The sequence below is a fragment of the Protomyctophum parallelum genome (genome assembly GCF_964188405.1).
Source record: "Protomyctophum parallelum genome assembly, chromosome: 19".
Taxonomy (NCBI): domain Eukaryota; kingdom Metazoa; phylum Chordata; class Actinopteri; order Myctophiformes; family Myctophidae; genus Protomyctophum; species Protomyctophum parallelum.
Window position 1 is genome coordinate 26,679,038 of NC_139717.1, and position 144,179 is coordinate 26,823,216.

The 144,179-nt window shown below is 43.5% G+C and overlaps 4 protein-coding genes across 9 annotated transcripts; all 4 read left to right on the plus strand.

The window, feature by feature from the left end:
* Positions 1-8,321: 8,321 nt before the first annotated feature.
* On the plus strand, positions 8,322-21,722 carry snw1 (SNW domain containing 1). Of its 3 annotated transcripts, none has more exons than XM_083790199.1 (14): positions 8,322-8,363; positions 8,801-8,954; positions 9,895-10,056; positions 10,770-10,865; positions 11,323-11,429; positions 13,130-13,234; positions 14,241-14,310; positions 14,834-14,899; positions 15,195-15,311; positions 15,568-15,709; positions 15,942-16,047; positions 16,784-16,901; positions 19,836-20,002; positions 20,848-21,722. In XM_083790199.1, exons 1-14 carry the CDS (start codon positions 8,350-8,352, stop codon positions 21,038-21,040), a joined length of 1,617 nt encoding a protein of 538 aa, XP_083646325.1. In that variant the 5' UTR covers positions 8,322-8,349; the 3' UTR covers positions 21,041-21,722. The 3 variants fall into 3 exon arrangements, with proteins under 3 accessions (XP_083646325.1, XP_083646326.1, XP_083646327.1); XM_083790200.1 differs by having other exon boundaries at positions 19,836-19,996; positions 20,845-21,722; XM_083790201.1 differs by having other exon boundaries at positions 15,945-16,047.
* A 16,312-nt stretch (positions 21,723-38,034) lies between these two features.
* On the plus strand, positions 38,035-68,149 carry sptlc2b (serine palmitoyltransferase, long chain base subunit 2b). Of its 3 annotated transcripts, none has more exons than XM_083790834.1 (12): positions 38,035-38,272; positions 44,989-45,183; positions 45,845-45,999; positions 47,970-48,118; positions 49,451-49,575; positions 52,345-52,438; positions 53,117-53,222; positions 54,190-54,409; positions 57,534-57,660; positions 61,640-61,775; positions 63,001-63,130; positions 64,992-68,149. In XM_083790834.1, exons 1-12 carry the CDS (start codon positions 38,126-38,128, stop codon positions 65,106-65,108), a joined length of 1,701 nt encoding a protein of 566 aa, XP_083646960.1. In that variant the 5' UTR covers positions 38,035-38,125; the 3' UTR covers positions 65,109-68,149. The 3 variants fall into 3 exon arrangements, with proteins under 3 accessions (XP_083646960.1, XP_083646961.1, XP_083646962.1); XM_083790835.1 differs by having other exon boundaries at positions 44,995-45,183; XM_083790836.1 differs by lacking the exon at positions 38,035-38,272 and adding an exon at positions 38,288-38,371 and having other exon boundaries at positions 44,995-45,183.
* A 379-nt stretch (positions 68,150-68,528) lies between these two features.
* ism2b (isthmin 2b) lies at positions 68,529-86,844 on the plus strand. The gene is made up of 6 exons (XM_083790407.1): positions 68,529-69,233; positions 75,627-75,872; positions 78,226-78,562; positions 81,861-81,998; positions 82,263-82,334; positions 82,754-86,844. The coding sequence occupies exons 1-6, from the start codon at positions 69,105-69,107 to the stop codon at positions 83,269-83,271; spliced, it is 1,440 nt and encodes a 479-aa protein (XP_083646533.1). The 5' UTR covers positions 68,529-69,104; the 3' UTR covers positions 83,272-86,844.
* An 11,852-nt stretch (positions 86,845-98,696) lies between these two features.
* Positions 98,697-113,053, plus strand: LOC310876207 (cholesterol 24-hydroxylase-like). Of its 2 annotated transcripts, none has more exons than XM_083789662.1 (15): positions 98,697-98,934; positions 99,019-99,096; positions 100,517-100,598; positions 100,816-100,889; positions 102,182-102,268; positions 102,950-103,088; positions 103,616-103,729; positions 103,838-104,000; positions 105,608-105,670; positions 107,459-107,531; positions 109,224-109,308; positions 109,627-109,737; positions 110,081-110,169; positions 110,601-110,667; positions 111,948-113,053. In XM_083789662.1, the coding sequence occupies exons 1-15, from the start codon at positions 98,786-98,788 to the stop codon at positions 112,089-112,091; spliced, it is 1,518 nt and encodes a 505-aa protein (XP_083645788.1). In that variant the 5' UTR covers positions 98,697-98,785; the 3' UTR covers positions 112,092-113,053. The 2 variants fall into 2 exon arrangements, with proteins under 2 accessions (XP_083645788.1, XP_083645789.1); XM_083789663.1 differs by having other exon boundaries at positions 110,102-110,169.
* The last annotated feature ends 31,126 nt before the right edge of the window (positions 113,054-144,179 follow it).

Below are 144,179 nucleotides of genomic sequence, written 5' to 3' on the forward strand. Positions count from 1 at the left end.
TTATGGTCATCAGTGTGGGACATAGAATGAAGCCAGTAGCCTATGTTCACAGTGCTTTAGCCTCCCTTTCTTTATGATGTCGAGCCATATTGCTCATTAAATGTAGTTTTTCATTTTGCATTTTTGGTTTATTTATCCCTGCATTAACTATACTAAAGTGATTGTGAGAACACACATTCCACAAAAAACAAACAGACCATCCCACTGGCAGTGTTGACAGGTTTTGGAAGAGAAACAAGCAACCATGTCTATGAAAACAAGCCCAAAAGAAGCCTGACTAGGCTTAGTAGGCTATTTTATAAAACAAGGCCAAAGTCGCTTATAATTAAGCGGACATGGCAACGTCTCCTCTCTCTTTTTAAGACAGAGGGAGTGTGGCTGGCTCGCTGCGGAGCTGAGCAGCTCTGCGGAGATTTTAATACAGAGACAACGTAAATGACAGTTATGACACAAGCACTGTATATCACACAAAACCGGACAATTATGTGTCCGGCCAGAGGTTGAGTTGGGAGGAGGACAGGTGGTTCTAAAACCGGACTGTCCGGCGTGAAACCGGACGTCTGGCCACTCTTTCTGCCAACTTTTGCCATTTTTGCGAGATGCAAGCAGCAGCATTAAAACTTGAAGCGACCACGGGGCTGCACTGCAGAATGTAAACACGGGTCGTAAAGCGTTGTGACATGCTGCCTTACGGTGCTGAAAAGTGCCGTAAAAACGGCTCGGGAAATAAGGAAAAGAACCGAATTCATTTAAAAGGTTTATATTCTAAATGTCCGTAAGGCATATAAATATTGATAAAAAAACGATAACGAATGCCATTTTGTCTATCATTTCAGTTCGTTTTAGTTAGTTTTGTGAACACACAATACAGTTTTAGTTTAGTTATCGTTTTTTAATTTATTTTAGTTTCAGTTTAGTTTCAGTTAACTAAAATGTTTTTTTAATTCTAGTTTTCGTTTTTTCGTTAGTTATAGTTAACTATAATAACCTTGGCGCGTGCGTGCATGCGTGTGTGCGTGTGTCCTAAGGTGTCTCGGTTGCATTGGGTCCCTCAAAACTGATGTGTGCTCCAAATGTATCAACCTTGGCATCACTTTTGAATCAGACCATGCAACTCGACACGGCCATCAATTCGGTGACCTGTTACTGTATACGTGTTTTCCACCTCAGGAACATTACTAAGCTCCGGTCGATTGTCTCATACCTCGAGTTAGAAATGATTATTCAGGCTTTTGTCTCCTCACGGCTGGTCTACAACAATTCACTTTTCTCCTGCCTCAGTAAAGCATCCATGCTGTTAACAAGGTCCAGCAGGTGTCACATCACTCCAGCCCTGGCCTCCTTGTACTGGCTTCCATTTCAGGGTCTAGTTCAAGGTCCTGGTGCTCACATACAGGAGGAATACCAGACGACTCGCCCCTTTACCAACTCTCCCCCACGAAATGTGTTAATGTAGATCACAGTTAATTTAGTATTTCCCTCCCTCTCTGAAATTTGAAATGATCTTGTAAACAGATTTATTTGATTGTATAGTCGACCTCTATACTCTGTAAAATTAAGAGAGAACAACATGAGACAGAGACAGTGACAAATGTAAAGCACTTTGTAAGCCCTCTCTGTAAGAGTGCTATATCAAATGTTTATCATGTCATATCATGCTGATAGAAACAAACCTTTTGTAATATCGTATGAATTATATTGAGTTAGTTAGTTAATTAATTACCTTAATTAAATTAGTTGATTCATTTACCATTGTAATACACTGTCATTGACAACAAAAACATTCACTGCCCCGAGACGGGTGTTCCCAAACACAGACCACCACATCAAAGGATCTGTAACTTACATGTAATGGAAGAGTGTGCTGCTTAAAGCAGTGTATCGTTACAGTTGAATTAAAAGGGCACACACACACACACACACACACACACACACACACACACACACACACACACACACACACACACCCCCCCCCCCCCCCCCCCAGTGGTCTGTGCTTGATCCACTCTTTTTTTCCCTCTACACCAAGGCCCTAATTTATCAACGCGGTTGATAAATAAGGGCCCAAATCTCTAGCCAAAGGTTTGCCTATTTCTGTGAAATGCTATAGCCTCTATGACATGCCATCCATGCCCAGAATAAGCTGCTTGTTTGGGTAAGTGTAAGTGACAATTGATTGATGCTGCTGGAATCTGACTTTTTTTTTTTAGTAACACCTGACAGCGGGTCGGGAATTGCAGCCTCAACGGGGCACAAGCCAGTGTCATACTTGTGCCGGTCCCAAGCCCGGGTAAATGCAGAGGGTTGTGTCAGGAAGGGCATCCGACGTAAAACCTAAGCCAAATCAAATATGCGAATTAACTCAATAGGAAGACCAAAGAGAAGATTTATGGATGTATAGTAAAAGAGGACATGAAGTTAGTTGGTGTGAGAGACGAGGAGGCAGAGGACAGGGTGAGATGGAGGCAGATGATTCACTGTGGCGATCCCTAAAAGAAGAGACCTGACAGTGGTCAGGTATTCCAGAGGTTATGTGCCATTTCCTCTACTCTCTAGCTTCTCCAAGTTTGGACAGAGGTTTGACTTTTAGCCACTGGCAATGTAGCCTGAAAGTACCCAAGCTTTTAAAAGGCATAAAGGGGCGGATTCATTCAAACAAGTGCTGGAATCTGACGCCGGCTCCCTATTGGTTCTCCAACCTATGTTCCTACTGGCAATGCAGCCTCCATGTCAGCTTGCATCTGGACCTTGTGCCGGGGCCCCTGTGTGGTCCACACACCTAGCCTTGTGCCGGGGCCCCTGTGTAGTCCACACACCTAGCCTTGTGCCGGGGCCCCTGTGTGGTCCACACACCTAGCCTTGTGCCGGGGCCCCTGTGTAGTCCACACACCTAGCCTTGTGCCGGGGCCCCTGTGTGGTCCACACACCTAGCCTTGTGCCGGGGCCCCTGTGTGGTACACACACCTAGCCACTCTGTTCCTGTGTAGTCCACTCATGAACAGCTTGGATGGGCGGCGTCCTGCCATTAGTCTCGCTCTCTTCCCTTGTGGCACTGGCTGTGACAACAGAGTCCGGATCAGAATCTGGTTAATTTGCCATTAACATTTATTAGACAATTGCCTTGGCGATGTTAGTACAGCATTACATACACGGTACACCAACAAGCCCTTCCACATGGTGTGTTAGACTCAGAAAGTATACTATTTACTGTACAGCTACACAGGCAACAGTGTACTACTTCCAGACTGGAGAAGTGCCAAGTGTTTGAAAAGCAGTGAGGGAACTGGAAAATACTATTACTGAAACGTGATGTCTCTCTGCCGTGACATGAGCAGACCTGATTGAATGGGAAACACATCCAAGTGTACCAAACTGAAACTCTGTGTGAGCAGCCAGTGGCCGACATGTTGTATGTTCAGTGTGAATTCAGTGTGCGCCTTAGTCTGATTATGTGCCAAGTAGTTGTCACTCAGGCTTCCATTAATAGGCTACAACCTTCCTTTTGCCAGATTGAATGTTGCATCTCAGAAAACAGAATACATAATCCCAAGTCAACGGGCATGCCATCTATCCGTGTCTTAACAACACAACTGAATATCATAACACATTGGTGTAATCCGGAGATCTCAAAACACCTCAAGGTAAACATGTATTCCCTTTATTGATTTTGGATTTTGTGTGAGATCATTAATGACCGACTCCTCCTGACATCCAAAAACATAATCTACCAATGCCTGATTTATACTCTGTCATGCAACGGTGTCGTTTGTTCACAACGTTTCGCAGCGACACTGTTAGAGTATATAAACTAAGCATAAGCCCGCCAAGAACCCGCCCGGAGGACGTGTCCCAGCTGTGCACTAAAGATGCCCACTCTATCAGCGCTCACTCAGCAGACAGCACCGGGAATGGGATAGGCCTCCTCAATGCCAAACGCGAGGAGAGGAGCACCCTGATGATTGGCTCTATTAAAAGCTTTCAGGTCCCGTGCCACAGGCTGGTTGATTGATCTCTTCTGACGTGTCCTTTTACCCTCTGTCACATTAATAAAATAACGTGTCTCCTGAGAGACTGACAGGCTGAGAGAGAGAGAGAGAGAGAGAGAGAGAGAGAGAGAGAGAGAGAGAGAGAGAGAGAGGGATGGAGGGAGGGAGGGATATGGGGGAGAATTAAAAAGAGAAAGTGAGACCGAGAGAAAATAGCGGAGACAGAGAGAGACAGAGAGAGAGAGACAGGGAGAGACAGGGAGAATTAATAAAATGGGGGGAGAATTAAAAAGAGAAAGTGAGACCGAGAGCAAATAGCGGAGACAGAGAGAGAGAGAGAGAGAGAGAGAGAGAGAGAGAGAGAGAGAGAGAGAGTTGGATGAGAGAGAAAAAGGGGGGAGATTGAGGGACTGTGCAAGAGCAAAAAGATAGAAGCATAAAGAAAGAGACATGAAAGAGACATATGAAGACAGAGACAGCTTGAGTACCAGTCACTAATGGCAGTGACTGGACACTTTTATTGCTCGTTGTTCCAGCAAGATGGCCTTAGTCGTTACATTCATCATATCAGCAAGGCCCATTACACTGACACGATTCTGTTGATCCTGGACAAAATCCCCCTTTTACAAGCCTTTATCTATTTCCAACTGGTATATTGCACTCTGCTCTGGAGTCTCAAGTGAAGCGCCTCACGTCATAATGGTAACTGAGATTGGCACTGCTAGAGGCATCCCTTCTGGCTATTTTACAGTGGGTAATGTCAGCTGTACTTTCGGTTTACACAGCCTCTTTGCAAAGTAGTAGAAGAGGCTCCCTGCGGAGACATGCGACAAATCATGCAGTGATAAGGCTGAACAGGGAAAAAAAGGAAAAAAAGCTAGACAAATCCAGGCTACTTTTGCACTGCAGAAGCAACCTAGACTGCAGAAGCAACCTTGGCCATGCAGAAAGTATTAGGAACAACAAATTGCTTGTTAGAATAGAAATTCCAAGAAAAAAAGAAAATACAATGGACTGCAGTAGCAAGCGCCTCTGTCTTTTCAGCAGTGTCCTTGTTGTGTAAGTTAATATGCTGAGAAATACTGAGAGGACTTCATTGTGGAAATGGCACATCAGTTGACCTCTGCCATTATAGCCTTAAACTAAAGATAGTGAGAGAGCAGAGATTTCACACCCGGCTGACAGAAACACTGAAAAAGCAAGGTGCCATAATTGTGATGTAACTACAGCAGACATCTTCTATGGCGGGAGGCCGGGAGCATGTCTATGTTCCCTCAGCCCTATATTCCCCACATGCTTTAGGCGCTACATTTTGCTGCTGGGGCCAAAACCTCGGCATCCACATGCTGACACACAGTGTACCACCATGTTGACGACGGAATGTGCAACATGTCGACTCCATGTGGAAAGTAATCAAGTGCAATTCTGAAATCGATTCTAACTGATTCCCAGCCTACCAGTAAGACGCCTGGGGGGGGGGGCGAGAAGCGACCTCGCCCTAAAACGATGTCCAGAGACCTGGGAACGAGACCTGGGCCCCCATATATGGGGCTTTCCCCATGTATGGGGTTTTTGATTGATACACTGAGTGACTGACGGGAAATGCATGGTTCCATAGTTAACTGTGACCTTTGCGGCAACCACAGTGGCTATCATTGAGACTGTCATTCTGACATTCCCATATATGGGAATATATTGACTCATTTGACTGATCACAGTCAAGGATCTCCATATATGGCATAACAGGGATTGCTAGTCTCTGACGGAGGCGCCTCTGGCGTTCCCTGGCCAGATGACGGCGCCGCTGGTGTCGGGACAAACAAAGTTTCATAGTTAACCGCCATGGCCCTAAAGGGCGAGGTTGCATGCACTGGCCATATATGGAGAGTATCTTGAGTGTGTACAGGGTGTGATGAGGTCAGATGAAGATATGCCAGGAGCACAGGGCTGTGGGCAAGGCCTTGCAGCGAATGCACAAGAGACTGGAATGCGAGAACCATCACGCTTGATGGTAATTGCTACATCTGATTCCATATTGTTGAACTGAAACAACCAATCATATCTGCAACCTGTGTGTGTGTGTCTGTGTGTGTGTGTAAGATGATACCCATATATGGAGACGCCTGGATCATCACCTAGAATCTAGGTGATGGTCCAGGCGTCTCCATATATGGGTAACATCTTACTTATGGAGATCTGGGTCCTAGATCTCCATATATGGGCTGTTCAATACCTTTACAATCTGACCTCACTGATTCCATATGGATATATCTGACATGGTGTGACATCATAATAATGACTCACTGGCCAAAATCTCTACATCTGACCTCACAGTTCCATATATAGATATAGCTGAGAGCTGTCATGACATCACCAGCTCACCAGGATGTTCAATGCTCAAACAAAATAGAATCACAAAGAAATTCATGCTTCAAGTTACACAACTTGAAGCACAACTTTGAGAAAATCACAAGATAAGGACCTTTTCCATTGTGCATTTTTGCCATGGCAGAAAAGCGGAAAAACAGCACTGAGCCCCAGTGCCCCGGCACTATGTCGTACTGCTGGGGCAGATCGGCGTGTGCACGCATCCGCCTGGGTGACGTCAGACTGCTGGGCAGGTGAGTGATGGGGAGAGTGACGTGGAGTGTGACGGGGTGAGAGTGACGTGTGAAAGTGTCAAAAACGCAAGGTTTAATAGTTATCTGTGACCTCCGGTCGCAATCAATATGCAGGACGTCACCAAGGCTGCTTCTGTCAGCGCACGGCACCCATCTTGTCCGAGCACTGCATGGCTAAAAGAACATATGCGCTTCGCTAACCCCCTCTCAGGAGAAGAAAATGTACATGGCACAAAAAAGGAAATAGCAAATTCACTCATATTCTATTATTGAAGTGATCAAGAGCCACATACACAGTCACATACTAGTCCCTGTTACAAGTAACTCTCATACCTTCAACAGCAAATACCTTCAACACAACATACAAACTGTAGCTTCACATCAGCATTCAACTTCAGAGCCAGAAACAGTTACTGAACCGAACATGTTTCTTTGCCACCCAGTCATTGGGTCCCAAAAATGACAGAAAATAGTACACCAGCTTGAATCACAGAGCAGCATGCAACACAAGCAGCAGCAGCAAAGAAGCAAAAAAAAGTTCCTACCTTGAGCCGTCTTCTACTTGACTGTCAAACTTTGGAACCCATCGTGAGTTCATGATGAGCCCTCCAGCGGAGTCTCCAGTCATCTCCGTCCTCTGGATCTTGTCTTTCCTCCCAGTATCAATAGCACCGACCAGCCTCATTCTCCTGGCTGCCATCTTCTCGCTCAGCCTTAGATGTTTAGTACTGCATTCTGGTGTAGTGCACTGGTCAGGGATTTAGGGCAGACTCTAGGGTCCAGCATTCACAGCATGTCACTCACAGGAGAACGGACTCACCCTGGCTCGGCCGCTCGTGTACCTGTGGAGCAGGTTGAGAGAGACACCATAACCCATAAGCTTTGAGTAGAAGTAAATAAGTAAGTAGTATTGATTGATTGCTTGAGTTTGCAGTTTGCAGAATTACAGTACATTTCAAGCACAAACTCAATACAAAGACTGTTAACTGTGAGTGGACGACCCAATTAAGCATTACACTTGTTTACAAGAGGGTCCACCTTGCTCAATTCATCAAAACATTTACAGACGTACTCGTACAAATAGACACTTCTATATTGTCAAAGAACAGAACAGGAATTCATCATAAAGGAGGTAAAAATGGAAAATAAACATAATTATACAGTGAGGGGGAAAAGGGGTGGGGGTAAGGTGCAAAGAAAGAAAGTGAGGTGATGGGCCTACCCCAAACAAATTGTATCAGTATATTTATTCTATAAATGTATAGGACTCGTGCACACACAGCACTTCAAGCACCTTTATGTTTGTTAATTTCACCTTCTCTCACACACACATACACACGACCACAGTCACACCCCTTGTCTAACTCACCTGCAGAATAATAACAAATCAAGCAAGCCGTTTGTTATGATGGATAAAGAAGAAATAACATTCTCTTTCAAACTGTCACACACTTGTGAGTTGTGACTGAGCAGTTTTCTCTTCCTAACAACCAAGACTACTCCACTCAACTTCTTCCATGAGGTGTAAAGTTACATTATAAGTTGTTTATTTATTTCACTCTTGTCCTTGACATGAAACAAATTTGAGAACCAAGTTCCATCTTCTATTCTCCTCCGAAAGCCTGGTGGTGACGCGGGGTTAAAATTCTATTCTGTTCCATTCTATGCTGTTGTAACTTGTGTGTGCTCTGTCACAGCCTGCAGTGCGCATGTGCAGTTCTTTGCTAGGGAAGAAAGGAAAAATGTCGCTTACGAGGTGAGTAGTGTGGCGAGGCCCGTGCTGTGGTGCCATTTATTTACCTTTGACCACGTCGATTCCGTCAAAATCATATGTCCTAACTCACGAAAATAGCCTTTTCGTGATAGCCAATGACATAACTTGCGTTTCACAAGGACACTCGTGCGATGTTTAGCTAAGCTAACGCTAACCGGCGGCGCTAACGTGCTAACTAGTTAGCATAGGCTAACTTGCCATAAAGTACAGTTGTTGTGAAAGGTTGGGGTTTTTATATACATGCTTATTTCCCAGGGACATATTTTGATTAACTGTTGGCTAGTTGCTGACTTATGTGTGTTAAAACGGTCACATTGAACGATATTAAGCTTGTGATTGAACGTTTCAGTGGCTAAAGTCGGCTAACTTTAGGCCTTAATACCAAATTCTCTAGTCTAATGTTTGCGTGTCCACTACAGCTTCTTACCGGCTCCGACCCAGCTGTCACAGGACCAGTTGGAGGCAGAGGAGAGACTTCGGGCCCAGAAGTCCTATTCCAATGCCCTGGTTTCATCCCGCAAAGAACCCCCACCATACTTGCACAGGAAGGGTTGGATACCTCGCGCACTCGAGGTAAACTCTGTTTATTCACGAGACTTTACTGGCCAAATGTATGTTATTAATCCGTGGAGACAATGTTGGTGAACATGATTAAAAACATTTAATCTCACCGTGTCCCGTGATGGCTTGGAATATAAGTTTTCTTTGCACAACATTCCACAGGTGGACGAAGAAACCCTTTCAACTACAACACAACTTTACTTACAAAGTGCAAGATCAGAGAAAATGGCATACAACCTAGTCAACGAATCTAGCATCTATCTAAAAAGCATTCTGTCCAATTAAAATGTTTCTGTGACTGAATAACATCAGCAGTAACGGAATCACTGACTGTGAATGTTAATTCTGAATGTAGAATGCAGTTTAAATTCATTCTACATTCAGTTGAATACCCCCCAAGGTCCCCACAATAAGTGGGAGATTTTCTGCATTACCTACTTAATACTTTGTTTTATTGTATTTATTTGTCCAATTTTATTATTAACACAATCCGTGCTTTCCTTGATCTCTCGTGGATAGTTATTAAGGTCATCTGGGCCATCCATGAGAAACACGAGATTTGATTGAAAATGATTTAAAAATATAAATTTACCTTTTTTCCATAGGTCTCATTGACAAATGTAGAAACGGCATACATGATTGATAATCCGCGGTACACGTGCACGGGGTTATTAGTCTTATTTATGCTGCTCTGTGGGCCATCGTCCGTCCCTTCTCTATGCTTGCACTACAAAAACAACACTACATCACTTCCGTTGCGGGCGGACGTAACCCGTCTTCTATGCTTATTTTGTTGGCACTGGTGCCACGCTCTGCCCTATTGTATTGTTTTAACCTATTCTGTGAAGCAGCATATTGCATGCACTTCATGTATGAAATGTGCTATATAAATACACTGATTTTTTTTAAACCCCCCCCCCCCCCCCCCCCCATCTCTCTGTTGTTCATATAGGACTTTGGCGATGGAGGAGCCTTCCCAGAGATCCACGTGGCCCAGTTCCCCCAGGAGATGGGCAGGAAGAAAAAGACGTCGAATGCCCTGGCGGTGCAGGTGGATGCAGAGGGAAAAATCAAATATGATGCCATCGCTAGACAAGGACAGGGCAAAGAAAAGGTATGTTGACGAAACGGTGCTGGTACAGATGTTGCTAGTACATGTTTGAATATTGGTTACAATACTCCACAACATAAATGTAGACCATCCATATGCATTTATCCATACACTCATCAATAAGTTGTCTAACGGATGCGTTAACTAGCCCTGTCACAATTACTTGAGGTCATCATAATTTCCATATTTTCCAAAAATATATAAAAAGTAGACCAAAAAGCTCCATTTTGATCTTGGCTATTTCTACTATTGATGAAACGTTTTTAAGTTATTTGTCATATCTGCCCAGCCTCTTGTTTACAACGCCTAAAAGCCAAACAGAATTGTAATTTGTATTCATAATATTCCAATGTAGAACGATGTACACAATTAAGGCTGTTTTTCCAAAAAAGGCACTCATGCTTAAATTGTATCAACTCTGTTAATTCTAAAGTTACAAAAGTTTTCATAGCGTAATGTCACTGTCTTTTTTTTCTCTCGTTTGCTCAATCTGTGTCATCTCACACACACACACACACACACAAGATGACGCAGAGAGTGAGAGAGACGTGTGAGCAGTGTGATAAAAATGTACCTCCAAGCCGGTTAGCTGTGAACTAAAACTACCGATGGAGGTTCTGCACAAAAATGACCCACAAATCATACTCCCTTGAACAGGCATTGTAAAATGGAAAGTCACTTTAATTTTGTGTTGTGAATTCTGTTTCTCTCTGCAGGTGATCTTCAGCAAGTACACAGACCTGCTTCCCAAGGAAGTCCTAAACGATGAAGCCCCAGAGCTGCAGAGGCCTGACGAGGACTCTGTTAAAGATGTGAGTTTAGATTTTTGTCTCTGTTTTGAACTTTGGATAGGCGTTAATAACAAAATCTTTAAAATGAAGGCACTGGCCTAGGCTACATTGGCTCAAGTATCCTTTTCAAGTATTCATTTTGACCCGAGATCAGATTCTAAAAATGTCTTCTACATCCTGACAGTTTTCTGAAAAAGCTATGTTTCTATGTCAGTGATTCCTCGATTTTTCAAAAATAGCAGACCTACAAGCTTGTAGCGCGCCGCTAGATCTGTAGAACTTCTGCTATTTTTCAATAGCTAAAGCATAACATAATGCTAACACCAAAAGGGGTTCCCGCTCAAAATGGGTTAATCATTCTAATGCTACTATCCAGCTATGTTTTAATGCCAGATTAGAGTATAATTAATTTCTATGTTTTTGAACCCGATATGTTTTTGCCTGGAATTTAAAGATTTGTCCTCTCTTGGTTATTTAGCTGACAGAGAAGACACGCCTTGCCCTGGAAAAGCAGGTGTCTCAGAAGATTGCTGCGGCCATGCCAGTGAGGGCCGCAGACAAACAGGCTCCTGCACAATACATCAGGTAGATATGTCTGCTCCCAATCAAATGGCAACTTTATGGCCATCTTTATTATAGTTTGGGGACGATAGTATTCGTACTGTCAGTGGTTATCAAGCAATGACGGTTCTGAACTCTTCCTCTTAACCCATTTACACCCGAGTTAAAAATATTCACTTTGAAAGAATATATATTCAAAGATTTGCGACACATTTTTACGATTAAAAAAATATATAGCAGACCTACAAGCTCGTAGCGCGCCACTCGGTGGCGCGCTACGAGCTTGTACCTAGACGTACCTAGATGGCGGTTATAAAACGTACATCTTTAACAAAGCCATAAGCTGACTTTCCTTTGAGGAATAAGACGCTGTTTCTCTTTCACCTAAATGCACACACAGTTGTGTGTTTATTAATAAGCCAATCATGTTCCAGTTAGTGTTGTTTTTGGCAGCAAATTTCTATTTTAGTTTAGTCATAGTCTTTGGACTGAAACTTCATTTAGTTTTAGTCACATTTTAGTCACCTGGAATGTCTTAGTGTTAGTCTAGTTTTAGTCGACTAAATGCCATAAGATTTTAGTAGACTAAATCTACAGTTGATTTAGTCGACTAAAATGTATTTTGTAATGAGTGTTTTTACACTTGCTGAAAATAGCCGATCTACAAGCTCACAACGCGTTGCAACAACGCGACGCGAGCTTGTAGATCAGCTATTTTCAGCATGCAACCAAGTGTACAATGACTTATACTAGATCTCTTGTCCACTAGTCTCTTCCTAACATTTTAGTCTAGTTTTTATTTGTCGACTAAATTGTCAGTATATTTAGTCTTAGTTTTAGTCATCGTAGCTTAGTTTTCATTTAGTTTCCATTTGTTTTTGTCAGTGAAAATAGGTAGTCGACGAACTTTTTTCGTCTTAGTCTTAGTCGACGAAAACAACAGTGTTCCAGTGCACTGTGTATGTTGTCAGCAGTTCTATCCTTTACCTGAATATGGCAAGCAACCTACTTTATTATGAATGGAAAATCTTTTTCTCTGAGAAAGAGAGGGAAACTAGAAAAAGTGCCCTTCTGGGCACAGGTCTCCACCAGGTTATCCACAGATCCGTGCAGTTAGAGGTAAAAACACTTTTCGGCCAGTTATAGCGCCACCTTGAGGCTGAGTTGAAATTGTTCATGTGGCATTTCGTCCTCGGCCTAGTGGGAATGTGCGTGCACAATTTCACGGAAATCACGCGATGTGTTCATGATTTGCAGCATTTTGTTTGAAACTGAGCACTCCTGTGAACTTTGGAAGCCAATCTTAACCAATCAGGATGGAGTCTGAGAAATCTGAAAGACCCGTTTCGTTGAATGGCTCTAGAGAGACTGTGTACTAATTTGCGTGATGTTTGGACAAAATCTGTAGGTGTACTGTGAAAAAACTTGTTTTGCACAAAGCGGCCTCCTGGTGGCGCTATAACAGGCCGTTCTGGAAAGTTCATCGTTGGCATCCAGGGAGTGTGTGTGCAAAATTTGGCATCGACCGGGTTAACGGTGGCCGAGATTAGCTGTTCACGGACACACGGACGGACGAAGTGCAAAACATACTCTCCCCACATGCCTTCGGCCTGGTGGAGACAAAAAACAAAACGGCAGCAAACATCTAAATGAGTAATGAACACTGAATAGTTGAGTTGAGTTTACAGTTATGTTCTCTTAATGTATTTTCTTCCCTTCCTCAGATACACTCCATCCCAGCAAGGAGTGGCATTTAACTCTGGGGCCAAGCAGAGAGTCATTCGCATGGTGGAGATGCAGAAGGACCCTATGGAGCCTCCACGCTTCAAGTTCGTAAATATATCCCAGTCGCGCAATATCTAAACATAACCTTGACACGCGATGAGCAATGAATGGGGCCATTATGAACATATTCATATTTAATCATTTCAGAACAGTGAAGAATTGTATACTTCTTTACACAGCCCATGCAATATTATATTGTCATTGACAAGAATGACGTATTCAAAAAGTGTCGCTCAACAGTCAACACTACTTTCAACAATGTTTATGAAGTATCCAATAATTTCAAATATTGTTAATCGAAAATCATGTTTTTTATAATTTAAACAATGAATCATTGTCAAGTCCTACATAATTATTCCATAATTGACTAAATCAATTAGTCTGATTAACCAATAAAGCTGTATTTTATACTTTGCCATACAACAGTGTCGTACAAAATAGCTATAGGGTTACAACACATCGCAATCTTGTAGATTTGGGGCTTTATGCATGTGAAATTTTTAATCTAAAAGAATGCCACCTTCACACACAACACATTACCCTTCCTTTGGAGTAGAGGTGGAAAAAACATCAATATCCATGGTACTTTGCAGTTTTGCGTTAAGAAGTTCTCCCCAGGGTCCTCCTCAGGATATTGTGACTAGAGCTGGGATGCTTTGATCTTTGAATAATTACCAGATCTTTGAATAACACACATTGAATAATACTTGTATTATGTATATATTAAATATGCCAGCTACATGACACTGCTGCTTTTATAGCTTTTGTTGTGTGCCGTTTTCCTGCTTGGAATTGTAATCAACCAAGCTAATTGAAATAACAATATTTCATATGTGACAAACACCTCTTTGTTACAGTGAGATTGATTGTGACGAGGCACAATCTCACACTTTGCTATCAAATTCACCATCTTGTAACATTGTTTCGAAAGGCAATTTATAAATAAAATGTACTTACATGGGTACTGAGGGTGTGTCATCCCTTCCTCTGTCTTTCTCTACTGTCTTAACCACATAATTAAATTTGTGTGTGTGTGTGCGTGCGTTGCAGAATCAACAAGAAAATTCCCCGTGGACCACCATCCCCCCCTGCCCCCGTCATGCACTCACCAAGCAGAAAGGTACAGAAACTTTCTTTAAACGTTATATCTCCTTTTTTAATTTACCCATCATTCATATTCAAACATGAAGAGAACCTGAGAATATTACAAGAGGTTTAGTTACCTAACGCATTTGATTGATAGAATATATAAAGTCTGCATTAATAATGAAGGTTCTGGCCTGCATCAACCATAAAACGGAACATTCTGCACCTCTAACAACTGTCCTATCTCAAAATGCCTAAAAAGAATAATATTGTGTGTGTGTGTGTGTGTGTGTGTGTGTGTGTGTGTGTGTGTGTGTGTGTGTGTGTGTGTGTGTGTGTGTGTGTGTGTGTGTGTGTGTGTGTGTGTGTGTGTGTGTGTGTGTGTGTGTGTGTGTGTGTGTGTGTGTGTGTGTGTGTGTGTGTGTGTGTGTGTGTGTGTGTGTGTGTGTGTGTGTGTGTGTGTGTGTGTGTGTGTGTGTGTGTGTGTGTGTGTGTGTGTGTGTTGCCTGCATCCGCCAGTAGCCAGTGAAGTCTGACTTCTCCATCTGTTTTTTCAGATGACGGTCAAAGAACAGCAGGAGTGGAAGATTCCCCCTTGTATCTCCAACTGGAAGAATGCTAAGGTACAGAGACACTGCAGCCTGACTCCCCGCCCTCCTGGGGCAAGGGAGGGAATCAATCACTGCACACTGTCTAGTTGTAAAGGGCAACGCTCATCGACTTTCAGTACTATAACTAAACTTTTGTTTGTGTGTGTGTGTGTGTGTTTTAGGGGCACGTGTTGATTTTTAATAGTGTCACAAATGTGGGGGGGGGGGAGGGTTCTGCTCAATTTGCCAAAAGCGACTTTATTTTGATTAATGAATTGATGTGCTGCTTTCCTCACCGTCTTATTTAAATGTTTAAACTTCCTTGCAGGGTTACACCATCCCTCTTGACAAACGGTTGGCCGCAGATGGCCGGGGTCTTCAAACAGTTCACATTAATGAGAACTTTGCCAAGCTGGCCGAGGCATTGTACATCGCCGACAGAAAGGTATGACCCCTGTGGATTTCTTAACATTGTGTCTTAAATCTCTTAATAGTGATTTTCGTGCTTTCGTGACATTTTACTTTCAAAATGATCTTAAAATTCAGCAATGATTATGAATCACTACATTCCTGTCAAACTGCTGGCTGTAATTGATAGAAGTTGTATACAATAACTGTATAACAGAAATAGAATTTCTAGTTGAAAGTGGCTAGTGAAGTCTACCTCTGACTCTTGTGTCTTTGTTGTGTTGTTTGCGTAGGCCAGAGAAGCAGTGGAGATGCGTGCCCAGGTTGAGAAGAAGATGGCACAGAAAGAGAAGGAAAAGAAGGAGGAGAAACTGAGGGAGCTGGCTCAGATGGCCCGAGACCGCAGGGCGGGCATCAAAGGTCATGGGGACAAAGGTCAGTCCAAATCTATTTCTTTCCTTTTTTTTTCTTTTTCAAATTTGGGCCTTGCAGAGCTAGCAACACTTTCTCTCTCGCCTCATTCTCTCTCCATCTTCCCAACGCTTTCTCCACCGACCTTCCTCCGTCACGCACTCTTTATCTCTCCCTCCCTCTCCGTGTGCATTGCTCACCCGTTACATAATGTTCTCCTACCCCGCCTTCACTCCGCTTGTCGTCGTCCTCTCAGCAGGTGGAGAGGAGGGTGAGGCCAGGGAGCGCGACGAGATCCGCCATGACAGAAGGAAAGAGCGGCAGCATGACAGGAACATCGCCAAAGCCGCCCCCGATAAGAGGTAACGGACACGCATTTCAAACACCCCGCATATGAAACACAGACGGACCCGTCGCTGCTGAATCATTCATGGCCGCCAGCAGTAATGCCAAACAAACGCAGCTGGACCCGGAACACCACTCAGCCGTGAGGCCCTTGTCTAAAATGATCCCCGGATCGTGTGTGTATGAGTGTGCAAGTTTGTCTAGTTGATGCAATGTGGACTCCACGCCTCCACGGGAGGGAGGGGGCACCAAAACGCTCATCACAATCAGAGTTTTATCTGTTGTAGGAAGGAGACCTCATTACCTCATGGCCTCCCACTTAACCTTGGAATATCAGCTTGTTCAAGGACGATTAGTTAGGATTTTAATCACTTTGTGAGACCACAGGGTGTAAATTTGCACAGCTTTGGAAAAATGCAGAAATTACTCTGTGAACCATTTGCTAAAATCAGCTGGCAGTTATTTTTCCATTCTCGTGTGCGCTACAGGATTCCCCATAGTCGTTTTCTTTGTCTCCACACGTAACTCTTTTCATCTTGATAATGATCCTGGTTCATACTGCCGAACACAATCCCTTTTATCTAGAACTGCAGGCATGTTCTCTGTGTGTGTGTGTGTGTGTGTGTGTGTGTGTGTGTGTGTGTGTGTGTGTGTGTGTGTGTGGTGTACACAAACAGGTACTGTAGATGTTTGTGCACGCAGTCACTCGCACGCGCATGTTTCACATTTGTGTTCTCATTTGTCCTTTCCCAGGTCAAGGCTGCAGAGGGACCAGGACAGGGACATCAGTGAGCAGATTGCCCTTGGAATGCCCAACCCACGGACATCCAGTGAGGCCCAGTACGACCAGAGACTGTTCAACCAGAGCAAGGTCAGAACACGCATGCAGTCACACATGCACTGGTACCACAGTGCAATTCAAACTGCAGTTAAAATGCTAACCAAGTAGTGCACATATGAGCTACGGGTTATGAGATGTTTTTAGTTGTACCCTCAATGTTGGAGTAGCAGGTTTGTGACTAGATAGCCAGTTCGAATCCCTGGACCATCTGAAAATTGAACGAGACGATGATCAACTAGCAATCTCCTTTTAGTGTCTTACCCCCTCAGGCCGGGAACCCATATTTGGGTTCTGTACAGTATTAAAAAAATAATAATTATTATGCTGCTATATAAATATTTAAAGTTTTTCAGAAAACTTAGGTCAGGCTTTAGAAGGCGTTTTTAGAATCGGCCTTAAAGGACAACTTTAGTTTTTTTCAACCAAGGTTCATGTTTTAGGTTGTTATTAGAGAAACTAAAAGATGAGTGTTCATTTTCTTTCATTTGCTGCTTTCTTTCGTTTTAATTTCTTGGGGTTTATTAGGACTATAGTAAATAATAAAATAATAAATCGCCATAATATTTTGTAAAAAAATACATATTTAGCCCCATGCTCGAATGCCCCCGCCCCCCTGTCAAAAACGGCTAAAATCCCCAAAACGAAAGAAAGCAGCAAATTAAAGAAAATTAACACTCACCTTTTAGTTTCTCTAATAACAACCTAAAACATGAACCTTGGTTGAAAAAAACTAAAGTTGTCCTTTAAGCCCCGTTCAGACCAAAAAAAGCTAAAAAAAAACTCATTTCCACGCAGTTTTTTTTTTAGAAAGTGGGCGTGTACAAGGTACCTGTCACTCAAGCTGCCTGGACTGGCTTTGAGAAGGAAGAACACACAGGCAGTTTTTTAGCAGATGCGCATTTGAAAGTCTAAAATGTAAAATAGCGACTGTATAGGAGAAATAATTATATATTTAGTTACATCATAACCTATTTATCGATGAATAAATAATATAATCTTGGTAAACTTGTTTGTAAATAACCGAACGGACCGGATCTCAATCCTCTCCAGTCTTCAGTGCTCATCTCCCCCCACTCAGCTCTCCTCTCCCCCTCTCGAGCGAAACCCTCCGGGCATTTTTTTAAATGGCCGCTCTGTATGTAATGTTGATTTAGCAAGAGCATACCGTAGAAATACAATTGTATATATCCAGCACGTTAGCAATTAAAACAGCTTGTGTTTACGTGCGGTTTCCGGACATTCAGACTGATTCAATCCCCGGAGAAGGGAGCCCCTATCTTGGCGCTGTCTGTCTGTCACTGACCCTCCTCGGCTGGCTATATGTGAGGGTCCGGGGGGGTGGTGGAGGAGCGGTCTGCTCCTCCACCACCCCCCCCGGACCCTCACCGTTTACACTACAGCATCAGCACATTTATGATGTGAAACATTGTGCCAACTAGTAGGCTAGGCATACTTTAATTACTTAATAAATAATCAATATCACCGGAACGGAGTCCAGTGTGTGTGTGTGTGTGTGTGTGTGGGGGGGGGGGGGGGTGCATGAGTGAGAGAGAGATATCGTTTACTTAACATTAATAGTTAATAGGGCCAGTATATACGGTATATGGCATATATATATATATATATATATACGTGCCATTCTATCGCTCTCACACACACACGTGTCCCCGTGTCGGGCGCTCAATATCACACACACACGGGGATTGTGTTCTATCTATCTATAAATATAGGCTATCTACTGTCTTTCAACTTTTGCTATGAGGTTCATCGATAGGCCTACATGAACGCAATAAACCAATTGAAATGATTCCCTCAAATAAATCTTATCTATATGGTATATGCCATTGGTTTATCGATTCAGAACGCAGCAAACCAATCTCAAAACACGGGCAACATATTGCATAAATAAAGGTATGATTCACGGTGCCCATGTTTCAACAATCAACATAGCCACCGACAGACACACACACACACATGACGACCGGCACATGAGCGCAGCGCGCTGAGAGCGGCCGCCTCTCAGCTCATGTGTCCCCCGAGAAGAGGGGAGAAGCAGCCCGGGCTGCTTCTCCCCTCTTCTCGGGGAAAACTCCGACACAACAACCGTTTGGAACTATATTGTTAGTTGTTTGTCTACGTATCTATCTATATCTGCTAATTTATCAACCGTGTGTGTGCACTGTTTAGTCCACAATCAGCATCAGCGACGGATAGCGTTCTGGACTGGTCAGTAGTCCGCATCAATAGCTTCGATGAGAACCGGGGGTGGGGTGAATGCAGGATCACTTCTACCCAGAAACCGTGACAATCCACTGGGAACACGGAACACAACCTGTTTTCACCGCTTCGACAACTTGTTTCTCATATAAACTTTCATTTCTATCGATAAATAAGCTATGGTCTTGCCAAATATCCATTCATATTTCATATACAGCCCATATTTAAAAAGTTTATTTTTTAATTCGGAGAATCAGCCCGCACAGCTTTCGGAGAGGCAAATGGTTTTGTGAAATGATCTCAACTCCGCCTCCTCAAACCACGCTGTGCTCTGATTGGCTACACGCAGCTTTTAAAAGCTTTAGGTTTTAAAAGCTGCTTGAAAGTTAAGTTTTGGGGAGAAAAGAAAACGCAAAAAAAAAAAAGCTGTTCATTCCCAGCTTCAAAACGCAAAAGCTGCTCTGCATAGAGATAACATGGGACCACGAAGCTAAAGCAGAAGCTAGCTTCTTTGGTGTGAATGAAGCTTTAGGCCTAAATGGGTTAAAATGCCCTTGAGCACAAAAAACGTTGGGAATTGGACTACGGATTTCTTTTTGCCCTTGAGCAGGACCTAACTGCCCCAGTAGTGGAGGACTGTGATGTGACTGTTGGAGCTGTGAAGTAGGGCGTTGCAGTGAAAGAGTAGCGCTCGGTCGACTTTCCCTGGATGAATAAAATCTAATAACTTGACACTTTCCTCTCCAGGGCATGGACAGTGGTTTTGCTGGCGGCGAGGATGAGACGTACAACGTGTATGACCAGCCATTCCGTGGCGGCAGAGACATGGCCCAGAACATCTACCGGCCCAGCAGGAATGTGGACAAAGATGCGTACGCAGATGACTTCGACACACTCATGCACAACAACACAAGGTATCATAATCATGGACTTTTCATTTATCAGGAATGTGAGTGTTGTTTCTTTGGATCGGTGCGACCGTATCCAAGTTGCTCTAAACCTTCTTGTTCATGTTGGCTGTTGTTACTGAAGCGGAAAAAATATAACTTATTTTTTAGGTCTTGGTTTCGTTTCTAGACAACCAGGCAAGAGTGCACACAATGATGGCTCAGCACGAGCTCTGGTCCTCCAGGGCGATGGAGCCACACTCTACTGACCGAGCATAGCTTGCCCCTTATGTTTAGCTGTCAAGTTTGACATTGCGGGGCTGCATGCAGTCTGCGTGGCCACATGCCCACACATGAACATCACTTCGTACTATTCTCGGAGGTGTTAACTCGTCCGTTCCAGGGAATACGTTAACCTTTTGAATCTTTGGTGGATTATACAAAACTATTCCCAAACGTATACATGTCAAGGACCCCCAGAAGCAAGCATTTGAGTTAAAGATGTTGGCTTTAAAAAATTGATTTACTCAACGATGATTTGCACGATCTTTCCAAATGAACAGAGCTGCAAACTCATAGCTAGGCTATGATGCGCTATGTATGAGCTTGTATATCTGCTATATATGAATAGCCAAAGTATAAGATAAGCGTGCGCATTGCGCAACCCTCCACAGTTTCAGTAGTTCTTCTAACATAATTTCCCTATTCAAATATTATGAAGGAGCCGCACTCCTACATTAACCAAGTTGTGTGTGTACCATGTTGTCACTTGGATGTATCATTGCGTCCAAGAATCGACATTGACAGACATTGACAAAATCCAGATGATGACATGTCATCACAGTGTTTTTCCTCTTTTCTTGTCCCCCCAGGTTTGTTCCTGACAGGGAGTTCTCAGGAGCTGACCCCAGCCAGCGACGGGAGGGGCCTGTGGCCTTTGAGGAGGATCCCTTCGGGCTGGATAAGTTCTTGGAAGAGGCTAAGCAGCACGGAGGCTCCAAGAGGCCCTCCACCAGCGGCCGCTCCAAGGACGATTACCATGACAAGAAGCGCAGGAAGGAGTGATGTAGGAATGGCAGGCGACGAGGTCCAAGAGAGTGGATGTACGTCTTGTTGGCGCACAGTGAGAGGGGTGTTGTCGTCGTGTGGGAGTCTCTTTTTAGCAATATGTTTGTATATACAGCATGCATGCATAGCCCTTTTTTTCTTCTTTTTTTTCTGTTTAGAGAAAAGTTTCATGTTTTTGTTTCACCCTTTTCTGCTTTTTTTTTCCTGCTCCATTTTGTTCAAAATGTGGACTTGCGATACAAAGATGAGTGGAGATAAAATGAAATGAGAGATATGTGTGAAAGAGTAATCTGCTTCCATCTGAAAGACCACCTTATTATGTTTTTGTTTTTCTGTACAATTTAACCGTAATGCTGTTTCAGATGTGGGTAGTGCTATTTGGCCCTATACCCTGGAAATGTAGAGATGTTTTTTAATATCAAAGGAAATTAGGAGAGATCGTGTTTTTGCCCCCTTCACAATGTCCTGTTGCTAATGAGCCAACAGTGTTTATTTATTGTGTATGCAAGCAATGTTGATCTCTGTATAGCAACACATTCTGTAACTTTCCCATTTGATCGTGACCAGGTTTGTTCAGGATACAACCATAATTTTGCAGTTGGTATAAGACGCCAACCAGCTCTATATTTCTTGTACAGTACTATCAAAAGAAATAAATTTCATATAGTGTGAGAAGGAATTAACTGTTTGTATTTCCTGCGTCAAGCGTTGATGATTCATCCAAGGGATCATGTTGGATTTTGAGTTAAATGTAAATTTTCCGCAATCTAATTTGGCCCACTAGTAGCCACTACATGAGTGCTGCTTTAAGTTTGAGAACTCATCAATGATCAGTCCATTAGTTCTGTAATTTGTTATATTTTGCGGAAGAGTATTTTTTCACCCCCATTTTAGTCATTCCATCCTGAGTAATGTGTGCCATTTATATAGATGATTAAATACCTAAAGTGTATTCAGAGAAGCCATCAATTTATTACCAAGCCTAGAATACTGACATCTCCAGGAGAAACGCACTGAGATATATGTGATGATTAGAACCAAACTGGTGGCAGTAATTACAATTAATCATGATGTATGCATTCTGACAAAGTGACAATGTTAGTTTCCTGATCTCCAAAACTAATCAACATGGCATTACACAGTCCAGCAGACTTGCACATCTGTGACTGTGCATAATGCCATCTCTCACTCGTGCCCAAAGAAAGTGGGTCCATATGTCCCCATGATTTGTTTGAACATTGTTTCTTATGGCTCTCCATGTTGAGCAAAATCATACTTTGTGTTGCTCACCAAAAATAAAAAATAAAGTGTAGTAAATGGTTCTCAACCTATGGGTCGGGATCCCAAGGTGGTGTCCCCAGATGACTCAATTTAAGGACTTTTAATACTTTGTCAGACATATTTTATTGCTGGAGTATACCTATGTTGAATTCAGAGTTTTTAGTTGGCAAAGGCTTTGAACACAACCCTCTAAAATAAAAACCGGTACCTGTGTTGGCCTCTATCGACATACTGGTGCAACTGACAGGTCTGAAATGGATGACACCAAAATGATAATATAAGAATGGGAGCGCTGAGAGGATACTTGAGTCTTGCTACAAAGCAAACAAAGGTTTGCCTATCTTGCTACCGTATGTTCTATTTGCCCAAATTAACCCTTCTGTAATCTAAAACTATTCAAACTATGTATCTACTAGGCCAGATTTAAATTGAGGTTGAAATTACTGCAGTATTTTTATAATTTAAAAAAGTGTCAGCTGATTGTACATTAGAATCCTTTTTATTTAATCCATGAATACTTTTTGATATATGTTTTTATAATTATTACCTTCAATTAAATATTCATTCATAGATAAGTCAATCATGCTACTAGGGCTGAGTTTTTTGTTGTGTGCAATAGATCATTTAAAAAGTGAGAATCACTTGGACTAGATTCAGAATTTTCTGAATCTAGATAACCAATATATTGAATTGCCTGATGGTGCAATTAAATTCAACTTACAGATAAAGTCGGTTGGCCTTTGGAATTCTAAGTTCCAATTTTATTACCTTAGAGCAGCGGTCCCTTTTTCTTTGGCCGTGCAACCCGTTACCTCCTCCTCCTGTCTCGTTTTTGGCGTTTTTTTTAATATGATTATGGCAAATAATCACGGAATGTCACTGCACTGAAACATGCAGCTGCTGTATACATCTATTTACAACAGTGTTTACCAGATTTAGCCTTTTCATGTCACGCACCACAAGGGGTGCACACAGTGCATGCACCAGTTTGGGAACCCCTGCCTTAGACTTTAGAGCACACCTCTCAACATTCTTGATGGCACTAATGTTTTCCAATTTTCCATAAAAGGAAACATTGATTTTTAAGTCCAAATCTTTATAAATAGTATAACAAAAATGTTAATTTCACAAAGTCATTTATTTACAATAAGTCTACAATTGTATATAAACAGTATAACAAATAACTAAATAAATGCAAAAATAATTTCACACAACAATATTAACAATAAATGTACTTAAATATTTACAAAATATCAACATAATTATGTACAAACTCGCACTGGGGCAGAGCAGGCAGGGCATCAAGGCCAATGTCTGAGAGAGAGAAAGTGCCGCGTCTCATTGCAAATGCCAGAGTTGCACTCGCTGCTTCTGAGAGGGTCTTGTGTTTTAGGGTGGAGGAAATACGATTCTGAGTCTGATTCTCTCGAAATACCCGTTCTTCCTCCGGACTCTCTCATGGGTCTCTTTCAAACTCTTGTACCTGGAAAAAAAAGAAAATGGTAAATGGGTTAGTGTCTTAAGAGCATACGATTTGAAATCTTATATTGTTAAAGGGATTGTGACATTAAAAAAAAGGTTTTGGAATTGTTCTTGTTTTTTTTAGGTTTTCTAATCTCAATTGCACCCAAAAAACATGAACTTTTAACATTCAGTAGATTTTCTGTGATCTGGGGTTTTCTGGCTCAAACAGGTGCTCTGATTTGCCGGCAGTAAGTGACATCACTTACTGCAAATCCCATATATGTCAATGGGATTTGCCAGCAGATGTCACTGTTTCACTGTGTTGCCTGTTTTCATTGTAGCTCAAAAGGCCCAAAAAACCCCAAAGAAAACTTCAGACCACAGAAAATCCACTGAATGTTCAAAGTTCAGGTTTTTTGGGTATAATTGAGGTCATAAAACCTAAAATAAAAAATAAAAATAAATGAAAATTAATGTCATAAAACCTTTAAGAAGCTGTTATCCTTTTATTTTTTACATACATATACATATATATTCATGCCAATGTAAATAACATATTAACGAAACACTCGTTCCTGAACTTTAGTGGCAAATGTGACTTACCGCACCACAGACTTCTTGGACACCTGATCCTTCTTCAGGATGGAGGTGGTGGTGCAGCCAGGGACTCTCTCAAGAGAGCCATATCCCTCATCTTCCTGGTTGGACGACTTGCAGGGATCCTCAGGCACAGAGGCTTTTACCTCAACCTGGCAGAAGAGAATAGTGTTAACCATTTGGTTACAAAACTTGTTTTTTATCAAAGAGCTCGAGAGACAGGGAAACCCTTACTGATCAAACACTCTAAAGCACTGATTACAGAATATAGAGTGTAAACATCGCTTACACCATCTTTAATAGGCACATTAACAATAGGATGTCATTTCAAAAAAATGGTGAGTTATCTGATAATTCAAAAACTACAACCTTCTTCGTTGTAATAAGAAACTTCACTGAGTTGAACGTAATGCAAAATAACAAACTGGCCACTGCCATTGATTCACATAATAGACTGACTGCAAAAGCCTTAGCATAGTGCAAAGCCCGCTGGGAGTGGGAAGTACCATAGAAGAACACACCAATAGAGTGGCAGAACCGTAAGTACCATAATAGTGCAATGCAAAAACAGAATATTTACATTATCTTCAGTTCCGTTGATTAGAAATTGATAGTCTCCCCATTGATTTACATTGCGTGAAACAGAGATCGCAGTTTTAGCACACAAACAAATGCAAAGTGGATTCTGCGAACATATCATAACAAAACCAGACACTGCATTTTTATATATATTTGATGATCAAATCCAATCAGATACTTTTCCCAATTAAAATTGTAGAATAAATCAATGCCGTGTTGCATGATCAGAATCCGCTTTGTTTTTGTTAGTATACTAAAAGAGTGACTTTGAGACCCGTTTCATCGTGCAAAGTTAATGGGGAGAATATTTTTGAATTATCTTTATTTTTTATCAACAGGACAACTCAAAGTGTAATTTTGCTTTAATGTGTCAAGCAGGCTCGGCTCCAGGATGAAATCACTGAGGGTGCAGTTGAAAATGGCGAGGGGGCACGAATCGTTTTTAGTAAAACATGTCCATTTAACATTATAGTAAATACATTTATGAGGACATGACATTCATTGTCATTTCCTCATGAAACACTTACCTCAGCATCTTCGTGCTCCACTGTGACTCCGGTAGGACTGGTCAGTGAGTGGACCAGGGGGCTTTGGAGTGGTAGAACGGCGCCTTTCAACTTCAGATCAACCTGGAAATTAAACAGAAAATTGTTATTCATTTTATCGAGATTAACCATATTCATTTAACACACACACACACGCACACACACACACACACACACACACACACCTAAACAGTTACGTTTCATGTCATTTTATGAAGTACCGGTAGTTAAGATATCGTTACCAAAAGTTACACATAAATAATGCTTACAGATTCATTACTATCATTTTACTGTATGGATGTATACTGTAGCCTACATCTTGCAATCGAGTTGAGTTTAATATGCTTACATCCTTGTAAATGCAATGAACAGTGAACAGTGAACTAGTTATTAGTTTGGTGATAGGCTGATAGCCCTGAAACATCACTGTCATACAAGCGTCATGTGAACCATGGCTAGTTCGGTCAGATGATTGATTTTCAAACCTTTTAACAGTTAGATAAAGAACTGCAAAGCTGAAACTGAAATGAAACTGAGCAAACATCCTGCCTGCAGTGCACACAGTAAATGTCATTTTCACACATAGTTGTTAGCCCCATATGTGCCCTCTCCCTACGCTCATTCTGTAGCTCGAATGAGCGTAGTGCTGAGGGAACATAGTTGTATGGCCCATGGCATGACCCATTTGATATTACAATCTCACTGTAAAATCCCCAACTCTGAGGGGACGATCCGACGATGTCGTCCTAAATACAAAAAGCTGTAACCTCCTAGGTTCTGAAAGGGGCCAATGGCAGGAACCAAATTATTGGTTTATTTGGTTACATTTGTACAGTCGTCTCGTCGTCTCCGCGTTACAGACCCGTAATACGTTTAACGGTCCAGACTATTTTCAAATGAAAACTTGCATGTAGGCCTATGGCCTAGTGTAAATGGATTTACAGATTTACTGCCCGGTTTACAGGTTTTCGCGTTTGTTACATGATGGGTCCGGCCGTCCGGGCATCAACCCAAATTCAGATTATAATAACAAAAGAAAGTAGAACTAAAATACAATATAGTGTGTAGACTAGAGGCCGTTATTGGAACGAGAAGTCCACAACTTGCAGAGCTAACGTCTTGCAAAAACGGCAAGACTACAAGCTCCAAAACCGTTCATGTGATAGCACAATCATGTCATCTCTAATTATGTCAATTTCCTCATAAAACTATTACCTGATCAAATGGTTGAACGTCTTGAAGGGAGACTCTGGTCCCTCGGCCTCGACTCCCCTGGATGTCTCCCAGGAGGGGCTGTCTCTCGTCGTCGTCGTCGTGTGGACAAGGACGACGGGGGTTCCTGGAGACACGTTGGCCCATGATATGGTTGGTTGGTCAGTCGATTGGTTAAGTCAGTCAGTTGGTTGGTTAGGTTGGTTAGTTTAGTTAGTTGGTCGGCTGGTTGCTTACGGACCAGTTTGTTGGTTGGTCGGGTCGAATCTGGTCGTTACTAGTCTCGTTACTGGTTCGTGGGTTTCTCTCTCTCTCTCTGGTTCTTCTCTTCTCTCTCTGCAACCAGCAACGAGTCAACGACTACACCTGCTCTGCTGGCGTGGCGTCGACGCTATTTGCTACAGCGTTCAAAGCAATGGCCAATCGGGAGGCCCGTAGGTTGAGTTGAGTTGACCAATAAGAATCAGGGATGCGGCGCGTGTCGCTCGTGGCGCATGCGTGCTGCCGTGTCTCTGAGAAGAAGACGTATCGACTATCGCGATAGTTTGTCCCTTTTTTCTCCACGTACATTACAATACACAGTCTGTCTGTACTAATTTCCATGAAATTGAAAACCACTACTGACCAATCACCACCTAATCAGCACCAGTGTGTGCTATTGCTATGTATTGCGATTGCAATTGCTATCGCTATTGCTATTGGACTGTTGACAACGTCAAAAGAAAAAAGAGGGCGCTGTTTTTCCTTAATATTTTTCACGATGGGTTCTCCGATTGGCACCATGCAGACTAGTGTTCTTGATTTATGCATGTTGCAAGTTGCAAGTAGACCTGGCCAAGGAGGAAGCAGTCAAGTCTCAAGGCAAGCACGTCCTCTGCGTATTTATTTACACTTTTCATGTTGTTAACTTGAAGTTATGGCGTCATACATAACCTATAATCGTAGTGTATAATAATGTAACTTTAATACTTTCACCCTGCCACTCGGTGGTGCTATTGTGCATGCTGGCACACTGTCATGATCTCTCAGGCAGAGCATTAATATTGTGCTTGCTAATTGGTAGCCACTGGCCAGGCTATCATTTATGGCGCCTGAGTAATTTGTTTTCCTAAATACCCATGCCTTAATGTAATTTAGTTTTGTTTGAAGTACATTTGTAATGGATCCAGGATTCCAGATACTTCCAAGCTTTCTCCCCATTTCTTTTGAGCGTATACAGAGACAATATATCTGTGAGTAGGCTAGTAAGGCTACTACAATATTGTCTGAGTGAGTAATGTGTACTGTAGGCATGATAAGTACTGTATTAAGCTAAATATATCTATCCTGATGAGCATTTGAGGTATTTGATTTGGCATATTCTGTGACCTTTGTTCATTGGTGGTTTATCTTTGTTTGTTTCGTCCTTTTTAGTTTCACTAGTAGGCCTATTCATTAGAACCTGGAAGATTATCCCTGAACCTGCAGTGCAGTCTTTGACGATTTTTTAATAAGAGTTTAGCTGCTGGCAGCTACAAGTAGAGGCCAAGACAACGAGTGTTTACTTAATATGCTAAGTGGTAAAGCAAGCAATTAAGCTATAGCTATAACTTAAGCAATGGTTAATTCAAAATTAGTTATTTGTTCATTCATCCATCAAACAGATTATCCAGTCCTGATCCACACAATACATCCAGAGGACCTGCAGAGTCTCACTACCTTTGGTTAAATTGCACTATGTTGTGTATTCACAGCGTTACGGTGTGTTAGTGACCCCACACAGTAAAAAAACTCAAACAAATCAACTAAAAATCTAAATCAACAAACTATAGGCCTACTACAAAAACTGTCAAATAACATAAGAAATAGGCAAAAATTGTGAATATACAATATTTATCTGTGGAACCGAGTAAAACTAAATTCAATGTCTCATCAAGTGCTTATCAGGGTGGGGGTCCCCAGTTCAAATATGATTATTTTGGGCAATGGGGGGTCACTCACTGCCTGAAAAGGTTGAGAACCAGTGCTGTGTTGTGTGTCTACAGTGTCTGTCTGGAGCTATTCTCTTCTACTGCTTTATCTAAACAGAGGCTCCTGGGAAATTTTAGACTTCTGAATCCAAACAAATTACCTCACCCAAAGCCCCCACCCCCCCCCCCCCCCCCTTAAATATACAGGTTGCGGAATGTATCCTTGTGGAGGGGCACAGGCTTTGTTCTCTACTGTGAATGGAGAACAGCCCCAATTTCTCAGTTTCTCAGAGTCACGGCTACTGTTTCCATTCAAATGCATTTTCTCTCCCAGCTGGAGGTCAGACCCAACATGGCTCTTACTGGCATTTTTGGTCGTTATTAGGTCGGAGAAAGAGAGAGGTGTAGCATAGCATGCAAACTCATCGCAGCCCACCCTCTGCACCTGGAGAACTGGGCAAAACGAGATAAACCATGACTCCAAGATAGCAAATTGGCTCTAAAACGATTTAACATTGACCTATATCATGTCTAGAGGAACTGACATGCTGACTCTAGCAGTGCTGTAGGGGGTATCAGTTTGTCCCTCTGATCTGTTGTGGATCAGTCCCAGCAAAGCTTATATTAAATTCACAGCTTCATGACCATAAATTAACTCTGATGTGATTTAACCATGACCTGTGGAGAGAAGTTTATTAAATTGTTGTTCATTTTTATATTTTTATTATGATTCAGACTAGTAGGCCCTAGTAGTGGTGGTGGAAGTGAATTATGTATACTATTATTACAGAATACTACTGTTTTATAGATACATAGGTCAATAGAAGGATAAAGGATGAGGGAGAATGAAAGAGGGGCTTGCACTGTGTATGCATGTGTGGTCCCAGATGTCTACACGCCAAAAATAAAGGTAAATCAATAAAGGGAAATTATCCAAATAGTGTGAGGTGGCAGACAGCAGGGTACATCTGAAATGGCCAATGATAGTGTCAGTGAAGAAATCAATCTTTTGTGTATCAACTAAGTGGAATGTGTGTGTGTGTGTGTGTGTGTGTGTGTGTGTGTGTGTGTGTGTGTGTGTGTGTGTGTGTGTGTGTGTGTGTGTGTGTGTGTGTGTGTGTGCGTGCGTGTGTGTGTGTGTGCGTGCGTGCGTGCGTGCGTGCGTGTGTGCATGGGTGTGTGTTGGACTTAATGGACAAATCCTTTCTCATCATGAATTCCTCAGCAGCATCAGAGACATGGCAGATTGTGTTGTTATGGTTTAGATTAGAAAATCACTGGCGTTTGAAGTCGTCAGGTTGCTGGATCTCATCACATAATGGCATGGGGGCGTTCCCTTGTGCTTGCAATTGCGCTTCGGGACCATTGTTAAAATGTTACGGTGTGTTTAATTTTTGGGGACAGGTTGATAATGGCTCTCCCCTCAGCCCTTGTCTGCCTTTCTGAATGTACACAGAAGAAGATGAATGGGTTTTTTATTCATGGTGATAAAAAGAGAATTGGCTCCTGGCATTGCCTTTGTGAGCCTTTCGACACAAACAGCAAACGTATTGTGTCGGTCCATAATGGAATCTTCAGGTCACAGACGGCGGCCGTGATGGATAGCTTCTTATCTTTTCTCCAGGAGGAAACAAATCCAGAAATGATAAACAACGTTGAGTTGTCGTGGTGCATCTTGCTGCAATATGCACTTCAAGCAGGACAGCTTAGTTTGTGATATGTGCATAGTATATGATACAAGCTGAGCTGCCATATTTCCCAGTCTCTGCCATATCATCATGGTGCACTGATGAATGCAGCCCGTGCCACTATATTGACCTGTCTCATCCTATCTCATTCTGTGAAGATTTGGTGATAGTCTTCTTTATTGAGGGCTGCTGCCCTTACATTGAGTTATAGAAAAACATCTATACTACTTCCTCTCTGTAAACAAACACTGAACAGCTATGCCTATACCAAGTTCCTGAATACCCACCTACAGTGTAGGAACTTAGGAAGGTCCTTCATAGTGTGCTTTATTTTTGTATGGACTTGTTGAAGAGCATATACGTTGATTCAACATGTGTAGACAGACTAGCAAGGCATTCTGGAACCTGTGCACTCATCCAAGTGTCTCCCTTTTCATGACGCATACTCGTTAAAATTAGACACATTTGGATGCGTATAATGTCTTTTTTCTTCTTCTTCTTCTTTTTTTCTTATTCAGAACATACAGAAAACAACAACCTAGTACCCTACTTCTTCTAGTAGTCCTTTGAGTCCTTCATCCCAAAATAGGGGCCCGGGTAGTCACTTCTTCTGTTCCACAGTGTCCTATTATACATTTTAGTATAGTTATGATGGTGACATAAAAACATTGCATGCAGTTATAGCTGATTTTCTACATGAAAGAAATGTAATATTCTGGCAGTTACAGGTTCCCTTCGGAACTACTTGTAATGCATTGTCACTCTCAGTGCTGATATATTGCATACTGCAAATGAAAGTTGTCACGATAGTATTATCCACTAGCAGAATCTAGCTGTGAAAACTGACTTTCCTCTGCCATTCGCTCACTTTTTGTTTGCCATTAATTCTCAGTTTTTGCATATCTAGGACTGAAATTATTCACTCATCATTACGTTGGATAGTGTCTACTGCACCCTGGAAAATGGTCTGTCTATGTCAAGCACTGTCTGTCTCGCTGTTGGTGCACAGCCACGGCCCTTGCGGGAGCCATCCTCTCTCCCTCTGAGGATAATCCATTATATTGGGAAGATTTAGACAGGTGAAACGATATCTAATGGTCGTGTCAGTCAGAAAGCGGCCCTGCCCACTGCCCACTAGCGGCGGGGCAGAGCCCGCCCAGGCATGACTGGAGTCAGTCCTGAGTCTGACAGCTGCAGGATTTTCCATGATGCCGGGGATTGATTGATGCCTCAGCCAATGTGTCTTCATCTGATAAAAGAGCTATGGGCTACACAGTGTGGTTTGAACGATAGCATGTGCAGCTGTTATCGTTTACTGCCTATGTTGGTGTTGGTGACGCAACTGTTGAGGATATATGAAAGCACCATCCGAGGTTAATGGAGAATTGTGTGAAAAGGCAACATATTTTGATTTCACACGCCACTTTCTCCCTGCATGTCAATGTGTACACTTGATGTTTCTACGATTCCTCCTTGCACACATCTACCATACATGCAATTTACCATGTCAGAATGTGAGCTGTGGGCCTGGGCCATGGCTGAGCGGTTCCGGCACCTAGGCCGGTAATCCAGCCTGACGGCATGTCACGGGTTTGAGTCCTGAGCCCGTCAGCCTTTGTCTTCCCCCCCTCACCATCCCCCTTCCTGTCCAAAAATTACTGTACCCTAACAGTAAAAAACATCTTAAAAAAAAGTGAGCTGTGATTGATTGGAACTATCTATCCACTCGTGATGGTCTGAGACATTATAGAGCGGCACAATCAATCTCCCGGAGTGGACCACAGTGGGATGTCATTTGCTGGCAACTCCTTCTACTTTGCACACTAGAGATTCAAGATTCAAGATAACTTTATTGTCTGTCATTGTGTGTTGTGTTCTATATTATGTATCTTAATTTTGTTTAGTTTTTATTCATGATATATCTATGTAAACTATGTTATGCTGGCATAATTGTGTTGATTTTGTGATAGGCTACCTTTGTCATAACTTCACAAATAACAAACAATGCACACGCGGCACGCACGCACATGCGCGCACGCACACACACACACACACACACACACACACACACACACACACACACACACACAGGGCATTGCACCGCCTACCGGGATGAAATCTTGAAGTTGAATATGGATTAAATTGAAGTTCTGGAAATGAGTACTTCCCACACTTGTTCAAATATATAGAAAATGGACAATCTGCTATTTTCACTGTCTTTAAAATGTATAAAATAATTAGTTTAACTTTAAAACAAAACACAAACACAACCCATAACAATGGGTCCCGACCCATTGTTTGGGAAACACTGCATAAACGAGGGTTCAGAGTAACATAACAGAGCGTCGTGCTCATTCCCACTCATTTATCTGGTTGTGTATTATCCTCATTTCATCATTTTGTTATCTACCACATTAGACACTAGTGGAGTAAGACAAACGCCTGCTCGCTCCTCTTTGGCAGCACTGGCTCTGGCTGTCTGGGGGGATGGGGCATGGGAGTTGGGATTGATTGATCCTCCTGATGATTTCATTAGATGACATCAATGACATCAAAGCGGGGAAATGGCAGCAAAGGCCAAAAATGCATCCTCAATGAGTTGGAAAACATCTGTCATTTGAATGTAATGTAATTCAGACTTCATAATTATGGCATGTAAACACGGCAACAACGTTGTTGTTTGTACTGGGATGATGGATTATACTACGTGTGTCTCACTTAACTAGTTGGATAATTATGTTCCTACATAGTGCATACAATTTATGATGCAATAATGATGCACGGAAGCCTTGAGGCCCCCTGGTTTCTCATAGGCTCTGCTACCCCACTTATAGCATCCTCGTACACGAAGAGGAGACGTACAGTATATGAAATAGTCATGGATATAGCATTAAGATCTCTTTCAACTAGAGACCTAGAGAGAACCTTGCATTCATGATAGCAACCCCATCTGTCACATTAATATTAATGCATTTCAATAACACCTCAAAGAACATCAGATCTTAAGTTCAGATGCATCGTTTTTGCATGATATAATGAGAAATATTTCAAAATGTTTTTGTTTTTTTGGTTAGTTTTTTTAATCACTGTATGTTTAATCAGAATATATTGGAATGAGGGAATCATTACTAAAACAGTTTGTTTAATGCACCAGTATCAAAGTGTCAATGAGTCCACTTTCCTCTTAGCCCATATACCTCTGATCCTATTAAAGCTGGATCCTTAGCTACTCTATCGGGTTAGGCATAGCTGGGAAGTTAACTGCCTCTATATTAGCCTACTTTTACAAGAGCTTCTGTTATAACAGAGCCAAGGTTACAACCTTGAGGAGAGGGCAAAAGGCAGGCATCGCATCAGAAATTTACTAGGTAGTTGGATGTTATCACCATTGACTTAATCACAGGTGTTGGACTCCAAGAACACTGGGGCTGCAGACCAATGCCACCAGGCACTGAAATATAGCCAGTGACACCAGCAGAAAGAGGGTAATGAGGTCCCCCTTCTATGGCTCAACAGTGCCATCTACGAGGTTGAAAGGAGAATTTAACCTCCTTGAGGCGTCTTGCTGTAATCTGCACATAGGATGGTGGTTTACTGCAACAAATTGCCCCTCAGGGATTCGGATTAATTAATTCAAGTTTTATTTATTCTCGAAATTACACTGAGTAATCAAACTCATTGTCAGTGTCGTCGAGTAATACAATCACGTAGAAAAACATCACAATACATCAGAAGATCAGGAAAAGAAAAACAAAAGGTATACAGGTGAATTACATAGGTTTACAAATAAAAAGCTAAGACACATTTCAAAATGATCTATGTTAATAAAGACAACCTTGAACCAATAATGAAATCATGTCACACAAGTATGGCATATCTCACATGCACACTGTCCCACAGGCAAACACTCTCTGAAAGCCACTCGTATGAAAATAGCATGTAAATGAATGTAAATGCCAGTGGTACTAGTCTATTTACATTCTTTCTACATTATGAGCACCATGTGCTGACATGTGTGTTCCACTACTAGAGAACCAAACCAAACAGGAAACAGTCAGGAAGTACAACCTGGAGGGCTTTAAAATGTCTTCCACGACAGGACTGGCCTTGACTCTAGGAAACCCCACTATTGTTGTTTCATTTTCTCACTGACATTCCTCCCATCAGAGGTCTTGTTCCTCTCCATGTTGCTGGAATTCGTACACTTATCTATGCACCCTGGCACAGTCCAAGCATAACATACAGACTGTTTCCGCCAGAGGCTAAGAAGGCACACAGAGAAACTCACTGTAAGGCATGGATTGTTGTCACTAGAGATGGGTTTGTTGTGCAGATTTGCAGAACAACACAACCTGCGGATGGAGCTGGAGATAAGGTTCTACTGTTACATGTTATGGGTCATAGACAATGGCCAAGTCAGCATTTGGTTTTTGTTTGTCTGTGTATTTAATTCACTCATTTTCAACTAGGTTAGCAATCTGGGAACCCATTATTTATACAAAGAAAGAATATCATCATCATAACCTTTATTTAAACTCGGAGTACAATTGAGGGGCAGGCCCTCATTTTCAATGTAGCCGAGATACAGAACACAAAATCAACAACATACATTTAATTTAAATACAGCAATATTAAATAAATGAATTGGAAGACAGAAAATACTCAAAACCTAGTAGAAACAAGTAGAATATGAATCTGTCTTCAGAGATTACTATATACTGTAGCTTAGTCACTAACCTATATAGTAATCTCTGAAGACAGATTTATATTACTTTAGTGACAGGTGACATGGTGTCTGTTCCGAAGAACACAAACATAAATAAAATAAAACATCCAAAGGCCCACAACGGGCTGGATTGCCACAAAGGTGCTAGGAGCCAGAGTTGTGTTGACTCAATGCGTCAACACCGCACCTCCTAAATATAATCATTTTATATGACCTAAAGTGGTTAATGTTTGGACTGAGTTGCACCTCCTCCACAAACTGAGATTCACATACTGTACTCTTCGATTTTAACTTAACACAGTGTACTTTGAAATTAAGTTCTCGTCTTAAATTATAACCCCCCTCTCTATCACTGAACATTTTTTGTACATTACCTGGTAAAAGATTTGTCCTTGCTCTAAACATAATTAGTGCAGTCTTGTATTCAACAAGGTCCATTAACTTCATGATATGTGATTGTAAAAATAGTGTATTAGTGTGATCCAGATATCCTGCCTTGTTAACTATTCTTATTGCATTTTTTTGCAGGATGCATAGTGGTTTTAGATTACTTTTATAAGTGTTTCCCCATATAGGTTATAGAAGGAAAAAATAAATAAAACATGGCTGATTATTCGATAAATCGAAAAAGTAATGGATAGTTTCTGCCCCATCCACTTCATCATGCTCTTCTCCAGGGCAGCAACACGTTCGCCACCCCAGCTCACACACAGTCTGTCCAATGTTCCTCCAAGCAAGTAAGGCACTTAACCTCTTTAACCCCTAACTCCTCCCCGGCTGGGAGCATTAACCATATGAACCCTAGCGTCAGACTTCCTGTTCTGGGTGTGAACAGTCTGTGAAAGTAGTAGATCTACAAGATCACAGTCTGATGCTTCGCAATGACGCATTATGAGCTTGTAGATCAGCAGTTTTCAGCGAAGACATCAGGTGTAGACGGGGACGGATCCTGAGTCCACATGCAGGACCCTGGGCCTGAGACTGCCTACCTGTGAGTCAGGACCCCCAGGGGAGTCAACACATGATTTCTGGGGGCCCCCAGATGACAGTGAAGTGTCAATTTAAGGATTTCTAAGACCTATTTAATACACAAAAAAACAACAAAAAACTGATCAAACATTGGCCAAAATTGTAAAATGTTGGCCAAAGAGGCAAACAGTTTGAAATTAGTCAAAGAAAGAAAGTAAAATAGCTCACAACATTTCGTGTTGCGAGGTGTTGTGAGCTTGTAGATCTGCTAATTTCACAATATTTATCTGTAGAACCGAATCAAACAAAATTTAACTGCTACAAGTGCTTATCAGGGTGGGGGGTCCCCAGTTCAAATACCCTATGATTCTTTTGGGAGGTCACTGCCTAAAAGGTTTGGGAACCATTGGGTTCCCAAATCAAGAAATTAGACCTTTGCCCAGGACCTAGACTAGTGAAAGATCTTGTAGATCTTGAAGAGCTTGTATCAGAGCTACAAGCTCACAACGGTTCTCTTCGTTCCGCCTTGTGAGCTTGTAGATCTGATATTTTCACTACTTCATAAACCTTTTAAAAAATATATTTATTTTTTACATTCGTTTTTAATTTTATTTATTTAATTTATTTGAAAAATCTTTTGAAATAATATATGCGGAAAACGGAAAAAAGGAGATATTTACTCGGCATAGAAATTGGTCCGTGACGCGACATTCCAAATCCAACACGGGTTGTGCTCATAACCACGCTTATAACCTTGTGTGCCATTTTTACATCTCTATCAGTGATTCTCAACCATTTTCATTTCAAGGACCCCCGGTTTATCTCATGGGACCCCATTTCGTTCCATTTGTACACTCTCTGAGTTACAGTCTCATATATGGTCCATTTTGTTCCTACCTGGGGACCCCCTGGAACTCCCTCAAGGACCCCTGGGGGTCCCCGGACCCCACTTTGAGAACCACTGGTCTATTGGACCGCCTGACCTTTGGGTCCCTGCAGGGCCTGGGCCCGGATCAGCATGTCCATTCAGGAGGCAGCTATAGGTGTATGGGGGAAAAAGGGTCCAAAAAGCGTCCAGTCACCAAAACGCAAATGTACAGTGGCAAGAATCCCATATTATTATGTAATACTATATTACATAATAATTGCAGTAATAGGCCTATGCAATTATTGCATTATTAAATACATTTACAATTAAACATCAATCATAGTTTATGTCATAGTTTTAGAAGATGTATCTACTTCTCCTTTTCATTAGAATATGTAAAAGAAGAAACAAAGTAAATTAATGTAATCATGTAAAACCCTAAATTGAATAAAATAAGATTAATTGAAATGAAAATACTAGACTTTAGTCTGCCCCAGAGCCTTAGATATAGACATGGCTCTGGTCTGCCCATCGTAAAATATAGATTCTGCCACATGAACAACCATAGAAATCTCAGTGTTGTTGGTAGTATATAGGAATTGTGTGAATGGTGGATCCCTGGTGGGATCCTGCTTGAAAAGGTCTTGACTCTTGATTCATAACGGTGACACTAGTAGTCACTCTCAAAGCATTATTTATTACCATGCAGTACCTGTTTGGAAACCAGGCCCCTACACAGGTGAGAGGCGACGTCACTGGAAACGGGGCACCCAGTTTACGCCCATACAAAGGTTATTATGGGTTATTTAGTTATTTACATTGGGTGGGCTTTTAGGACCTCCCCTGATACGAAATAAATGACGTCAATCAAACACCATCGACTAGTAAAAAACAAGGGTAGCGCGTCCAGATCACATGGCTCGGAGTGGTGCTTGCGCTTTGATTGGCCAGCTGGCTGGTTGTTAGGCAACCGCCGAGCATACCAGCCAATCACAGGTTGAACGTCCCTCCAGGCTATGGGGTGCTCACCAGGGGCGTGGAGTTCCGGCACGCTCGTCGCGTTGCGTAGCGCAGAGTGGGCGTCTCGCTGTGCTTCTCTCCCCACCACAGCATCACCAGCTTCATACATGACTCCGGGATCGCCGAAACTTACCATACCTCAGGCTCAAACCCTAATTTCTCGGGCACCCTTTGGCCGACGAACATGACGGAAAGCTCCGCGAACAAGCTACTCAACGGAGACGCCTGTCACCGGACCCCGAACGGCAAGCTGCCGAGTAAAAATGGCTTCGTGAAGAACCACTGCCTGTTTCAACGGCAGTCGCAGAAGTATCGCCGCCCGAGGGAGAAGGTGAGGCCCCCGGTCCTGCCGAGCACCGCTAGACCCGACCGGGAAGGGAAGGGATGGGCCAACAGAAAGCCAACGGTTCTGATTATAATTCAATAATGTGTGTCGGAAATGAAATGAGGAAATTCAAACGAGAAACGCGCTAATACAAGTTTCCCCGTTGCTTTTCTAACGGAGTCTAACGGGAGTATTTTAGATGAGTTTTTGTTTACATACAGAGCTAAACGAGTGACAACTCTTCCCACTTGAAAGTGTACAGGGACGTTAGTTTACTTTACGATAAATAACTCTTGAGTACATACGTACACACGTACAGAATCTACTCTAACACAACATCTACCTAGCATGGCTATCCTGTACTTAAATTAGTATTTAAATGTATTACACATGGCTATGAGCAAGCGAAGTATTCCATTGCATGCATTTGACGTTTGACGTGTGTGCCATGCTTTCATGTGCTGTCTAAACTTACCTGACTGTGCTTGTGAATATAATGTTCAGTTCCCCTCACTCGCATTGCTCCAGTTCTTATCATACATACTACATGCAGCTTTTCGTTTCACTGCAAACTAACCAACCGCATACAGGTGCATGCTACCTGATCAGGGATGATTGTAGTGGTAAGGTGCTTGTAATCCTACACCTTGTTGTTATTTTGCAAGGTGGGTGGGTGGGGGTGGGTGTTTGTGTAAAGGGGCTGGTCTCTGTTTACAGTGCCACTAGCATGGATAATATCCATGCTCCCTTGTGTAATGTAACCAGAGGAGTTGCTCTGTCTCCTCTCTTGGGAGGGGAGGACAGAAGGTCTACTCCTACGTTTCTCCCTGCAGGGAGAGGAATGTCTTTCGGTTGGGGAGGGTGTGGTTCTTCTCCCCAGCCTGGAATTCATTGCAGCAACATCAGGACTAGGTCTTTCTAGGTTCTGCAAGCATCTTTTGATGTTTTCTGTCAGAGCCCGACAGACATGACATCAGCTTGTGACTGCAACTTGTTCCTGTTCGCAGATGACTCGGCACTGCTAGTCTCGGACAGGAACAAACTGCAGGTTGAAAAGGCCCTCGGCTCTGAACTCGGTAGAATCTGCACCTGGCTCGCTGATAACAAACTATCTTTACACCTGGGAAACACTGAATCCATTCTCTTTGGATCTAATAGTAATCTCAGCAAGGCAAATGGCTTCTTGATTAGAGTGAGTGACAATGTTATCACACGTATAGATGAAATTACCTACCTAGGTTCCATCCTGGAAGCTAATCGTTCCCGTGATAAAATGGCAACCAAACTAAATCAAAAAAGTCAACCAAAGAACAAGATTCCTTTACAGGATCTCCTCACTGGTCAACAAAAACACCTTGAAGACCTTAACAGGAGCCCTCGTACAAGGTTTCTTTAATATGCATGCACCTCCTGGTACCACAGCACCTCAAAGGCCCTTAAAACAAGGCTCCAGACTTCCCAAAACAAACTGGTCAGGCTCCTACTTGGCCTCACCCCCCAAACCCACCTCACCCACCCCTGCCCACTCTGACAGGCTGGAATGGCTTAGTTTTGACGACAGAGTACAGCATCGTGCAATGCGTATGGTCCATGAGATTCAATACACCACCAAGATACCCATGTACCTGTCTAGATACTTCCTTAATGTTAACGAAGTCCACACCCACAACACCAGAGGGAGTGCAACAAACCATGTACAACCCAGTTCGGCACAAACGAGGGACTAAATTATTTTCGCTCCTATGCCACCAAAATGTGGAACGCCCTACCAACAGTCATTAAGACATGCGAATCCCTTGACTCCTTCAAAACCGCTCTCAAAGGGCACCTACGGACGGCTGCAATTCGAAACTGGCCCCCCCACCACCCACCCCTTTTTACCCTCACTGTATGTTTCTTTTCCCTTTTTACCTACCTTATGATGAATTCCTGTTCTGTTCTTTGACTATATAGAAGTGTCTATTTGTACGTCTCTAAATGTTTTGATGAACAAGGTGGACCCTCTTGTAAACAAGTGTAATGCTTAATTGGGTCGTCCACTCACAGTTAACAGTCACAGGGCTGTGCTTGAAATGTACTGTAATTCTGCAAACTGTTAATAAATATTTCAATCAATCAATCAATCAATTTGAAGCGGGAATGCCGGAATTGCCTCAATTCTGATTATTTATTTATTTAATATTTATTGTACTTCCACACTTCCGAAATATGCTCAGAGATTCTGCTCTGATTTCAGAGATCTCTGGTGTTGACATTATAGAGAGCTCAATGATATCAGTTATAAATGGCCAGAGTAGATCATGTTGCCATTCATTATTAATAATTCATCTAATGTATATAAACATTAAGTCAGGTGTCAGACACTTGACTTCACTTCTTGAATGCAGCCCAGTAAGGTCATATGTCGACCCCGCCCGCTCACCTCTGCCCCACCCCCTCCTGGTGCTGCGGCCATATTGGATCCTAAAACACAGGGAGAGAGGTGGGGCCGAGAAAGGCCCTTATTGGTCCTCACTAATGTTCATGATAAAATAGCACAATTTTTTTCCTACTTGGTCTGTCTCATAGGAGGGCTGTGGGCAGTTCAGAAACCCATCCACCAGTGACATCATTGTTGGGTAGATTGTTTTTTAGATGGCTTCTTCGGTGGCTTCCATTTTAGCATTGCAACTTTTCAGGAATAGAAAGCCTGCCGTTTCTATTAGCTTGGATTCCCCATCGATGATGTCACTGGTGGACGGGCTTCTGAACTGCCCACAGCCCTCTCATGAGACGCAGAGTAGGAAATATTATCACATAACATTAGGACCAATTATATGAAGATAGGTTCAAAAGTGGTGTAGTGGTCCTTTAAGTTAGGCCACTCGTTAACTCAAACTTTACATACTGCAATACAAGTTTGAACTTGTAAATGCCTTGGTGTAATATACTGTATACAATGATGTGTCTTCTTGACACCTTCATGTATAGTTATAGCTGTTGCAAGTTGTAACTAATGGGTGCATTTGAATCAGGCACTTTGATTGTTTCCGGTCCTTTAGCGAATACCAAACAACTCGCCCCTTTACTAACTCGGCGGAACAGCGCGGCCTGGTATTCCTTAAGTAAATTATGCTTAAACGGTTAAACCTAAACTTATTCCTAACCTTATCCTCAGTAAAACTATGCCTAAACCTTATTCTCAGTAAAACAAAATAAAGAATACAAGAAACGCCGCACCGAGCGGTCGGTGTAAAAAAGCGGGGGCGAGTTATAATAGGGGCGACCGTACCTGTTACCCCTTTAGCGTTTAGCCCAGGTGCTGTTAGACCAATTAAGTAATTCTTTCCAAGGTGGCCAAAGATAGACCATCATGGCCATCATGACACGTCAGTCTGGCCTGCCTAGGGACTCAGGCACAGGGCTGGAAGACATCATGTCAGTCTGCCCTGCATAGGGAGTCACAGGGCTGGAACTTCTGGAAGACATGTCAGTCTGCCCTGCATAGGGAGGCACAGGGCTGGAAGACATCATGTCAGTCTGCCCTGCCTAGGGAGGCACAGAGATGACACCTAGGTTGTGGGGGTTGATATAACAGCTCATATTACACAGCTCAATTCTGATTGGCCAATCACAGCATTCCAGTGTTCTACACCGCATTTTCTGAAACTATGGTGGTCAACTTGTCAATGTGGTCACTCAGTGATCCCTCAATGTGTTTGCCTAAATAGCAGTACAATAGCCTACTGTAAATAATAGGACTATGGGTTCACACACTTGTTTTATATGTTGTGTAGCAACAGAACAGTGAAAACAAAGGAAGCCAAATGTTTGCTTTAATCTGACCATTCTGTGCTGTTAGGGGTTAAGTGTCTTGCTCGGAGACACTTCCCACTTGTATACTGGCCAGTGTCTCCATTGAGATTATAGTGGTCTAGTAGTTTGTAGCACTCGTATGCGGGTTGTGGAAAGTGCTGTGTTTTAGTATAAGGTAAGCCATGTAGGGGGCAAAATCAATTGCTGGCCTGTTTCTGTCTCTGCAACAGTTTTAGTTCTTTTTTATTTTACTCCATTATAATGAACCTGATTCTCTGAGCGGAACTACACTTATTCCAGGGTGTATGGCCCCTAGCTCAAAAGGCATAAGTTCTGCTTAAAGTTTTACAGTTTGCTGAAATAACAGAGTCAAAAGGAATAATAGAAGCAAAGATTAAGATATTTGTTACATTTCCCAGCCATGATAACACAAGTCAAACAATAACGTCTTGATAAAGACGTGCATGGGAGTAGGGCTGCCACGGTTATGTCATTTTACTTGAGGATTAATTGTCACTCAAATCATTGTGATTAATGATGTCGTTGTGTTTCTGTTGTGGAGCATATATTATATTTCTGTTTGGCTTTTAGGCTTTGTAAACAAGGTGAACACAAAGGGCAAATATTACAAAGAAATAACACATTTAATTACTTTATACTTAAAAATAAACATTTATAGTGGAAATATAATATCTACAAGTTCACTTGTAGATCTGCTATTTCCACTGTTTTTTAAATGTTTTGAAAATATATGGACATTTTTAACATGGAAGTGATTATGACAATTATGCAAAAAGAAAAATTGTGATTCTCTCAAATAATTGCGATTAGGCGTTTATGTAATAATTGTGACAGGCCTACACGGGAGAGGCAATTAGTTGGCAGATTACTTGTTTACTTATATATCGCTTATAGTAGTAGGGAGTGTGCCAGGTGCTAGATTAGGTTTCCATGGATTGAATGGAACACCTTTGGTACCTTCAACAAGTGAGCACGTGACTGATGAGTGAACCACTTGAGTTTCACACCCGTTAAATGTAGTAACACATGTTACTCTGCTCAGCATCGGTGTGGCTGTACTGACATGACATGGGTGAAATGTAGTAACGCATGTTACTGCATCGGTGCATCGGTGTGGTTGTACTGACATGACATGGGTGCACCTCTCTTCTTCACATCCTAGCGGTATAAAGGTAGGGCTGCCAAGATGAGTGAATTAACTCAGTCAGGATGATCAAAGTATGGAATTAATGCATTCAAAATGTAATCATTTGAATCAACTTCTCATGTCAGGTACAGTTCTTCTAGCAAGTGAGTTTATTTGTGACTTGGCTTCATTAATGACTGCAGACAGCGAAACACACACACACACACACACAAACAAATACAAATGTGTTGCTCTCTTTGCCACAGGATATAACGGTTTCTCAGAACGGGAGCCTGCACATGAAAGTGGCTTTGTGCTTCTAATAGACCGTGCCGGTTTAGGTTTGAGTCAGGACCAAAACTTAATGGTGCCTGGTGGGCTACAGTGAGACCAATACATGGAGAGCTTTCAGGATTCTTTGGAAAGAGGGATGTGTGCAGTACACACACACGCGCGCATGCCTCTGAGAGCAGGAGTGTTTCTTGTGATTTGTCACATGTGCTGTGGTTGCTAAGCTGCAGGGTAATGAGTTACGCACATCATTTGATTAGATCTGAGCTTGTAGACCTTTACAACCAGGCTACAGTTAAACTCATATATCCAGCCCATTTATTTCTTCCGTGGATTGTTTAACACAGTTTAGCAGCTGCATAACCCGTTTTCCACGCTATTTAATCCATGTTCTGCCCCTGCGTAATACTCTAAACCTGCTATTTGTTTTATGTGTTTAATTCGCCGTTTTGTAATAATTTTAAAGAAATAGCGGATTTGTCGCATTGCATTGGACTGAGTCCAATGCAACGTGAACGAGGCTGTAGGGTCAATCTTAGCTCGCTTTACTCTTTGACTATGACCCGGATCAAGGAAGTGGCTTTTTTGTCGGCTCAATAACAAATCATTGGAGTGTTTTCAAGCGGATTTTCATGGATCAAAGGCGCAAATTCTTCGGCGTATGCTCCAAAGGTAATTAAACAATATAAAGCTTTCAAAGTGTTAATAAGCAGCACATAATGAGACCGTAATGAATAGCCGCTTCCTGGTCACTTTATTGGCAAGAACAATGCTTTGAATCACTACTACGACTACTACTGTAATTCACAGTCCGATGCTGTTTTGTGATTGGACACGGTTAGATCCTCCACCCTCAGCCGAAATAACGGTACTACAGATAAGTCATTACCTTTTCAAAGGAGAATGAACTGCCTGCAGAAGCGCCCAAGGCTTCTGATTCTGCTACTTGCGCAGAGCATTGTTCTTACCTTTCAGTCACTGAACTGCAAATGCCTGTTGTGAGGGGCCTCTCTGTGTGACTAATTGCAATGGCCTCTATTTGGCCTCAGGCACTGAGGTGGAATGAAAGCAGTGAGACTCTGCCCTGTCGATGACATTGAGCATTTAAATGTTTTAAATGCTTGTAGATCAGTTCACTCTTTTAGGAAAAAATATTGTAAAAAATATATTAGATTTTATTTTTTCATGTTGATTTGTTGAATAACAAGATTATTCAATAGAGGGTATGTTCCTGCATAACTTCCTGGTTTAATGATGATGTCACGCGCATACCCTCTATTAATCAAAAAAAAGTAACTGATAGACTAACACTTTGTTTAATAAATGAAATATGGCCGTTTTGAAACCAACCGTTGTTGGTGTCGGTTTAACCAGGGAAACGGCTTTATTTCCATTCTCCACACCGCCCAACACTGCATTTGTTTTTGTTCATTTCAACAGACTTGTCTCGTAATAACGCACAGTTGTCTTCCTTTTTGTTTTGTCCCAGAAACAGAATGTGGTTCATAACCCCAACCTGTACAAGAAGCCCTTCACAGAGTCATTTGAGGAGACACCTCTGCTGGTGGCTGTGCTCACCTACATGGGTTACTGCATCCTGACCATCTTCGGCTACCTCCGGGACTTCATGCGCCTCTGGAACATCGAGAAGTGCCATGTGGCCCAGGAGCGAGAGGAGCAGAAGGTAGAATCATGCTAAAACAAAACAAGAATGTACTACATTCATGTTTATTTTAAACACTGGGTTAATACAGTTATTTCCTTTTATTATAAAAACTGCAGATTCAAAATAGAATATGCAGTTTGTCTACTGTTGACCAGTCTCCTGTAGCTGCTGAACGTTTGCTTGTCTTTCACACTTGTTTCACACCCATTTGACCTCAGTCAACATTGACATTGAGCCGGGTCCCTGGCCTGTTGTAGCATTGGTGCATGTGAAACTGCCCGACTGGCACAATGCACTATTGCCTGCATTTTAGTCAAGTGATTTCAGTCATGGCAAAGTCAACACAGACGTAATGTTTTGTATGTATTGACCGTATTTGACCATGCTATGACGCTCACTGTGGTGGCCTTGTCAGGAGGAACATGACATCAGATGTTGCCTCACATGTGTGAAAGTCCTGACTGTCTGCACTTCCCCTAATGGTACAAAACCTTGCACAGGAATGCCAAATATTTTGCAACCACCAGTCTTTTGATTGACATGTTGGCATTTCGCTCTTCATCTGTCAATTTATCCATCTCTCTCACTTAAAAAAAAAAGATAAATTAATAATGTATGCTCTGTAAGTCTGTAGTTTCTCTCACACAGGTTTTTTTTCTTCTCTTCCTCTCTTTGGTAGGACTTTGTCCCACTGTATCAGGACTTTGAGAACTTCTACACCAGGAACTTGTACATGAGGATCAGGGATAACTGGAACCGGCCCATCTGTAGTGTCCCTGGGGCGAAGATGGACCTGGTTGAGAGAGTCTCCCATGACTACAACTGGACCTTCCAGTGAGTCCTGTGTGTGTGAGTGTGACTGTGCTTGACTGTGCGTGACTGTGTGTGACTGTGCGGTTGTGTGTGTGTGACTGTGTGTGACTGTGCGTGACTGTGTGACTGTGCGGGTGTGTGTGTGAGATTTGGAAACCCTTAAGGTGTGGTTGAGTAACAGGGCTTCTTCAAGGATGGTTTACAATATACTGTACCTTCCTGTGTGCTATCTTTAGTACAGGAGTGTTGTGCTTGCGGTCATGGCCTTTGTTCTGTTGCTGATAAGAATGAGGAAACGTATGATTTAGTAGAAAGTGGCTGTATCTGTCACATTTGTCAGTGGTGTTGGTGTGTTGGAACGGAAAGCCAATAGGCAATATTCATAAACGCACAAAATACACACACCTATACATGTTTATTGTGACAATAAAATGGATTTGAGTTGAGCACAACCCTAATATACAAGATGTAGAATAATCCCCTAGTCCCTGTAGACCGTATGTAGTCTCTTAAAACACAAGTGTTCACTTGGGTATGATTAATGACTAATTGGTGCAGTATTCATTTAGTTGCCTAAGTTGAAAGATTAGAAGGTGTGTGCGCCCAGAAACTTGAAGAGAGGTTTGGTCATGGCGGGGAGATGAGCAACATACCTAGATAATAAGCAGGATTAAGCAAAACTTATTGGTTTACTGTCTGATTTACCAGACGTGCCCTGTCATACATACGATTGAATGTGGATAAACTAAGCAAGCCGCCTTTCACAGAAACCTGCTAAACTGTGCTCATCAATGGAGCATCCCATTCACAGCAGCATGTTGAACTTGAACACCAGAGAACTGACCGGTTAATGTTAGGCCAACTACAGTTACAAGTGACTAATGACTGGAATAGTAATAGCCTAGTAAGTAATATAATTACTAGGCTACATATAATTAGTTCATAACTTCATACTTCATCTTATAGTCATGTACAGTATGACTGACCAGGTTGTTAAATGTGATGACTGGTAAAGTCTATACAATAGACCTTTTTTTTGTTTTCCCACTGATGAGATCTTTATGAATATGTAAAACCTATGAATGTCATGTCCACTGGCATTTATAGTCTGTGCACATTGACCAGTCTGATTGCCTTCTTAGGAATGTTGTGCTCTTGAATGCTTATTTATATGCTGCCTACTATTGAGTTTTGTCTTCTGGCATAGATTGACTGGAATGACCATGCAATGCATAACTTCTAACTTGCAGAATCTTTTTCTGTGCTAGTCTTTGCCCCAAGAATCTTTTAGGGGGCATAGAATATTAGAAATGCAGTACTGTATGTGTGTTATCGTACAGCACGCTACCAAACAAAGTCAGCATTTAATGCGAAACCGTCTGCCAGACAATTATGACAGCAATACATGAGGCAGGTAACTGGTTTATATTATGGCCGGGGCTCATAGCATCATAGATACTAGTGTGCATCATAGGTGACTGAGATCACAACACAGGCTGGCCATGTGAAGTCCAAGATCAACATTGGAGCCATGATGTTCCTTTTCCTTTCCTTATTATATAACCTTTACAAAAGCAACGTTAAGCAATTTCTGTTGTTTTCTTCCTCAACACATTCCCCTCTGTGCTGTCCACACGTCTTAACTTTGTTGGTGATTATCATCTGTTTCCTTGTTAGAACAATGTGTAGTTTTCTTCCTCGACATCTCCCCCTCTGGGACTTTCCACACGTCTTTACTTTGTTGGAGATATGATCTGTTTCCCCGTTTCAACGATTACATTCACCTGCGTCTTGTTGATTAGATCCTCCTTGGCTTGACTATGGTGGCACAAAGTCAGTATTATAGTGTGATGACGGATGAACACACACGCAGCCATGCACGTACGCACTCACAGACACACAAGCGTTTCTAGTGTTCTTGAGATGCTAAATGTCTCCCTTTTTCCTTCTCTCTCTCTCTCTCTCTCTTTCTCGGCTGCTCTGTGTTTCAGACACACTGGTAAGGTAGTGAAAGATGTGATCAACATGGGATCTTATAACTACCTTGGCTTTGCTGAGAACACTGGGGCCTGTGCTGATGCTGCTGTAGAAGTTACACAAAAGTATGGCGTTGGAGTTGGCAGCACACGCTATGAGATGGGTAAGGAGAAAAACACCTTATACTGTATCCTTTAACATCATCTGAGAAGGGCCCCATGCACTTAACATGTGCACTTATGGATAGTTCACCCATTCACCCATTCCTAAGCCAATAATTGGATGAGTCTCCATTGAGTCTCCGCCAGTCATCAACTTATTAGCTTAGGAATGTGACAAAAACAAAAAAGTCTCCATGCATTCAAGGCTTTTTGAGGTGTGTAATTGATACAAAATAAGTAATTATTTTGGGTGAACAATCCCTTTAATGTTTTACTGTTAAGGTCATTGATAATAGTGCCAGGGCAATTCAAAGGATTGTATTTTATTCTTATAGCCTATGAAAACTCCAAGGCTATATTTTTCAGCCTGATTCAGCATGCTTCTACTACTTATTGTCCATCGGGCCAAATTAATAGCTTATATCCAGAAGTCATAGACCTCCATTGTTGCCCACAAAAGCGTTAAAACAGAAGCTGTGCTGTTGCTTTGGTCAGCATAATTCAGCATCGCAATTAACTTGGGCATTGTCCTCCCAGAAAAACATTATGAATTGACGGTTCAGAATGTAAACGAGGCCATGCTCATTCACGGAGATTGAAAAAGCATTCACTGTTTGATCATACAGTTTTTACGTCGACCCTAACCTTTAAAATGGCACTTTACTTTCGTTAATATGTCTAGAAGGTGTTTCCAGAAGTTGCTAATATTCCTGTGATTAGAGACGTGCTGAAATAATAACTAAAACCATGTCTTTTTAATGTCTCAGATGGGGTGAAATGGCTTCCATTTCTTTAATGTCTCAGACGGGGTGAAATGGCCTCCATTTCTTGACAAATCCAGCATCCTATGTACCACAGTTAGTATTGATATAACAGCCACTGCCTCTGTTTGTCACGCAAACGTTAAAAGTGGCGAGCTGGAGTGTTTTTTTAGTCACCGCAAGATTTTAGAGTAGGAAATATAATGTCATGGTGTAGAGACCACACTATACATTAGCTGTGGAGCTTTCAAGCCTTGTTCGCTTTGAATGCCTTGGGCACTGCAGACTGCTTCTTTGAGCAGCTATTGTTTAGTTCTGTTGGTTTTGTCTATTTATTTTGTGAAAGAGAACAGGAGATTATAACTAGGTACAGTATCTGAATGTAAATAGCAGGCTAGCCTGAAGGAGAATGTGCTGTGACCTCTATTTGCAGAGGTTTGTAAGTAAAACCAAATAAAAAGTTATTCGTAGTTATGACAAACTAACCTTGCAACTGTACTATAAGTCACAGGGACTCACAGCTATGTGGTGAGTCACAATTACTGACAACACGGTTGCTTTTGTTGTCTGCAGGAAACTTGGACATCCACGAGGACTTGGAGCAGCTAGTTGCCAGGTTCCTTGGCGTTGAGTCATCGATGGCCTTTGGCATGGGCTTTGCCACCAATTCCATGAACATTCCTGCACTCACTGGGAAGGTACGCAATTTCCTTTGTCGCCTATTCGCAAAAAATATATTGTTGTTCTTATTATGAGCCAGGCAGGATAGACAGGTGGATGAAGCCCCTGGGGGGGAAACAAATAATTTCTTTCCATGTTCTTTTCAACCCCAGGCTTTATTTTCCTTCATATTTTTGATGCTCGTTCTCTTGATGACGTCAACAAGTTAAGTGTGTTGAAAGACATTCAACAGACTTTGTGAAAATATATTGTTATGGAACCGGCAGGATAGACGGGGTGATGAAGCCATAGAATATGCTACTGACGTCGGAATTGAACCTACTTCATTTGATTTCTGTCTCCCACATCTCCCACACCCTCCACCTAACTGCACATATTCCTTATCACCTTGCATTCCTATTACCAGTTGTATACTTAGGCTCTGTGATCATTACCTGAGGTTATATGACTTTAGATTTCCTAGAAGTAGATTTTCTATGCAAGGTGAAAACAGTTTGGGTTTCCAGTTGCATGTTTTTTGATTGATTGATTATTTTATTAGACAATAGAAAATGCAAACGGTACAGGGTACAGTCAAAGCACATTAGTCCAAAAGGATAGCTAATGTGTAAATGTGCTAATGATAGCTAATGTAAGCAGCCCACAAAGAGTTCAGACTGTTCCACAACACATCAGCTTCCGCCCCCGTTATCAAAACATTCCAAGTTCAGGGGTGGGTCTCTGCAGCCTGTGTGTGTGGTATGCGGCTCATGTTAGCTGTTCTCACCCTTAAGTCTTAACCCCAATGAATCAAGCGCAACACGTCCCACTTCCCCTCTTCTGTGCAGCAGAGGCGTTTTTAGATGGTGTTTTTGATCAGGAAATTACAGAGTTTGCTTGCCAAAAATAACTGATTTAAAAACTAAAGCAATGCATTGTGTAATGTATGTGAAGTATGAATTCACTTTTTCTGGCAGGACCGATTCAGAAAGAGACAAAACTTAACTTTCAACCTGGTGTCCATATTTTGGGTATGTCATTACAATTACAGGTGATTGTAATGTTTACAAAATGTCAGATTTAAATCTCAATGCTGGTGTGTTATGAGCTTATAGATTGGCTCTTTTCACCACGTGCCACTGTCGTACGACAAAGTATGAAATATCCACTTAAACCCTCAATACTTAGTAAACTTGACATTTTCTCCTGTCCTCTTTGTCAAATAGCCAATCTACAAGCTCATAATGTGCCTCAACACAACACGTGAGCTTGTAGATCGGCTATCTTTGGCAATTGTTTCCCCAGAATATGGATGCTGGGGTTCAAGTTGTTAAGTGGTTAAAAACAGACAAGGACAGTGAGAGTGTCAGAAGAATCCAATCACTGGCCTTTCTTAACGGGGATTACATTTTAGTTTTTGCCTGTCCATTCCTTGCCGATTCATATGTTCCCATCATAACATAATTGCATGTTGTGTAACACATTAAATTATTCAATGACCAGAGGAAACCGAGTGACCCGGGGAAAGCTAGAAAAGGTCTACAAAGCGACACACATCCAATACACACAAATAGAGTCTAGCTCTTCCCCAGAGGAAGAGCTAAGATGCAGGAAACGTCCCCTTGGTAGTATTCCGTAAAATTAACTATGCGTCGGCTCTACTTTTCTATTTTAACTTTATTTTAGAAACTCATTTACCTGAAATTAAAAATGAGGAACGCCTTTATTAAATTTAAAAGGCAATTACAATTTCCTTTTTAATTTAATAAGGCGTTCCTAATTTTTTTACTTTGTGTGCCCGGATCCTTCTCTCGTTTGCCTATGTAAAATGAATGGTTGTGTGTGTGTGTGTGTGTGTGTGTGTGTGTGTGTGTGTGTGTGTGTGTGTGTGTGTGTTGTCATTTCATTTCATTCTTCTATGTTAATCCCCTGAGCAACTTAATTTCCATGTGTAAAAGAATAAAGGTTCAGCAATGCTTACAATGAATTTCCGGAATTCCAGATATGCAGTTAGGCTAACTAACTCAATCCTTTACTGTTACTGCTTAATGTGCTTATGGGACAGCTTTGAACTGGATTATTGTTCCACAGTGACTTTATCTCTCAGCTGTGTTTGGGACGGTTATTGTCAGCGATTAGGTATTTCCTGCTATTTTCTCAGCCCTAACTTTCCGTGGCATTTTGAAATGGAACTCATAATAATCAACAGCCCAACATGTGCCCATATAGGCAAAGAGGCATAAGAATCTAAAGCTGTTTTAACACTGGCAAATACAAAGCTACAGTTAGTCTACCATTCATTTTCGGTGGAAGCCAGTGGCATATATACAAATAATATACAAAGCGACGCCCAACGTTTGTAGCTGCTACAACATCTACAAAGATGCAATCTACGTTGAGCTGTCTTCAGCTGCAGCTACACAACAAATAAACATTGTTTAACCATTTGCACTCACCTTTGCTCTCCACACAATTCCTGCTTATAATGGGGGGGTAAACTAATCATTTCTGTCTGCTAGTCCCATGTTCTTTTCAACCTCAGGCTTTGTTTTCCTAATATCTTTTGCCCTCATTGGGCGCACACACACTTGATGACGTCAACAAGTGTGTTGATCCGATCGACACTTCAACAGCAACTCAGCTACTTGTAGTTTTGTAGTCTTTCGTTGCTGCTAGGGTGAACGAACACAGCATTCATCTTTATCGGTACCTGTACACAACAGAACATACCTCAAAGTGCTTTATGATGATTTACAATGCAATAAACCATAGCAAAAATTTTAATCTGTTGGTTTATATGCTTTTAGGGCTGTCTCATCCTGAGTGACGAACTGAATCACGCATCGTTGGTGCTAGGAGCTCGCCTCTCGGGATCTACCATTCGAGTCTTCAAACACAACAGTGAGTGACCTCTAGTAACTAGCACATTACTACAGTACAGCAGTCACATGGGGTGTTTCACTGTACCTCGTGGCATGCACGCAGAATTGGATTAACTAACGCTGGCCTCTTAATTACTCTGCAGCATTTCCGAACGCCCTTACATAGCAAAAAAGAAAAAGCTATATATTTGACAAGGGTGTTTCTGCTGAAAGTTGCCGCACTTAGTACAAACAGGCCTCATGCATCTGTTTTGTTTACTATGCATGTTCACACAGCTGTGGGTGTGGTGTAAGTATTTAACACACCTCCATGCAGGACGGGCCCTCTCTTTCAAACACAAATAAACATGTGCACGAGCGCGTGCACACACACACACACACACTCTTTCTCTCTGGAGCAGCCCTCACAGTCAGCAGCCTAGCAGATCTGAGTGATTGCTGAGAAAATCTCTCTGTGTGCCCCCAAGGGTCATTACCATAAACAATTCACCATCATCAAGTGATCTCATGAATTTTCATATTACAGCACAGAACAAAGTCTAGTCAGCAGCATAGAAGAAAGTCTAGTACTCGACAATAAAAGTTTATTCTGACCAAAAACTCATCTTGTTAATTGACGACAGCCATTTTGCTGTTACATCACGGTATGTTAATGCTCATAAACCCCCAACTCTAACCAAGTTACTGTGGCTTACAGACATGCAGAGTCTGGAGAAGTTTCTGAGAGATGCCATCGCCCACGGCCAGCCAAGAACCCACCGACCCTGGAAGAAAATCCTCATTCTGGTTGAGGGCATATACAGGTAAAGAATTACCCCACTCATATTACTGAACAGTAACCGTTTAGTTAGGCATTGATTTACATTATGCCACATATGTGTACAGTTGCTGTGTGAAGAGAAGAGAAGATTCAACACAGAATGAATAAACATAGAATGGAAATGATTGGGGTTGGGGGACGGAGAATAAAAAAACAGCTACAGCCCTTGCAGTATGAATGATCTAAACGCAAACCATCATGGAGCAATTTACGTCCTTTAAACCAGGGGTTTTCAACTGATTGTGAACCAGGGACCACCAACCTAACTTCTAATCAACCTGGGGACCACTATTGTGTTGGGTGCATGGGGAACTGGGGATATGGGCTAAGATTAGTGCTTTTCTAAGTTAACACTTGCTATGCATCCCATGTGTATACATCCCACTGTTTCTCAACCGTTGACTACTACTGGTAAAATGTCCTAATAATAATGACTCAACCAGACACTTCCCCCTTCTTGAGATTCTAACTCCCTTTTTCTGTTGAATTTCTTGAACTCCATTAAATGACGACATGGATGGACTCATCACAGGTCACTAGTTCACGGTTTCTCAACTAGTGGAAAGAACATTTAAAACAAATTACATTACCTACATTACTAAATGCATGGTCAGGGACCACATGCAATACCTGCACGGACCACCAGTGGTCCACGGACCACCTGTTGAAAACCCATGCTTTAAACGGTACAGCACTTACATGAACAATACACTTCACTGATTTCACTGCAGGTTGCTCACAGCTGTCAACTTTGTGTGTGTTTGTCTTGTCCTTTGTAATGTACTTACTATATAAAGGTGTTCAATCCATTTGATCAATAAGTTCACTGTGAAACGCCCTAACTGATCAATACGGAGAAGAAATGCATCGACGGCTACTGGCACAGCCTTCACTGGATTGTTTATAGCTTTGATGCCATATTCATGTAGTGGTTCTTTCATTCTTGGCAGTATGGAGGGCTCCATTGTGGCTCTGCCAGAAGTGATTGCCCTGAAGAAGCGTTATAAGGCCTATCTGTACCTGGATGAGGCCCACAGCATCGGGGCCCTGGGCCCCCACGGCAGAGGGGTGGTCGACTACTTTGGCCTGGACCCCAAAGACGTGGACATCATGATGGGAACCTTTACGAAGAGCTTCGGTGCTGCGGGAGGATACATTGGAGGAAAGAAGGTAAGAGGCTTTACTCACGCAATACCAATTGTGTTGGAAAGAGCAGAGGGAGGTAGTGCAGTCAGTGCCAGTCACCTTCTAATCCAATCTTTCCTTCTATGTTTTCCTTTCCATGTGTCTCTTCCTACTCCAGACTTTCTATTTGACTGCCTTTTCTTACCCCCCTCCTCCACACAACCATCACTAGTTTTAACCCATTTTGACCTGGGAACGATTCTGCAAATGTCTTTCTAAATCCTGACTGTTTTCTTGAAAAAGCTATGTTTTTCTATGTCAGTCGATCTCACTTTTCACGATTCTTCAAAAATAGCTAAAGCATAACATAATGCTAACACCAAAAGGGGTTCCCATGTAGCATTTCCACAGGATGATGCAGGTTATTATTTATTTTCTCCATATACCGTAATTTCCGGACTATAAGCCGCACCTGAATATAAGCCGCACCAGCCAAATTTAGGGAAAATCCCATATACAAGCCGCACCGGACTATAAGCCGCAGCTACGTTAGCTCAGAGCCTGAGATGGCTCTGCGTTAGCTGTAAAAATCCATAGATTAGCCGCACCGTTGTATAAGCCGCAGGGTTCAAATCATGGGTAAAAAGCCGCGGCTTATAGTCCGGAAATTACGGTAATTGGTTTCTGTGTGGTGGCGTCCGATTTCCTGGCAGCCGTGCTTCCGGAGTATAGTCGGGCCTTCCAACAAACAGAATTGCCAGTGTTTGTGAGCGTATTAACCCATTCTGGTGTTTTAAGCATTATTTAGCTATTGAAAAATAGCAGATCTAGAAGCTTGTAGGTCTGCTATTTTTGAAAAATCGTGAAAATGTGGTGCAAATCTTTGAATATATATTTTCAGAGCGAACATTTTTAACTCATGTCTTTGCTTCTGGGGGTGCCTGGAACGATATATTTTCAGATGGGGGTTGGCGGCCAAATGCATATAATTTTTGGGGTCCTTGACATGCAGTAGTTTGAGAACCACTGACATAGAACTCTATATATATATATATATATATATATATATATATATAAATATGTGTGTTTTTTAGAAAAATCAGTTCTCAGGTCTAAATGGGTTAATGATTTTATTAAAATAATACATTGAATAATAGATTCAATCGATGCGTTCGATTAACTGTTGCACCCCCTATTGTCTAGTCCCCTCCCAGACTAAATGTGGGTCAGGCAAACTAATTTGGAGAAGATGAAACGCAATTAAATAAATTGGTTCCTGTGTTACTTGTGATCGAGGCATGCTGTTCTGTGTCATGTCCAGCGTACAGTAAATCACACCTCTAGCTGTTCCGTGTCATGACCAGCGTACAGTAAATCACAATTTCCCCCAAATAAAAAGGGGAAGCTTTGCTTCCTGTTTTGATGAAACAATATGAACTTCAGGTTTCAGTTTGAGTACAACAGTTATTCAAGCTGCTGCATTTATCGTCCATGTTGGAAGGATTTGAAAAGACATGTGGAAGCACATGTTTACACATGTTTGCATACAGTCTCACCACTGATACTTGCAGGCTTAATGTAAATGAAATGCAATTCAGCTTCTCACTGGTGCTCCTTTTTTGTGAGATGAAACATTTTAGTCAGCAAATGTTTGCCAGGGCATCCTCTGTTTGACTAGATGTAGTTCTTAAAAAAAGTTTTTTTAATTTTATTATTATAGTTTTTTTTTAACCGTGCGTCATTAGTTTGTTTGTTTTCCAAATAAACTAGTCTGATCTGTTCTAGAGCACTCTATCCGGTAGTTTACACACACACACACACACACACACACACACACACACACACACACACACACACACACAAACCGTTTCCATATCTGCAATTTGATCCCAGTCTAATTATTTTTATTTTAACTAATACTCTGGGGCCCCCTGCTGGCTCAGCCAGTAAATGCACTGACTACATATTTCTGAGATCAGTTTTGCATGTCCTGTCTTAGAAGATCCACACTAGTTGTCACATTTAGCCATTGGCTAGTATGTCTCGAGGTATACTTGACATTAATGCCGACCATATTCCAAAGCATAATTGTAGTTTGTTATATTTTCTGAGGAAGCCATTGGATTCCTCAGAAGGTTGATTACATTGTGGTATGAAAATCAACTTGCAGAGACTTGAAACACGATTGTGATCACTAATAGGTAATCAAAGTATCCAACACACTACACCTCATTGTATGTATTTTTTTTTACATTCTGAAAATATTGATTTACAAACAAAATCCAAACATTCTGTGGCACTGTTGAGGTGTATGGAAGCCCAGGTTTGCTTTGATAACAGCCGTTATTTGTATTGTTGAGTCTTATGTCTCACACCTTCCTCTTGACAATACAACCTAGATTCTCTGTGGGGTTCAGGCTGGTCAGTTAAGCACAGTAATGCCAGGGTCGGTACACCAATTACTAGTAGTTTTGGCTCTGTGTGCAGGTGCCAAATCCAGCTGGAAAAAAAATTAGCATCTCCATAAAGCTTGTCAACATACTGATTCTGAAGCACAAAGTGCTCTAGAGCAGGGGTTCTCAACGTTTTCGGCTGGGGACCCCCGGAAATGCTTTGGCCATGTCTCGCGACCCCCCACCCCGCCCCCAATACGAATTTACTGCTACAATAACCTTAATAATAGAGAAAATACATCATAAATAAATACTGAAACCAGCCATTCAGTTGCAATATATATGTTTTCTTTTTATATAATTTGGGGACCCCCCCCCCAATCATTTCAGGTTGAGAACCCCTGCTCTAGAATATCCAGATAAATGATTGTGTTGACTCTGAAGACATCACGTTATAGCTTTTAACCATTCTTTTAAACTTTAGCTGTTGAAAAATAGCAAGCTTGTAGATTCTACAAGCTTGTAGATCTGTTATTTTTTGACAAATTGTAAAAACCTACCTGTGCAAATCTTACATTACATAATTACAAAAAAATACCAAATTTTTGGGGTCCATCCATGGACATGAAACGGTTTGAGCACCACTGACCAAGAAACACAGGTGTTTCAGAAAACCTTCAGAAGACATTTAGTAGAATCTGGTCTTAGGAACCCCTTTTGGTGTCGGGTCAAAATGGGTTAATGAGTTTTTAAATAAGTGTGATTTCTCTTAACAGGAGCTGATTGACTACTTGCGGAGCCACTCCCACAGTTCCATGTACGCCACCTCCATGTCGCCCCCTGTGGCTCAGCAGATTATCACCTCCATGAGGATCATCATGGGAGAGGACGGCAGCACACTGGGTAAGCAGGGTGAATGTTATCACCTCCATGAGGATGGCAGCTCACTGGGTAAGCACTAAGCTTAAGCTGAATGTTGGCATGAAAAATCACTGAACGGATCTAATAGATCAGTGGTTTTCAGACCAACAACTATTTTCAGACCGACAACTATAACGAATATTTTGTTGTCGTTGGATAAGATTTTACCCACATTTCCATGCTGTATTGATGTTGGTACCATTAGATAACAGGCAAACGTTGATCAAAATAAAATAAAAATCTACATTCTGTAATTGTGTAGACTTCTTGTAAATTAAGTAATGCACGAAAATGTAACTCCTGAGAGAATAAAATGAAACCAAATAGATTTGGAACCCCAGCGAGGACCACTTGTTGAAAACCACTGCAATAGATTATTGTTTTATTAGCCAAGTTTTGACAGGTTGTCTTGGTGTACAGGACAGGAGATTAGCTACTGTACACATTCTTCTATCCCCGTGCATGCACCATAAGTGTTTACATTACTCGTATTAGCACTCGTATAATAAGCACAAAGGCAGAAACATAGCCATGGTTTTTCTTTTACATGTTGAATCTTTTAGGGACATGCAGTCAGTACGGGATGTTTGATGTTGCGTTCATCTGAACACAGTCTGCACATGGTCTAGGTTTAGGCACCCTCTGCCCCTCCGGTCATGTGCCATGTATGGTCGCAGTCAGTGTTTGGTGCTGGATTGCAGAGACCTGTTCTTTTACAGGCTTTTCTCCCCATTATGTTCCCTTGGACAGCAGCCAGTCGGCATTGTTGTCCTAGATTTTACCCCTGGTTTCTGGGTCACTTGGAGAGTGTCTGTTCATGTGGGATCACATGGTGCCTGGCACCGCCTAGTATGGTTTTCCATCCGTACCACAAGATGGTGCCATTAACCTGTGATTTGAATGCATGGAATATCAGCTTCCTACAATACCATTGGTTGGCTTTGTTCTGTGACATCATGTATTTCAAATTTAGTTTTTGTAAACGGGTGCCAGCCTCGCTACGTTGCTAGCTTCATACTGATAACATACTGGTTATTTACCTGTGTAATCAATCATTCACAGCTGAGTGATAAGAGCTACTATCAATGAACAACCGGCAGATATGATACGAGGGAGCATGTTTAGGCTCAGTTAATTCATGGGGGACAATTTACAATTTAGGCATTTAGCAGACTCTCTTAATCCAGAGCGATTTACATTAAGCAATAATTCAGGGACAGAGAACTAATGTGATTCATACATCACAGCCTGAAGGACCCTGGAAAAATGCACTGTACTGCATCACATTTTGAGGAGCCTGCTCCAAATTTTTAGCAACTCCAGGCTTAATGGGTTACTTGTAATAATATCACACTACTTCAATCAGGCTCCTTAAATGCACATTCAGCAATGTATCACTCATTGTGTGTGTTTATTCCCTGAATGCAGACCTCTAAAGCAACAGAGAGATTATTTTGAAATGAGTCTTTTCAATATTTAATTATTACATTAATTCTATTTAATTATTGTCCATTACAATTCATCTATCATATGGCACAGTTTAATATGTATTGTCCAGCGCTGGTCTCCCGGCATGCCACATTGCTCATATACTAGTAGCCGGTGGGTGGATTGTTCCCTACCACTGGTTTCAGACAGGCCCAAGAGCTCTTGAAGTGGGGCTGTGTTGACTCTCCCACACTCCCTTTATGTGTGCGCGCCCTCCAGCTGGGTACAAAGAGGCATGGCACTGAGGGCCAACGACCGAACTCTGTTGGGTTCATCTATTTATCTCTGTTGCGCGCACACACACACACCCACTAGGTCACTGAGATTTTGTTGTTCCATGAGGGTGGCTCCCCTTAACTCCCAACAGGCCTCAGAGCTATAGCAGCCCCTAGAATGCTGATATTATAAGATCATATCCCAGTCCCTCCCTCCCCCCACCCCCACACACACTCCTCCAGGCCTGTTCTCTACCACTCAGCAGCAGAATAAACTTCTGAACCGGTGTCAGCGCTTCAGAAACAACCTCCAGGTCCTCTCTGTCCTTCTCCCTACAGTCAGTGTGTGCACATCCATCAGTTCTTTCCAGGCCACTCTCTGAGGACGGGATTGGGGGGGAGGGCATAACGGCTGACCTTGCACTGTATCCTGGCTTGACAGGTTTTCCTAGTGGAAGAGTAACAGTGACAGCGTGATTGGTTACAGCCCAGTCAGTGTTTGAAATACAGCAGCCTTTGAAGTCGCTGACGCGAAGCCGAAGCGACAGACGATCCTTGATCCCCGCGAACGTCGCACCGCAACGTTTTGACTAGCTAAGGAGCGGCCGGTTGGCGGTTCCCAGGCACGGGCCCAACATCAAAATGGCTTTCTTGTCTCACATCTTTGAAGTCTCACATCAGTCAAGTATGTGGACAGGGCATAAGGATACGACATGGCAAGGGCATTCCTCAGCACAGGCCCAATATGAAAGGAATGCCCAACCCAAAGCAGTTGAAAAGCAAGTGTATCAGAACTTGCTGCCCTTCTTTTGTTTCTTTTTTTTAAACAAATCACTCAGTGCTGAGAATCACTTTGGATTCCTGAACAAAAACAAAAAGGGAAAAAAACCATCTGGATGAATATAATTTCGTCGCTGTCAGCCTGAAACCTTTTTAGGAAATGAGAGTTTTTTTTTTTTAAATCAATCGATCCATTGTAGATATCTAGTCACAAGATTCTAATAATACTGCTTTTGCTTTTGCACAACACGGTGCACACACAGTAAAGTATTGATTTATGAAAAAACATATAAAGATGACGTACTATGGAGGAGATACAAGGTTTCTGCCCGACAGCGATGATTTCAGACTTTGTTGTGTCTCAGGGTGCTTTGAAGCCATCATGTTTCTGTTGTGGATTTCAACACGGCCCAGCAGATGTTGGTTGTTGTTGGCACTTTGAGCCAAGCGCTTATTTATTTGGATAAGATGGTATATCCAGATGTATGGCAATGTGAGGTCTTTTTGAGTGTAGCTTTCTGCGCCAATATGCCATTGTGACTGAGCACATGATGTGGATTGAAGCATGTTTAGTTTCACCCCACTCTTGACCTTTTAACTTGCAGTTTGTCTCCAAAGGCAAGCAGCATAGGTCTTTTTCCCCTTTTTTTCTTCCTTTTTTCTTTTTTTACAAGTACGTGTATATCATTGTCAACTGAGTTGTGCACAGCCAACAGCCTGTGTGCTAATTTATACTCCTATACTCTTATATTAAGCCTAAAGATTAATGTATATTCCTTAGCATGATGGTGTCACTTGCCAAAAAACAGAAGAACAGATCTACAAGCTAACAATGAGCTTGTAGATCTGTTCTTTTAGGCCGTCGGCGAGCCCCCGCCGCCCTCGCATTTGCTGTGTTTCTTTATTTCTTTTACAACCGGTTTGCCCACGGGCTAGCCACGGCCCTGTCCTTCCCGTTCGGCACATATTGATATTATATAATCTGAAGTAATTATTTCTCCATTTTGGTATGTATACATGTCAGCTTACTAGCTCCTTGGGCTACTGTCTAAAATCCTTAAATTCCACACATCAGCCGACATTGTAGCTGTCACACTTACTCTGTGCACAAACACTGTCTGCATACACACAATATAAGGACATTTAAAGCTTAAGGTTTCTTGACGCCTTTGCCTACTTGGGCTCTCGTCGCCGAAATCGCCTTTGGATGTATTTTTTTAATATATATTCATTACGCTTCACAACTCTGCTCTGCACACGCTCATAACACTCCGGTGCGATGAAAAAAACTAAAAAAAAAGGGGAAAAAAGTCTGAAGTCTGCTGGCTTATGCTGTCTATGGGAATGTAGTTTTTAGAATCCTAATATCTCAGATTCTTCTTCCAGGCTGCGTTTTTGATCAAAATAGCTTAAAATTTGCTGCGGTTAGAGCAGCCATTTTTCCTCTTCTTAAGCTCTTGTCTTTTTCTCCTGTCCAGGTGCTGATCGCCTCAAACAGCTGGCAGAGAACACCATCTACTTCCGCAGAAAACTCGACGAGGCAGGCTTCATCATCTACGGAAACGAAGACTCCCCTGTTGTACCCATGATGCTCTACATGCCTGCAAAAATAGGGTAGGTGTCTCAGAAGCCTGAATTTGTGTCCATTATGTTATTTTGATTGATGTAGATGTATGCTTTTTACTTGTCCACAGATGCTAAGCATGTTATTTTGTAGTCAAGTCTAACTTTGATTAAGTTAACGTAGCGTGCGTTATTTATCGGGAAGCGACGCCGCCAAAATATGTAGGCTACGTTTATTCAGTTGTATAAACATGTTTGATCCGATCTAGTGGAAAGGCTACTCACATTAGCTTTGGATGGCTATCTGTTTAGCTTTGACCCTGGACTGCGCCATCTTGGTTGAATTTTCGACTGAAAGCGTGCGTGCGTGTGCACATGTGTGCACGCTTTAGACTCCAAATCCCCCTCCCAGGCGGCATTTCTGGTCAAAACAACGCTTATTGCACGGAGCCTGGCACCGGCCTGTACTTCTCAAGCTCCAGGCACAGAATAACAACCTGTCGAGAGTCAACACACACACCATTAAATTTAGGACCATTAAATCAGGGTGCATGGCGATTTGCAGCTTCATGGCCTATTTCAAGGTGGCACGGCGCCATCTTGGAAGTAGCTAGAAGTAGCCAAAACACCCCAGAGGGGATCGACAACAACGGGAGCTATGATTATTTCTAACGCGACAAGCGACGTGACCGCAAAAACATAATCTTTGGTTAGAATTGGAAGCAGATCAAGAGTTATTCACGTTTTAAGATTTTCGATCTCATCCACTAAAATGGAGGGGGACCACTTTGGATGACATCCCACGACCACCAAGATTTTGTGGTCAAATGCGGAAGTAGACGTTCTGAGACGGTTCTTCCGGGTGCATCAGTTTTTGCCCGCTCGGGGTGTTAAGCTGACACAACATCCGGTCGCGTTGTTTTGGATCTACAAAATAAGGGGCGATATCTTGGCATATTGTAATTAATCGCGGCGGGGATTGTGTTAACTTGTTTTCTTGGGACTCTTATTTACTTCACCAATTACCCTGTTTGTTGTACATTGTCACAAGTTGCCTGGATAAGAGCAACCGGTATATGCCCGATATGTGAGCCAACTTCATCTAAGCACTTTTCTCATTATTTTGTTTGTCTGACTTTCATATTAACAGGAGGTAATAACTTAATCCAAGTCATACATGAAGAGAGAGTGATAAGGATGGGTGTGTCGGGGTCGGGGACGAGAATGAAAACATCACTTTAACCGAGTCTTGCCATTCGTCCAATGTGTTTTGCAGAGCGTTTGGGAGGGAAATGTTAAAGAGGAACATCGGCACAGTGGTGGTTGGCTTCCCCGCCACGCCCATCATCGAGTCCAGGGCACGTTTCTGCGTGTCGGCCGCCCACACCAGACAGATGCTCGACACGGTGAGTCACCCGTTTAATCGGTGCGATGGTGTTCACCATCACCTGCCATGTGTATCTGCAGCAGCAATCTTAGGTTCCCCACATTGGTCGCTGTTTGCCTGTCTCTCTGTCTATGTCTCTCTCTCTTTCTCTCTCTCTGTTCGCTATTATAGGTAAAAAGAAAAAACATAGTTCTGTGGATGATGTGAGCTGTACACATTTGTTTGAAGCCACTACTGTAGTTCCACTACTGGAAGGCAACAGCCGTTATTAGGTTTAATAGTCATTTATATTTGACATCTTATAGAGGTTTTGCCAATTTGTTTTATCCACAATAGCAAGTTTCAACAAAAGCGGCAACCATAGAAGAAATAAATGTAATCACCCATGCTGGCACAAACGGGTCTAAAAGTGTATTGATACCTGCCAACCAGCGATGCCCGGGTTACGCTGATTACAAAGTACACTGTTAAAGTGACGGTACACATATTAACCATGCAGTTAACAGTTTCTTTTATATTATTTTATTGGTTCTGGTTAGAAAAGTACTGTATTTGAAGACCCTACTAAAAAATACTCGATTGTGGGCTCAATAAGAACACGGCTCGATAAGCCTGATTAACAATAAAAATTAATAAGCTCCATCCCTACATATAAGTCCAAATATAGGTCCAATTTCCTTACCGACATAATAAATAAATAAACAGTAATAAAGACCGTTATCACCACACTCCGTAGTACCTAGGTACGTGAAATATCTGTCCATTCATGTGTCTGTATTTCACGTATCTCGAGAACTGGCCTTCAAACATGGGAGTGCCGTGTCTGGTGTTGTGTTGGTCAAATAGATGTTTGTCCAGAACCGCCGATCCAACCCATACGCCCGCCTATATATAGACATATATATTGAGATCAGATAAGGCTGGTATTTATGGAAAACTTGAGAAGTCTTAAAATGGAAGACATCTCAGAATCTTGTGGAATATTGTTACGAAACCCACTTTAGCCAGTTAAAAGAATGGATTTGATTACTCTTGACATGACATGAGAGCATGCTTTTGATCCATGGACCATCATGAGTTTGGACTCGCTACTCTACTCTGAGAATGACGTTGTCCTCTCAGCAGTTTGGGGTGGGGGGTGGGTGTGTGTGTGTGTCCTCTTTTATTATAGTAGATCTTGGAACGCTGATAGCTCTGTAAATATTACAGCATGGCTCAGACAGACAGATTTTATTTGGGCCGCTCTGTCTCTCCAAAGACACTTTCATCTCACTGAGGAGTATGTCAACACCATTTTTAATAGTCCATTTAAAGGGCATCAGCTTCACTTTGTTGAATGCTACGAGGAGCCGCTTTTTCCGTCTTTGGAAGCCCACCTCTCTATCTCTCCCCCCCCTGCCCCCCTCCTCTCCCCCCTTCTCAAACCGTGGAATAAAAAAAAAGGTCAGGAGGGAAGGTAAATTGTTTCCAGGTGTTCAGCGGTGTATGCAATGCTGCAGATACAGAGTCTCCGATGGAGAAGGAGTGTAGGAATCTCTGCTCACTTGTGGTTTTTTCTGCAATGACTTCTCTGTGCACCTTTCTCTCCAGAGTTCCTTCTACTCTTTGCTTGTATCGCTCCCGATATGATTAAAGGCTAAGCGCCAGGGATAATGAGGGCTTTTATCGTGAAACCTGCTAAAATAAATTTTCTTTGGCTTTGCGTTCCCCTTGCCTAATTTATCAGGCTTTCTGGCATGCTACCCTTATATTTGTCTTGCTCTCTTCCGTGGGTCAATGTGAAAAGATTCATCTTCTACGCCCTTTAATTTCCATAATGGGACCAATTTGAAGGCCGTCTAGGTTCAGGGTCAGTAATGTCCATCCTGTTCCGTCTGCAGGCATTGGAGGCCATCAGCGAGGTGGGAGAGGTGCTGCAGCTCAAGTATTCCAGACGCCATGACCAGCCCCTGTCCTCCTCGGGGTGGATGTCCGAGGAAAGCCTGCTTCTGGATTAGGCCAGCTCTGTACCTCCCAACCCTCGTCTTTGTCCCCCAACATCCTCATCGCCCAAATTCACTCTGTCCATATCCTGTACCGCCTGGCTCTCCACCCCTTCCCCCCTCAGCGGGTGGCTCACCGGAACATAAGTATTCAGTGGGTCCAACCCGGCTTTGTAAACCTCAGACGCTAACATTTTGTTACCCGTGTGTGTGTGTGGGTGCGCTTGTGCGCACGAGCGATGGCATTCTGATTCCTATCCAACTGTATCCCGAGAAGCCAAAGCGGTCATCGCGGTCATTTTGTGTTAGGAGCTGTTCATTCTTTCCCCTAACTTATTGTGACTGCAGATTTGTGTCAGACCTAACGTCACATCTTGCGTGTGCACAGCACACATTGAATTCTTATTGTATTATTTGTGAAATAATAATGGCAACAACAATGCGGAGTTTCTTTGTAATTCAAACAAACGGTAAGGCGGAACAGTAGACGGGAAGTCTTGATAATGGGTCTTAACTGCTCATGCAGCTGGGGAAGAAAATATAAATGCAAAATGCGTTTTATATTGGTCGTCATTGATGCACACAACAGTAAACATAGTACGTATGTATGTAAATATTATTTATCCCAACGTTTGTGGAGGGTAGCTTCCCAAACCTCAAAGATACGTTATTTCATAGGAGGCAACATAACCATGTGCTCTCCATATGTATTTATCTGATCGCTTTTCTTTTCCATAATCAGTCTTACTTGAACAGCATAGATTATTGGGTTCTTTCCATAACCAAAGGATGAATATATAAATTATATATAGGAATTATATACTTTATGTGTATAGATATATTTTATACTGTTGTCTTAAAAATAATGTAAAGTACCTGTTCAAGATGAAAACCGAAACTTAAACCAGGGAAAGAACCCAGTCGGAGAGCAAGGAGTAGTTTTTACAACTTATTTTCTAGAGATATTTTTCAGCCTTATTTACTGTTTACACCTGCACTCAACAAAACTTGAGCCTGATGTCTTTAACATTTCTATTTGCTAATGAGCTAAATGTGATTGATTTTGCTTTCTTTTTTAAATCTGTGTCTCACTCTCACATAAGTGCTTTGTTGTTGAACCAGCGTTGATGCCAATCGTTAAACCAACATGACGCGCTGCAACCACCCATCTGTATGTATGATGACAATGCATCCGTGCTTATCTGATGTACAGAAAGCTTTATTTATTTAAATAGCTTTTGTTTGTTTGTTTTTGTACTTTCAGCTGTCTGTTTTGTTTTGTGATTTTTATCGGAAAGGCAGCTTCAAATGTGTCCCAGTGTAACTTGTTTTATCTGACTACTACACATCTCAACCACTTGATCCTCGCGTCCCTTTTCTGGGCATGTCATAATAGGCCTTTGGAGCATATTGTATTTTCCTGCGAAGATATTTAGTATAGAGGGAAAATGGAGGGGAACATAGTCCGGTGGTTCAAGGACCATACTGTTGTTATGATGTAGGTTCATCAATAATTAAGAATAATTACCACATTTTATTCAAACGTTAAGGTGCTGAACCCACCTTAATTTCAGCTATAGAGTTTTCAAAGTAATCAACAATTTACCTTTTAAACTCGACAGTGATGTACTTTTGCCCACCCCAAAAAAGAATCTGCAACACAAATGTCAATGGATCTCCAGCATGTGTCAAGTCTCTACAAGTTGAATGTCATAACCTAATGAAGTGAATGGAATCCTTGACATTAAAAAATATTTATGGCATTCTTGGGGAAACGGTCAGCCGCAATAGCTGCAAGTATGTCAATGGGATGAACATGCCAAACCACCTGTTTGGTCTGTTAATACTTAAACCCTTTACAGTACTCAGTCATCCAGATTCCCAAGGGCTCTATAATAGACCCACTGCTGTTTGCGCAATACGGAATAGAAATAACGGATCTACAAGCTTGTAGAGGTGTTGTTTTTTTTGTCAAATGTTAGCCCTGCACTAGGGATGCCGGGGTTCAAGTGGTCAACTTCAGTGCTAGAACTACTGACAGGCATTGTAAATGCACAGATGACGTAGTCACTGAACTTTGCAAAGCTTTGTTTGGACATGCTTAAAATGTCCAAACTTTTTTTGTTTTAAATCCCACGTTCCTGTGAACATCTTAACTAAAGGCATTCCACATTGACATGCTTTCCACTGTTTGTGTTTCAGTTAATGCTAATATGCTATTATGTTTCTTTGTGTACCCGTACCAATATAGAGCGGTTCCTCTACATATGGTATGTATGTACTATGTACATGTAAGGGTTAAACATCCTGTTCATGCACGTATGTTTATGTTATTGATCACTTGTTCATGTGAAAAAATATTTTGTTTATGTGGCCACATCTGCGTTGACCAGTTGCAAAGCTGGTTGTGTGTGTGGCACTGGGACCATACCTGTATAAATATATAAGATGACTAAATGCAACACCCAGATGCTTTTATTGATTTAAGTGCGTTTAGCCTTTTAACAGTATGACAACATTTAAGGGTCACTTTTTACACTACATTCATTGTGTTCATTGCATTGCCTTCTAGTGATGGTCAGTCCCAAAAAAATGGTTATTGATTATTCTGAATTCTGTTTTCTGATGATATTGAAACGTTTTGCCTCATGTCAAAGTTTCTTTTCAAGCTATCTGGGAGACCCTACCGTATGTCAAATGTTTTTTGTTTGTCTGTTTGTTTTTTCAAGACAATGTGATCACTCAGAGGAACATGACAGTTGCTCTCAGGGGGGGTTTCTGAGTTTGAAACGTACGTATTCACTGCAAAATGGAGACAACTCAGATGTTGGACTCCCTTTGTTGAAGTGACATTGTTAAATGTACCACAAACGGACCTGTGAGCTGACTGTTATGACCATGGAAACTTCCTTATCAGTTGTTTTTTTTTGCCCTTGGTGAGTTCAGTGTATTTTGGTGGAAGATAAACCACTTAAAAGGGGGTTGTAAACCATGATGTATGTTGACCATGCTGTTGGAAACTGCTGCAAAGATTAAATCTTTCTTTTTATCAAGTTTTTTGGAATGGGTCTGTTTATTTGCATGTTGCACACCACATAACTCACTGCACAGCAACTCTGCACTAACGAGACTAAATGTTATAATAACCCATGGTCCTGGACAGTGGACACATTTATCGATAACAAGTTGTATGAAAAATGTATATGACTTTCCCTCATTGCGCCTCCATACACTTCGCTGAATCCTGCTCCATATTAACCTGACATTCCTGTACACCCCTACCCCCCCTTTCAGGAAACAAGAACCCCCCCACCCCCCAGTGCTGTGGGCAATTGGGCACTCCCCCTCCTTCATGCAACGGGGGGGACCAACATCTGAAAGCGTGCGTAAAAGTTGACCCAAACCCTGGATGTTGGCCACACACACACAGTCACACACACGCGTGCGCGCACAAATACGCTTTACAGAACCTGTGCTGTTGAACTAACTAATGGATTACATGAACGTCGGAGATAAAAACGACACGGTATACTATTCGCTCCAGATGTCAGTGCATTGGAAAAATCCACCCACCCACCCACGACGAGAAACGACTCGCATTGTGTAAAGTAGTCGAATAAATAAGCGTGAAGCGCCGGTGCGGACGGGGATATCTTTGCGTGGGTATTTGTTTTTGCTGCTACTTAAAGCCGTTTGCAGACTGGCTTTATGGGGCATCTTGACCTCGACCCACCATACGGACAGAGTCAGACAGGGTAGCGTGTTGTGTTGGAGACGTACGGCTGGACACTGGAGCGCAGCTTCATAAAGTGCGACACTGAATTCGAACTGAAGCTGACAACTCTGTCCCGAAGACAACGTCAAAGACAAAATCGATGAAAGCACTGTCTGGAGACTTTCGATTATTGTAAATCAAAATAATTATACGGAGAAAAAAGCAGTTGGAGGCGCAGAGTATAGGAGCATTTACGAATCTTCCTAAAAGGATTTGTTTTTCTGTCAGTGGAGAAGATGCATCAAGTCACAGGGAGATTTCAGATGCTGATGTTTTGGCTAATACTTGTTGTTAGTTTTGTGACGGGTTTTCCCACCAGGCACAAGAATGTTGGCCACAAGCTCCGTAATGGCGTTTCTTTAGAGGTAAGTTGTTTTCCTAATGGATTATATGTGTGTCATACGTGCAAATAATTAAAGTTCCACTGCGTTGATATTAAGTAACAATTAAGTTCCTTAAATGTCCCTATAACTGTGATGCTCTGTGATAACACCTGCACCCGATAGGCTACAATATATTAAGTTAAAATGATGCATGCAGGTTGACAAGTTTATTGGCGACAGCTGGGCTACGTGCATAATTCCCATTCATTGCCCAGTCATGTTTTCAACAGCCTATAGCTATAGGCTGTGATAATAATTAACCCATATTTGCTATGCATAAGCTTTAAATGGCAAAGCTATGCATGCATTGCTTTGCCATTTAAAAAAATATTTAACAGCCGTTGTTTTACTTGTTTTTACACCATAGAATCATCGTTGAACCACATAGGCCACATAAAGTTTAGTTTTATATTAGTCAAGAATAGCTCAAATTATATTACAGTGGAATTTATTCAGGGAAGCATGTATAGGCTATAGCCTACTACACTACAGCATTGTTCTCCTCTGCGAGCTGTATAGTAAGGTATTGAATGAAGAGGGTTTGACATTATAAGACGACCCCCCCATACCGACTCATTTGTGGAAAAAGAACATTTAATGTCAAATTGTCTAGTTCCTGATTATAATACGACCCGTTTTTTTAGGATATTTCCATTGGGGAAAAAAACCTATAGTCTTATATTCAGGCCAATATGGGTAGGCCTACTGTAGTTTCTAGTTTGCATATACATGCATGGACATAATATATGGATATGCAAGAAGTGTGTGTGTGTGTGTGTGTGTGTGTGTGTGTGTGTGTGTGTGTGTGTGTGTGTGTGTGTGTGTGCGCGCGCGTGTGCATGTGATTGTGAAGCGCGGGCTCGTACGTGCTCGTCGGGTCTGAGCTGTTTGCCTTTGAACCTTTTTTTCCTCTCCTGCGTGGCCTCCTGTTAGCAATTGCGTCTCTCTATCCTAGAGCCTGTCTTATTGGTGTAAGATGTCATGTCTGATTGATGTTAGATGTGGAAAAGAGGGGATGGAGAACTAGAACGAGAGAGGGAGAGAAGAATATGGAGGGTGAGAAAAACTGATAAAAGTGTGTCACTGATGACTGTGCACCCTTTCCTGCTTTCCTGTGACCTCCTGGTGGATGGGATGACTGTTCCAAAGGGGTGGATGGATGGATGGATGGAGTAGAAGATGAGAGCCGGGGGTAGAGGAGAGGATGGCAGTTGCCAGGGCGCGCAGTAACGAGAGACTTATGTAACCATAGTAAGGCAAACCCCAGGCAGCTCTCACACTGGGGGAGGGGGGGCTGAGAGCAGGGGGTCAAGGGTCATCCTTCTGATTGTTTACATTGGCCTTATTCTGTGTTAATGTGGAATTTCCTGTTTTCTTTTTTTTCTTTCTTTTTTTTCACTCTCATGTCTTGGAGTGGAGGAGGAGTTTTGTGTCCAAGTGTGAGTGTGCCTTTTTTTTGTCCCCAAATATTGAACCTATGTTTCCTCTGTCAATATCCCAGCCCCCCCCCCCCTCCCCCATACCGCAGCCCCCCCAACACCCATCACCCCAATTCCACCGAGCGCAGGCATTTGTTTTTCCTTTTTTTCCAATTTCCAAAAGCGGCGATCAAAGGGGGCCCATAGTTTATTGTTCTTCTGTAATGGTTTGGAAACGGCCAAGTGCAGAGGCCTTTGATATCCGTGGTCACATAAATCAGGCCTGCCACACCACCGCGCCTTCCCAGCGGCTCCCCCCCCCCCCCCCCCCCTATCCACACTGCGCACCTCCCACCATCACCCCCACCTCCACCCACCCCCACTCCTGTGCCTCGACCTCCTCTCCTGCCTGTCCTGAATGTGTGTCATCGTAAGCAGCGACCGTCACTGGCAGCAGCAGCACCACCAAATTATTCCTAGTATAGGCTATATAGTGGTTCTCAAAATGTGGTCAGGGGACCCCTAGGTGTCCCTGAGAGGTTTGCAGGGTGGTCCCCTGCCAAATGAGGAGTTTATAAGTTTCTGTTTCCTTATCCTTGAGTGTTTAGATAAGGAGCTATATATGTTTGTTATTATTATTATTATTATTATTATTATTTATTCTTTGAGGGGCGCTACTACGCTAGCCCCTATATGGGTTTGTGTGGCAACACAAACATTTGCTGATGATTGGCTGATCACCCCATGGCGATGATTTGATTGGTACATGGATAAAAGTGAGGGCAGTGTGTGTTTCCGGTGTGTTTCCGGCCGTCTGTGAGCAGCTAATCTCCAGCAACCGTTGGACTGATTGGCATAAAACTGTGCCTTAACCTAACCTCCTTAAACCAAAATCTCTCACATCGGCATAGCGCCACCAGGAGACCTATAGTTTTGCAAAACAAATGATTGGATATCACTCTTAGATATTTCGTCCAAACATCAATTCGTAAATCGTAAATAGGAAGATGCAAGGCTATGTTATGTGGGTTGTTCCACCCAACCCACTTTGGATTGGGTGGAAGTGGGTTTGTTTGTGTGAAATCACAAGGTCAGTTTCCAGGCCAGGCCTCAAGTCTCCCGCTGCATCCATACAGTCAGTTTAAAGACCCACCACATGCCATCAGCCCTGCGGGCCTTTGATCCGGGGAAGCCCCTCTGCTCTGCTGTGTGGAGGAGAGGAGGAGGAGGAGGAGATGCAGGGATGAGGGAGAGGAAGAAAGGAGGAGAGTGATATACAGGATCCAGATGTGTAACAGGACAGGATGAGGAGGGTGTGAAAGTATTTGGCCTCCCCTCACTCCGGTGTGCGTTCTATTTGTGTCTGTAAAGATGGGTCCATATAGTAGTGTGCGTGCGTGCGTAACGCCCGGGATTCAAACTCGGGTCTCCCGCGTCCAACATCTTAACCACTAGACCAAAGGGATATCCCTATATGGACTGGGGGAGATATTAGACTTGAGCCCATCAGGCTGAGGCGCTGACCCACTCTGCTACACTCATCCCCCTTTTGACCACGTCCCACGGGCAAACCCGATCCGGGTCACAGCACCAATGTAACGCCCAAGATTCTAACTCAGGTCTCCCGTGTGAAAGTCCAACATCTTAACCACTAGACCAAAGGGATATCCCTATGGACCGGGGGAGATATTAGACTTTTGAGGCCATCAGGCAGAGACTCTGAGCCACTGCCATTCTGCTACGCGTGCATGCGTGCGTGCGTGCGTGCGTGTGTGTGTGTGCGTGCGTGCGGGAAAGAGAGAGAGAGATCATTACTGCTGGTCAGAACTGAGGTGATGACACATGCATACAGCAAACTGAGTTTGTCTTCCCAAACACAAGTATACTCAGTGGCCTATAGTGTGTCCGCCATGAAATTGGGAGGTCAGGGTTCAATCCCCCAGCCGGGTCATCCCAAACACTAGAAAAAAGGGAACCAAATGCCTCCCTGCTTGGCACTCAGTCAACACCAAGTGTTAGATTGAGGTACGTTCCCGAGACATGATACTAGCGTCATGTCCTGGTGAGTACTTCAAGTACGTCATGGATGGTGGGTGTATGTACTGGGTGTTTGTGTGTGTATGGGTGTATGTACTGGGTGTATGGGTGTGTATGGGCGTATAAGCCATCTCACACTAGAGAAACAAGAGATAGGCCCTATGAGTCACATGGCTATGGAACCATTGGTTCCCATGGCTATGGAACCATTGGTTCCCATGGCTATGGAACCATAAGCTCAACGTGCCCATGCAGCCACCCCCCCCCCCCCCTGGTTCCAATCCTTTCAGCTTCAGCTGAAATGGAAGAAGTGTTACTGAAATTGATACTATCAAGTCTGTACAGATATATGTAAAGCTTTTTAGTAGTAATAGGAAAGGCTAATCCTAACCCTTTCACTCTTCAAAAACCATAGTCTTCCATCTGATAATATTTACTGATTTTATTATTTTTCTGAATCATCATTTTGGGCAATGTGAAGAATTGTGATGGTAAATCTTTGGCAACAGGTCAAACTTGCAATCCTTAACCAATTAAGCCTATGGCTTTTTTAGTGTGGTTTCCCTAAGAAGGGCAACCAGACTATAGTAATTAATTGTCTGACTTTATTTAGAGTAACCCTGAAAAGTTTGTTATTTATTATTCCGCCCTGTGATGTCATGTGGTTCAAACTCAATACATCATCATCATCATACATCCTCATCATACTGTACTTAGTGAGCTACTCAAGCCCACACTGTTCCTTCAGGATCAGTGTTTTCTAGTTATTATTTTGAGTGGCGCTCCAATGCGTGGCTTTGTGTGTACAGTATGTACCCCCTGTGACGTCATGTAGCATCTAAGTCGATGGGAAAATGTCAAAATAAATGTATGTCCCCCCCTGACATCATGTGGCATCCAAGTAAACTTGATCATCATGATAAAAAGGTGCCGCTCACTGGGGCGCATACGTTGTTGGTCCGATGTACAGTCCGACATGCATGGCCGGTTAAACACTCACCCGTGGCTCCGACATGCGTGGCCGGTTAAGACTCACGTGTGACTCCGACATGCGTGGACGGTTAAGACTCACCCGTGGCTTCCACGTGCGGTTACGGCTAGGGTTAGATTAGGGTTTGGGGTAGGGTGTCGGACTATTGCGTGTCGGACTCTTAGTACGTCGGACCAAAGATATGCACCCCTGCTGACTTCACACAAGTGTGACTTTTATTATGACAGACTAACTGCACACCAGAACGGATTCATTGGGGCCCCAAGGCCGCAAACCACGCCTCGCGTCGGTGCAACCACACTTGCGATTTCTCCAAATTGAAAATTCAAGTTCATAATTTGAAAACAGCCGAACTATCTGTTACTTTTGAAAACAATTGAGGTTATTTGGAAAACCTTCGCCTATAGAATGATGTGCCCAAAATAGGGACACCAGGGCCAATGTGGTTGTAATATTTGCTAGTTTGCTATTTGCTAGTAGCCAAATTGCAGATTCCTGTGGAGGGGGCTGCCTTGTCTTCCATCTCATTATGTTTGACAGGCCGGTCCTGTAAATAGCCACTACGTTTTCACATGGCTGGAGTTGACCAGCTGAATGACTTTTTTATGGGAAAGTTGCTGTCAGCCTGTGAAGAGTACGTCCTGTTCTAGGGGGCTCCAGCTACAGCTCCTCAAACATTTTGTCTCCTGCCCCGTCACGGCACCTCCAATCTCCACTGTTTTATGCTAAGCTAGTGTGCCTCAACCTTTTTTATTTATTTAAAGAACCCCAAGGTTCATTAGGCCATGGATGGACCCCATTTGATCAAGTTAAGGGGCAGTTTGGTTACAGTATATTATGTAAGGATATAGTAGTACCTGGTGAATGACATTCAATAGCTTATTAGGGGTTGTGGAATGGGGGTTGTTCAACTCGGTGTCTCTCAACAAAAACGAAAATGACAAACTGAGGCACTTTCCTCAGTTGAAAAATAAATATTGTACGACAAAGTATAAATAAGCTTTAGGGCTAGGGTTGATTCATTGGCAGGTCATGCCCCTTGGGGGGCCCATATTTCCCAGATAATATAGACATACTATACAGTGTATATTATGTTTGACCTTATAGCCTCCCTGTTACCATTGCGATGTCCACATTTATCTCAGCAACGTCTCTCATTAATTTGGTTAACTGCACTTTCCACTGGTCCAGGACCAGAGCAGAAAGGAATGGACCTCCTTCTGAGGACCTGAAAGAGAGCCATGGAGGTGTACTGTACACAGCGACATCGGCGACACAGCGGATGGAGACTCACCCAGGCCAGCCCAGGGGTCCCACGCCTCCCAGGCCCTCTCATTAAAGCTAAAAGAGATTCTTCTGGCACAGGACCCTCTTTGTCCAGGGCTGGGATGCCATGGCCAATGTGGGAGGAAAAAAAATAGAAAACTAGAATGCAGGGCCTGGTTGGTCGATTGGTTAGTTGCTTCAGTGGCTTTTTAGAATGCTGACGGTCAATATTTTTCAAGGGGTGCTTCCTGGAAAAATGATAACTTAAACAGTGTCCTCGAGGTGTCCATCAAGGGCCAATTATACCTTATGAACAACAAAGTGTTTTGTCTTTTTGAGTGGTGCAACCACTCCCCTACGGAGCTATGTGAGTGGGTGGCTGGGTGGCTGGGTGTCTGGGTATGAGCACGAAAACAGCATGGTTGTTTTTCACCACGCAACCTAACACACACACAAACACACACGCACGTATTAACTGTATATATGATGCTTGAATGTGGGTGTGCCAGTACAGTACAGTGACAGTACAGTACAGTACAGTAGAGGGACCCCCACACGTCGGTAACTCTGTCATTTCTCTACTGTTCCGGACGCGGAGCGGCTTGCTGAAACGCCGAAAATGTGTATCTTCTTTAATATTTTAATATTTCCTTTTTCAATCAGGCCCATGGCCAGCCATCCCAGAGCAGTGGGGTCCAATACGACCCAGAGACTCTGGAAGAACAGAACCAGGTGCAGAGCCTGCCGGCGGACCACCACCAGAGGAGGTGGTCCCACCCTCAGCATCGCTCCGTGGGGGTCCTTCCTCAGCCAGAGCCAGAAGAGGAGACCAAGCCGTTCATCCTGGACCTGAAAAACTTCCCTGACCTGGCCAACGCTGACCTGGGCTCACAGAATCCCAACATACAGGTCAGTGGGATTTCCTTCTATTTTATGCATGCTATCATGCTGAGAACGTAACAGTGGAATATCTATAAAATGAAACGATTCATATATATATATTCTGCTATGCTTAGCCTACATAAAATGCTATAAGTCTACATAAACTGCTATGTAAGTCTACATAAAATGCTGTCTAAGTTACATAAGTTGAGCCTTTGCATACGCCTGTAGGAGGTTGAGGCTAGGGCAAGTACTGTGGCAAGTGCAATGGGCTGAAGTCTGAAGTGAAGAGGTGTGGTTTGGTTGCGGGCAGCGACCGGGAGCCAATGGAGGGCTCCCAGAGATAGAAATGCCATTCAATGGGGGTCTGTAGCCTAATTCATGTCAAACTGGGGGTCCTTGAAATTAAAATGGTTGAGTACTGCTAGAGCCGTAGAAATGTTCTCTTATGGGGGTCTCTGGCATCTCTATTCAAAAGGGGGTCCACGGGGTAATAAGTGTCAATTCGGGGGTCCTTGACACGAAAGAGTTCGGGAACCATTGTTCTAAATTGTCTTTCTGTTTAACTTCTCACAGGGTAGTTATCCTTCGTCCGCTTTCTGGTCACTGCAGTCAGGATGTGGTTAAGTGGACATAATAATGGCTATGTCTACATCATATGGCTATACAGTTGCCTGCCCTGCTGCTCGCTGTCCCAATCTGACTGATTCTTCTGCAACATGTGCACCAAATTGGCCTCTTTATCCTTTAATAAGACCTGAGGCCGATTCTACAAATGTCTTCTAAACAGATTTCTGAAAAAACTTACAGTATGTTGCCAACTTGCCATATCATGGTTCTCGAACTGTTTCATGTCAATTGGATCCCCAAAGGTATTTGTATTTGGCCGCGGACCCCCATCGAAAAAGATGTTGTTCCAGGGATCCCAGAAACAAAGATTTGAGTTAAAGATGTTTGCTTTAAAAATGTATATATAACGAAAATTACACACACTTTCACGATTTTTCAAAAATAGCATATCTACAAGCTCATAGCGCGCCACAAACTGACACGCTATAAGCTTGTATGTCGAATATTGAAAAGCTAAAGTATAAAATGACACAGATACTTTCTCGGTTTTGTCCACATAATAGCAGTACTTAATCCATAATCCAGTATATATGCAGGCAGGATGTTCCCTCTCTTGACTTCTTGCTGCCTGTTCTTTACATCAATTAAAGCAGGGCCCCTTGCCTCGCCTGTAGCATCTAGCAGTAATACTGAGTCATACTGAGCTAACGAGAGCAGAACAAATTCTCATGTTCTCTGCGGGTTAGATGCATAAGGCAAAGGAACGGGGCATCATTTTGATTGTCTGATTGCTTATTGCTCATACAGTATGTCCTGTTTGGTTAGCGTCAACAAGGCTTCATATCACAGGCCAACATTTAGATAAGACGGTTGATTTGAAATGAGCTTGGAATTCTTTGCTCATTGCATTTCCAGACATATAGATGATCATAATGGACACATACAGCTTATCGCCCATGGTAAACCAAGAAAGTATGCAACTGAGAGCACGCACTAGGTGATGTAATGGTGATGTAAAACAAACGGTGAATGGCATTTAATGTTTGTGTTAGGGACGAGATTACGTACATTTTCCCTTCATTGTCAATGGCGTTTAAAAAAATAACATTTAACTAAAAACACCTGTATATAGGAGGGCCCTCAAAAAATGAAATAAATCAACGTCATTGTAACCTTTGCCGAACAGTAGGGCCTATAAATTGAACATAAAGCAATGTAGTTTTAGTTCGTTTTCATCACTATAATCCAATTATGTCACATGCCTGTACTTCCATGGCTTACACACTTAAACCCTATACTCCTTGACTGCAATCCCCCAGGGGTCTTTTATTCCCCTCAACACCAAATATCTTAGGCTAACATAGTTGATACACAGGCCCATGTGTTATTGTCGCGGAATGTTCGCAGACTATTATGACATTATCTAGCTATGGTGTGGTTAAGAAGAACTTAAATAACATCCAACATTCCACATACCATAGGTAAAACCAACCTGGCACAAAAAAAGTACAGTAGTATGTACTAGGGAGGGATTTGGTTGAAAACACAGCATATGAAAACACAGCCTTATTGTCTCACAGCCTTCTGTGAACCATCAAATGTCACTGTTTTACACCTTGTTTTGGTGCATTTGTGCCTGGATACTGTGTCTCTTCAGTAAGTAAGTAAGTAAGTAAGTAAGTAAGTAAGTAAGTAAGTAAGTAAGTAAGTAAATAAGTAAGTAAGTAAGCAAGCAAGTAAGTAAGCAAGTAAGAACAATGACAAGGCACAATTCACATTAATTCAGTGGGATTCCACTCTCCCCACACAGGTAACCATCGAGGTGGTGGACAACCCACAGATGGAGGTGGAGATGGAGCTGGCCAAGGAGAAAGAGTGGCTACCCTCCTCTCCCTCATCCCCGTCTGCCACGGTGGATTGGCCGGCAGGGAAGAAGCTCTTCTGGCCCCTATTCTGGGGCTACACCGATGTGGACTCCAGTGAAGACAGCACAGGGCGGTCAGGCTCGGAGGACGCTGGAGAGGAAGAGGAGGAGGAGGAAGACTACTCTCTGGACTATGGCAGTGAGGATCCACTCCCCAGCGGCGTGGGAGGAGACTGGGACAGTCACTGGAACGAGGGATGGGACCCAGTGCAGAGTTATTATGGTAAGCTTGCCAAGTGTGATTCATAACGATAACAATAGTAAAACACAAAACAAGGTTACAACGTGTTTTACCACAACAAATATGAAATAAAATTAAACTGAACCAAAACCCTGACTCAGGAACAACCAGACTTTTTTTTAAAGGTCGTGAATGGAAGTCTGCCAAAGTCTGATGTAATTTCACATCATACCCAGTGTGCATTTTACTATTTCTCCCCCATTCTGAATTCCCATAGACTTTTTTCAAATTGCATCAAATAAGAACAGTGTTCCAAAAATAAACAAATGTTCCCGGCCGTTTGGATATGAAGAATCAAGTGATGGTGAGAAAGCACTAATGTTGCCACCGGTCTACCGCTGAATTTGTAAAGTTTTCGTTGTTTCAAATATGAGTGAATGACTGTCATAAACAATACAGATCCATCTCACCGACAATATCACAGAGACAGTTTATTCTCCATAGAGAAATTACTTCAGCAAACCAGGGGATGAGCAAGTGACGTCAGGACGGTAGTCTACAGTACACTTCTCCGAATTTGGCTCGTTCCATTATGTGCGATGGTGCAAACAATGGAGGAGGCTAGGGAGGTGGAGTGAATTTGAACGCTGACAGCTGTACAACTAGCTGTGTCAGCTAAGCATGTAGAATGAACAGTGAATAGTGGACTGCTTAAAAGGGCCGCCTGATTTGCACTGTGGGAATGAGGGCGTGTGTGAGATAGCTTGTAGCGAATGAGAATGAAGTGAGGTTGAACGTGGAGAGACAGGCTGACTTGTGGGAGTATGTATGAATTAACTTGTTTGCGAATGAATGGGAGGTCGGGGGAGAGTGAGCTAGCAATGTTCACCTCCTGCCTTCCGTGCTTAGCTGAACTATTCAATTTGGTAGATTTAGCTTCCTCAGGCTTGGATTGGTAACACAATACAGCAAATTGACTGCATCTGGCCACGTTTAGAAGAATTAAATGTTTTTCATTGATCATGATACAGAAGAAAGGTTTTAAATGGAAAATCTCGGTGTGAAGTTAGGTCATTGATGAATTGTATGAAGGAAGGGACAGGAATGTTTGAGGGTAAGAGAGAGACAGACAGACAGACAGACAGACAGACAGACAGACAGACAGACAGACAGACAGACAGACAGACAGACAGACAGACAGACAGACAGACAGACAGACAGACAGACAGACAGACAGACAGACAGACAGACAGACAGACAGACAGGACAACAGAGTGGCTCGGTAGCATAGGGGCTGTCCTGAGTGAGTCTGCCGATGCCAGGCCAGAGGGGCAATGCGAGCACTCGACCGTCAGCGCATTGTGAGCTTCAGGCACTTTGAAGTAGACAGTGGTCGCGGAGGCCTGCCTTTTGAAGATGGGCCCGTTGCGCTCGCTAATGGCAGCGAGAGGCCGGCTCTGTTCTCTGGGACAAAACAGCCCACTGCTTGTGGACAATTAGAGGGCAGATTGGGAACATAGAATGACAGGGCCCATTCGACTGGCCTTTTATCTATCCCAGGCAACCCCCCTAGCCCAACACCCGTGCCCCGCCAACCCCCCTCCCCCCCAAACCCAGACCCCGGCAGCCCTCGCTGCCCTCCGCGGCTCGGCCCTTTGAGCCAGGGCCTGGCATAATTGATGGCTTTAGCATTTATTTATTTACGTTTCTCCTCTGAGTTCCTCTGGGGGCTGTATGGCAAGTGAATGGATAGACCTTATTGGGTGGCAGTGACAGACAAAGAGAATAGGAAAAGAGAGGAATGAGAGGATAAATGAATGGAATGCTTCCATTCAACGTTTCTTATGCGCAAATACACATACAAACTGGTTGATGGAAACAGAGAGCGAGGAGACAGAGAGCGAGGAGGAGAGAGAGAGATTGAGTGATTGCATTGAGAGAGACAGAGGGTTCTGGGCGTTGTGCTGGTCATGGCTCAAAACCTATGGAGAAGCTGTATATAGTCTTTCAGAGGAGTAGGCCTATTCATCTAAGAGGCTGTTTTTTTAGTGACTCACCTGTAAATTACACACATTCAGCCTGCCCTTTGATTTCGTTGATCCCTTTTTGCATGTTGGACTAATAGCACACAGCTGTGTTGTGTGAAAACCATGCTACTGTAGTTCAAGACTTTCCTAAATCCATGTGAACTATATTAGAACAGACTTGCATAAAGCTCGACTGTATAAGTGAAGTGGATGTGTGGACTAGCCGGCAAAAGGGCAACAATGCCTCTTAAGTGGTCAGATCTAAAGATTCGGTGAGCATAAATCAACGATGCCCCGCATGGGCCTTTCCTGTAATTACGGCTCTCCTGGGACGCTGTTCCCGTGTGGTCGAATGGCGAGCTGGCAGCGCCCACATAGGCTGAAATGAGCCCTCGCTACACCCAAGCTGGTATTTCTGCACCCACCTCGCCTTTAATCGAGAACAACTTGTTTTCAGTATCATTAACACCATGAGGAAACGTGGTGGCGTGGGTGGATCAACTCACCCTCGCACAGTCGTCGTCCCCCCCCCCCCCCCCTCCTCTCTCTAATTTGACAGAATCTTGCTTCAAAACACCATGGCTTTGCATGAGAATGGTTATAACAGGAGAAAATTGGCTGCTATATCGGCTTGGGCAGACTAGAGATGAATGCTTATTCTGGATTAGGGAGTTTCAAGAGTATACTCAAACCCACTACCAGTGTCTGCAAATGATCCTTCAGCAGAAATAAGTTGTTTTACTTCGTTTTTTTCCCACACGCATGCACGTGCACGCGCGCGCACGCACGCAGGCACACGCACACACACGCACATGCACACGCACACGCACACACACACACACACACACACACACACACACACACACACAAATCAGCCTGTTATTTTCCTCTTCCTTAGTAGCTCGTTAAACGCATGTGGTGAACGAGAATCAAATGCCCACGACCGCAAACATATCACTGTGCCCCTTGCCTTTTTCTATCCTAGCCCTTGGGGGCTATTTCTGCTTTATTAGTGACTGTAGTGTAAAGTGATGGTAGACAAGTACAGCGATGTTGATGCTTAATGCGTGTGTGTGTGTGTGTGTGTGTGTCTAAGTGGGACATATGGGCGATGCTGCCAGGACGCTGCAGTGCAGCTAGCGAGAAAGGAATTTCACAATTAGTTTTCTTAATTAGATTAGATTTCCAAGCTCTTTCTGTTTTTCTCTTTTTCTTTATAACAATCTTTAGTCATTACCAGGATTTTACAGTGTAGGACTGTGGGCTGAGTTTGAGGGACGGGCCGTCCTCATGAACTGCCTCTTCTCCCACAGATAAGGAGACAGATGAGTGGACCACCTGGTCTCCCTGCTCGGTCACCTGTGGACACGGCGAGAGGAAGAGGACAAAGTCCTGCGGCTACTCCTGCACTCTGACAGAGGCCTCCAAATGTGACCTGGAACCGTGTCCAGGTGAGATACCATTCACACTTTGCCTGGACTCCGGCCCTGCTCCATACATAGAGATAGGATCATAATTCTCCATAGGTCCATATCTCCATACCTGCAGGTACATAGATTTCCATACCTGTACGTCCATAGATCTGGTTCCCTGTACTGTAGATCTTCATTTAGATCTCTATTGACTTTTGATCTTCATTAATGCAACTCATACAGGAAAAATGAGCAAGCATGTACCCGTTATGTGTGTTAAATATGTGTCTCTCTTCTTTGTAGATGGCAACACTGTGGTGGTGGTGGAACCTTTCCCCTTCGAGAAGGAGAACGGCACAGAACCATTTGGCACAGGTCAGTGCCAAAAGCGAATACCTTACTATTCCTTACCCAGTGATGTGTGCACCCAAACTACTGTATATGCAGACTTTTGGGTTAAGTGCTCGGTAATATGCTTAGCTGTGTTTTTCTGCCGTTTTTCAGAAAAACGCGTCCCGTTTGAAGAGTATAATTATTCTATGTATAAAACTCTTATATAGCATACACATTAAAGTCAGGTTGAACTTATTCCGGTGGTAGAAATACCATAATATTTCTTAAGCTACTTCTGAGCTAACTTGATTGCTAGCACATGTCTCTATGACGCCACTATACACACACAGAACTCTAGGCATCTCTCTATAGACGTATTATCCCAAGAGAAAAACTATATAGTATTTTCTAGCATGATAGACACCTCTAACGCCACTTCGTCTGCCATGCTACCCCTCCAGATGTGGACAGCTGTGAGAAATGGCTGAACTGTAAGAGTGAGTTCCTCCAGAGGTACCTCCACCAGGTCGTATCTGAGCTCCCCGGTTGTCCCTGCTCCTACCCCTCTGAGGCGGCCTACACCGTGGTCAGCGTTTTCGACGAGACCCACGACCGGACCTTCCGGTGGCGCGACGACAGCGGCCCCAAGGCGCGGCTGGACATCTACAAGCCGTCGGCTCGCAGCTGCCTGAGGTCGGCGCTCTCCAGCGACTCGTCCACGCTGGCGGCGCAGCACTGCTGCTACGACGACCGCGGGAGGCTGATCACGCGGGGGAAGGGCGCGGGCACGCCCAACCTCATCAGCAACGAGTTCTCACCCGAGCTGCATTTCAAAGTGGACGTGCTTCCCTGGATCCTGTGCAAGGGGGACTGGAGCCGCTTCCACGCAGTGAGGCCACCCAACAACGGGCTGACGTGCCCGGAGAACCCCCACGAAGACGTGTTCATGAACGAGCTGGAAGAAGCCAGGGAGTACTGAGGGACCGCAGCCAAAACGTACCACTTCAACCCAGCGAGACAGACAGTGGCCCAATCCTAACTTGAGAAGGTAGTGCCTACCTTCGGGAAAGAAAAAGAAACGTCATATCATGTCTACATCTTGCATCCGTTCGTGGACAGCACGTCGGTGTCTCAGACAGAGCCTCTGAGTCAGAGGTCATGGAGGAGATGTGTGGTTGTCTCAAGTTAGGATTCGGCACAGCATCCTGACATCAGACTGAACAAACTGAACTGAATTACATGAATGGAAACTAATGCAGTATTCTCCCAATGCTTTCCAAGCTGTTATACACCCAGCATGACATAGAGCTGTCTATTTTTTTTATTCTGTACACTCCCGTGTGTACGTGTACGCGTGATGTCTATCTGCTGGCTTTGTCATTGGTGATCTGGAGTTTAGTGGGTTAATAATCGCAACATGTGAAAATCATCTTGATCCTGCTTCCATACAGATTAGGAAACACATGATTAAGTGGCTAGTTATACTGATAGAGATAAGAAAGAATGGGCAGAGTCCAACTAATTAAGAATCTTAACTATGCTGCTAATAATAAATGAACATACTTCAGGTTTGAAAGATACTAAGGGTGATGCTTTGAAAATACACGCCTACATTTTATAGGGAGGATACTACCACAGTAAACTACAGTGTTAGTTTATCTCTGAGATTGTAAAAACAACTGAGTTAAGTGAACACTCTAGATTTGACTGTGTTTACAGAAATGGATAATTGAAAAGTTCCCATTTGGTCTCGCATGCAGGCACATTAATGTATTTCAGTTAATGTACAGTATGGGGACTCCATTCCTTTGGGTCATGTTAAAAAGGATCTTCAAGCTAATGTGTCGAGGATGTGGAACGGCGGTAGCTTGAAGATCTGTTTTTGTCAGAAATTCACATTGTTGTACGAGTGTGTATAAATTAAGCATAAGACTACTATCAGATTTCTGTACTGCCAAGAGATATGAATCAGATTATTGGTACCTGCTTCCATCTGGCCTATACTTAGTATCTGCAGTGTAAAATTATAGGCCAAAATGGTCCTAAACTGAGCATTATTGTGTTTCATGGATGTTTCTCTACAACGTTCTCAGGGGGACTGACTGACCATGATGATAAAGACCTGTCCACTTACCTCCGACAGGGGTGTGCCATATTGGACCCTTGTACTAAGTGTGTGTGTGTATTTGGGTAGTGATTGACAGAAGGGTGTGGAACGTGTAAAGCAGATTGAGATGAACAATGAACACCATACAGCAGTCACTGAATTAATGGAATAATGCTTTTGTGCGGTTTTGACAAGCAACTCAACTCTTGATACAATTATTATATATCTGTTGTTTTTTTTATTAAGAAAAAAAGGAGTTGCTGTTGTCAAGACTGAGCTTGAAGTCTATATGAGCATAGGCATGGAGCTAATGGATAGAATCGACCATTCCAGTTCATAATCGTCCTGGTCCCAGGGACCTTTAGTATAGAGCTGATTCTTACCTAACCTACCAGGAAGTTTGCATTCACACCTGGCATTATAGGTGCCTAATTAGCAGTGGTGGGAAAAGTATTCAAATGTTTTACTTAAGTAAAAGTATCAATACTGTAATAGAGAAATACACTTGTCCGGAATACAAAATGTACTTGAGTAAAAGTACAAAAGTATTGTCATCAAAATTATTCAGAATGTCTCATTTCAAGTTTTAAAATGTATAAAGATCTTTTGAAAATAGCAGATCTACAAAGTCACAATGCGGCGATGGATTGTAAGCTTGTAGATCTGCTATTTTCAAATGGCCGAAATGTATATAGGAGCTGAAGTGGTTAATATATGTTTTGTAAATATTCAAAATCTACAAAGTAACTAGTAACTAAAGTTTTCAAATACATGTAGTGTAGTAAAAGTACAATAATGTGCCTCTGAGGTGTAGTGGAGTAGAAGTAAATACTACAATTGTACTTAAGTACAGTACTTAAGTAAATGTACTTGGTTACGTTCCACCACTGCTAGTAATTCGGGACTATTTAGACGTGTTATACCAGGTGAATGCAACATGGTAAGATGGAAAACCACTAGGACTGGTCCCTGTGTCCCAGAGTTGGAAATTATTGCTATAGGTGGTGTTCCAAAAAAGAAATGGCTGATATTGAATGTACATCAAAATGGCATCCCTATTGGAATGTCATCATAGGTGAAGATTTCCAATTTCTTTATTCTCTCTAATTGAAAACTAAGCTGTGATGACTAAAACTAAGACTAAATATATTGACAATTTCGTCAACAAATAAAAACTAGACTAAAATGTTAGGAAGGGACTATTGGATAAGAGATCCAGTAAGTCATTTTATACTTGGGTGCATGCTGAAAATAGCTGATCTGCATGCTCACAACGCGTCGCAGTCACTACGGCGGCATCAAGGCCCGCCAAAATACATTTTAGACGACTAAATTAACTGTAGATTTGGTCGACTAAAACTAGACTAACACAAAAACTAAATGAAAACTATTCAAATCAAGAGACTATGACTAAAACGAAAATCAAAATGTGCTGTCAAAATCAACAGTGGTCTCACGCACACTGTCCCTACATGAAACAATACGGTTTATTCCATCCAGACATTGGCTTACATTCAATGGCAGCCATCTTTGAATACTACTTCAGGATTAGCCCACTCTGTCTGTTCCACAACGTATTAATTTAACTCTGCAATGGGTAAAAAGAAATTGCACTTTCAGAGATAAATTAACACTCCAGATTCTACTGTGTAATCAATGGATGTTGTTTGTGCTGTTTGTTTGTTTGTTTGTTTTTTTACTCCAAACCTCTTTCAGGAATTTCTATTTTGGGATGTATGTATGCAAATGCGCACTTAATAATACATTATGAAATCACCAATCTTAAAAGAAGGCACTTTATTTAAGATATATAGTGTGTATACATACAGTATATATACTGCATATATATAGCCTATACAGTATATACAGTATGTATGTGTATGTATAGTATATACACACACACGCACACACGCACACACACACACACACACACACACACACACACACACACACACACACACACACACACACACACACACACACACAGGTATATATATCAGAAGACATATATTTGAATATGTACTCATGTCATGTTTGCCATTTGTTGATGATATAGTGTCGTGGCGAAAGGACAAGATAAATTGCCAGGAATGCTGCATTGTTCCAGTGCATATTATCAAGTGTTCTGTTACAAAAAGCATGTTCTTTTTTTTTGTGATTTCTGAACCTAGTATTACATATAATATGGTCTTGTACAGTATTTATTTGTCAGTTCTTTGTTTATTTTTTAAAGTTTGCTGAAGCTTTGAAATGACTCTACTCAACATGGTGCACTACTCGGACTGAGAAATGCGGGCGCTCGACGACAAAAGGGAAACCGCTGGCCTCACATTACATCAAAACAGCAAAATCAAGTGTCTGTATTTCACTCTTACGTTGTATTTCAGTGCTCTGTGAATATGATGTTGCAATTATGATGAAGAAATATATAAAGACTATGCATTCATTGCCTTGCTCATTTTTACTGTGTCATTATTTGTGGCTCATACTGCATTTATTATATTCATATGTCACACATCATGTCCACCCCACAGACGAGCTCAACTGATGGATGTCTTTGTTTTGACTCTCCAGAGTCATGATACCCATATTAACCACAACAATCTACACATCAGCAGGTGATCTTACTACCATAGAGAACCTTAGTATTATTTGTCCACCGATCAGGATGAACAATACTTCCAGCAAGGTCTGAATCTACAAGCATGAGTGCACTGACTGCACGACAGAGAGAGGACAGGGGGTTATTTCACATTCCCAGCAAAAGTGTTCTGTCCAGCAACCATATTGAAAACCAAGAATGTAAAACCATCAAAAGCTGTTTTCTGCATGTAACATACTTTATACGCCTTCGCCCACAACCATGACACTGTTGTACAATGAAAGGCTTTATTGTAAGAGTCTAAAGGGCATAAATGGCTTGGTACCTTTGTGATAAGTTGCTTGATAATATTAATCAAAAGACCTTTGTAAAGGCAGTAATCGATTAGGTGTCATGGCACATTTGTTATGACAGTGCATGTATGAACTATGTGCAAATGTTGTTATGGTTTTATTGAACCATCCAATGAATCAACAGTATCAAGCGCTTCCCTCATTTGTTCTGTGTTACTGAGTGCTCTTGGCATAACATCATATTGGGTCTATGTCTGCTGTTCAAAAGCACCATTAACCATATCTATCAGACATGTCAGGAGACTACGCCAACTTTTCTCAAACCATGCGTCATCATTCCAAAAAACGGGTTCCGGGCCAACTCCTGGTGAGTTACATGACCGACACAACTTTGATGAGCATAGATCCCTCAGCAAGATCACTCATCTCGGTCCCAGGTGAAAAAACATAATAATAATTATAACATTTGAAGATACAGAGCTAGCTCGGAGTCATTCATTCATTCATTCATTTTCTTTTTTTAAATCTTGAAAGTGTGAGAACTACTGATGTAGGAGGCATTTATAGAATCGGCATCAGGTCGTCATGGGTTACGGTGTGAAGACTGGCAGTCAGGCCGTGTATGTCCCCAGTGATTCAATCTAGTTTACATCCACCATCCGTGTTGTTGTCTGTCTCTGGCTGCTCTGCTTTTCTAGGCTGTTCTGCACATATAATCGCAGTGATGTCTGAGGGTATACTCTTACAAGAGGATTAAATAACATCAAGATTAAAGGTTCAAGGGTCAGGGTAATGCAAATCCACAGGCTTAGGTAATCCAAATACCCCTCTTAAATACTCTAATTCGTGTAGGTCATGATGACGCCCATTCTGCTCTCAATGACCCCATAGAGAGAAAGGGAAAGAAAACAGACCTATACGTTTCCATTTCTACGAACATTAGGTCAGAATTGGGATGCAGGTGGGACAGAGTTAACTCATCGTTTGTGCATGCATAATTAAAGCTGAGCAGAAACATCCGTCTAACGAACACACGTAGGCATCCATGTGCACGACCACAATGATAAAGCATTCTGTAGTTCTGTAGCGATTCAGAAGTGGACTACATATGAGTGCTGGGTGGAAGGCAGCCAGACACATGTTGACCACATTGCTGCTGCAGCATAACAGATAAATAACCGCAGATGTGTAGCCTGCACCCAAAGGCCTGCACACGACAGAAAGGAGAGGGGAGAGTAAGTGAGAGGGAGGCTGAGAAACAGGAGAGAAGAAAGAACATAAAATAGACAGGAGAGCTTTCAGGGCTGACCTGAATTCTTGAATTGAAGAGTTGTTTGGAAAATAGATTTGAAAACTGGATGGATACATCTGGCAGGGCATGCCACAACATGCCACAGAATGTTTTATTCATCATCATTGCTTATACAAGCCAAAGACACAGATGTAAAATGTGACCCACAAGACATTATACTGTATTTAAAATACATTATTAGGTAAGAAGATACAAAATATGGTACAGGGAAAAATAAATAGTGAACATAAACCTAAACCCTTGTTCTGAAGTGACAGCTATGCATTGTAACAGCAGGTTAGTGAGGCGCTAAGATGTGTGTATGAGTGCAAACATCTGTGTGTGAACTGTTGGGACTAAAGAAGGTTAGCCAATGGAATACAACCACCCTAAAGACTATAGCAGTATCAAATAGTAGAAAACCACTAGACCTACTGGACATGTAAACAGAGCTGCTACCTTTAAACAAATCTTGTATACTATTTAAATAGTCTTGAGAAGAAATGCTGCTATTTGTCCCAAAGTGACTAAAAAAAGATAGCTGGTATTTTTTTCAAAGTACTTTATACCCTGTATAACATGTATAATGATGTAATGTAACATAGCTCTGTTTACAAAATGCTGTACCCCCTCCAACTGTATATTATACTTTCCCCATTTTCAACAGTTTTTTATCATTTTGACACTTCCTTTGGCAATCTAAACGTATGTTTTATCATGCCAATAAAGCTCCACTGAATTGTTTGCGTGCGCGTGTGCGTGCGCTCGCACATGTGTGTGTGCGCGCGCACACACGTGTGCGTGCATTTCTCTGTGTGTGGTGTGATGTGTTCCTGCCTTTAGTTGTAGTGCTGGTGGCCTGGGCTGTGTGCCATCTCTCGTGGTTACAGATCTGTTTACTCTTGCAGGCTCGGCTGGCAGGAACATGAGATTTCCTCTGGGTGTGCTGTGGCTGGTCGACGGGCAAAACAGCATCATGGCTCTCAGCCACTCCCTATACCGTGACCGTGTCCCTGTACCACACACTGTCTGTGACCAGGGCTGGAAAGTAACTAAGTACATTGACTCAAGTGGGCCTACTGTTAAGAACAGTTTCTTCTGTACTTTTCTTTACTGGAGTATTTCCATTTTTTATACTACTCCATTCTACTCCAATACATATAGCAACATTTTTACTTTTTACTCCACTACAATTATTTGAGTTACTTTGCAGATTTAGATTACTACTAGTGTTAGATTACCCATGTCACACTGCCATTCCGATATGTCTGAGTCATAGCGTTGGAGGCTTTGTCAGAGTACCCGTCTGTCTGTGTCCCTTTTGTGCCCATATCTGTTTCTGTCTGTCTACCTGTGTCCCTTTTTTTGCACATAATGGAAATCCCTGACGTCATTATTAAGGTTAGACAACTGCACTCAACTCACCACACATGTGGGCATGCCCCTTTTGTGCCCATATATGGAGCTGACTGATTTCTTTGCGGCTGATGCCATGGCCCATGAGGACACATTGAGGTTAGTAGACAACTCTCCATATTTGGGCGTGGCTGCTTAGGTAACACCTTATATGGTTATGGCTAAGTCCGAGTGAAGTCAGAGGTCTGCCGGCCGGCCCTTTTATTAGTCAATTTATTGTATTAATCAGTACAAAACATGCATTAACCACTTAAGCCGATTTTGAACTTTGGCTATTCAGAAATAGCTGATCTACAAGCTTGCAAGTATGTTTGTTTTGTGGTATATATTGTTACTTCACTTGGGTAGGCTACTACTTGCACCGCTGTCTGTGACTCTATCCTCCACTGTGGATCACATGTGGTGGGTGGAAGTTGGAACATAAGGGCTGTGAGCGCACAGGCACACAATGGGTCAATGTGTTCAGTCAAAAGCCACTCACTGTTATTGTGCTTCTGTCTGTGCACGCACTCAGGTGCACACGCACCTCTAATGTGCTGTACATAAAGAAAGATGTGTGTGCATGCACACACAAAACTCACTTGTGTCGTAAAACACACATGCAACAAGGGTACAGTGGTACACACAAACATAACAAGAGACAAACCCCCATACTTAAACTCTTCTCACTCTCTCTCTCTGTCTGTCTGACACACAACACACAAACACACACACATACACACACACACACACACACACACACACACACACACACACACACACACACACACACACACCGATGGCAGAGGAAACCATGCAAGGCACCAACCTGAACATCAGGAGCAATGAGGAGTCTTGAGCCTTGCTCAAGGACACTTCGTCACTAACTCATGGGGAGCCCAGGATCGAACTGGGAACCTCATGGTTCCCATCCAGCCGGTCTATCTGCCACTGTCTCTGTCTCTAGTTTGAGGTGAAACTCTCTGTCCGCCTGTTATTTGGCTGCTTTCTTTGCAGGTACTGGAGGTGGGCATGGGCATGGCCTACTGGAGGTGGGCATGGGCATGGCATGGGCATGGCAGACGTCAGCAGAATGGCAACATCTCTAGGTTCATCAGCAACAGTGGCAGCTGATGAAGGAACAGTGTTCCTTTAAAATAGCCAAAGCCTCTGGAGCCCCCTTGCTGCATAATATGTTTTTTTTTTTAAGTATAAATAATTAGCGAACAAGAACAACAAGAACAGTGAGCACAATAAAGCCTGGCCATCAATATCCTCAGACAAGTCTGAATATCTGAAATTCCTCAAAGGAATGATATTATAACATCTTTTTTGTTTGTTATTGTTTGCCCTGCATGTTCATTTCTCTGTTGATAATGTAGGCCTAATCAAAAGAGCAGCCAGCAAAAACAATACCTTTGGACATGAGAGGAGCCCTAGTGCAGAGCCGGGTAGCCTACAACTGAGAAGGCAGACAGCCAGCCATAACAACATCAAACAGCCTGCAGCCTGCAGCGCTTACACAGAGCCAAGACCCTGGACCAAAAATATGATATGTCCTGTGTCTTGAAGATAAGAATGCAGACAAGCTTGAAGGTTATATTGGAAGCAATATGTGCAGGTATGAAGCACACACAGAATTGAGTCACAGTCACTGGTTCATTAATCCGAGTTCCCAGAAGTTTAGGCAGGGCTTAGCTCTGGTCCATAGCCATAGACTAAAAGTTCTGTACAATTTTAAGAACTGGTACAGATCGAGGGATCACCTTTGGGATATAATAAATAACTCATCACGTGAACAGTGATGGTTCTCTAAAGTCTAAACGACCGTTTTTAAACATTGGTATACCGTGACTTTGGAAATTGAAGAACTGGTACAGAGCACCCCCTGCTGGTCACCCTGTCCACGTACACCTGTAAAGGGACAGGATAAACTGGTACAGAGCACCCCCTGCTGGTCACCCTGTCCACGTACACCTGTAAAGGGACAGGATAAACTGAGGATAAGATACATTCCGTGGACACTAGAGTAGGCCACCCCTCACCGGCTCCATGTAAAATTGGCTAAAAATGGCTTCCTGGTTTGCTTCTGGGAATCTGGGGTAGGCTATTGGATTTTAATATGGGAATCATCTGACAATGCACAATGAGGTGTGTTTGTAATGAAATCATCATATTCGGATAATATCCTAGAAAAATGACATTCTATGGCAGGCCCCAGCGAGGATCGAACTCGCGACCCCTGGTTTACAAGACCAGTGCTCTAACCACTGAGCTATGGAGCCAATGTTGCGCCATTACGAGATTGAATGGTAATTTATCAGATTATCCGACCAAGGCGATGTCCATTGAGTTATGATTGATTGATTGAAGTATTTATTTATTAACAGTTTGCAGAATTACAGTACATATATATTTCAAGCACAACTCAATACAAAACTGTCAACTGTGAGTGAACGATCCAATAAAGCATTACACTTGTTTACAAGAGGGTCCAGTAGAAAGGAGAATGATCTTCCTCAAAATTCTGAACGCGTAGGCTTGCGGCCCCTGAGCCATTCCCTATATTTATGGCCGGCGGTCAATTTGGGTCAAGTCGCCTTCCGTGTTTATGTCCTTGGTTTATGCGAGATGAACTTATATAACCCTATGCTGTGTGCTGTCTCGCCCCTTTGCCAAAGCGTGGATATCTCGCCCCAAAATAAACATATGTTTATTTTACCTTATTTCTCATAATAGAACATTTAGAATCAATGTTGTTTGTCAAAGGAGAACATTTAGAACCAGTTTGTTGTTGTTGTTGGTCAAATTAAAATTATGCATGGTTACATTTAATGAATGGCTCACCCCCCTCCATTGTTCTGAAAATTCCATTCTGGAAAGGTGTTCCATTCGCTCTTGTGTCGTAAAGCTGACCATCTCTACTTCAGAGTAATTATTGTAGGTTGACAGACATGCAGTTATGCACTTTTGTTTGTGTCTGTTTTTATTTTAGTGGCATTTATCCGGTTTTGTTGTCTTATCAAGTACAGTCATTGGAAGTATATGATCACATTCCTGGACGGTTGGACCCCCGAGAGACAGGTGATTTTAAGTAGGAACATATTTTGCTCGTTTGTTGTGCTCCGTGAGCGGGCCGTGCTCCATGAGGGGGCCGTGCTCCGTGAGGGGGCCGTGCTCCGTGAGCGGGCCGTGCTCCGTGAGGGGGCCGTGCTCCGTGAGGGGGCCGTGCTCCGTGAGGGGGCCGTGCTCCGTGAGGGCGGTGATCCGTGAGGGACCGGAAGTGCGTTTTCCCCCCCGCTTGCACGTGCACAAGCGCACATGCACGCACGCACGCGCAACATCATGCGCGTGCACGACACGCACTTGCTGGTGCGCGCTTAAATGCCGGGTGTATAGTACCAGCTGTGCTTAATCATAAATTACGTGCTCGGTTTGGAAAAGTTTGATGTAGTTTGTTGTAGGTAATAGTTTCATTGAAAGCTTATTAGTTGGTAAGTGTGCATATTTTAAGAAATGCAAATCTAACAATAACTAGAACTGCACTCTGTTGAGTGCATACTTGCTTGTTGCACTATAGTAGGCCATAAATGGCCAACTAGTGCGCAAGCAGCGCGCGCAAGTACTTTCGACCGCTGTAAACTGTTAAATCTCAGTATCTCTGTGAAGGAACGTTTGAAATGTATAATCATTAGGTGTAACTATTTGCTACCTACCTACTTTATGCATATAAACACCTAGTATTATGCCTAGTGGTGTGTATTATTACAAATACACACCACGTACTCTGGTCCCAGCAGATCAGGCACAATTTGCTATTTTATTTTTACTGGTTATGTATATAGTATACGTATGACTAGCTCTAAATGATGACGTAAGACATACGTATACATATACATATACTATATAGAGTATGTAGTTGTAAGTTGATTAGCGGTATACTGTGGTTACTTTGCGCCAAAGACCGTGACAGCCAACCCGCCAATTTTATGTTTATGCAAAAAAACATCAAATCTGTGCCTGGTTTGCTGGGACCAGATTACACAAATGACCATATTTCTGTCATGTCTGCCTTGACAATTTCTTAGTCATCATTGAGAGCTAGTCATACATATACACACCACGTACTCTGGTCCCAGCAGATCAGGCACAATTTGCTATTTTATTTTCACTGATTATGTATATAGTATACGTATGACTAGCTATCAATGATGATGTAAGAAATATGGTCATTTGTGTAATCTGGTCCCAGCAAAACAGGCACAGATTTGATGTTTTTTTTGCATAAACATCAAATGGCGGGTTGGCTGTCACGGCGAAAGAGACTGGGCGAAATTATTACTTGCGCGCTCTACTTGCGCAAGTAATAAAAAGATATGCAATATGCTAGGCCTATATATGGTCGAATATGACATATGATATCAAGGCATTTAAGTAATGTAATAAGTTGTTATAACCCTGTACAAGTGATACTTGTCCAGACCATATACCACAGACCACAGACCACAGACCACTTTGTCCCCCATATGCATTGGGTGACAAAGTTCTTAAGAATGTGTTGTTGCGACTGTAGGCCACTGTTTACTATGAAAACCTGCATTTCCCGTCAGTCAGTCAGTAAGTGTGTCATGTCACGCCTCGTGTCATGCCTCCATATATGGTCACGCCTCATGACATCACGCCTCGTGACACGTCACGTCACCATATATGGCCGTTTCCATATATGATATAAGATCACGACACTGACCTCATCAAATCCTGGATAGCCATACATGGAAAAGACTGGATCATCACCTAGGTCTCCTTATATGGAGCTGAGCCGGCCAGCAACTCTACATCTGACCTCAAACCCTTAGATCTCCATATATGGAGCCGACCTGTTCTGACATTCCATATGTTGATCCTACCCCACCCGTCCTTCCTCTTCGATGTTTCCCTTTTGACTGATACCTGTCCATTCAAACTCTAGACGGGCCCGCCCCAAAGTTATTAGTAGCCCGGGCCCAAAAATGAAGGCCCGGCCCTACCTGGGCCCTCATCAACCCTGTACACCCTGTACACTGTAGACACGCTCAATGGCCAGTACAGAATTAATTCCATATGTTGATCTGACCCCCCCATGCCAAAGCACCAGCGCTCGCCCAGCAGTCTGCCGTCACCCAGGCAGATGTGTGCACGTGACCTAATTTCTCGCCCTCAGGGTCAGGGCGTCTTACTGGTATAGTCATGATCCGTGTACTTTTACCTTTTATTTTGTAGTATCTAGTGTCTCTTGGTTTCCTGTGTTGACCATGTTTACCTGCCTTGTCTAACCCTGTGATTAGTGTAGTGTTCCCCACCTGTGTCCTGTTACTCTCCCAGCCAATCCCTGTGTTGACACCGTGAACCACTCCATACTGGTTAACAAGCTTAAAGCTATTGGTTTTGATAGCACATCAGTGAGCTGGATGCAATCCTACCTGGAGGGAAGAGAACAGATGGTGGAGGTGAACGGAACACTGTCCCCTCCCCTCCCAGTGAGCTGTGGCGTCCCACAAGGAAGCATACTAGGGCCTTTACTGTTCCTAATATATGTTAACGACATGACTTCAGCTTGTGACTGCAACTTGTTCCTGTTCGCAGATGACTCAGCACTGCTGGTCTCGGACAGGAACAAACTGCAGGTTGAAAAGACCCTCAGCTCTGAACTCGGTAGAATCTGCACCTGGCTCGCTGATAACAAACTATCCTTACACCTGGGAAAAACTGAATCCATCCTCTTCGGATCAAATAGTAATCTCAGCAAGGCAGATGGCTTCTTGGTTAGAGTGGGTGACAATATTATCACACGAAAAGATCAAATTACCTACCTAGGTTCCATCCTGGAGGCCAATCTTTCCGGTGATAAGATGGCCACCAACGTAATCAAAAAAGTCAATCAAAGAACAAGATTCCTTTACAGGATCTCCTCACTGGTCAGCAAAAACACCTTGAAGACCTTAACAGGAGCCCTCGTACAAGGTTTCTTTGACTATGCATCCACCTCTTGGTACCACAGCACCTCAAAGGCCCTTAAAACAAGGCTCCAGACCTCCCAAAACAAACTGGTCAGGCTCCTACTTGGCCTCACCCCCCGAACCCACCTCACCCCTGCCCACTTTGACAGGCTGGGATGGCTTAGGGTCGACGACAGAGTACAGCATCTTGCAATGGGTCTGGTCCACAAGATTCGATACACCACCAAGATACCCATGTACCTGTCTAAATACTTCCTTAGTGTAAACGAAGTCCACACCCACAACACCAGAGGGAGTACAACAAACCATGTACAACCCAGATTCGGCACAAACAAGGGACTAAATTCTTTTCGCTCCTATGCCACCAAAATGTGGAACGCCCTACCAACAGTCATTAAGACATGTGAATCCCTTGACTCCTTCAAAACCGCTCTCAAAGGGCACCTACGGATGGCTGCAATTCGAAACTGGCCTCTGTAAAATCTGAATCCCCCCCCACCCCCCCCACCCCATTTTCCCTCACTGTATATTGTATCTTTTCCCTTTTTTGCTTCCCATATGATGAATTTAGCTACATAGAAATGTCTATTTGTATGTCTCTAAATGTTTGTATGTCTTTAAATGTTTTGATGAATTGAACAATGTGGACCCTGTTGTAAACAAGTGTAATGCTTAATTGGGTCGTCCACTCACAGTTGACAGTCTTTGTATTGAGTTTGTGCTTAAAATGTACTGTAAATTCTACAAACTGTTAATAAATATTTCAATCAATCAATCAATGATTTGTCTGTTGTATTTCACCTGTGTCTAGTTAGTCTATGTCTATTTATATGCCCTTGTGTTTTCAGTTCTCCGTTGGTTCGTTATTATTTGTCACTGTGAGTATTCGTTATAGTACCTTGTTCCTTGACTTCTCGTTTGCCCTGTATTTTCAGATCCCCTAGTTTTCCCAGTTTAGTGTTTCCCTTTGTACTCTTTGTTCTGTGTTTTGACTGCCTACTCATCGGGCTTGATATAATAAATATATTCATTTGAACTGAGCTGCCTCTGCCCCTCATCTTGCACTTGAGTCCTCCTACACTGTCTTGACTCGAACCGTGAGTCCGTGACATAGTCTGATTGGCAAGATGGTCTACTGTTATTTATCTTTCTATTCCCACAACAATAAAGGGCGCGTTCGGAAATACCGCACCGGAGCGCACTCGCCTATTAGTTTGCATTGCACATGCAGTGTGCTATTTCCGAACGCGCCTAGCCCTCCAAGCAGAACCCAATGCTACTGAAGTTTCTGACATTTGTTCGACCCAGTGCATTGGGTCCTGTTGCACCACTACCATGCCACCTGGTACGCAGCCATTCTTAAACATAAACAACATGTTTAGCGCCTGTCGGCGCTCTGTGACATTTTTCCGTGTGAGGCTTTCTGAATATGTGAAGTATAAGTACCCATACATCCCGCTGCGAATATCTCCTGTGGCGCGGAAGCTTTAAGTATTTTTAATCTTTGTTTGACCGATTTGGTCACTTTGATTCTTCTCTTCCTTCCTTGTTTATTGACACCTCATTGTACCGCCTATCTGGCTAGCTAGTGGCGCTATAGCTATGACAGAGCAGATCAGAGGCAGGGACGTAGCCGCACAAGCCAACTGCACACCGGGAGGCGGTACAATAAACGGTAAACAAACAAGAAGAAATAAAGCGACCAAATCGGTCAAACAAAGATTAAAAATACTTAACGGCTTCCGCGCCACAGGAGATATTCGCAGCGGGATGTATAGGTACTTAAAGTTCCCGAATTCAGAATAACTCAAGCAAAAAAATGCCGTCACACAACGCAGATTCAATCTTACGCGTTCTTAATACTTCCGCGTTCCGGAATTCCCATACGAAAATATAGTCATGACCAGGGACCCTACATAAAACTCATCAAAATTTCAGAAAAGCTTTATGTAGGGTTCCGAGAGGGGCTAGAACGCGCCCATAGTCTACAGAAATATATGGCATATTTTGGACATCATTGATCATGACTAATGTATTTTTTTTTATGTAATCGTTTGACAGCCCTAATAATATATATATATATATATATATATGTATGTATACGCACACACACACACACACACACACACACACACACACACACACACATATATATATATATATATATATATATATATATATATATATATATATATATATATATATAATATATATTAAAAATATTATATACACACACACACACACACACACACACACACACACAATTGGTATTATTAAAGCACGGCCCGCTCACGGAGCACGTCTCGTCTGCGAGACTGCAGCTGGGTGCTATTGTAAATTTGACTGGACAAGTTTGAGTGTGTTACCACAGTTAGACCACAAGATGGCGCTTGCAATTCGCAGAGGAATCGGAAACGATCGACTCCTCTGCTATTACTTTCACCTTTGCCATACATAACATTTGATAGTTTTATTTGTACGGTTAAATAATATATTGTTGTATACTAATCCAACACGTTGCTCATGTTGTGTGAACTTGTGTCAGGAGATAATCTTTCTGTTCTTTCTTTGACACTATGGGTTTTTAAATCTCAGTTCCTGCTTTTGCGGTTATGCACTTTTGTTTGTCTGTTTATATTTTCGTGGCAGTTAGTCCGGCTTTGTTTTCTTAGCGATCATTTATAACCCTATGCTATGTGAACTCGGCTTCAGAGTTCAGACCACTAGAAAGCAGCGCCTTGCTTCTTGTGTCGTAAAGCTGAACTACTTTATTTAGTGATTTCAGAGTAATTATTGACTGTTGACAGACATGGGTTTTTTCCCTCTCGTTTCGTGCTTTTGCGGTTATGCACTTTTGTTTGTGTTTGTTTTGATTTTAGTGGCACTTATCCGGTTTTGTTGTATGATCAAATACAGTCATTGGAAGTATGATCACATTCCTGGACCCCCAAGAGACAGGTGATTTTAAGTAGGAACATTTTTTGCTCTCACTTCTCGCTGAATAATAATTCTATTCACATGTTTACATTTGTCCCTGAACAGTTTTTTCCTCGGACATGTACCATCAGTAGTGAGGGCGACGACGATAAGGGGAAACCTGCACGAACAATTCTTGGAATGGTGAGAAATCTCTTAACCCTCTAACACCCGCATTCATTTCTACTTTCAAAAAATAGATTTCAACCTTACTACTACTTTGTACTACTAGGACTAAGACTAATAACTAAAAACTAAAAACTAAAAACTAAAAACTAAAAACTAAAAACTAAACTAAAAATATGTTGAAAAAAATAAAAAAAAATAAAGTTTGATGAAAAATGTATAATAATTATATAATAAATTAATAATTTACATTTGGGGGATATCTTTCACAATAATGAATAAAACATGTTCTAGACATTCTAATGATCACAAAAAAACATACATTACAATTATTGTACCTACTTTTATTAGGGTAAAGGTCAAAAGTCTTAGGTTAAAAAATGTTCAAAATCGCACAGAGTCCAGACATTTTTAATTTGTGTGAATTTCAGCCTCTGTGGGGGGTATTTATATGCAAATATCATGACCAATGGCATTGAAATGGCATTGCAATGAACATCACTGATGACGTTTAGGTGAAAAAAGAACAGAAAAAAATAATAATAATTTAGTAATTAATTAAAATAAAATTGTTGCTAAAAAGCAACGCTGGGTCTTAGAGGGTTAATGATGAACATGTCTAGTTTCAGTTGCAAACATAAACATGTAGATACACATCCAATCCAACTTTATTTATAGAGCACATTTAAAAACTACAGAGTTGACCAAAGTGCTTTACATAACATAACAAAAACACAAATAAAAGTGCACAGAATTGCATAAAATGTGGTCACGCCTTCTTGTGCTTGTCAACAAGCTGGCAACCCTGGCTAGCATTGCAGTAGGCCTAATCCAGGCGGGTAGTAATAAAGCACGTAGGCCCTATAACTTTTTCAAAATCTACAAAAATTAAAAAAGGCTTCACCTTCGATAAAACCCTGAGCTGGAAAAGAAAAGCTGATTTTAAAACTGAATTTACCTGTTTATCCATTAAAAAGTCAATTTTTACACCTAGTTTGGTTTTACAGTGGGTTTTGTGGGCCTAAGTATACTTCGGACATAATTATTTGCAGCAAGACTGCATTTAAAAATTATGATCTCCGTTTTGCTCGTTTAAATGAACACGTCCAGTTTTCAGTTGCAATATCACTTTAAACATAAACATGCAGAGGTCACCATACTGTGAGGGGGAGACAATAATACTGAAGACAAATGGATATTTATGACATCAAACATTGATTGATTGATTACTTTATTAGACAGAAATGTACAGTCAAACACTTGGTCTAAAGTCTAAACTCTAAAGGATAGCATAGTAGGTTTGTGTTTAGGACCTCTGGTGTGGATGTGCAGGAATTGCTAAAACAAGGCCCATTAATCACATAATTTCATACTAGATCACCACCAATCCTGGTGGAAAGTAACAAAACTTTGATGACATGCTGCTCTCTACATACAGGACTCAGTGCTATGGACCAGTGTACAGGATCAACATGTTGGGTACTGTCATGCTGGGTGTGAGCTGTCCAGAGGCCACCAAGGTAAACACCTGGGCTTAAAGTATGCACGAGGGACCTGCTGAGTGCTGACACATGAAAAGCAAACATCAATGCTAGTGTACTGTCATGTCTACTTTTACACTCACACTTTTGTTTAATTACAGGGTTAACCCAATTCGTCATAACAAATGTGTCAAAAAAAGAAAAAGAAAAAAAGTTATTCTTTGGATTGGCCCTCTGTTATTGTTCTTTGTTGCAGGAAATCCTCATGTCCACAAAGTATCCCAAAGATAAGATGGTCTACCAGAAGGCGTTCAGTCTGTTTGGGCAGAGGTACTGTAATTCACTAGTCCAGGAACTCTCAAAGGTGCTCCTGTTAGGACATGATATGATATTGTAATTTATTGTAAGTTCACACTGAAATTTGTAGAACAAAACAATATTACATACATAAAGACATGAAGACAAGAGCAATGTTCACCACTCAGCTAACCCCTGGCTACAACTCCTAATTAAGTGTCAAGTCGATTGGTGGACAAATGACCACTTTAGGACAGCCTCGTTAAAGTATTACATAATTACAATATGAAGAGCAGTGTCAAATATAACAACAAATAATTTCCTTATTTCGTCTATATTTTGTCTTTCAACCATATAAAGAAAAACATTTGCCAAATCTTCTTAAAATCGTATCTTTTCATTGCTTCTACCTTGAATCCTAATTTATGCTCCGTCATACGACACTTAAGGTCATTACACACTGGCGAATTAGCGACGTGATGCGAATAAGCGATTTGAAAATGCGAAATATTGCATGTTGCAGTTCGCCTGCGAATCTCTGCAAAATACGACACCAGAGCGAACAAATAAAAGCGAAAACGGTCGCATTTTCGCACATTCGCCACTGATGTGGAAGCTTGCATGGACTTCAATTGGGTTTTTTTAAATGCGAATTATTCGCACGAATATATCGCATCGCTAATTCGCCAGTGTGTAATGACCTTTAGACTTTAGCCTAGTGACCCTAGTCACTAGTGCTATGTACTCTAGATCAGTCCGCAGTAATTCTCAATTATTTATAAACCTTTTCATCCCTGAGTTACATTGTTACTTTATATAATTTTACATTTATGTCATTGCTCTACGTAAATATGTAAATCTTTCTCCCTAAGATACAGTGTGTGTCACGAGGAAAACTTGAGAATATTCAATAGTAGTTTCCAGTATGACAAATTGAAAATAACTCCATACTTGCCTAACCACCACCTGAACATTTAGTGGTTAAACTGAAGTGATATTTATTAATTCCAAATATTATCAAAGTATCCTGAGGCCACGGTGACGGCGCCCACTTTGAGAACCACTGCTGTGGAGTGAGTCAGCTGGGCGAGGTTCATTGTAAATCCTTTCCATTATGCCCTGGCCATGTGGGCAGGAAGGACAACATTGTTTAGATAGCGGAGGTTTACACAGCAATGTCAAAATGATTGAAACATCTAATATAGTTTAGACCTATCTTTTATTTTCCATGGGAAAGTAGCTTAGCTAGGGTGCTCACTGCTACGCACGCACGCATGCATGCACGTGACGCACACACACAAGCCTGACTATTATCTCTCCACAAGGTTCCTTGGCAGTGGATTGCTTACAGCACAGAACCATGAACAATGGTACAAACAGCGACGCATGATGGACCCTGCCTTCAGCAGCCTGTAAGACATCTCTGCAATTAATTCTTTTGTAATAATAATAATAAACATCTCTGCCATTCACTTAGTTCAAGATACCTATGGCAGCTGTTAACAGTACAGGGAACAACTACAAAACATTTAAGGATGACTCCTTAGACAGAGAAAAATAGAGCACCGAAGTCTGACGTCACTTTCAGTAGAGGGCGCCAGTCCCCAGGTTCATGTATTTGTTTAGTTGCATTGAAATCCCCATTGAGGCGATTTTAGATCGCCTCATATAACAACTGTGTTTGAAAAATAAACATGTCACCCCGGCCGCTTCACTCATATGGATATGAAGAATCAACTGACTGAGAGAAAACGCTAATGTTACTGCTGCTGAATTAGTTAGATTTTCGCTAGAAGCAGACTGTATCATATATGAGTGACTGACTGTTGCAAACGATACAGAGACACCTCCCTAACAATAACGCCGAGACAGCTTGTTTATTTTTGGACCACAACGCTTATAGTAGACGATATTAAGATCACCCCATGTTATTCTCCATAGAGAAATTACTTCTGCGAACCAGGGGAATCGTCGGGATGAGCGAGTTACGTCAGGACTTCGGTGCTCTATACAGTGAATTCTTTATTTTTTACATGATCACACATAAAAGTGTGCATTATTATGAAGGCTTCATTGTTGTTTTCTCCTTGTAGATACCTTAGAGGTTTGACAGGCACCTTCAATGACACCTCAGAGAAGTTCATGAATAAACTTGAAGAAGCTGCAGATAGCAAAACAGAAGTCAACATGCTCCACCTACTCAACGGTGTTACACTTGACATTATTACCAGGGTAAGGTGCCCTTAGTTGTCCTGACATATCCTTTTTCACAGCATCTATATTGCAACAGTTTTTATGACAAACATTTAAACAGTACACATCAGATTACCTTCATGGCATAGCCATAGACTATACATTTGTAGACGTATGCAGGTTCATGCTTTTCTTCAGTTTACCAACTTAAAGCACCATTTCTTGATACGCACTCCCAGTGTAAACGGGGAATTGCAACAAGAACCAGACTGTTTCAATTCGTCCGCACTAGCCCCTGAGACACTGCCGCCCAATATTTAACCCTTGAGCAAGGCACCAAACCTCCAACTGCTCCAGTGGAGCTACTCAGTGGCCAACAGTAGGCTATAAGACTTGGTGTACTGGCCTGCTCCCAGGTTTAATGTGTGTTTATGCAGAGCGTGGAAATTGAAATTAAGCTACCTCCCTGGGTAAATACAGTAAAAATATAAAAGACGAAATAGGGTGTGAGAAGATTGACGACGTTTAAATTCCTTTATGTGTGGCCTCTATTGTTTGAAATGAAGGTTGCGTTTGGGGTGGATTTAGAGCTGCTGATAAAAGCTGAGTCACCATTACCCAAATCCATTGAGATCTGCCTGAAGGGGACGGTTTTATCTATCCGAGACATCCTTTTTCAGGTATGCATTCACGGCACATTTACCTGAGATTAATTGAAAAGATTAGATAATCCATGTATCAGTGTAACATATTCATGAGTTTGAGCCCTAAAACTCTGTCCTTTCCAGTACAACCCAAAGAACTGGGCATTTGTCAATGAGGTGAAGCAGGCATGCCAGTTTCTGCGTACCACAGGAGCAAAGTGGATTAACGACAGAAAGGTTGCCGTGCACAGTGGTGAAGATGTGCCCAAGGACATCCTCACACAGATCATTAAAACTGCTGGCAAAGGTTGCACATCTTTAATAATTTACAATAAACATTAAGGCTGGGAAATATATCTGTTACCGGTATATCAATATTGGTAGTAGATTGTGTTTCCAAATGTCATGTCACATTGTGCCACATCGTGAGCTTGTAAATGGGTTATTTTCACTATTATTAATAATTTCTAAAAAATATATATATATTGTCAAAATACAATAGTCACAATATCTACATTGATGTAGGCCTATTTATTTGGACAAATATATAATTATATTATCCTATATTACATTTCCCACAATTGCACACCCACAATTGCTCACATTTTTGTAACCATGTGCACAATCATTTTATTTTGACGCGTGACGCTAGATGTGAGCAGAATGCCAAAGGGTGTGAACCACTAGTTTATTATATTTTGTCCATATCGCCAAGTCCTAGTAACAAGTGTGCAGTTTAAGCTTATTTTGGTATTATTCAATGTTGTCAAATTCATGAAATGAATATAGGTTAAATCTTAGATATACGTATTATATACGTATTAAATTAAGTTTTACTTCAAATGGCAATTCCGTAACTTTTATGTCTTTCATGTTGTGTATTAGTTTGTTGGAATACTCAACTTAGAAGTGACTGGAAGTAGTACAGACGCGCTTGTGCAAAACGTGCTTTAATCACCGTCACAAAAAGACAGGAGCTCCAACACAGATGACAACCAAATCTGTTTGTTACTGGCAACCTTTTATACTCAGTTGAGGCACTTAGTTTCGACTTCACCATGTGAAGATTGACATGGGGTAGATTGACAAATAATACAAATACATAAATACAAGAACTCTCATAAAATATATTAAAACTCCCTGAACTACACCACTAATGATTCTACTACAGCATCACAACCCTCCTCTGCCATTCTGACTTGGACCAGCCCAATTAGACTGTCACTGACATCTCAAGCGTCCAATTATCACTTAGCATTACCAATGTAATGTGCAAAATACAACTGTGCTATTAATAATGTGCAAATAGACAAAGTGCCAATGTGCTGTGCAAATATTGTTCAATTAATAACAGTTTATGTGCAAAAATGGGTAAAAGAGGTCTAAGTTTAGTTTATTCGCACAATAAAAACAGTACAAAAAAGGTAACATCAATAAAAGAGAAGTGTTTGCAGGTGAGAAAAGAAAGCCAGGGAGGGCTTATATGTGGTTCTCACCAAAGATAATATACAAATAGTAATATACAAATAGTAAGACAAAGTAATCAAACATAGGTATGGAAAATAACAAAAACAACAAAAAATACATTATTTACACTTGTGTGTGTGTGTGTGTGTGTGTGTGTGTGTGTGTGTGTGTGTGTGTGTGTGTGTGTGTGTGTGTGTGTGTGAGAGGTCCTCTCTGTTGCACCGCTATAACAGAAAGCATGTCTCAAACATGAAAGGATAAATTGTGCTTTGACCTTCATGCAATCAATACATATTGTCAACCAGTAGTGGTCCTATATCTGAACACAGGATCTGCATTTCTCAATAGAAGAACAGAGAGACCAACTCATAAATTGGTCAAAATAAAAATGTATTCACTAAAAAGGCTATGGATTGCAGCTTTAAATCACTTTATTTTTCATTACAGGGGAAACCACGGAAGAGGATGACGAAGTGATGGTGGACAACTTTATGACTTTCTTCATTGCGGGTGAGTTTGATTGAATTACAGTACATTTCAAGCACAACTCAATACAAAAACGACCAAATAAAGCATTACACTTGTTTACAAGAGGGTCCACCTTGTTCAATTCATCAAAACATTTAGAGACGTATAAATATACACTTCTATTTTGCCAAAGAACAGAACAGGAATTCATCATAATGGAGGTAAAACGGGAAAAGAAACTTATACATTGAGGGAGAAAGGGGTGGATGGGGGGGGGGGGGATTCAGATTTTACGGGGGCTAGTTTCGAATTTCAGCCGTCCGTAGGTGCCCTTTGAAAGAGGTTTTGAAGGAGTCAAGGGATTCACATGTCTTAATTACTGTTGGTAGGGCGTTCCACATTTTGGTGGCATAGGAGCGAAAATAATTTAGTCCCTTGTTTGTGCCGAATCTGGGTTGCACATGGTTTGTTGAACTCTTTCTGGTGTTGTGGGTGTGGACTTCATTGACATGTACATGGGTATCTTGGTGGTGTATTGAATCTTGTGGACCAGACCCATTGCAAGATGCTGTACTCTGTCGTCAACACTAAGCCATTCCAGCTTGTCAAAGTGGACAGGGGTGAGGTGGATTTGGGGGGTGAGGCCAAGTAGGAGCCTGACCAGTTTGTTTTGGGAAGTCCGGAGCCTAGTTTTAAGGGCCTTTGAGGTGCTGTGGTACCAAGACATTTTGTACTAGGGCTCCTTTTAGGGTCTTCAAGGTGTTTTTGTTGACCAGTGAGGAGACCCTGTGTAGGAATCTTGTTCTTTGGTTGACTTTTTTGATTACATTGGTGGCCATTTTATCACCGGAAAGATTTGCCTCCATGATGGAACCTGGGTAGGTAATTTCATATTTTTGTGTGATAATATTGTCACCCACTCTAACCGAGAAGCCATCTGCCTTGCTGAGATTACTATTTGATCCAAAAAGAATGGATTCAGTTTTTCCCAGGTGTAAAGATAGTTTGTTATCAGGTGCAGATTCTACCGAGTTCAGAGCTGAGGGCATTTTCAATCTGCAGTTTGTTCCTGTCCGAGACCAGCAGTGCTGAGTTATCTGCGAACAAGAACAAGTTGCAGTCACAAGCTGATGTCATGTCGTTTACATTATATTAGGAACAGTAAAGGCCCTAGTATGCTCATGCTTCCTTGTGGAATGCCACAGCTCACTGGGAGGGGGGGGGGGGCAGTGTTCCGTTCACCTCCACCATCTGTTCTCTCCCCTCCATGTAGGATTGCATCCAGCTCACTGATGTGCTATCAAAACCAATAGCTTTTAGCTTGTTAACCAGTATGGAGTGGTTCACGGTGTCAAGGTCCAGCATGACCATGCCGCAGTATTTGCCAGCATCCACCTCGTGTTTGATGTGGTCACTCAAATAGAGGAGGCATGTGTCAGTGGAGTGGGATGTTCTGAAGCCGGATTGAAATTCGTACATTAATTGTGGCGAACAGTCGACGCCAGCGTCCTCACTTCCCACATTCATACACCAATGGTGGAAAGCTCACACCAACCAACTCATTGGAGGCAATGTAGGGTTCAGTGTCTTGCCCAAGGACACTTGTGGACATGTGGACAGGAGGAGCCGGGATTTGAACCGCCGAACTGCTCTACCTCCTGAGCCACAGCCACCCAGGTTATACAATCCAATATACCATTTTGGAATCTTTTGACAATTTCCGCCTATAATGCGGCATGCCACCCTCAAAATCACCAGGTAGCTAGTGTTTGTCTTATGTTACCGATTCAAGTAATTAATAATTAGTAATTAATATTGAATCTTTTTTAGGGCAAGAAACAACTGCTAATCATCTTGGCTTTTGCATCATCGAGCTAGGAAGACACCCTGACATACTAGAGAAGTAAGACATGATAAGAGTCTAAATGTATTCATTTAAGTTCTATCCACTAGACTCTAGTGACTAGAGGGTGCTTGTGTTCACTTGCTCAACTGTGACATGCACAGACTTTATTGTCTACTGTGAAGCTAGCATAAAAGAACCTGGAAAAATATCTGTAAGTAATGTCAACCATTTCCTCAAGTACCATAGGTATACTCTCAACGCGTGTATCTAATGTGCGGCTGAGCATAGACATTGTAACGCCCCGCCTGCCTCTGATTGGCCTACCGACACTGCCCGTCTTGACTGTCCACTGAGGTGGATATAGCTGCGCTGGATAGTCTGATCTCTGCTGCGAGGTGGTGGAAAATAATACAAGTATACGGTATGATACAAGAGAACTGCCTGTAACTTGTACGTTTTATTTTTGTAGAATAGGCAAACTAATATTGTTTATGCTGTTTGCTTTGATTGAACGATTGATTGAACATATACGCCGTGTTGATTATTGTGTAATTGTTTTTGTATGTGGAAACGTGAAACATTATTGTACTGTAAAAAGGTCTCTTTTCCCTTCACCTTTTTAGTATAATATTAGTTATAGTTAGATTATTACACTATAATCAACACTTTATTTAGAAGTACACACCCAAATCAAACCATAGTACATCGTACACGTGTGTTCAATCAATTATTCAATCAAAGAAAACGGCATAAACAATATTAGTTTGGCTCTTCTACAAAAATCAAACTTAAAAGTTAGTTAAAATTAAGGCTGCATTCTTTCTGTTTTGGGTGTAATTGAGGTCATAAAACCTATACTAAAAGAAACGGAAAAATAACTAATTCACGTCACATAATCTTTAAGAAGAGTGCATTTCATGGCCACCACAGAAATATATGATTGCAATAATACACTATAGGATTCCACAATGAACACGTGTGCTTAAAGGGGAATACCACTCATTTTCAACATTTTACTATGTCATTAATAATACCTTAGTAACATTATGTAACATTATGAAGTACATCTTTGGGATGTCACTGAGTTGTACTTCATAATGATACTGATATTTTTCAGACCGCCTGTTCTAGGCATCACAGAATGGGTGGTAACCCATCTGTTAGTCTGTGACTGTGAGTGGAACTTTTCAAAACAGGCTACCTCAGGCATACAGTATTGCGTTAAACAATATATTAGAGCATTATTTCAAACATTTCCTGCAGATATTTCAATGTTGTTAAGTTACTGTCTTTAGTTGAAAACATGAACACTAACACTCTCTGGTGGATAGAAATTACATTGCACATTAACTTTCTTTCCCTTTGAAATATTGCAATTGCAGCAGTATACCTGGATTAGGTTACAAAAGGGTTTCATGCCTTGACAGTTTGTTTAGTAGACAATGTGACAATGTGCTCACTCCCTGGAATAATTTGTTTCGGCTGTCAATGCTTTTTATTATACGAGTTTAGTGCTCAACATTAAAATGGACTCTCACTATATAAACATTAATGATAATACAAATTTATGCTTTGCCGCACAACACTTTTGCTTGACAGAAATGTGTTTTTTATTGTATTTCTTTTTCTCAACCTGACACTGTTGAAAATACAGTTTAGGTACATTTTGGTTAAGTGATAGTCATGTAACAGAGTATAAATTAGAGTAAGCCATTTCTGTCCCACATGAACTATTACCTAATTTCTCAGAGCAAAGAAAGAGGTGGATGATGTCATCGGAATGAAGCGGGAGATTGCCTATGAGGACCTGGGCAAACTGACCTACCTCTCACAGGTACAGTATACATATCAGAGTTAAGCTCAACACACACTGTCTGCGAACGCCGCGCTCCGTTATTTTCAATGAACCTATCCCACACCGGCGGTGTCCGACGCGCGCTGGCGTGCGTTCACGCCTCACCTGACGCTCCGATACGCCACTGTTCTATTTTCCAGGCATTGCCGTGCGGCAACGCCTATGCCGCGTCGCTGCACACCCGCTTCGCAGACGGTGTGTGTTGGGCTTCACACATGCTTTCCTCTAAAAATAGAACCATTTAATTTCCTGTTCTAGCTCAAGCATGGATTTCTCTCCTTACAATTTCCCCGTCAGGTACTAAAAGAAACTCTCAGACTATATCCCCCAGCTCCAGTGACATCTCGTGACATAATGGAAGAGATTGTCATCAATGGAATAACCATTCCTGGAGGCGCCGTGTCCATTGTGAGTCTCTTGGCTACAAATGTTTTCCTGTAAAGCAACATGTCTTCAACTGAAGGTTTAAGGAAGCTAAAATGGGTATCTGGTCAGCTCTTTCTTTTTTTTCACGATTTTACGATTTAGCTTTTTCATAATTTCTATAAAGGACCACTTCACCACTTTTCAACCTATCTTCATATAATAGGTCCTCTAATAATCATGATAAAATGGCACGATTGTTTTCTACTCAGTCTGTGTCTCATAGGAGGGCTGCGGGCAGTTTAGAAACCGTCTATACTAGTATAGTATATATAGTTATTTAAATTTCATAGAAAGATGTCAACTGGATTTCCCATGACATTCACAGTTCAGTTCCTATGTGGCCCAGAGACTGGAGCAACATTTTAAGGACCCATTGAGGTTTGATCCGGACAGATTCCACCCAGATGCTCCCAAGTAAGTCACTAACAATGACATTTTTTACATGGTAATAAATGTAACCACTCATTTTATACTTTGTCTTACAAGGGTGTTGTATGGTGAAAATAGCCATAATAATACAGATGGCAGATGGTACAGGTAAAATACAGTCTGGGTGATGAAAAACAATCCCTCACTACCATTCAAACCATTCAATTTCTGAATCATGGCAACGCTGCTTTCAATTTGGCCAGGCACTCCAAAAAACACAAAGTTTGCAGGTGGGAAACTTAGCTACTGATCCTACTACTGGCACATGTGGTAAAAAGAAGACCTGAGTCCAAGGATTTGCAGTGCACACACTGTAAATTCCTCAATGATCATTGAGGTTTTATCTTTGTATACTTTGTATATCACTATGTGTCACTTTATTGTGTAATAACAAATTGTGTCATCTGTTTTACAAGGCCCTACTACTGCTACTATCCCTTTTCTCTGGGAGCACGATCATGTGTGGGACAGAATTTTGCTCAGGTATGGACACGGATGCACACACAAACCTGTACCTGTACCACACACAAACAAATGCACACGTGCACGCGCACACACACACATCGTTTTAGTTAGTTTTGCATTGCTCATTTTCGTTTTTTGAAGGGCGTACAGGTTTAATGTTTGTTTTTACAAACGCCATTGACAATGAAGGGAAGATTTACGTCAGGTTGTCCCTAACACAAACATTAAATGCCATTAACAATAAAGATAATTTAATTTATCGTTTGTTTTACATCACCTAATCATAGCAACATGAGTTAGACTTTAATATATTAGCGCCCCTCACTTTATACGGGTGTGATTTTTTGTTTAGTTTCAGTTTCATGTGTTCAGGGCTACTTGTGCTACTTAATTATATAATGATATGAACAATTACAGACCATTGCCACAAGCTGCAACCTCTCTGTAATGACAAATTCCACCTTGTGATTTACCTAAGTATCTCGGACTGTTCCACCATGCTTGAAGAAAATCTGACTGAGATGTTGCCACTAAACTAGCCCTGGAACATGACTGCCATGATAATTATCATGACAGTCATGCAGTAACTTTGCCCTGTTTTTTGCAGTCGCTGCATTTACAAGATTTCCGTATATATAAACATTCAGATTTCAAATATAAAGTACTCACAAAGTGTCCCACGGGTGTTAGTTAGTAGCAGCGCGAGCGATTAGAATTGCTGCGTCCCGCGTTCTTTAATAAAAAGCATTTTTGTCCGAGCTCTCCGGCTACTTTTTTCAAACGGGGTTCGTTTGGGAAATCCACAGTTGCACACCGGGAGCGCACTCTCCTATTAGTCTGTATTGGCAGGGCGGTCAGCGTACCTATATCGAACACACCGAGTGCCACCCTCCTCCCGACCGATAGGGGCGCGTAGTTGAAAGCCAATGGCAAAATAACACCTCGGATAAAAATGCTTTTTATTAAACAACGCGGGATGCAGAAATTCTAATCGCTGGCGCTGCTACTAACTAACACCCGTGGGACACTTTGTGAGTACTTTATATTTGAAATGCGAATGTTTATATATTTTAATTATTTGTAAATGTAGCGTCTGCAAAAACCAGGGTGAAGTTGCGTCATGACTCTCGTATGAATACGAGAGTCATGTTTACAGGGCTACCACTAAACCTGCCACTAAAACATTATGTGAAAGCCTTTTGTAACCGTTACTGTCAACATATTTTAGTTTTAGTTTAACCCTGACTCATACATCCACACGCATCATTGATCAGTCTGGTGTTGGTGTGTGCTTTCAGATGGAGGCCAAGCTTGTGATGGCAAAACTGCTGCAGAGGTTTGACTTCGCCCTGATTCCTGGACAGTGCTTTGACATCCAGGACATGGGCACTATCAGGCCTAAGAACGGAGTAGTATGTGCCATCAGTCACAGAAAGGACTAGATCACTGGTTCTCAACCTTTTCAGGCTGTGACTCACCCAAAATAATCATATTTGAACTGGGGATCCTCCACCCTTGGAACGTAGGCATTACATTTTCGGTTCCACAGATACATATTGTGGAAATAGCAGATCTAAAAAGGTCTTAGAAGCCCCGACCTACAGGTTGAGATCCCCTGGATTAGATCACTGATCCAGGGGATCCCCAGCTAACATGTTTGTAACCAAATGCACAATTATGTGTCTGTAACTCGGAGAATGTTCAAATGGAATAAAATTCTATTTGTATCCTCCCAGAGTCAGTTAAACACTCCTTTTACAGTGTAGATTGGGGTCCCACAGATACAAAATGTTATCAAATGGGGGTCTGTGTACTAATGCATCTATCAAACTGGATACACACACGCAGTCACGCACGCACAAAACTTCACTGTTTGAATGTTTTGCTATTTGCACGCTGCACAATTAAGGCTGATTTTATACTAAAGCGTATACCTCATCATAGTATGCATCGCTTGCTGACAAGAACTAAACTCCTCAGTAGCCTGCTGCCTAACTAGTTTATGGTTAGTTAAGTTAACATTGTATACACCAGGCACTGGCAGTTAGTACCATGAGAAGTGAGAACATAGTGTAAATGTAGTTTAACATGGCTTCCCCATCATGAACCAAACACTATCACTTAAGTCTGAATATGAATGTTGATTGAGAATTTGAGAGGTGGTGGTGGTGACCTTTGCTTCATTATCAGTGCTTGCCAATGCTTTAGACTTATGTATATTAACATGTTTTTATATTGCTAAATTCAATTGGTCTTTGACTCTTTAATAGACCCATAAAAGTTTGAAAAGCTTGAAATATAACTTGGTATGCACAGATGACCTATGGATAAGACGGCAGGGATTGCATTTTTGTTTTGTTTTAATTTACAATAAATGTTCAAATAAAATACTTGTTTATCCTGATCCGTGTTTTTCCGTGAGCACACATATTATCCATTATATAGCTTCTTCATCCGGCTTCCATGTCATGTTTACTGCTGTTTTCAATAATTTGAACACCAATATTGAAATAGTTTTATTATTTTATTGATCACAAGATAAGCTTTTGTTGAAGGCACCAAAAACTACTACTAAATTGGGAGATACTGCCTTCAGGGTGTATGCTCCACATTTATGGAATAATTGTCAAAACAAATTGAAGTTGAATGTCCTTGTTTCATTTACTACTACTTTTAAAAGACTCTTAACTGACCTCACACTAGAGAAAGGCATAGGCTATGCACCTGCTTTTTGTAATATTTGGTTATAAGGTTTTGTTTCTGTGTGTATGTGCTTGTGTATTATATTTGTTGTACTGCATGTCCATGTCATGTACTATGTAAAATCATTGCTGGACAAGTTTGAGTGAGTTACCACAGTTAGACCACAAGATGGCGCTTGCAGTTCGCAGAGGAATCGGAAACGATCGACCCCTCTGCTATTACTTTGGCTCCGTCTTTTGAGCTAATTTAGAACTTCCTGTCTGAGAGCTAGCTAATTTAAGACATCCGGTTGCCTTCAGAATAAAATAAGGCTATTTAATTAATAATTATTACATTACATTATTATTATTATTATTACATTACAGTTATTGTAAAGACACACATTATGTTTCTGTGTAAAAATAAGTAATTAAATAACATCAAAAAGTTATCTAAATGGATAAATGCTATTCACTGGAGTGAATATTCTATTATATTCTAAAAACGACTTATAAATCCTAAAGCCTTGTTTATACTTCACTGTGCAACGGTCCTATGCTGGACAATAGCAGATATGCAAACTCACAGCACATCTCATTCAAGACACTGAACTTGCAGATCTGCCATTTTTGAACACACTATAAAGTTAACCATTTATCATGCTGCTCTACGTGGCACTGCATTCTGTGACATTAAACCAAATGGCATTTTCCACTCTATGACACTACTGTTCTACATTTTTGTCTAATAAAATAGGCTATTAATTTAATCAATCAAACTGCATTAACTAACAGAGATACTACTAACCAAGCTATCCATGTCAACATGCTCTATAGGAGTCTCAATAACAGGTATAAGTAACGTTTAATGTTTAGTAATGTTTAATGTAGCAGAAGAGGCCATTCATTGAACAGAGTTTTGCACAATTTTAACATCCCAGATCGATTGAAATATGAATCTACTGTGCTGTGCTACACCATGATATATTAAGAGTACAATAACATTCCATTGTGAATAAAAACCTATTAACCACAGTGTAATGCTAAAGGTTTCATCACAGGGCTGTCTGCTTCATGTAATATCATTAAAAGTGTTGTTGGTGACAGTTATATGAGTTGGAAGCATTAAGACCCATTTTAACCCTCAATGGCTTCCTTTCTGACAAATAACGTTATTGTAAAAAAAAAAAAAAAGATTCACGCGTTCATATGTAGCTATTTTGCATTAGAAGCGGATGGGACCAAGGGACCCGGATGTAACGTAAGAGGACTACAATAGATTCGCGGTTAAATCTCGCGGGCGTGGCCTCGCACCGGAAGGAAGTGCCGCCGCCCTCAAATACGGAAGAGACGCGTGGAGGTAGGTTTGGTCAGTGTTTGTTTGGAACGTGCCACGTCACCATCGCGGGTCCGTCTTCGGAGCAAGTAAGTGATTAAATGTTATTTAATACTTAACGCTGTTGTTGTTTGTGTGTTCAAACTATCACTTGAAGTTACTTGTTATGATGTTTATATATGATGTTTGTACGAAACTGTAAAACAGTGTTTCAGTAGCCGAATGGTTAGTGTCGAAGGTTTATAAACAACTATGCCCGGCCTCAATGTTTACTAACCGTCGACAGTACCCACTCGACTACCGAAACACGGCTTTAAAGAGTAGTATTTACATATCTAAACACAACAAGTAACTTCAAAAGTGATAACATGTTTGAGCCACGGACCACCATTTCACATTAATAGACTATCACAATGGTGGTCAGTGGCTCAAATGGGTCTGAGAGACTAGATGGCCTCAAATGGTGGTCCGTGGCTCAAACGCTGAATAAATAATCGACTAGAGGTGAAAATAGTATTGTTTGGTAGGTAAAAGGACAAACATTCTGTGAAAATTGGCACGAAGCAACAAACATTCTTTGAAATTGGTGGGAAACGATCCCGGGCACTCATGTTAACAAAGCTCAGTCACTAACCACTATGCTACAATCAGCATTATATAATCAAAGGATCAAAAGTAGCAATCTTCTACATTCTCTAATTGTGTAGTTTTTTTGGAAATTAAGCAGATGCTTAACAACAATTGAACTATTGAGAGTGTAAAGATCTACTATTGGGGTCAATTTGGTTACCTAAATTAAATTGCTCTGTATTGTGACAGTAATCATTGCTATAGTGTGTGTTCAGTAACAGTGTTAAATAGCTCTATAGTGTGACAGTAATCATTGCTATAGTGTGTGTTCAGTAACAGTGTTAAATAGCTCTATATTGTGACAGTAATCATTGCTATAGTGTGTGTGTTCAGTAACAGTGTTAAATAGCTCTATATTGTGACAGTAATCATTGCTATAGTGTGTGTTCAGTAACAGTGTTAAATAGCTCTATAGTGTGACAGTAATCATTGCTATAGTGTGTGTTCAGTAACTTGCAACACAGCAGCCAAGTATATGCAGAACACATATACCTACACGCATTTGACATAACACAAACAACAAGACAATTTACATACATAAAGACATGAAGAAAAGAGCAATATCCACCGCTTAGATTATCCTGTGGCTACTACAACTCCTGATTAAACCCTTTTCTATTTATTAAAGAGCTGGAGAGACATGAATATTCCTGTTACTGAACACACACTATAGCAATTATTACTGTCACAATAACTTTGTACTTTTGCTACTGATGTTTGTGTGCAACATTTGAGCTGGTGTCAAGTCACCTTAATTCAAGTGATAGATTATATACAGGGGCATGCCATATGGTCTACCTGCACAGCCTTTGTGATTACTGGTAGATCACGATGTACCTTTTGGGCACCCCTGCAATACAGGATTCCTGTCCAGAATTGTTTTTTATTAAATATAGAGGGTTTAAGTGTAGGGTTTGTCATGTTGGTGTTCTCTATAACTTTTCGTCCTGGGCATGACGTTAAACTGTCCAGTGTAACTAGGGATGCACCGATCCGGCTTTTTGGCATTCGATACCGATTTCGATACATGGGGGTCCAGTATCTGCCGATACAGAGTACCGATCCGATACCCTATGTCTAATGTATAATGTAATGTATTTAATACATTATTATATATATTATATTATATATAATAATATAATATATCATTAACACGTGGATTAATAATATTGGTCAACCACGGCGATTTCTGAGGGTTTAACATTCTAAGTACAAATAAAAGCTGTGCAGTATTATGCACTTTCATAGTTTTTATTGATTTAATACGCAGATTACGTCTTTGGCCACTAGGGGGTTTTATTATTATTATGCCTATAATTATTATTTTTGGTTTATAATCCATAGTTACTATGCATAATAATATTATGCCTATAATTATTATAATTATTATTATTTTAGGTTTATAATCCATAGTTACTATGTATAATATTATTATTATTATTATACATAGTAACTATGGATTATAAACCAGCTAGGCCTACACATAAAAGGAAAGTTGTAAAGCACAACCACAATTTAATTTATTTCTGACGATAGTCAACCACATCATTTTGGTTTCTATTCCTTTTATAACTCTAGTTAATGTTCTATTCAGATATTATTCAATGCATCATTGCCAGCATTAGCCCCATATGTTCCCTCTCCCTATGCACATTCTGTAGCTACTGTGGGCCAGCATACTCAAACTACTATTATTATTTTAATATTCGGAATCCCCGCACACACGCACGCACACACACACACACACACACGCACACACGCACACGCACACGCACACGCACACACACACACACGATCCCTTTGCTGCAACGTTAGCTTGCTAGCCTAGCAATGTTGTGTAGGTAGGCTACTGTTGATAGCTTTAGCAGCTATCGCTAACATGAGGAACAGCAACAACAAGTAGGATGTAATTGAATGGGGGCTTTGGCAACTGTCTTCTTTGGCTCTCCGTGTTCATCGGATTCTTTATCTTACATAAAGAAATACGAGCGACCTGCTAAAAAAGTTAAGAACACAGCGGGGGGACACCCGGGACAGAAGTGACAGAACGAGACAGACTAGTGTAGTGCACAGTGACTGAGCGCAGCCCGAGCCCCTCCTCTCCCTCGAGGATCAGGAGGGAGAGGGCTGAGGGAGCGAGGGGGCTGTTTGACTGTGTGTGCGCACGGGAAGGAGCATGTCTCACGTTCCAACGGGAGAACGGAGCGGCATCTGACTGGATCGGATAATGGATCGGCCCATTGCCACCGATTCCCGATCTAGAATTTTAGCCTGGATCGGCGCCGATCTCCGATACGAGTATCGGATCGGCGCATCCCTAAGTGTAACTCCAAGTTACATGGGGTGGGTATGGTTTGAGAGTTTGTGATGCTCAGTTCTTTTTTTGCGTCTCGGTTCCTCAGGTGGAAGCTGCATAGTTGGGTTTTTGATGGGTTGGGTTTCAAGTGGCTGGTCGTTTGTTTAGATATTGAAAAGGAGGGGGGCGAGCGCGCTACCTTGTGGGAGGCCGTTCTTTTCGGCTTTCCATTTACTCCTCTGGTCATTTAACTGAACATAGAAGCGCCTGTTGTTGAGGAGGCTTTTCCTGACCATTATGCGGTGTTGGACAGTGTCGTAGGCAGCAGAGAGATCTCTGAATGCTGCTCCAGTTATTTGTTTCCCCTCAAACCCATCCTCAATGTGTTGGGTGAGGTTGAGCTCTGTCCAGCACAGGAGCGGCTGGGACGGAAACCAGCTTGGTCTTTAGTCAGCTTGGTATCTATGAGTGGCAACAAGGCGTTGGAGTAGCAGCTTCTCATATAGCCTTGTAGGTGATGCAGAGGGAAATGGGTCGGTAGCTCTTTGTGGATAATGGGTCTATGCCAGGTTTAGGGATTGCAACCACGTTGGCCTTTTCCCAGACAGAAGGGATGGTTTTCTGTGCTATGCATGTGTTCAGCATCCCCACAAGCCAGGTCTTTGCGTTGGGTCCCAGGTGCTGTAACATTTCTGCCAGTAGGTCATCAATCCCTGCTGCTTTTCCGGGTTTCAACTTTCCCATTGCAGTTTCAAGTTCTTCTAGGTCGAAGGGTTTGGTTTGAGGGCTGGCTGATTGTGGTTGGTCTGATACCACTGTGCGATGGTATTCTCCTGTGGGTCGGTGGCGGTCTTGGTCACAACTGGTGGCCAACAGTTGTAACCAACACCGCCACCGACCCACATAGAATACCATCGCACAGTGGTATCAGACCAACCACAATCAGCCAGCCCTCAAACCAAACCCTTCGACTTAGAAGAACGTGAAACTGCAATGGGAAAGTTGAAACCCGGAAAAGCAGCAGGGATTGATGGCATACTGGCAGAAATGATACAGCACCTGGGACCTATCGCAAGGACCTGGCTTGTGGGGATGCTGAACACATGCATAGCACAGAAAACCATCCCTTCTGTTTGGAAAAAGGCTGGAGTAGTTGCAATCCCTAAACCTGGCAAAGACCCATTATCCCCGAAGAGCTACCGACCCATTTCCCTCCTCTGCATCACCTACAAGCTCTATGAGAGGCACTACAATTTCTGAACAGACTATATTTACATCAATATGTCTGAGTCCCCACCTACTCACTCAGGGTTGACGTGTCACACCTGCAGTGATGGGAGGGGCACCAAAATGTGGTATTTTGATTGTTTAATGGGGGCACTCCCTTAGTATAAAAGTGTATGTTTTGTGTACACATGACCTGATGAAGATCAAATGGATCGAAACGCTGTCAGTATTTCAACAAAGAACGTCTTTCTTATACCTGTGGTGTGCGGGCTCCATCCAATACCTACACCAGTTGTGATGCAACAGAGTTTGCTGTGACCGTTGTGAATTATGGGTGGTGTGGTTTTTGCCAAGACGGTGGATTGTGGCCCATGCCTTCCTGCTGTTATTTGACATGTTGGTGTTCTCTATATCTTTTCGTCCTGGGCATGACGTTAAACTGTTCCGTTCGAGAGGACCAGCGACCCTCGAATGTAAACGGCCACGAAAGGAAATTATGTGTGTGTGAGGTGTTCTCTATAGGTTGGGTTTCAGGTGGTTGTATTGTAGTAGCTTGACATTTCTTGGAGGGCACTTTCAAGGACAGACTCAATCTTCTGGAAGTCTGCTTGTTGGGTCGTAATGCAGAGGTTGTCGGCGTAGATGAAACGCTGGCATTAGGCATTGGGTAGTGGCTGGTCGTTTGTGTAGATATTGAAAAGGAGGGGGGCGAGCACGCTACCTTGTTGGAGGCCGTTCTTTTGGGCTTTCCATTTACTCCTCTGGTCATTTAACTGGACATAGAAGCGCCTGTTGTTGAGGAGGCTTTTCCTGACCATTGTGCGGTGTTGGACAGTGTCGTAGGCAGCAGAGAGATCTCTGAATGCTGCTCCAGTTATTTGTTTCCCCTCAAACCCATCCTCAATGTGTTGGGTGAGGTTGAGCTCTGTCCAGCACAGGAGCGGCTGGGACGGAAACCAGCTTGGTCTTTAGTCAGCTTGGTATCTATGAGTGGCAACAAGGCGTTGGAGTAGCAGCTTCTCATATAGCCTTGTAGGTGATGCAGAGGGAAATGGGTCGGTAGCTCTTTGTGGATAATGGGTCTTTGCCAGGTTTAGGGATTGCAACCACTTTGGCCTTTTCCCAGACAGAAGGGATGGTTTTCTGTGCTATGCATGTGTTCAGCATCCCCACAAGCCAGGTCTTTGCGTTGGGTCCCAGGTGCTGTAACATTTCTGCCAGTAGGTCATCAATCCCTGCTGCTTTTCCAGGTTTCAACTTTCCCATTGCAGTTTCAAGTTCTTCTAGGTCGAAGGGTTTGGTTTGAGGGCTGGCTGATTGTGGTTGGTCTGATACCACTGTGCGATGGTATTCTCCTGTGGGTCGGTGGCGGTCTTGGTCACAACTGGTGGCCAACAGTTGTAACCAACACCGCCACCGACCCACATAGAATACCATCGCACAGTGGTATCAGACCAACCACAATCAGCCAGCCCTCAAACCAAACCCTTCGACTTAGAAGAACGTGAAACTGCAATGGGAAAGTTGAAACCCGGAAAAGCAGCAGGGATTGATGGCATACTGGCAGAAATGATACAGCACCTGGGACCTATCGCAAGGACCTGGCTTGTGGGGATGCTGAACACATGCATAGCACAGAAAACCATCCCTTCTGTTTGGAAAAAGGCTGGAGTAGTTGCAATCCCTAAACCTGGCAAAGACCCATTATCCCCGAAGAGCTACCGACCCATTTCCCTCCTCTGCATCACCTACAAGCTCTATGAGAGGCACTACAATTTCTGAACAGACTATATTTACATCAATATGTCTGGGTCCCCACCTACTCACTCAGGGTTGACGTGTCACACCTGCAGTGATGGGAGGGGCACCAAAATGTGGTATTTTGATTGTTTAATGGGGGCACTCCCTTAGTATAAAAGTGTATGTTTTGTGTACACATGACCTGATGAAGATCAAATGGATCGAAACGCTGTCAGTATTTCAACAAAGAACGTCTTTCTTATACCTGTGGTGTGCGGGCTCCATCCAATACCTACACCAGTTGTGATGCAACAGAGTTTGCTGTGACCGTTGTGAATTATGGGTGGTGTGGTTTTTGCCAAGACGGTGGATTGTGGCCCATGCCTTCCTGCTGTTATTTGACATGTTGGTGTTCTCTATATCTTTTCGTCCTGGGCATGACGTTAAACTGTTCCGTTCGAGAGGACCAGCGACCCTCGAATGTAAACGGCCACGAAAGGAAATTATGTGTGTGTGAGGTGTTCTCTATAGGTTGGGTTTCAGGTGGTTGTATTGTAGTAGCTTGACATTTCTTGGAGGGCACTTTCAAGGACAGACTCAATCTTCTGGAAGTCTGCTTGTTGGGTCGTAATGCAGAGGTTGTCGGCGTAGATGAAACGCTGGCATTAGGCATTGGGTAGTGGCTGGTCGTTTGTGTAGATATTGAAAAGGAGGGGGGCGAGCACGCTACCTTGTTGGAGGCCGTTCTTTTGGGCTTTCCATTTACTCCTCTGGTCATTTAACTGGACATAGAAGCGCCTGTTGTTGAGGAGGCTTTTCCTGACCATTGTGCGGTGTTGGACAGTGTCGTAGGCAGCAGAGAGATCTCTGAATGCTGCTCCAGTTATTTGTTTCCCCTCAAACCCATCCTCAATGTGTTGGGTGAGGTTGAGCTCTGTCCAGCACAGGAGCGGCTGGGACGGAAACCAGCTTGGTCTTTAGTCAGCTTGGTATCTATGAGTGGCAACAAGGCGTTGGAGTAGCAGCTTCTCATATAGCCTTGTAGGTGATGCAGAGGGAAATGGGTCGGTAGCTCTTTGTGGATAATGGGTCTTTGCCAGGTTTAGGGATTGCAACCACTTTGGCCTTTTCCCAGACAGAAGGGATGGTTTTCTGTGCTATGCATGTGTTCAGCATCCCCACAAGCCAGGTCTTTGCGTTGGGTCCCAGGTGCTGTAACATTTCTGCCAGTAGGTCATCAATCCCTGCTGCTTTTCCAGGTTTCAACTTTCCCATTGCAGTTTCAAGTTCTTCTAGGTCGAAGGGTTTGGTTTGAGGGCTGGCTGATTGTGGTTGGTCTGATACCACTGTGCGATGGTATTCTCCTGTGGGTCGGTGGCGGTCTTGGTCACAACTGGTGGCCAACAGTTGTAACCAACACCGCCACCGACCCACATAGAATACCATCGCACAGTGGTATCAGACCAACCACAATCAGCCAGCCCTCAAACCAAACCCTTCGACTTAGAAGAACGTGAAACTGCAATGGGAAAGTTGAAACCCGGAAAAGCAGCAGGGATTGATGGCATACTGGCAGAAATGATACAGCACCTGGGACCTATCGCAAGGACCTGGCTTGTGGGGATGCTGAACACATGCATAGCACAGAAAACCATCCCTTCTGTTTGGAAAAAGGCTGGAGTAGTTGCAATCCCTAAACCTGGCAAAGACCCATTATCCCCGAAGAGCTACCGACCCATTTCCCTCCTCTGCATCACGTCTTTCTTATACCTGTGGTGTGCGGGCTCCATCCAATACCTACACCAGTTGTGATGCAACAGAGTTTGCTGTGACCGTTGTGAATTATGGGTGGTGTGGTCTTTGCCAAGACGGTGGATTGTGGCCCATGCCTTCCTGCTGTTATTTGTCATTATGGTGTTCTCTATATCTTTTCGTCCTGGGCATGACGTTAAACTGTTCCGTTCGAGAGGACCGGCGACCCTCGAATGTAAACGGCCACGAAAGGAAACTGTGTGTGTGAGGTGTTCTCTATCATTTCATTCCAGACTTCACTGTCTATCTCCTGTGTTTTCCATTCATCTTGAGCGTTACACAGTCGTCTGATGTGCGGGGGGAGGTGCCGGCTAGCGCATAAAGGCACGGACGGGACAGGTGTTGTCTTGACCCATCCCGTGATGATGCGACAGGTGTCATTTAGGGCTGTGTCGACCAATTTGGTGTGACGTGATCGGCTCCAGCTTGAGCAGGCATACTCTGCTGTAGAGAAAGACAGGGCCATGGCAGTTGCACGGATTGTTTGTGGGTCTGCGCCCCACTTGGGAGTTCACTAGTTTTCACAGGATGTTATTGTGGGTGTTGACCGTGGCTTTTGTGTTCTCCAGGTGTTTTTTTGAAGAAGAGTGTCCTGTCCAGTGTAACTCCAAGATACATGGGGTGGGTATGGTTGGAGAGTTTGTGACCATCCCAAGTGACGCTCAGTTCTTTTCTCGCGTCTCGGTTCCTCAGGTGGAAGCTGCATAGTTGGGTTTGTGTGTCTTTCTTTTTCTGTCTTTCTTTCTTAGGACGGAGATCAAGGTAGACGCCATAGGAAGGCTCAACACTAGCCGATGCCCCTAGAGATCCATCCCAAAGCTTCCCTCAGGGAGCACAGCAAGCCAGCTAGCCAGCAAGCCTGCCCAGTCAGCCAACGCAGCCAGTCAGCTCCGCCAGTCAGCCAGTGTAGAAAGTCAGGCTGCCAAGCCAGAGCATATCAGCCCTTGCAGTCAGCCATTGCAGCCATACCAGCCTTGCTCAGTCAGCTCAGCCAGGCCTCTCTTGAGGCCTGGCTCTCTGTCTGCCTGGCCCGGTCTGCCCTGCCCTGCCTTGCAGCAACAGAACCAGCCTTTCTGGAAAGCCAGCCAGCTCAGAATGCGAGCTGAGCAAGCCAGTGCAGCAGCAAGCCCAGACTAGGTTACCGCAGCCTTACTGTGCAGCCACAGCCACTCAGTCTAGACCAGCAGGAGCTGGCCAGGCTCCAACCCTTGCAGCGCAGCCTTAGGCCGGACAGTCCCCCTGCCTGCACTTTGTTGCCTTCCTGGCCTGTCTGCCTGCCTAGGCGCCTCGGTCTTCCTGTCTGTCTGCCTTGGCCTGCCAGTCTGAAACTGGTTTAGACTAACTGCGTGCTTGCCAGCTGCGCTGGCTTGCTGAGCTCGTATTCTGAGCTGGCTGGCTTGCCAGCAAGGCTGGTTCTGTTGCTGCAAGGCAGGGCGGGGCAGACCGGGCCAGGCAGACAGAGAGCCAGGCCTCGAGAGAGGCCTGGCTGAGCTGACTGAGCAAGGCTGGTATGGCTACAATGGTTGACTGCAAGGGCTGATGTGCGCTGGCTTGGCAGCCTGACTTTCTACACTGGCTGACTGGCGGAGCTGGCTGGCTGCGTTGGCTGACTGGGCGGGCTTGCTGGCTAGCTGGCTTGCTGGACTCCCTGAGGGAAGCTTTGGGATGGATCTCTAGGGGCATCGGCTTGTGTTGAGCCTTCCAACGGCGTCTACCTTGATCTTCGTCCTAAGAAAGAAAGACAGAAAAAGAAACACACACACAAACTCAACTATGCAGCTTCCACATGAGGAAGGCAGGCAGGCACGCAGGCAGGCACAAGCTGCCTGCGTGCTTGCTTCGCCCTCCAGTTGCTGCTCCAGTTATTTGTTTTCCCTCAAACCCATCCTCAATGTGTTGGGTGAGGTTGAGCTCTGTCCAGCACAGGACGGGACGGAAACCAGCTTGGTCTTTAGTCAGCTTGGTGTCTATGAGTGGTATGAGGCGTTGGAGTAGCAGCCTCTCTTGTAGGTGATGCAGAGGAGGGAAATGGGTCGGTAGCTCTTTGAGGATGATGGGTCTTTGCCAGGTTTGGGGATTGCAACCACTTTGGCTTTTCTCCAGACAGAAGGGATGGTTTTCTGTGCCATGCATGTGTTCAGCATCCCCACGAGCCAGGTCTTTGCGTTAGGTTCCAGGTGCTGTATAATTTCTGCCAGTATGTCATCAATCCCTGCTGCTTTTCCGGGTTTCAACTTTCCCATTGCAGTTTTGAGTTCTTCTAGGTCGAAGGGTTTGGTTTGAGGGCTGGCTGATTGTGGTTGGTCTGATACCACTGTGCGATGGTATTCTCCTGTGGGTCGTGGCGGTGTTGGTTACGACTGTTGGCCACCAGTTGTGATGCAACAGAGTTCGCTGTGACCGTTGTGAATTATGGGTGGCTCCCTGAGGTCCTTGATCGCCATTGGGTCCAACAGTGGTCATTGAAGCGTGCACACACATGCACACATGCACCTACACACACAGGGGCACATGCGTATGCACACCTGGACCTTTAAATGAACAACAACACAAAAACTAAGGCACTGGTGTCGGACTTCTGGTTTACCGGAACGGGGTTCAACTCCCTGCAGTGCCCTGCTCAATGTGTTGTATTTCATTCATTGGTCCATGGTCTCAGGTCATTGAGCGGCGCGCTATAGTGTGCGATTCTTCATCATTGTTGAGGATTTTTTAAAGGTGAAAATCAAGGAAAAGCAAAAGGCTATAGTCCATGGTCACGGACCGCATACTGGTCAAGGTCATTTATACTGGTGAAGATCATTTACTAGTCTTCTAAAGGTCATTTCTACTGGTGAAGATCATTTACTAGTCTTCTAAAGGTCATTTATACTGGTCAAGGTCAATTACTAGTCTCATGAAGGTAATTTATACTGGTCACAGTCATATACTGGTCACGGTCATTTCTACTTGTGAAGGTCATTTATACTGGTCAAGGTCATTTGTACTTGTCAAGGTCATTTATACTGGTCAAGGTCATTTACTAGTCTTATTGAAGGTAATTTATACTGCTCAAGGTCATTGATATTGGTCAAGGTCATTAAGTGGCACGCTATAGTGCGCGATTCTTCATCATTGTTGAGGATTTGAAAAAAGGTTAAATTGCAGAAAAGCGAAAGGCTAAAGTCCATGGTCACGGAGGGCATACTATAGTATGTTGTTTTTCTTTTTTTTGGTGGTGTGCGGGCTCCATCCAATAACTACACCAGTTGTGATGCAATAGAGTTTGCTGTGACCGTTGTGAATTATGGGTGGTGTGGTCTTTGCCAAGACGGTGGATTGTGGCCCATGCCTTCCTGCTGTTATTTGTCATGTTGGTGTTCTCTATATCTTTTCGTCCTGGGCATGACGTTAAACTGTTCCGTTCGAGAGGACCGGCGACCCTCGAATGTAAACAGGTGTTGGGACAGGGTCAGGTGTTGTCTTGATGCATCCTATGATGATGCCACAGGTGTCATTTAGGGCTGTGTCGACCAATTTGGTGTGACGGGATAGGCTTGTAGGTGATGCAGAGGAGGGAAATGGGTCGGTAGCTCTTTGGGGATAATGGGTCTTTGCCAGGTTTAGGGATTGCAACCACTTTGGCCTTTTTCCAGACAGAAGGGATGGTTTTCTGTGCTATGCATGTGTTCAGCATCCCCACAAGCCAGGTCTTTCCGTTAGGTCCCAGGTGCTGTATCATTTCTGCTAGTAGGTCATCAATCCCTGCTGCTTTTCCGGGTTTCAACTTTCCCATTGCAGTTTCACGTTCTTCTAGGTTGAAGGGTTTAGTTTGAAGGCTGGCTGATTGTGGTTGGTCTGATACCACTGTGCGATGGTATTCTCCTGTGGGTTGGTGGCGGTCTTGGTCACAACTGGTGGCCAACAGTTGTAACCAACACCGCCACCGACCCACATAGAATACCATCGCACAGTGGTATCAGACCAACCATAATCAGCCATCACTCAAACCAAACCCTTCGACCTAGAAGAACTTGAAACTGCAATGGGAAAGTTGAAACCCGGAAAAGCAGCAGGGATTGATGACCTACTGGCAGAAATGATACAGCACCTGGGACCTAACTCAAGGCCCTGGCTTGTGGGGATGCTGAACACATGCACAGCACAGAAAACCACCCCTTCTGTCTGGAAAAAGGCCAAAGTGGTTGCAATCCCTAAACCTGGCAAAGACCCATTATCCCCGAAGAGCTACCGACCCATTTCCCTCCTCTGCATCACGTCTTTCTTATACCTGTGGTGTGCGGGCTCCATCCAATACCTACACTAGTTGTGATGCAACAGAATTTGCTGTGACCGTTGTGAATTATGGGTGGTGTGGTCTTTGCCAAGACGGTGGATTGTGGCCCATGCCTTCCTGCTGTTATTTGTCATTTGTCATTATGGTGTTCTCTATATCTTTTCGTCCTGGGCATGACGTTAAACTGTTCCGTTTGAGAGGACCGGCGACCCTCGAATGTAAACAGCCACGAAAGGAAACTGTGTGTGTGAGGTGTTCTCTATCATTTCATTCCAGACTTCACTGTCTATCTCCTGTGTTTTCCATTCATCTTGAGCGTTACACAGTCGTCTGATGTGCGGGGGGAGGTGCCGGCTAGCGCATAAAGGCACGGACGGGACAGGTGTTTTCTTGACCCATCCCATGATGATGCGACAGGTGTCATTTAGGGCTGTGTCGACCAATTTGGTGTGACGTGATCGGCTCCAGCTTGAGCAGGAATACTCTGCTGTAGAGAAAGACAGGGCCATGGCAGTTGCACGGATTGTTTGTGGGTCTGCGCCCCACATGGGAGTTCACTAGTTTTCACAGGATGTTATTGTGGGTGTTGACCGTGGCTTTTGTGTTCTCCAGGTGTTTTTTTGAAGAAGAGTGTCCTGTCCAGTGTAACTCCAAGATACATGGGGTGGGTATGGTTGGAGAGTTTGTGACCATCCCAAGTGACGCTCAGTTCTTTTCTCGCGTCTCGGTTCCTCAGGTGGAAGCTGCATAGTTGGGTTTGTGTGTCTTTCTTTTTCTGTCTTTCTTTCTTAGGACGGAGATCAAGGTAGACGCCATAGGAAGGCTCAACACTAGCCGATGCCCCTAGAGATCCATCCCAAAGCTTCCCTCAGGGAGCACAGCAAGCCAGCTAGCCATCAAGCCTGCCCAGTCAGCCAACGCAGCCAGTCAGCTCCGCCAGTCAGCCAGTGTAGAAAGTCAGGCTGCCAAGCCAGAGCATATCAGCCCTTGCAGTCAGCCATTGCAGCCATACCAGCCTTGCTCAGTCAGCTCAGCCAGGCCTCTCTTGAGGCCTGGCTCTCTGTCTGCCTGGCCCGGTCTGCCCTGCCCTGCCTTGCAGCAACAGAACCAGCCTTTCTGGAAAGCCAGCCAGCTCAGAATGCGAGCTGAGCAAGCCAGTGCAGCAGCAAGCCCAGACTAGGTTACCGCAGCCTTACTGTGCAGCCACAGCCACTCAGTCTAGACCAGCAGGAGCTGGCCAGGCTCCAACCCTTGCAGCGCAGCCTTAGGCCGGACAGTCCCCCTGCCTGCACTTTGTTGCCTTCCTGGCCTGTCTGCCTGCCTAGGCGCCTCGGTCTTCCTGTCTGTCTGCCTTGGCCTGCCAGTCTGAAACTGGTTTAGACTAACTGCGTGCTTGCCAGCTGCGCTGGCTTGCTGAGCTCGTATTCTGAGCTGGCTGGCTTGCCAGCAAGGCTGGTTCTGTTGCTGCAAGGCAGGGCGGGGCAGACCGGGCCAGGCAGACAGAGAGCCAGGCCTCGAGAGAGGCCTGGCTGAGCTGACTGAGCAAGGCTGGTATGGCTACAATGGTTGACTGCAAGGGCTGATGTGCGCTGGCTTGGCAGCCTGACTTTCTACACTGGCTGACTGGCGGAGCTGGCTGGCTGCGTTGGCTGACTGGGCGGGCTTGCTGGCTAGCTGGCTTGCTGGACTCCCTGAGGGAAGCTTTGGGATGGATCTCTAGGGGCATCGGCTTGTGTTGAGCCTTCCAACGGCGTCTACCTTGATCTTCGTCCTAAGAAAGAAAGACAGAAAAAGAAACACACACACAAACTCAACTATGCAGCTTCCACATGAGGAAGGCAGGCAGGCACGCAGGCAGGCACAAGCTGCCTGCGTGCTTGCTTCGCCCTCCAGTTGCTGCTCCAGTTATTTGTTTTCCCTCAAACCCATCCTCAATGTGTTGGGTGAGGTTGAGCTCTGTCCAGCACAGGACGGGACGGAAACCAGCTTGGTCTTTAGTCAGCTTGGTGTCTATGAGTGGTATGAGGCGTTGGAGTAGCAGCCTCTCTTGTAGGTGATGCAGAGGAGGGAAATGGGTCGGTAGCTCTTTGAGGATGATGGGTCTTTGCCAGGTTTGGGGATTGCAACCACTTTGGCTTTTCTCCAGACAGAAGGGATGGTTTTCTGTGCCATGCATGTGTTCAGCATCCCCACGAGCCAGGTCTTTGCGTTAGGTTCCAGGTGCTGTATAATTTCTGCCAGTATGTCATCAATCCCTGCTGCTTTTCCGGGTTTCAACTTTCCCATTGCAGTTTTGAGTTCTTCTAGGTCGAAGGGTTTGGTTTGAGGGCTGGCTGATTGTGGTTGGTCTGATACCACTGTGCGATGGTATTCTCCTGTGGGTCGTGGCGGTGTTGGTTACGACTGTTGGCCACCAGTTGTGATGCAACAGAGTTCGCTGTGACCGTTGTGAATTATGGGTGGCTCCCTGAGGTCCTTGATCGCCATTGGGTCCAACAGTGGTCATTGAAGCGTGCACACACATGCACACATGCACCTACACACACAGGGGCACATGCGTATGCACACCTGGACCTTTAAATGAACAACAACACAAAAACTAAGGCACTGGTGTCGGACTTCTGGTTTACCGGAACGGGGTTCAACTCCCTGCAGTGCCCTGCTCAATGTGTTGTATTTCATTCATTGGTCCATGGTCTCAGGTCATTGAGCGGCGCGCTATAGTGTGCGATTCTTCATCATTGTTGAGGATTTTTTAAAGGTGAAAATCAAGGAAAAGCAAAAGGCTATAGTCCATGGTCACGGACCGCATACTGGTCAAGGTCATTTATACTGGTGAAGATCATTTACTAGTCTTCTAAAGGTCATTTCTACTGGTGAAGATCATTTACTAGTCTTCTAAAGGTCATTTATACTGGTCAAGGTCAATTACTAGTCTCATGAAGGTAATTTATACTGGTCACAGTCATATACTGGTCACGGTCATTTCTACTTGTGAAGGTCATTTATACTGGTCAAGGTCATTTGTACTTGTCAAGGTCATTTATACTGGTCAAGGTCATTTACTAGTCTTATTGAAGGTAATTTATACTGCTCAAGGTCATTGATATTGGTCAAGGTCATTAAGTGGCACGCTATAGTGCGCGATTCTTCATCATTGTTGAGGATTTGAAAAAAGGTTAAATTGCAGAAAAGCGAAAGGCTAAAGTCCATGGTCACGGAGGGCATACTATAGTATGTTGTTTTTCTTTTTTTTGGTGGTGTGCGGGCTCCATCCAATAACTACACCAGTTGTGATGCAATAGAGTTTGCTGTGACCGTTGTGAATTATGGGTGGTGTGGTCTTTGCCAAGACGGTGGATTGTGGCCCATGCCTTCCTGCTGTTATTTGTCATGTTGGTGTTCTCTATATCTTTTCGTCCTGGGCATGACGTTAAACTGTTCCGTTCGAGAGGACCGGCGACCCTCGAATGTAAACAGGTGTTGGGACAGGGTCAGGTGTTGTCTTGATGCATCCTATGATGATGCCACAGGTGTCATTTAGGGCTGTGTCGACCAATTTGGTGTGACGGGATAGGCTTGTAGGTGATGCAGAGGAGGGAAATGGGTCGGTAGCTCTTTGGGGATAATGGGTCTTTGCCAGGTTTAGGGATTGCAACCACTTTGGCCTTTTTCCAGACAGAAGGGATGGTTTTCTGTGCTATGCATGTGTTCAGCATCCCCACAAGCCAGGTCTTTCCGTTAGGTCCCAGGTGCTGTATCATTTCTGCTAGTAGGTCATCAATCCCTGCTGCTTTTCCGGGTTTCAACTTTCCCATTGCAGTTTCACGTTCTTCTAGGTCGAAGGGTTTAGTTTGAAGGCTGGCTGATTGTGGTTGGTCTGATACCACTGTGCGATGGTATTCTCCTGTGGGTTGGTGGCGGTCTTGGTCACAACTGGTGGCCAACAGTTGTAACCAACACCGCCACCGACCCACATAGAATACCATCGCACAGTGGTATCAGACCAACCATAATCAGCCATCACTCAAACCAAACCCTTCGACCTAGAAGAACTTGAAACTGCAATGGGAAAGTTGAAACCCGGAAAAGCAGCAGGGATTGATGACCTACTGGCAGAAATGATACAGCACCTGGGACCTAACTCAAGGCCCTGGCTTGTGGGGATGCTGAACACATGCACAGCACAGAAAACCACCCCTTCTGTCTGGAAAAAGGCCAAAGTGGTTGCAATCCCTAAACCTGGCAAAGACCCATTATCCCCGAAGAGCTACCGACCCATTTCCCTCCTCTGCATCACGTCTTTCTTATACCTGTGGTGTGCGGGCTCCATCCAATACCTACACTAGTTGTGATGCAACAGAATTTGCTGTGACCGTTGTGAATTATGGGTGGTGTGGTCTTTGCCAAGACGGTGGATTGTGGCCCATGCCTTCCTGCTGTTATTTGTCATTTGTCATTATGGTGTTCTCTATATCTTTTCGTCCTGGGCATGACGTTAAACTGTTCCGTTTGAGAGGACCGGCGACCCTCGAATGTAAACAGCCACGAAAGGAAACTGTGTGTGTGAGGTGTTCTCTATCATTTCATTCCAGACTTCACTGTCTATCTCCTGTGTTTTCCATTCATCTTGAGCGTTACACAGTCGTCTGATGTGCGGGGGGAGGTGCCGGCTAGCGCATAAAGGCACGGACGGGACAGGTGTTTTCTTGACCCATCCCATGATGATGCGACAGGTGTCATTTAGGGCTGTGTCGACCAATTTGGTGTGACGTGATCGGCTCCAGCTTGAGCAGGAATACTCTGCTGTAGAGAAAGACAGGGCCATGGCAGTTGCACGGATTGTTTGTGGGTCTGCGCCCCACATGGGAGTTCACTAGTTTTCACAGGATGTTATTGTGGGTGTTGACCGTGGCTTTTGTGTTCTCCAGGTGTTTTTTTGAAGAAGAGTGTCCTGTCCAGTGTAACTCCAAGATACATGGGGTGGGTATGGTTGGAGAGTTTGTGACCATCCCAAGTGACGCTCAGTTCTTTTCTCGCGTCTCGGTTCCTCAGGTGGAAGCTGCATAGTTGGGTTTGTGTGTCTTTCTTTTTCTGTCTTTCTTTCTTAGGACGGAGATCAAGGTAGACGCCATAGGAAGGCTCAACACTAGCCGATGCCCCTAGAGATCCATCCCAAAGCTTCCCTCAGGGAGCACAGCAAGCCAGCTAGCCATCAAGCCTGCCCAGTCAGCCAACGCAGCCAGTCAGCTCCGCCAGTCAGCCAGTGTAGAAAGTCAGGCTGCCAAGCCAGAGCATATCAGCCCTTGCAGTCAGCCATTGCAGCCATACCAGCCTTGCTCAGTCAGCTCAGCCAGGCCTCTCTTGAGGCCTGGCTCTCTGTCTGCCTGGCCCGGTCTGCCCTGCCCTGCCTTGCAGCAACAGAACCAGCCTTTCTGGAAAGCCAGCCAGCTCAGAATGCGAGCTGAGCAAGCCAGTGCAGCAGCAAGCCCAGACTAGGTTACCGCAGCCTTACTGTGCAGCCACAGCCACTCAGTCTAGACCAGCAGGAGCTGGCCAGGCTCCAACCCTTGCAGCGCAGCCTTAGGCCGGACAGTCCCCCTGCCTGCACTTTGTTGCCTTCCTGGCCTGTCTGCCTGCCTAGGCGCCTCGGTCTTCCTGTCTGTCTGCCTTGGCCTGCCAGTCTGAAACTGGTTTAGACTAACTGCGTGCTTGCCAGCTGCGCTGGCTTGCTGAGCTCGTATTCTGAGCTGGCTGGCTTGCCAGCAAGGCTGGTTCTGTTGCTGCAAGGCAGGGCGGGGCAGACCGGGCCAGGCAGACAGAGAGCCAGGCCTCGAGAGAGGCCTGGCTGAGCTGACTGAGCAAGGCTGGTATGGCTACAATGGTTGACTGCAAGGGCTGATGTGTGCTGGCTTGGCAGCCTGACTTTCTACACTGGCTGACTGGCGGAGCTGGCTGGCTGCGTTGGCTGACTGGGCGGGCTTGCTGGCTAGCTGGCTTGCTGGACTCCCTGAGGGAAGCTTTGGGATGGATCTCTAGGGGCATCGGCTTGTGTTGAGCCTTCCAACGGCGTCTACCTTGATCTTCGTCCTAAGAAAGAAAGACAGAAAAAGAAACACACACACAAACTCAACTATGCAGCTTCCACATGAGGAAGGCAGGCAGGCACGCAGGCAGGCACAAGCTGCCTGCGTGCTTGCTTCGCCCTCCAGTTGCTGCTCCAGTTATTTGTTTTCCCTCAAACCCATCCTCAATGTGTTGGGTGAGGTTGAGCTCTGTCCAGCACAGGACGGGACGGAAACCAGCTTGGTCTTTAGTCAGTTTGGTGTCTATGAGTGGTATGAGGCGTTGGAGTAGCAGCCTCTCTTGTAGGTGATGCAGAGGAGGGAAATGGGTCGGTAGCTCTTTGAGGATGATGGGTCTTTGCCAGGTTTGGGGATTGCAACCACTTTGGCTTTTCTCCAGACAGAAGGGATGGTTTTCTGTGCCATGCATGTGTTCAGCATCCCCACGAGCCAGGTCTTTGCGTTAGGTTCCAGGTGCTGTATAATTTCTGCCAGTATGTCATCAATCCCTGCTGCTTTTCCGGGTTTCAACTTTCCCATTGCAGTTTTGAGTTCTTCTAGGTCGAAGGGTTTGGTTTGAGGGCTGGCTGATTGTGGTTGGTCTGATACCACTGTGCGATGGTATTCTCCTGTGGGTCGTGGCGGTGTTGGTTACGACTGTTGGCCACCAGTTGTGATGCAACAGAGTTCGCTGTGACCGTTGTGAATTATGGGTGGCTCCCTGAGGTCCTTGATCGCCATTGGGTCCAACAGTGGTCATTGAAGCGTGCACACACATGCACACATGCACCTACACACACAGGGGCACATGCGTATGCACACCTGGACCTTTAAATGAACAACAACACAAAAACTAAGGCACTGGTGTCGGACTTCTGGTTTACCGGAACGGGGTTCAACTCCCTGCAGTGCCCTGCTCAATGTGTTGTATTTCATTCATTGGTCCATGGTCTCAGGTCATTGAGCGGCGCGCTATAGTGTGCGATTCTTCATCATTGTTGAGGATTTTTTAAAGGTGAAAATCAAGGAAAAGCAAAAGGCTATAGTCCATGGTCACGGACCGCATACTGGTCAAGGTCATTTATACTGGTGAAGATCATTTACTAGTCTTCTAAAGGTCATTTCTACTGGTGAAGATCATTTACTAGTCTTCTAAAGGTCATTTATACTGGTCAAGGTCAATTACTAGTCTCATGAAGGTAATTTATACTGGTCACAGTCATATACTGGTCACGGTCATTTCTACTGGTGAAGGTCATTTATACTGGTCAAGGTCATTTGTACTTGTCAAGGTCATTTATACTGGTCAAGGTCATTTACTAGTCTTATTGAAGGTAATTTATACTGCTCAAGGTCATTGATATTGGTCAAGGTCATTAAGTGGCACGCTATAGTGCGCGATTCTTCATCATTGTTGAGGATTTGAAAAAAGGTTAAATTGCAGAAAAGCGAAAGGCTAAAGTCCATGGTCACGGAGGGCATACTATAGTATGTTGTTTTTCTTTTTTTTGGTGGTGTGCGGGCTCCATCCAATAACTACACCAGTTGTGATGCAATAGAGTTTGCTGTGACCGTTGTGAATTATGGGTGGTGTGGTCTTTGCCAAGACGGTGGATTGTGGCCCATGCCTTCCTGCTGTTATTTGTCATGTTGGTGTTCTCTATATCTTTTCGTCCTGGGCATGACGTTAAACTGTTCCGTTCGAGAGGACCGGCGACCCTCGAATGTAAACAGGTGTTGGGACAGGGTCAGGTGTTGTCTTGATGCATCCTATGATGATGCCACAGGTGTCATTTAGGGCTGTGTCGACCAATTTGGTGTGACGGGATAGGCTTGTAGGTGATGCAGAGGAGGGAAATGGGTCGGTAGCTCTTTGGGGATAATGGGTCTTTGCCAGGTTTAGGGATTGCAACCACTTTGGCCTTTTTCCAGACAGAAGGGATGGTTTTCTGTGCTATGCATGTGTTCAGCATCCCCACAAGCCAGGTCTTTCCGTTAGGTCCCAGGTGCTGTATCATTTCTGCTAGTAGGTCATCAATCCCTGCTGCTTTTCCGGGTTTCAACTTTCCCATTGCAGTTTCACGTTCTTCTAGGTCGAAGGGTTTGGTTTGAAGGCTGGCTGATTGTGGTTGGTCTGATACCACTGTGCGATGGTATTCTCCTGTGGGTTGGTGGCGGTCTTGGTCACAACTGGTGGCCAACAGTTGTAACCAACACCGCCACCGACCCACATAGAATACCATCGCACAGTGGTATCAGACCAACCATAATCAGCCATCACTCAAACCAAACCCTTCGACCTAGAAGAACTTGAAACTGCAATGGGAAAGTTGAAACCCGGAAAAGCAGCAGGGATTGATGACCTACTGGCAGAAATGATACAGCACCTGGGACCTAACTCAAGGCCCTGGCTTGTGGGGATGCTGAACACATGCACAGCACAGAAAACCACCCCTTCTGTCTGGAAAAAGGCCAAAGTGGTTGCAATCCCTAAACCTGGCAAAGACCCATTATCCCCGAAGAGCTACCGACCCATTTCCCTCCTCTGCATCACGTCTTTCTTATACCTGTGGTGTGTGGGCTCCATCCAATACCTACACTAGTTGTGATGCAACAGAATTTGCTGTGACCGTTGTGAATTATGGGTGGTGTGGTCTTTGCCAAGACGGTGGATTGTGGCCCATGCCTTCCTGCTGTTATTTGTCATTTGTCATTATGGTGTTCTCTATATCTTTTCGTCCTGGGCATGACGTTAAACTGTTCCGTTTGAGAGGACCGGCGACCCTCGAATGTAAACAGCCACGAAAGGAAACTGTGTGTGTGAGGTGTTCTCTATCATTTCATTCCAGACTTCACTGTCTATCTCCTGTGTTTTCCATTCATCTTGAGCGTTACACAGTCGTCTGATGTGCGGGGGGAGGTGCCGGCTAGCGCATAAAGGCACGGACGGGACAGGTGTTTTCTTGACCCATCCCATGATGATGCGACAGGTGTCATTTAGGGCTGTGTCGACCAATTTGGTGTGACGTGATCGGCTCCAGCTTGAGCAGGAATACTCTGCTGTAGAGAAAGACAGGGCCATGGCAGTTGCACGGATTGTTTGTGGGTCTGCGCCCCACATGGGAGTTCACTAGTTTTCACAGGATGTTATTGTGGGTGTTGACCGTGGCTTTTGTGTTCTCCAGGTGTTTTTTTGAAGAAGAGTGTCCTGTCCAGTGTAACTCCAAGATACATGGGGTGGGTATGGTTGGAGAGTTTGTGACCATCCCAAGTGACGCTCAGTTCTTTTCTCGCGTCTCGGTTCCTCAGGTGGAAGCTGCATAGTTGGGTTTGTGTGTCTTTCTTTTTCTGTCTTTCTTTCTTAGGACGGAGATCAAGGTAGACGCCATAGGAAGGCTCAACACTAGCCGATGCCCCTAGAGATCCATCCCAAAGCTTCCCTCAGGGAGCACAGCAAGCCAGCTAGCCATCAAGCCTGCCCAGTCAGCCAACGCAGCCAGTCAGCTCCGCCAGTCAGCCAGTGTAGAAAGTCAGGCTGCCAAGCCAGAGCATATCAGCCCTTGCAGTCAGCCATTGCAGCCATACCAGCCTTGCTCAGTCAGCTCAGCCAGGCCTCTCTTGAGGCCTGGCTCTCTGTCTGCCTGGCCCGGTCTGCCCTGCCCTGCCTTGCAGCAACAGAACCAGCCTTTCTGGAAAGCCAGCCAGCTCAGAATGCGAGCTGAGCAAGCCAGTGCAGCAGCAAGCCCAGACTAGGTTACCGCAGCCTTACTGTGCAGCCACAGCCACTCAGTCTAGACCAGCAGGAGCTGGCCAGGCTCCAACCCTTGCAGCGCAGCCTTAGGCCGGACAGTCCCCCTGCCTGCACTTTGTTGCCTTCCTGGCCTGTCTGCCTGCCTAGGCGCCTCGGTCTTCCTGTCTGTCTGCCTTGGCCTGCCAGTCTGAAACTGGTTTAGACTAACTGCGTGCTTGCCAGCTGCGCTGGCTTGCTGAGCTCGTATTCTGAGCTGGCTGGCTTGCCAGCAAGGCTGGTTCTGTTGCTGCAAGGCAGGGCGGGGCAGACCGGGCCAGGCAGACAGAGAGCCAGGCCTCGAGAGAGGCCTGGCTGAGCTGACTGAGCAAGGCTGGTATGGCTACAATGGTTGACTGCAAGGGCTGATGTGCGCTGGCTTGGCAGCCTGACTTTCTACACTGGCTGACTGGCGGAGCTGGCTGGCTGCGTTGGCTGACTGGGCGGGCTTGCTGGCTAGCTGGCTTGCTGGACTCCCTGAGGGAAGCTTTGGGATGGATCTCTAGGGGCATCGGCTTGTGTTGAGCCTTCCAACGGCGTCTACCTTGATCTTCGTCCTAAGAAAGAAAGACAGAAAAAGAAACACACACACAAACTCAACTATGCAGCTTCCACATGAGGAAGGCAGGCAGGCACGCAGGCAGGCACAAGCTGCCTGCGTGCTTGCTTCGCCCTCCAGTTGCTGCTCCAGTTATTTGTTTTCCCTCAAACCCATCCTCAATGTGTTGGGTGAGGTTGAGCTCTGTCCAGCACAGGACGGGACGGAAACCAGCTTGGTCTTTAGTCAGCTTGGTGTCTATGAGTGGTATGAGGCGTTGGAGTAGCAGCCTCTCTTGTAGGTGATGCAGAGGAGGGAAATGGGTCGGTAGCTCTTTGAGGATGATGGGTCTTTGCCAGGTTTGGGGATTGCAACCACTTTGGCTTTTCTCCAGACAGAAGGGATGGTTTTCTGTGCCATGCATGTGTTCAGCATCCCCACGAGCCAGGTCTTTGCGTTAGGTTCCAGGTGCTGTATAATTTCTGCCAGTATGTCATCAATCCCTGCTGCTTTTCCGGGTTTCAACTTTCCCATTGCAGTTTTGAGTTCTTCTAGGTCGAAGGGTTTGGTTTGAGGGCTGGCTGATTGTGGTTGGTCTGATACCACTGTGCGATGGTATTCTCCTGTGGGTCGTGGCGGTGTTGGTTACGACTGTTGGCCACCAGTTGTGATGCAACAGAGTTTGCTGTGACCGTTGTGAATTATGGGTGGCTCCCTGAGGTCCTTGATCGCCATTGGGTCCAACAGTGGTCATTGAAGCGTGCACACACATGCACACATGCACCTACACACACAGGGGCACATGCGTATGCACACCTGGACCTTTAAATGAACAACAACACAAAAACTAAGGCACTGGTGTCGGACTTCTGGTTTACCGGAACGGGGTTCAACTCCCTGCAGTGCCCTGCTCAATGTGTTGTATTTCATTCATTGGTCCATGGTCTCAGGTCATTGAGCGGCGCGCTATAGTGTGCGATTCTTCATCATTGTTGAGGATTTTTTAAAGGTGAAAATCAAGGAAAAGCAAAAGGCTATAGTCCATGGTCACGGACCGCATACTGGTCAAGGTCATTTATACTGGTGAAGATCATTTACTAGTCTTCTAAAGGTCATTTCTACTGGTGAAGATCATTTACTAGTCTTCTAAAGGTCATTTATACTGGTCAAGGTCAATTACTAGTCTCATGAAGGTAATTTATACTGGTCACAGTCATATACTGGTCACGGTCATTTCTACTGGTGAAGGTCATTTATACTGGTCAAGGTCATTTGTACTTGTCAAGGTCATTTATACTGGTCAAGGTCATTTACTAGTCTTATTGAAGGTAATTTATACTGCTCAAGGTCATTGATATTGGTCAAGGTCATTAAGTGGCACGCTATAGTGCGCGATTCTTCATCATTGTTGAGGATTTGAAAAAAGGTTAAATTGCAGAAAAGCGAAAGGCTAAAGTCCATGGTCACGGAGGGCATACTATAGTATGTTGTTTTTCTTTTTTTTGGTGGTGTGCGGGCTCCATCCAATAACTACACCAGTTGTGATGCAATAGAGTTTGCTGTGACCGTTGTGAATTATGGGTGGTGTGGTCTTTGCCAAGACGGTGGATTGTGGCCCATGCCTTCCTGCTGTTATTTGTCATGTTGGTGTTCTCTATATCTTTTCGTCCTGGGCATGACGTTAAACTGTTCCGTTCGAGAGGACCGGCGACCCTCGAATGTAAACAGGTGTTGGGACAGGGTCAGGTGTTGTCTTGATGCATCCTATGATGATGCCACAGGTGTCATTTAGGGCTGTGTCGACCAATTTGGTGTGACGGGATAGGCTTGTAGGTGATGCAGAGGAGGGAAATGGGTCGGTAGCTCTTTGGGGATAATGGGTCTTTGCCAGGTTTAGGGATTGCAACCACTTTGGCCTTTTTCCAGACAGAAGGGATGGTTTTCTGTGCTATGCATGTGTTCAGCATCCCCACAAGCCAGGTCTTTCCGTTAGGTCCCAGGTGCTGTATCATTTCTGCTAGTAGGTCATCAATCCCTGCTGCTTTTCCGGGTTTCAACTTTCCCATTGCAGTTTCACGTTCTTCTAGGTCGAAGGGTTTGGTTTGAAGGCTGGCTGATTGTGGTTGGTCTGATACCACTGTGCGATGGTATTCTCCTGTGGGTTGGTGGCGGTCTTGGTCACAACTGGTGGCCAACAGTTGTAACCAACACCGCCACCGACCCACATAGAATACCATCGCACAGTGGTATCAGACCAACCATAATCAGCCATCACTCAAACCAAACCCTTCGACCTAGAAGAACTTGAAACTGCAATGGGAAAGTTGAAACCCGGAAAAGCAGCAGGGATTGATGACCTACTGGCAGAAATGATACAGCACCTGGGACCTAACTCAAGGCCCTGGCTTGTGGGGATGCTGAACACATGCACAGCACAGAAAACCACCCCTTCTGTCTGGAAAAAGGCCAAAGTGGTTGCAATCCCTAAACCTGGCAAAGACCCATTATCCCCGAAGAGCTACCGACCCATTTCCCTCCTCTGCATCACGTCTTTCTTATACCTGTGGTGTGCGGGCTCCATCCAATACCTACACTAGTTGTGATGCAACAGAATTTGCTGTGACCGTTGTGAATTATGGGTGGTGTGGTCTTTGCCAAGACGGTGGATTGTGGCCCATGCCTTCCTGCTGTTATTTGTCATTTGTCATTATGGTGTTCTCTATATCTTTTCGTCCTGGGCATGACGTTAAACTGTTCCGTTTGAGAGGACCGGCGACCCTCGAATGTAAACAGCCACGAAAGGAAACTGTGTGTGTGAGGTGTTCTCTATCATTTCATTCCAGACTTCACTGTCTATCTCCTGTGTTTTCCATTCATCTTGAGCGTTACACAGTCGTCTGATGTGCGGGGGGAGGTGCCGGCTAGCGCATAAAGGCACGGACGGGACAGGTGTTTTCTTGACCCATCCCATGATGATGCGACAGGTGTCATTTAGGGCTGTGTCGACCAATTTGGTGTGACGTGATCGGCTCCAGCTTGAGCAGGAATACTCTGCTGTAGAGAAAGACAGGGCCATGGCAGTTGCACGGATTGTTTGTGGGTCTGCGCCCCACATGGGAGTTCACTAGTTTTCACAGGATGTTATTGTGGGTGTTGACCGTGGCTTTTGTGTTCTCCAGGTGTTTTTTTGAAGAAGAGTGTCCTGTCCAGTGTAACTCCAAGATACATGGGGTGGGTATGGTTGGAGAGTTTGTGACCATCCCAAGTGACGCTCAGTTCTTTTCTCGCGTCTCGGTTCCTCAGGTGGAAGCTGCATAGTTGGGTTTGTGTGTCTTTCTTTTTCTGTCTTTCTTTCTTAGGACGGAGATCAAGGTAGACGCCATAGGAAGGCTCAACACTAGCCGATGCCCCTAGAGATCCATCCCAAAGCTTCCCTCAGGGAGCACAGCAAGCCAGCTAGCCATCAAGCCTGCCCAGTCAGCCAACGCAGCCAGTCAGCTCCGCCAGTCAGCCAGTGTAGAAAGTCAGGCTGCCAAGCCAGAGCATATCAGCCCTTGCAGTCAGCCATTGCAGCCATACCAGCCTTGCTCAGTCAGCTCAGCCAGGCCTCTCTTGAGGCCTGGCTCTCTGTCTGCCTGGCCCGGTCTGCCCTGCCCTGCCTTGCAGCAACAGAACCAGCCTTTCTGGAAAGCCAGCCAGCTCAGAATGCGAGCTGAGCAAGCCAGTGCAGCAGCAAGCCCAGACTAGGTTACCGCAGCCTTACTGTGCAGCCACAGCCACTCAGTCTAGACCAGCAGGAGCTGGCCAGGCTCCAACCCTTGCAGCGCAGCCTTAGGCCGGACAGTCCCCCTGCCTGCACTTTGTTGCCTTCCTGGCCTGTCTGCCTGCCTAGGCGCCTCGGTCTTCCTGTCTGTCTGCCTTGGCCTGCCAGTCTGAAACTGGTTTAGACTAACTGCGTGCTTGCCAGCTGCGCTGGCTTGCTGAGCTCGTATTCTGAGCTGGCTGGCTTGCCAGCAAGGCTGGTTCTGTTGCTGCAAGGCAGGGCGGGGCAGACCGGGCCAGGCAGACAGAGAGCCAGGCCTCGAGAGAGGCCTGGCTGAGCTGACTGAGCAAGGCTGGTATGGCTACAATGGTTGACTGCAAGGGCTGATGTGCGCTGGCTTGGCAGCCTGACTTTCTACACTGGCTGACTGGCGGAGCTGGCTGGCTGCGTTGGCTGACTGGGCGGGCTTGCTGGCTAGCTGGCTTGCTGGACTCCCTGAGGGAAGCTTTGGGATGGATCTCTAGGGGCATCGGCTTGTGTTGAGCCTTCCAACGGCGTCTACCTTGATCTTCGTCCTAAGAAAGAAAGACAGAAAAAGAAACACACACACAAACTCAACTATGCAGCTTCCACATGAGGAAGGCAGGCAGGCACGCAGGCAGGCACAAGCTGCCTGCGTGCTTGCTTCGCCCTCCAGTTGCTGCTCCAGTTATTTGTTTTCCCTCAAACCCATCCTCAATGTGTTGGGTGAGGTTGAGCTCTGTCCAGCACAGGACGGGACGGAAACCAGCTTGGTCTTTAGTCAGCTTGGTGTCTATGAGTGGTATGAGGCGTTGGAGTAGCAGCCTCTCTTGTAGGTGATGCAGAGGAGGGAAATGGGTCGGTAGCTCTTTGAGGATGATGGGTCTTTGCCAGGTTTGGGGATTGCAACCACTTTGGCTTTTCTCCAGACAGAAGGGATGGTTTTCTGTGCCATGCATGTGTTCAGCATCCCCACGAGCCAGGTCTTTGCGTTAGGTTCCAGGTGCTGTATAATTTCTGCCAGTATGTCATCAATCCCTGCTGCTTTTCCGGGTTTCAACTTTCCCATTGCAGTTTTGAGTTCTTCTAGGTCAAAGGGTTTGGTTTGAGGGCTGGCTGATTGTGGTTGGTCTGATACCACTGTGCGATGGTATTCTCCTGTGGGTCGTGGCGGTGTTGGTTACGACTGTTGGCCACCAGTTGTGATGCAACAGAGTTCGCTGTGACCGTTGTGAATTATGGGTGGCTCCCTGAGGTCCTTGATCGCCATTGGGTCCAACAGTGGTCATTGAAGCGTGCACACACATGCACACATGCACCTACACACACAGGGGCACATGCGTATGCACACCTGGACCTTTAAATGAACAACAACACAAAAACTAAGGCACTGGTGTCGGACTTCTGGTTTACCGGAACGGGGTTCAACTCCCTGCAGTGCCCTGCTCAATGTGTTGTATTTCATTCATTGGTCCATGGTCTCAGGTCATTGAGCGGCGCGCTATAGTGTGCGATTCTTCATCATTGTTGAGGATTTTTTAAAGGTGAAAATCAAGGAAAAGCAAAAGGCTATAGTCCATGGTCACGGACCGCATACTGGTCAAGGTCATTTATACTGGTGAAGATCATTTACTAGTCTTCTAAAGGTCATTTATACTGGTCAAGGTCATTTGTACTTGTCAAGGTCATTTATACTGGTCAAGGTCATTTACTAGTCTTATTGAAGGTCATTTATACTGCTCAAGGTTATTGATCAATATCAATGACCTTGATGACCCCAAGGTCATTAAGTGGCATGCTATAGTGCGCGATTCTTCATCATTGTTCACGATTTGAAAAAAGGTTAAATCGCGGAAAAGCGAAAGGCTATAGTCCATAGTCTCGGAGGGCATACAAAAATGTGTGGTGCTATACAGGCCGTTCTGGAAAATTTGGGACAGAGGTTCATCGTTGGCATCCAGGGAGTGTGTGTGCAAAATTTGGCATCGACCGGGTTAATGGTGCTGGAGATTAGCTGTTAACAAACTGACGGACACACACACACACACACACTCACTCAGAGTGCAAAACATACTCTATCCCCATGGCTTTGGCCTGGTGCCATACCGTTATTAATTATTGCCTACAATGTCAATTCTGAAATTACTTTACCGTTGCAATGCAAAATTTACATTTCAACGAATGGACCTCGTAAAACAAAACAAAAACCAAGGCACTGGTTGTGGTACTTCTGGTTTACCGGAATGGGGTTCAACTCCCTGCAGTGCTCTGCTCAATTTGTTGTATTTACATGGTTCATTTTTATTTTCTGCTCATTGTGTTGCCTTTTCATAGATGTTAACCCCCAGGTTCTTTAATGTGTTTGCACTCCCTACAGTTAGGTTACCAAGTCTATTTATTTATTATTTCTGTTCACTAGAACTAGAACCAATTACCAAAGTAGGCTTTCTAATGACACAACTCGCCTTTGTTTTTATGTGTAGCAAAAACGTTCTTTTTATTTACGCCAAAGAGTAGAGGCTGGTCTGCATTCATGCGAGCGGGGAAGTTTAGAGTAACATAGCTCTAAATGAAACGCATTAGAGCTATGGACCAGAGCTAGTAGTCATAGCACTTCATGGTATATGCATAGTTTATATAGTTTCATTATAGATATATTAAACAGAGAGGACTGGAGTCAATTGGGTTATATTATGTTTAACACTAATTTGAAGCTGTCAAAATCTGACAGACTTCTGGCGGCCATGGCCACGCCCACCTTTTGGTAACGCCCACTTTCGGCCAAGCCCACAAAAAGGACCCCCCATGTCATTTGCCAGGCAGGCTCCACTCTCAGACAGATATTTGGCTCCGTCTTATGAGCTAATTTAGAACTTCCTGTCTGAGAGCTAGCTAATTTAAGACATCCGGTTGCCTTCAGAATAAAATAAGGTTATTTAATTCGTTAATTAAATAATTGTCAATGCCCCAAGGCACAGCACTTTTTTGAGCGTTGACCTCAGTAGAAGGTCTGCTGCCGTGAATTTTACACCTCTCCCACTTAGCGGAGAGTGGGGTGTGGTACAGGACATCTCCCCGAACGCGTGGGTATACTGCATCTACAAGTAGTACAAGATAAATTGAAACCATTGACACCTACTTCGATGGTTCAGTTGTCATCTATGCCGGGGAATTTAGCAGCTCTCATTCAAGCGTTTTTTCAAAATCCAGGTCACACATTTGATTGCAAAACAATCTGTGGTGTCACTCAACAACTAGTGAATAGCATCTTACTTGGCCTTAGGAATGCACAATGACCCATTAGATTTTATACACAAACTAGTAGTTTGGTTGAGTATGTGTGGTGTCCACACAGTTG

Coding starts and splice junctions, on each gene's coding strand:
- LOC310876207 (XM_083789662.1), top strand. CDS start 98,786: ATGGGTTTTTTCCCTCTCGTTTCGTGCTTTTGCGGTTATGCACTTTTG. Junction 100,599..100,815: donor GCTGTCCAGAGGCCACCAAG/GTAAACACCTGG, acceptor TCTTTGTTGCAG/GAAATCCTCATGTCCACAAA. Junction 110,170..110,600: donor TTCCACCCAGATGCTCCCAA/GTAAGTCACTAA, acceptor CTGTTTTACAAG/GCCCTACTACTGCTACTATC.
- snw1 (XM_083790199.1), top strand. Junction 16,048..16,783: donor AAAGCCGCCCCCGATAAGAG/GTAACGGACACG, acceptor GTCCTTTCCCAG/GTCAAGGCTGCAGAGGGACC. Junction 20,003..20,847: donor CTCATGCACAACAACACAAG/GTATCATAATCA, acceptor TTGTCCCCCCAG/GTTTGTTCCTGACAGGGAGT.
- sptlc2b (XM_083790834.1), top strand. CDS start 38,126: ATGACGGAAAGCTCCGCGAACAAGCTACTCAACGGAGACGCCTGTCAC. Junction 45,184..45,844: donor AGGAGCGAGAGGAGCAGAAG/GTAGAATCATGC, acceptor TCTCTTTGGTAG/GACTTTGTCCCACTGTATCA. Junction 54,410..57,533: donor GATACATTGGAGGAAAGAAG/GTAAGAGGCTTT, acceptor TTCTCTTAACAG/GAGCTGATTGACTACTTGCG.
- ism2b (XM_083790407.1), top strand. CDS start 69,105: ATGCATCAAGTCACAGGGAGATTTCAGATGCTGATGTTTTGGCTAATA. Junction 75,873..78,225: donor CACAGAATCCCAACATACAG/GTCAGTGGGATT, acceptor CTCCCCACACAG/GTAACCATCGAGGTGGTGGA. Junction 81,999..82,262: donor TGACCTGGAACCGTGTCCAG/GTGAGATACCAT, acceptor TCTTCTTTGTAG/ATGGCAACACTGTGGTGGTG.